The 144,179-nt window shown below is 30.5% G+C and overlaps 1 protein-coding gene across 1 annotated transcript; it reads left to right on the top strand.

Annotated features, from left to right (window-relative positions):
- The first annotated feature begins 25,825 nt into the window (after window positions 1–25,825).
- On the top strand, window positions 25,826–128,775 carry LOC145326124 (uncharacterized). The gene is made up of 16 exons (XM_080169239.1): window positions 25,826–26,058; window positions 36,192–36,351; window positions 53,265–53,758; window positions 67,413–67,591; window positions 67,883–68,402; window positions 70,539–70,942; window positions 87,908–87,993; window positions 89,042–89,120; window positions 98,735–98,800; window positions 100,303–100,392; window positions 100,674–100,785; window positions 116,413–116,512; window positions 119,786–119,875; window positions 125,952–126,066; window positions 127,262–127,390; window positions 127,726–128,775. The coding sequence occupies exons 3-16, from the start codon at window positions 53,266–53,268 to the stop codon at window positions 128,356–128,358; spliced, it is 3,096 nt and encodes a 1,031-aa protein (XP_080025365.1). The 5' UTR covers window positions 25,826–26,058; window positions 36,192–36,351; window position 53,265; the 3' UTR covers window positions 128,359–128,775.
- The last annotated feature ends 15,404 nt before the right edge of the window (window positions 128,776–144,179 follow it).

Genomic DNA, 144,179 nt, shown 5'->3' with positions numbered 1-144,179 from the left:
CTTTTATTTTTCATAACAAAAAAATTTCTTTTTCTGATCATCGCCAAAAAACGGCAAATAACGGAAACCGCCATTTTCGGCGGTTACGGCGGTAAAACGGCGGTTGGCGGCGCCGATTAATATTTTTATCTGTTTGATGTTGCTCAAGGATTTACCAAAAAAATTTATAGGACTCTAGCTGTAATAGAAGCCACGATATTCATGATATATGTCTGTAGTAAAAGCCGGACAAAAATCGGTCATAAAGTCGGTCAGGGAGCGGTCAAACGGTCATAACACATTTTTTCTCAGAAGGTCATTGATATCTAAGTATTCACCAAAAAAAGTTTAGGTTTCTCCTTATACACAAAAGTCATAATGTAGAAATTAAGATTTTTTTAGAATTTTTTTCTAATTTTGGTGCTACCCAACCGACTTTGACCGGACACCACGACCGACACAGACCAGATATCTTAATAAAATCAACTCTTGCCGACGTATAATTACTAAACTTAAAAAGTCATGAAGTCACAGCACTCCATCTTACCTACAAAAAAAATGAGATTGAAAAAACTAGAGGGGGGGGGGGGGCTCTTGGACATAATTATTTTTATTTTCAAGAACATAATACTCTATTTTAATTTTTATGTCTTTAAATAATGGCAGTTTACCAAGAATACACAAAATTTCCCAAAGATTGCAAAGATTGTTGTACACATAAAGGTGCAATTGTTGTTTATAATGGTTAAGCGAATCCTTGACCCTGAAGGCATGAGGCCTGTTAGTTATCTATATATCCATCTATCTTTCCAATCATCTTTAGATCATGGAAAGAAAACGAAGTAGCTTGTTTCGTAGTACTTCCATAGTAGCCCTTGAAAAAGTAAGTTAGGTCAGGTAAAAGATGATGATTGCCCCGATTGGTTAGGAAATTGTCCCCGCCAGGTTAGAGCCCCCCGCAGGGTCTAGAAATAGGAGAAAAGCTACTGTGAAAATACGACTACATCTGCTACTTCGTTTTGTTTCCATGATATTTATCTTTAATAAATTTAATGAAAAATATATAAAAACTATTGTACATTTGACAAACAAAACTGTAACCCTAAATTTAAAATAACAAGATTTTTTTATTGTCCGTAAATATCTAGTAAATCACTAAAACGATTAGATTCTTCGTTTTAAAAAAAAACTTCGAATAATAGACTTGGAAGTCCCTGTTTATAGTAAAAGTGATCTTTGCTTACATCTTATCGACATGCGATTTTGTAATTAAATAATGACTACATAAACAATTATTACTTTTCTCTTTTCATCTTTTGGATTTATTCATTGAATAAATAAAGTTGCTTCGCCTTTTGCATCAAGGGGATCTTTATTCGAAGGGAGAAGGAGGGATTGGATGGATAGCTTTAAACTATCCAGGATTAGACTTAAACTATTTGAAGCTTCCCTTGAAACACATCTCACTGGAGTATTAGTTTAAAAAATTTAAGGTATATTCTAACTAATCATAATTTATAATTTGATGGAAAATTGTGAAAATCACCCCTCACAGGTCATGACTTTTGTTTTAATTTTCCGCCAAGTTTTTTTTCTGGTTGTTTTCTCAAAACAGCAAAGATATGGAAATTATTTCAGAATAGAACAACGAAAAATTCATTGTCCTACATATTTTAGAATCATAGTAAAAAGGATTCGGATCATGGAAAGAAAACGAAGAATATATTCTACTATTACTGCGGGGCAATCATTAGCATTTACCTAACCTAACCTATCAAAAGCTACTATAAAGTTTCTTTAACAGAAAAGTCTATTCCCACAGAGCTTTACAGAGGGATCAGTAGACAAAAAAGGCTTTAAAAGTATTTTTATTTGTCTATTTTAATGATAAAAAAGCCAATCTCTAAAGTAAACATATATAAAGTATGGATTGAAAAAGTGAGTTATATAGTATATTTCATGCAGAAAGTAAAAAAATGAAAAAAAATAAGAGATTTTTCTTCAAAGTGTTAAAACACTTTTTAAAACACACTTCCAAGTTCTTGGTATGAAATATAAGTAGCTTAATTGTGCAAAGTATTTGTATAAAACTACCAATAAATTAAAATATACTTAACCAATTCTTCTTAAACCCTAGAATATCAAGGAATATCTCTTTTAAACAAAATTCTTTGTTTAATTATTTAACAAGATATAGAGTAATGTGCCCTAAAAGAGCACTCTAACCATTGACTGATTAGGTTATACTTTTCAGGGAATCTTAATATCTATTTTTGAAAGAAAATATCACCTTAAGAATTTGCATATTTAAACTAAAAATCGACATTTATATCAGATAATACTGTTTTATAGAGACGCATCCGCTAGAAAGTATTATTTAAAAGAGGTATAACATAAAAAGTTGGCATTCTGAATTTCTTTTAAAAATGTTGAATAGTAAAAACGTCACGATAGTGAGTGAATCTTGTCGCAAAATGTAATCAAGGAAATATAAACTAGAGCACAGCTACATTCGACACAATCACATTATATCAGAGAGGGCGGATACATTTGACTATAAATTATTTCGATTTACCATCAAATGGATAGAAAAAAAGATTAGCAAGTTTATTGCCATTAACACTTTGGTGTTATTTAGGCGGAATTTTGTTATTCTATACAAACTAACAGTGTATTCTATTCAAAGGTAGTTTTGTCATAATTATGTATTTGATACATAAGTAAATTAAGAAGCTACTTTCTTATAGCTACCATCTTTCATTCCATGAATAACAAGGCAAATAATAAACGATTTAATTTTAAGTATATGTTGAGGTATGTTTTTTTTTATGTTTTTATCTGTCACACAAGCATGTAGTAAACAGAATTCTTAAAGATGGACAAATAATAGACAGAGAGAAGTCTAAGTTTTACTAAATAAAATGTCAATGTATATAATGTTATTAACTATTTCCTGAAGACACGATTTTTACTTCTTTACGAGATCTTACTGAACTTTTGAATTTTAGGTGCATTTCAAAACCTCCGAAAAATCTTGAAAGTACACAATATAAAATAAGATATTTCTAAAGAAGATTTTTTCTGGGACGATCTGTAATGCAGTTTTGGCGAAAATAAGAAATAACAAATAATTTAAAGAGAATGATAGTTGTTATTTGATATATTTTTCATCGTTTTAAATGAACACGCAAATATTATTTGAGCCCCTTAGACCTTGACTTAGGCCCTTGAAAGACAGTGTAACATGGTGATTACAACCAATTTTAACAAATACACCTAGAAAAAACTGTGGGATAAGGAAACCAAAATAAAAAGAAATAAATTTCTTTTTTTTTGTAGTTGATTGAATGATAAAAATTTTAATACTCTTTTATTTTTACAGTGATCTGAAGGGATTTACTTTTCTCCTTCTTTATAATACAATTAGTGGTTGAAACGTTATAACACTCAACTTCATAAACCAACCAATCAAAATTCAAGAATGGTACCTAAATTTGTTAAGCCTGCGAATAAAAAAAAACGTTATTTTAAAACTTTGGGGACTAGTGTAATAAACAACCCAATGTCCCATCTCTCATTATCCCATATATTCCTGATTTTAAGTAGCACTGTTACTCTATAATTTTCTACCCTATTCCCCTAAAATTACCCACTTCCCAAATTTGTACTATTTTCAAAACAAGTATATAGGATAATGGTATTATTGAAAATTTTCTTTATCAAATGTAGGGCAGTTTTAAACCGTATATGTGAAGAATAAAAACTGCCTTTAAAATGGTACAAATTATCGGTGTTCAAACGTTTCAACTAATGGAAATTTAATCTACACATTGGGTAGTTTCGTTTATATTAATTAGGCGTATAAATATTCAGCATCTATTTTCTTACCTTTAGAGATAACTGCTTTTTATTCACTTTTATCATTAAAGTACCCCTCTAATTTATTCGCTACTGTTTCTTTTTGTAAGATACTTTACGGAACTAATAGGGCATCGTTCATGAGCATGTAAGGACAGTGCACTTTAAATGATTAAATTTATTGGTCGAAAAGTTTGGACACTGCTAGTTTGAACAAGCCAATTGAGATTTAATTGAAGTAACCAGACGATGAACTTAAATGATTCTTTCCCCCAAAACTCTTTAAACATCAGCAGGCATTGGTTAGCATAAAAGTCTTTTTGGGAAAAGTTAGCATAAATTACATGATTGGGGATTTATCACCCGTTGTCCTATCTGTGTAAACATGTAAGGTATCTTAGTTATTGTATAAATTAAGAATGTATGGGTATAAAAAGTCATTAAGTTTATATCATAATAGCGTGAATACAAAAATGTGAAAATAAAGGTTAAATTTGTGTACATAACATGTGTTTAATTTTATATACTTTTACTAGCGGCTTGACCCAGGTTCAGGAAAGGGCAGAAAAATAGCCTAAAACAATACCAAGAATTACTTTTAAAAAGAGACTGAACCATCCTAGGACCTATGTGAAGCTTCCCTAAAATGGAAAACTCAATCAGTTTAGTATTTATCGAAATATTAGGTTAAAAACATAAAATGTTTACAACTTTATATGATTTATTTATTTTTATTTTTAGCCCTAATTAAAAATTAGATATCTTTTATAACTCCAGAGATCTAAAGGAATAAGAAAATGTACATCAAATTTAACCAACGAATGGGAGATCATATGAACAAGTATATTTTCCAATATGTCTCCTTCGTCCCTGCTAATTTGAATTTTTACTTTTTTGTATGGCTACCTATATGATAATAAAAGTAATGACCAATCATTAATTTGTGGGTGTAGCTTGGTGCGGTTCCTTTACCATGTTTATTAGTATTTTAATACAAACTCATAATCATATTAATTTGAAGCAGCCTTTATACCTAATAAAAAATGACGTCATACAATACTAATGACCAATGATAGGCCAGTACACTTTTTACCATTTGTCAATTTCAATTTATACTGGCATGTCATTTGTATTGTATGACGTCAATACCTTTTACCTGCTCTTATTGATTTCATTTTACATAGTTAATAAGTAAAATACATATTTAAACCTATCAAAGGCAGAATTTATGAATGATTTAAATCAAAATTTAATTAATTTTACTGTAACCTTATGTTAAATTTGAATGCATTGTTTTTTGCCTAGAAAAAAAGTATTCAATAACTTATCTTATTTTCCTATTTTAAATTTTTGTGTGTAGCCAGCTGCTGCACCCACAGCATCTAGTAGCGACTCTTTGTTCGATAGGGCATTGCTAGACTAAAACCATACAAAGACTTATATTTAACAATATAAGCGCGAAACACTCTCCGGATCTATAGTGAGCTTCCCTAAAAGAAAAAAATGAAAGAAAATTTAAGGCAATGTTCACTCATCTATTGCATTTGATGAATTAGATATAAAAATATAACAAAAGCATATGACAAGATTGTTCTTGTTTCTGAAAAGAGTACTGCGTATCTAAATACAATACTTTTTATGAGTGTGTCTCATAATCACAGATACAGATAAGAATCCTATTAATTAAAGTAGTAAGGTTTTTTTGTTTGAACAACCCTGAACCCAAGGACAAAGGATGGTCCGTCTGGTCAAAAATTCTAGGAAAATCACGAAACCTACTCTGAAAACCTTCTAGGGTATAGAGCAAAAAGGAAGGTGCAACATACTTGTATTTTGTAGTATTGTTCAATTCAGTGAGTATAAATCATAAGCTATCACCAAACCTCATTAACCGTCTGTTTATAGAATCTAAACAAAGGCTTCTTACTAAACAATTTAGAATTAGGGAGATTTAAAAAATATTTTATGATACTTCCTAAAATTAAAATCTTTACATTTTTTTCTTATTCATGATATATTGTTTTTGTTTGTAACTGTTTACAAACTGTTTACAAACAAAAACAAAATATTTCAACAAATTTTTAATCAAAAGCACTTTGATTAACACCTTGATTAACCCCTTGAGGCAGGTTAAGGCAAAAGTTTCAAAATGATTCAATAACTAAAAAATATCTCACTATATGAATCTATAAAAAATGAAATTGGACAAATTAAACAAGGATGACACCATCTATGAGAACAAAGCTCTGAAACGGTAGGACAAATGGACATTAACACTTATAGAATGTCAGAACTGAATAATTAGAATATAAATGTATTAGAGTCGAAGCAAAATTGTAAGTAAAAACTGCTTGATACAGGATAATGTTTATGGACATACTCACATTTCTAGGACATGATTATAGAGTTGCTTCACTTATAATAATGTACTTTGTTGTCACAGGAATCACATAAAAATTTGTCCATGTTTAAAATGGACATACGGACATTCTGGTAACGATTATAGAGTTGCTATGCTTTCTATATCATACCTACTACAGGAATCACCTGCAAAGTTTTAAAATAATAGGACAATTCTAACATTCCTATGGACTGACTAATCCTTATTATAGAAAAGCTTCTCTTTGAAAAAAAAACAATAACCCTAAAAATCCTAAAATATAAAATACTAAATTCTATTTGAAGATCAACTTAATCTAAAATAAGCATAAAAAAAAAACATATATTGGGGCTTTACCACAAAGTTGCCTATCAAGCAATGTTCCCCTCCATTTTAATTTTTTTTTTGGTTACCTTTGCTATACCAAAAGGAGTAGTGCCCCTTTGATCGTTTCCAATTTGTTTTACATTAATGGTAGGGAAATGGTGGGGATCTGTGCTCTACAAGGCACTTTGGGAAAAATTACCCATATTTTAAATGATAAAAAAAGTTTGTAAGTTGTAATATTCAGAGAAGATTAGTAGTTTTTAGGTTGAATTATTGCAGTACTTAATAAATCATGATTTCAGGGAAGCTTTTTTATTTTACTTCCCTAATTCGCCACTTTCCTCCAACGTGTTTAGCCATTAGATACAAGAAGTTGCCAAGAAAGTCAAAATTAAACTACAACAAGTATCATAAAATGTATGATTGTGAAAATACATAGCTATGTAGTTCAGAATTTTATTGCTAGGTGTCGTAAAAACCTTTTTTGAATTTAAATTTGTATATGAGATAAATATCTAAACAATCTTAAATATTTTTCAAAGTATTACAGCTATTCACTCTTTAGGATTTTTAATAAATTTATTCACTATTTAACATAAAATTTACGAGTAGTTTATGATTTAGATAAAATACCTAAAAGCTGTAAAAAAGCTTTAAGTCTGCTCACACATCTTTAAACTGAATGTGCAGACAAACTCTGACAATCCTTTTAGCATGGCTTTTAGTAAACAGAGCAAAAAGTATTAAAATAATGCTTGAGTTTCTTATCAATTTCTGCCAAAAGTTGCTTTATCTCATCATCAAGTTAAAACTGGAAATTTAAGAAATCAGCTCTAAAGCATTATTTGCCAGAATAGCCTTCCCTTGTCCCTGCCCTGAACCAATTAAGTTCTTAAATTTGAGAAGTCCTAGGGCGGTTTAAGGCTATTTTAGGAAAGGGTTTAGACTGTTTTTTTGCCCCATTCCTCTTAAATTGAATAATGATCCATATAAGCAACCGCTACACAAATAGTTACTAACAAAGAATTACTTTTTCTAAACTTGAACCTCATTGTCATTATATAGGATTTAACATATGGCCTCCACTGGAGTAGGTTAGAGTGGAATGTAATTAATACTGGCACTAACTTGTTTTTCATGATTGGGGAAACACATCAATCTATAACCTAAGATTCCTGGTCATTTCATACAAAGAGACACTTAATTTTTAATATTCACAAAATGTATCTCTATTCTTACTCCCAACCTTTCTTAGACGACTAAATTACACATTAGGTATGCATTCTTTACATCATAGCATATATGTTTTTAATAAAACAAATTCCTTAAACAATTTTCAATTTTTACATACTTAGTGGCTTCGTCCCTATCTTGCTTTTTTAACCCACTGCACAGGGACCATTGATTAAAAGACCTTTGTTCAATTGTCCTGATTGTGCGTTGTAATGAGTTGTGGGTGTTTATTGGGCCAAGGAATTCCCTATAAATTTAGTCTTGAAATTATCATTTTTTAACGTCTTTGGAATGTCCCATTTATATTTATTTTAGAGAGGGTGTTTTCCAAAGCAGTGTAAAACTTCTGTAACACTTGCAGAACTTGACCATTTGACTATCTCTGAGATCTTAAATAACTCAAATATATTTACAATAAACTTTTATGAAATGATATATAGTGTTTCGGGGGACGACAGACATCCAGTAGATTCATAATATACGCAAGATTTAATTACAAGAAAAAAACACACTAAAATCTGGTTCTTAAAGTTAAATTACTATTTGAATTGACATTTTAAAAACAAGGATGACAACATCCATAACTAACGAAGCACAAATTTACAGAAATCATTTAGCAAATTATCAATTAAAGTCAAATAAAGGGACTTAAGAAGTCGAAAAACTTACATCACCCTACAGAAATAAAATCTGAAAGCAAGACCTTGTGTACAAAATATGTAATGTACAAAATTGGACCCTGAATTAGCCCCCAATCTTTCTGAGTAATATTTCCATAATCTAGCAAAACAAGTATTTTGTTTCACTTTTTCCCCTCACTTTATCATTTTCAGACAATCTTCATGCTTCTTTGTAGCAAAGCAACTCTGTAATTATCTGTGTCTCTTATAGTTATTAATCCCATCGTATTCTATACAGCTTTTTGCGGAAAATAAAAGGAAATTTTTAAGATTAATTTTAGTTTTGTTATGTCTATGATACGAAACATGATTTATCAGTATGGATATCAACCTATTTCTATCTCTCTCTCTCTCTCTCTCTCTCTCTCTCTCTCTCTCTCTCTCTCTCACTCTCTCTCTTTCTCTCTCTCTCTATCTGTCGCTCTCTGTCTGTCTCTCTATCTGTCTCTCTGTCTCTCTCTCTCTCCTTATTCCTATACAGATATTTAAGAACCGAAAAGAAATTTGAGTGTGTTAAAAATAGCTAAAAACCAACTCAAGACAAAAACATGATTTGATATAAAGAAACACCAGACATACACACAGATACAAATACATCCTTGCAGGTATTAAAGCTACGCTGTTTAATAAATTGTTGTTCTTGTTTATTTTTTTCGCTTTCTTATCTTTGATTTGATTAATACATCATACAGACACACTTACATATTTATTTATACAATATAAGGGTTGTTCAGAATACAACTTGCTTACCTCAAGAGAGGGGGGGAGTGCTAGTTCGGGTTCTAGCCCTCTCCACGCATCATGAACCATACTATGCATCTTATACTTGCAGTAAAAGTGTTTATTCGGGTATTAGGTTACCCAAGAGACAACCAACCCTCTGCACGACCTTTGGCTTGAAGTCCTAACTGTGAATGGTAATGAGTTGTGCCTGTTTATGGACCAAGGCATTATATACCATTTTTAACGTCTCTAGTATGACGACTTAGACCTTTTATGTTTTTATTTGATCAACATTAATAATAAAGTCATGTCATTATTATGACAGGTTTAAACAAAGAGATGATTCAAATTTGTTTTAATAACATTTTTAAGTATCATTTTTGAAACCCTCTCAAAATATATAAAGGGAGAGGGGATCTAGAAATAACTAGCCACAAAGGTTGAGTAACATGTTCTCCCATTCGCTGCTTCTCATTGGTTGGTACAATCTAGCATTGTCCAATCTTTTTTTACTAATGATTTTAATCTGCAGAAAGGGTAATAAAAATTTTAGATTTACATCAAGTTATCGTCAATTGTCTTATCCCTTGAGATCTGTATGTGTTTTACCCCTATAAGAAAAAGCGTACATGTGAATAATTTGATGGAGTGTATCCAAAAAGGTATTGTGTACAATTTAACAACTACTATTAAAAGTAATGAGCCAAAAAATAGGCTCGTCCGAAGTCACAGACATTTATTGTAAGAAATAGTATAGCAGGACAGACAGACATGTATATCAGAGCGAGAGAAGACAATGGGCTTTTTATTACAAGTTTTACAATAACGTTTTCTTATTCGTTGGCTTAACAACTTTGAGGACTATTACTGAATTTTGATTGGTTGGTTTATCAAGTTGAGTGTTCAAACGTTTCAACCACTAATTTTAATCTTCAAAGGGGTAATTTTGTTTGTCATCATTGAGGATGTGCATCAATTTATCGGCCATTGTCTTATTCCTTTAGATACCTGATTATAAGTTAATTCTAAAGGAGCCTGGGATCTTTAGGGATAAGAAATTGATTTATTTTTCTAATGAGGTTGGACAAAATTACATATTTTTAAAATCAAAATTATTGGTGAAAAAGTTTGGACATTTTTTTGAATATTTATCCATTCACTCATCAAAGACTATTAATGAAACTGAATACAATAAACTAGGATGAAAACATCCATAAACATAAAAGCAAATAGAATGAAGTACTTCTATTTTTTTTATTTATATGTTGGGTATTGTTTGGTTTTACACAAAGTAGCAGTGTCAAACCTTGTCAACAAAAAGCTACAAAAGAGGTAATTTTGTTGATCATAATTTTGGTATTTCATCAATTGGTCTTATCCCCTTAAATCACTTTAAAGAACGTATTTACAGAATAAATAATATATGTATAATTGTATATAGTATTTATAAAAATTACACAGGTAAATTAAAGAGAAGCTGCGCCTCTTGGAGTGGTAATTTTACAGGACATATGGACAAATAAAGTTTTATTGTATCCTTTTTAAAGTATCATTATACAAACCTGCTAAAATTGTAAAACTATGGGTTATGAAATTCAGTTTATAAAATAAGCATTTCTTACATATAATGCCTAAAAGAGGTATATTAGAAACCTAACAAGGATGGCAACATCCATAAGTAGTAAAGCACAAAAATATCATGGATAAGGACATTTAAAATTATATTTTAGCTTCGCTACTAAAACTATGTGCTTCAATATTTAACGTAAGATCCATACAATTCTTATGAGGGTTTTAGGCTTTTTTAATTTAGAAATTAGGGGGGGGGGGGGGGTTAAGATTGAGTATGTCATAAAAGTTATGAATTAAGTGAGGTGTAAACTGTTCTTTCACACAAAGTATCTGTTTCATACCAAGTACACAACTTAACCTTTCCAGACATAAGAAAAAATACAAAAAAGCATACCATCCCTCTTTTATTTTCAAATATTTCAGATTAAGATGGGGGGAAGGGGGGGGGTATCAGGTCTTAACAATGTGATTTGTGTGAAAGTGTCAATAAAACTTCATATTTTTGATGTAAATACAGACGCCAGTTTCATCTGTTTATTAAGTAGCTACGCTGCCTAAATTCTATTTTAAGATGTCCTTTCCTTGTATGAAATATTGTTTTACACTTATAATAATTAAATGCATAAAAATTAGTGTTCGACAGCTGCAGCCGCAGTCTTCTAAGCGGCTTTAGGAGAGAAGCTGCCGAGCCGTTATGGAGAAGCAGCCTAGTATTTAACGAGACTCAATTCCAATTCAGCTGCGCAGTGGCGTGCGAAGCACTTTGTCTAGGGGGGGGCATTTTGAAGATTTTGTAAAATTTTGCCCCCCCCTAAATCAAAGTGCCCCGGGGGGGCACTTTGCTTTAGGGGGGGGCATTTTGATTATATATACTAATTTTAAATAAGGGCGTTTTAAGGGGTGGGATTATTTGATTATGGGCCTTCTAGTCCTTATCCCTTCTTCCCCATCCCTTCCCCCATCCCTATTTCCCATTTATATCCCCCATCTCTTCCCCCCACCATCTCTTCTCCCCCATCCCTTCTCCCCACCCTGCAATGACCGAAGGGAAGGGAGCTAGAAAGCATCTTCGAAAAAAAATACAGAAGATAATCTAACCTTCCCCCCCCCCCCACCACAATACATTTTTTATTGGTGGAAGGGGATGTTATAAAATCTCAGCAGGAAGGATGAAAAACCCCATTAAAAAAATTTTTGGGGGGGTGGAGATAAAAACACTCATTTTGGAAATAATTTACCAAAAATTAACCTAATATGTAAAACTGATTTTAAATATTTCTTTATTGTATGACAACAAGGATGACAACATCTTTAAGTAGCAAAGCACAAAAAAACATCCGACCTCCATGAATTTTAAATAGTTAATTATACTCCATAATGATGAGAATGTTAACATTAAGTTTTAGCCTTCTATCTTTAATTGCAGTTGAAAAAATCACATTTCCCCTTTAGCATTACGTACTGACAGCCATAGTGGATTATAGAGAAGCTAAAAAGTTATATCAACATATCCTACCCTCTTTAAATGGCACTGTTAATTTTTGATTAAGTGGTGTTTCCAAGGATTTATAAGGGCGGTGTGTGAAGCGCACCTAAAAATATTTACTCCCCCTTTGAACTAAAATCAATTAAAGACAACAAGAGTGGCGTATTTTATCAAGTTAGGAATATAGAGTGTAGTTAGTTTTAAGGGTTTTTAATGAAAATTCAAAATTTACATAAAAAAACATGTTTTTTGTAAGGGTATGTACACAAAAAAAATGATAAACTTATCCTGAAAATATTATGACATCATATATATATAGTTATACAGACAGACATACAGTGTTGAGAAAAAGGCTTAGATAAATATCAATGCTATTTCTTTTTTATATAAAATAACTTTTTGATTAAATATTTGTTGTTTACACATGTTTTTATAGAAATAAAAGCAAAATATACAATATGATAAAAAGCAGAAACCATTTGGAAGGGCGCGAAGCGAAAATTTTTTTCTTTAAATATGCAGGGAGGGAGGGGTTTTTGGGCTATTTATTACACTAGTCCCAAATATTTCATATAAAATTTTCTTATTCGTTGGCTCAACAACTTTGGGGACTTGTGTACATACCCTTACAAAAAAACATGTTTTTTTTATGGAATTTTGATTGGTTGGTTAATTAAGTCGAGTTTCCATACATTTCATCCACTAATTGTAATCTATATAAGGGGTAATTTTGTGTATCATCATTAGGGATGTACAAAATTTCTTTGGTAAAAAGTTTATATTATACAAAATAAAATACTTCCTATTACCTGGCTTGTTATGTTCAGTGAAAAAAGATTATAACCTAATTTCTACACTAATTAGAAAATTTGGTAAGGTTAAATGAATAGTAACTGTCTGATTGGCGCGAAGCGCCAAAATTTTTTTTTTTGGGTATTTCTTGATCTTTTTTTTTGGAAACTGGGATAGTTTTGCTTTTTGTAGGGTAGGGGGCAAAAAGGGGCATTTTTGTTGACCAGGGGGGGGCAAAATGGGGCATTTTTCAACATTTAGGGGGGGGCAGGGGGGGCGATGGCTAGGGGGGGGCAGGGGGGGGCGTTTTGGTCGCTAGGGGGGGGCGATTGCCCCAAACGCCCCCTTCGGTTCGCACGCCACTGCAGCTGCGGTCGGCAGTTGCTGAGCCCTGACAAAAAAAATTCAGGTCAAAATGCAAAATTATACAAAAATTATAAAATGTGTTATAAATAATACAACACAACAAGGGCAATTATGTCCTGAAAAAAAAACACTTTTTTTATATTTTCTTTTCATATGATAAGCCACTCCATAAGTAGGTATACATTACAGAGAAAGCTGCATACTGAACACACTGTTATGTTTTACTAGTCTGCTTTACATTTTAACTTTAAATACGTGAATATGAAATAAAGTTATAAAGAAAATTACTGTATTACAGTATATTATTCTTTTTCTATCTAATTTCTTTATTGCTCCATTTTAAATGATCACATTTATCCTAGTTAAATCTGTTTGTTAAGTAATTGTAAAAGTAGCTTTTAACATTTAAATGTCCTTTTAAATTAGCAGATGCAAAAATAGTTTTGCAAACTTTAAAGTATTATTCTATACAGAGAATTACTCACTACACACACATACACAAACACACACACCCACAGACACACACACAAACACACTCACTTACACACAAGGACAAACTATGTAAACGTAGCGCAGACAAAAAAATAAAGATTTTATTTCAGAAAAATAATAGATATTTTGACATAATGATTTTTGGAGTGGTGATTCATAGGACGATTAGGCACCATAATTTAAGTTGGAGAAGCCATATGTTCCATATTAAATGATTTATTTAAAGACATATATACCACAAACTTATGCTTATATTTCTAATGATATTATGTTACTATCTTATTGCATAAAGTAGTAAGCTTTTTTAGAACCTATATGGTTCTTCTTTTCTTTAGTTAAGCTTTTTGTAGGTCCAGGAAAGGTTTTTAACTATATCTAAAGAGGGTATCTCCAACCTCCCAACCTTTAAGGCTCCTAGAGGCTTCTAAGGGGCGTAGACGCTAGTAATATATAAAGTAAAGTCACTTAATGTTTGACAATGATCGTTTGTACATCTGATTTGTTAAGCTTCTCTTTTATGGATGTTGCCATGCTTTTTTACCCGATAATTTGGATATTAATACAAGATAGGTATTTCAAATTTTATTATGAATCTTTTACACAAAATGACAGACGAACGTAGGAATAGACCCTAATCATATACTAGCGTTGCTGCGCTACTGAATAACGTGGCATTTCCCGAACTTTTTCCCCCTTCTTCTTTTTATCTAGGACTGATTCAAGTTAACTTTATGTGTGTGTGGCAAAAACGCAGGGATCAAAAGGGATAAGACATTGAAAGATAAATTGATATACATCTATACTGATGATAATCCCTTCTGTAGATCAAGATTATCAGTTGAAAATTTTCACACTACTACTTAAAATCTAAAAGGTTTTAGCCAAGAAAAATTGATTGTAGAATATTGGGTACCAGTTTCATGTACAGTGCAATGTCCCCTTCATCCTTGCTAAAAACGACATGCAATTGTTTTTGGACTTTGTTGTGCAAATTAAACAGCATTTTATGATTTTTTGTCTGATTGTATATTGAAATTTTTTTGAATGTTAATCTTTCGGTTTTAGGTTATTTTCAGTCTTCAAAATCCGTCAGCAATAATGAAAGTTTAGCCATTTATTTAATAATTCAGAGATGACCAAATACATGTAATTGTTGCTTCTGCTCCAATACTAAAATAAATTGCTGTGTTTAAGCCACAATTAAAGACTTTTTACTGCAAAAATCATTTGCTGGTTACAAGCCACACTTTTTTGGACTTTGTATCCGGCACTTGATATAATATAATATACCGCATGGAAAATAGAAAGCAAGTGTCTTTTGTGTGTGTGTGTGTGTGTGTGTGTGTGTGTGTGTGTGTGTGTGTGTGTATGTGTTTGTGTGTGTAAGAGTGCAAAATCGCGTATATATAGATTTTCAATGTGTAGTAGTAAGAAGTAAGTAGTAAGAAGTAAAGTATAGTGTAGAGTTCAGTTGATGTTGTACCGTACCGTAGTAATTTTGGAGTAATACACACTACTCATGAAAACAAAGCGGGACAAATATATCTATTGAGTAAGGAAACACTTTTAAAATTACTAGAAAAATAGCTTAAAACCAACTGGTTGGGCCCAAGACTTAACTCTAAAACTGGAATGGCAAAAAACATCACTGATCAATCTTACCTGAAAAAGAGAACTCTATCGGTTCAGTAGTTATTGAGATCTTAGAGTTCAGACAAAAAAACTTTTCTACTTTCTATATGATATCAAAACTTACATAAAAAGAAAGAACAGGTTTTAATATGGCAGGGGTGATGTTGTGTTTATATCTTTTTGGGATAAATTTGACATCACTTCTAGACTATTAATCTTCGTTTTTAATTAAGAAACAATCGGTGCAGCGAGATTTTAAAGATTTTATTACTGGGTAAATTCCTCTTGTTTGTTAAACAAAATCAAATATAGATATATTTTACAGACTACAGTTTTTTTTTCTTCTCTAAATTGCAGTAAAAATAAGCTTTTTTATAAGGAAAACTTTATATAAATTTTTTTACTTTGCTTTTGTATATATAGCTTTATTTGATGTGTTTAATATTGATTAAAACACAAAAACATGTGATAAAATTCTATATTGACTATACATTTTTCTAAAATATAGAGAAGTACTTAAATATTGTTTTTAAAAATAGTCTATATACCACACCAACAAAGTACATTGTTAAGTCTAAAATATGTTTAGGAGAGGTGTGATAGAGTCAATGAAACATGCCGACACATATATTTTGTACTGTTCCGTCACAACACACACCTGCGCCCACACACACAACTAGGCAGCAAATTGGCCTGAACAAACTACGAGAACGTACTCAACGAACGATCGAAGGAGTCGGGTTAGGGTTAGGGTAATTTAGTTACAGCCGGACGCCGGACGGCTGTGGAAATAAGGATTTGTCACACATAATCTAGTGATTTTCATAATTTTTCATAAAATATAAAACTTGTTTAACAAGTGTGCAGTAGCAGTGAAAAAATGCTAAACATGTGCTTATAAATTCAACAGGAAAAATTGTGATTATGAAAAAGATCTTCGAAATTAAAATTTAAAAAAAATGTGCAAATTTATTTGCAAGTGAAGGTGATTTTTTGCGAACGTGTGTTTGTGTGTGTTTGCAAAAATTTCTCTTGCCAAGAGTTGTTAATTTTGTGAGGAAAAAAGAATTTTTTACCGCTTGCCAAATTTCTCTAAGGTATTTTATACAAAAAGTTGGCTTAGATATTTGGACAATTAAAATGATTGTTAAAAAGTTAAGATATATCAACAAATTTGTTTTTTATTAGCGCAACTACTCTATGATTTTTGCATTTCAGTATGTAATATATCTGATTGTGAACTGTACAACTTTCTTGTTTATTCATAGATTTATAGATTTGCCTGCTTTTGATAATTTTTTTTATAGAAAAAATGTCCTTTTTTATTATGATAAAAAAGAGAGAAAAAGTTACCAAAATTACAAAATTTTCAAATCAAAATACATATTGAATTCTTTGATGTGTTAAGGAAGAATTTCCTAGCAAATTAAGCAAAATTCTTTTAATATTTTGAAATATGTACTAGAAATTTTTACTTTATAAATTCTTTTAAAAATCTAAAATTCAAATTTATTAGATAGACAATTATTTCTTTTGGTGGATTTTAGTAAACTTTAAAATATATATATAATACAATACATGTAGTAAGGACATAATCATTGGGCTGTTTATTACACTAGTCCCTAAAAATTTTAAATTTAAATTTAAGTATCCAACTCCAAACGCTTCAAACACTAATTGTAATCTAGAGAAGGGGTAATTTTGTGTGTCATCATAGGGGATTTACATAAATTTATCAGCTTAAGGATTCAAAAGTGCAATTAGAATAAAGTCAGTAAAAAATCAATTATAAGATATCTTTTTATCTTTTTTAGATTTTTGAACTAGTTTCTTCGTCCCGGGAAATTGGTCTCTATACTAGCCTAAAACCTTCCTAGGACTTAAATATAAATAGCTTTAAATCAACCCAGGCCCTATTTGAAGTTTTCCTTAAATTGAGAACTCGATCGGTTCTGTAGTTAGTTAGATCTTAACGGACAAACCAAAAACTACTTTATATATATTATACGATAAGAATAACATATCATAATGAAAAAACAGTATTAATGCGATTTCCTGTTTAAATGAAAATATAATTAATACTATCTATAATACAAAGTAGCTTGATGTCTGTCCGTCTGTCCGTCTGTCCGTCTGTCCGTCTGTCCGTCTGTCTGTCTGTCTGTCCCTTAAGATCTCGGTAACCACTGAACCGATTGGATTCAACTCTTCAGGGTATATACCTACTGGTCCTGTGGTGGTTTTAGGCTATTTTCTTGGGGGGTGGGACACCCCAAACCCCCCCAAAAAACAAAAAAATCCCCCCCCTTTTTTTTTTTTTTTTTTTTTTTTTTTTTTTTTTGCAGAAGATTTCCTAGGTCCTTTATTTTTTTTTGCAGAAGATTTCCTAGGTCCTTTATTTTTTTTTGCAAAAGATCTCCTAGGTCCTTTATTTTTTTGCAGAAGATTTCCTTGGTCCTTTTACGAATTTCACCTCAATTTTTTTTGATCACCTCTTGGGGCAAAGCCCCTAGAGGCTAGGGGCGAAGCCGCTAGTTCTTTATACAGCTTTAAAGAGAAACTCAACAATTTAATTTTCGTAAATAATTTAAGTTCATTTGATAATGAACTGATAATAAAAATCTAAATTAACCGTATCCAGCCTTCAAAACTAAGCTTTTGTCGTCAATTTAGGTTATTATTTCCCCTGTTATTTATTGGTCAGTTCGTTCTTCCAGTAGAAGGGTAGTGGAAAGTGGGTATGGGCTGGATCATTATTTAAGCCAGCTGCGAATTTTACTTTATAGAACATGAAAATCGGGTGTAATATCCATGTAATTATATATCCAATATTAATACACTCATAAAATGTTAACTTTTGATAAAACTTTTAACTCTAAATTGGTTTTTACTTTTTTTGGGGATGTCAGTAATAGTAAAATTTACTATTATATTATTTTTGAAAAAAACCAGGTCCTCCTTAATAAATTTCAAAATATGGGAAGTTCCCATTAAATTTGCACCCCGCCTTTCTTTCTTATTTGAAGCCGTCAAAAAATGACGAATTTCGTTCCTGTTTAATATCAAGATATAATGTATATACATATAAGGGTTGGTGGGCATGTGTTGATTTGTAGCTACTCTTAAATTTGACAGAGATCTTAAGGGATACTTTTTGGATACTTCTAGTTTGAACCAATCAAGTTTTAATAAAGGTACCCAAAGTTTTAGGGAATGAATGAGTGAGACAGAGAGCTTATTTTTAAAATTTTGGATACCAGTCAACTTTACAGTCCTATGAACCCTACCTTCATAAAAGTTTTTAGGAATTAAAGAAAAATTTGTTATATAATTGTTGCTGCTCTACCTTTGACTCTTATATCCTTTTTTGAACATATTTGTTATTGTGTAAAGGGCGTTTTTGCCATTTATTTTTCCTCTCAATCTTTCAGTTCAGCGAGAGTAAAAAATATTCACATAAACAATCTAAAATACACTAAAACCACCCCAGGACCTATCAGAAACCTACTTGAGAACTCGACCTAAAGGACAATTTCAAACAAAAAGAAATAAGTTAGGTATATAAAAGGACTACACTTTTCTTTTTTGTCTACTGTTTAATATTTAAAGCATTATTATAGATGTGCTACATATTGACAAAATTCTCAAGAAAGGGAGGGGACCGAGGGCTGTTTATTACACTAGTCCTAGTTTTGCAATAATGTTTTCTTATTCATTGGCTTAACAACTTTTTGGACTTTTATTGAACTTTGATTAGTTGCTTCATTAAGTTGAATGTTCATACGTTTAACCACTGATTCTAATCTACAGAAAGGTTAATTTTGTGTAACTTCATTGGGGATATACATCAATTTATCGGTCATTGTCTTATTTCTTTAGATCTCTGCATAATTGTCCTTGTTTACCAGAATATTTGTCCCTGTCTCCTGCTATCAGATTTTATAATTTCAAAACATATTTGATTATGATGTATTTATGCACAGATAAAACAAATGCTCAATGGGTTTCTTTTAAAACAGCAAGGATATATCAAAAGCTATCCGTACGTCTGGAATGGATAGCTTTTTTCGTTATTTTAGACATGTTAGAATGGTTCTATCGATTTCAAACTTAGCATGGTAATTCCTGTAATAGTTAGGTAGGTATGTCCTTTTAAAATATGATGATTTTTACTTTTTTAACAAAAAGTACATGGTATGACCAAAGCATCTCTGTAATCAAGTGCAAAAAATGTAAGTATATCTTTAAACATTATCCGGTGTTTGAGCAGCTTTGTAACAAATTTACTTATGATTTAGTTTTTACAGCTTCGCTTTCATGGATGTTGCCATCCTTTTTTTGCAGGTTACAAACTTCCAGGAATCTTAAAAGATAGTGCGGACGATATATTTGTAAACACCCAATGATGACAAACACAACTTAACCTTTCTGTAGATTAAAATCATTGATAAAACAGTTTTGATACTTACCCAAAGTTTAAATCAACAAATATGAGAACGTGTTTTGTTAATCAAACATTGGGTATAATTTTCCACCGACTGTAATGGTTCATATCTCTGATGTATTAACGTTATTATAAAAACATAAAGTGTTGATAAGCAACTTTCATTAATCGCCCTTTTACAAAGCTTTCAAATCGACCCCCACCCTTGATATTTGTAGCTTTGTTTTTACAGGACGGAGACTGTTATTCAGATAAATAGCCTAATAGTAGTTTATAACACATTACGGTACATATGTATATTCAACCAGTTAATTTATTTTTTTATTTAACTAATAAAACCTTACCAATTTAATAGTGAAGATACCCTTAAATTGTAACGTCAAACAGTGGAGTTAGTTGCGAGATCTTAAAGAACAGACATAAAAACATAGTCTAGCGGCTACACCCCTAAAGGCCTCAAAGAGGATATGGGTGAAATCCCCCTTCCTCAAGTGGAGTAAGTTGAACTTCAATTTTCCATTTCAGTTTTAAAAGAAAAAGTACAAAAAATTTTGCGGGGAAATATTTTTTCCAGAGGCAAATTCTCTTTGGTACCCTCCCCTAAAATAGTTATAACCTGCCATGGACCTATAAGAAGCTTTTCTATAAAAAAAGAGCAATATTTGTCCAGCGATTATCAAGATCTTTAGGTATGGACAGACAGACATCCTGTTACTTTTCATTGATGATTAATTATTTGAATAATTGTCCTTTTTCTTTTATGTAATTCTGTATTTCATTTTCGATATCATAAAACAAATAGAATCCATAAAATTAATGATTTATAAAAACAATTCATTTAGATTAAAATAATCATGTTTAGTATACATATGAATTTCATATTTGCTCCACAAATAAAAAAAAGAGAATTATACCTAAATTAGCAAGACAAATACATCCTTTTAAGCAAAAGGTTCACTGCTTTATTTAATAAACATTTTATTAGATTTAGTTGCTATGTCTCAAGAAAGAAAACCTAACCATGACACATACTAGGCTTCCCTAGAATGGGTAAACCAGTCGGCTCGCCGCTCTGTTATTAAGCACATTGAAAAGGAAAAATAGAAACTTGCTACTGTTTTTAAAAGCGAAGCTTTTCTATAATTAGGGTCGGTCCGTCCATCCGTCCGTCCGCCCGTCCGTCCGCCCGTCCGTCCGCCCGTCTGTCCGTACGTCCGTCCGTAACGGATAGCTTTTTTCGTTAATTTAGGCATGTTAGAATTGTCCTATCGATTTCAAACTTTGCATGGTGATTCCTTTAGTAGTTAGGTACGATTTGGAAAGCGTGGCAACTCTATAATCATTACCAGAATGTTCGTACGTCCATTTCAAACATGTCGATTTTTTTACTTTGTTAAGAGCAAATTTTCATGTGATCTAATCATCCGATTGATCTGATTTTTGGTATATTAATTCCTGGGACAACAAAGTATAATGTTATAAGCGAAGCAACTCTATAATCAAGTTCTAAAATGTAAGTATGTTTAGTAACATTATCCTTTATCAAGCGGGTTTTCAACAAATTTACTTACAATTTTGGTTCGACTCTTATACATTTATATTCTGATTATTCAGTTCTGACACTATATACAAGTGTTAATGTCCGCTTGTCCTACCGTTTCAGTGCTTCGCTTTTATGGATGTTGTCATCCTTGTTAATTCATATTTTTATGAGAATTTGATTCAAATGATAATTAAACTTTTATCTTACTACATAAATAGAAAATGTTCAAAAAGTTGTTTTATAATAAGGGGTTGTTTATTCAACTTTTGTACAAACCAATCAAGATTTTATAAAAATCTTAAACTCTGGCACCAATGAATGCGAGAACGTGCTTACTTTGGGCAACATTAACATTTACCATGCTGTGCCATGTATAATTTAAGTAAACACCCTTTATGAGAAGGATTGATGGGGAGAATTAATCAACAACCTTTTTTTCCCCCTAAACTTATCAGCTTTTATGGCAGAATTTTACACAACAGAATTTGAAACTATGGTACTGTTTTAATATCAATCTAAGTTATACTGTCATTGTGTAGGCAGGTATTGTGCTAATAATTTAACAGCCATTACTAAGGGATCTAAAGGAATAAGACAATGGCCGATAAAATGATGTAGACCCCCAATAATTATGCACAAAATTACCCCTTCTGTAGATTACAATTAGTAGTTGAAACTTTAGAACACTCAAATTTATATACTAACTATTCAAAATTCACTTAAGACCCAAAAGTTGTTGAGCCAACGAATAAGAAAACGTTATTATAAACTTTTGGAACTAATGAAATAAACAGCCCATTGCCCCCTCTCTCTCTCTGGCCATTACCATTAATATTTAATGTGACGCATAACATTGAAACTTAAATATGGGTTTGGGATTTATTTACATTCCATTGTCCTATCCCGAATCTATGTTTATTTTATGCCTATATGCAGGGCATTAACACTTACATATAAGAACTGTTACGCTCATGGCTATAAGGATAAGTAAAATAATAAATCATTAAAGAGAGTAAAATCATGTTAATCTCTGTCTGGACTTTAAGGATTTTTTTTTACTTTGGGATCTTAGGAAATAAGACAATGGACGATAGATTAATGTACACATCCAGATGCAATAAACAAAACTACCCCTTATTTTCATTAAAATTATTAGTGGAAAAGTTTGTATAATGCATTTATTATCATCGATTCAAGATAGACTAAAGCCTCCAAAGTTTTTAATCCAACAAATAAGATAAAGTGTTTTAGGTACCATAATGATTACTGTCAAATGTCCCATCCCTCCAGGATTTTACTATATGGATATTGTAATCCTTGTTTTAAAACAAATGTTCGAATTCCATTATCCCTGAAAATTAACACTTAAATTTGGGGCGATTTTGGTCTTATAGACAATATAAACCAACAATTATTGTTTATTATTACTACAAATAATATATCATTAGCTTAACATAGTGTATAGACGCAACCGATGCTATTGGTTTGCCACAAATAGCAAATAATTACTTTTTTCAAGGTTTGTATAGTGTAGTAGCTTAAAGCTGTAAATTTCTTCTTTATTAGTGATTTTCAAAATACTTGTCCTTTTACTTTACGGCCAATTAAAACATGCTTATTTTATACTCATTTAGCAACAATGTTCTGTATGATTTATTTATTTTGGAATAATGATTCCTAGGACAACAAAGCACAATATTTTTAGCGAAGCAACTGTATTAGGCAGTCCTAAAATGTAAGTAAGAATCCTGTATTTACTCAATCTGATTTACTTTTGATTTTAGGGCTACGCTTTCATGGATATTGTCATCCTTGTTTTACTTAAAACAACTTATTTAATGTCTTGAAAGGTTAAATTGATTTAGCTAAATTCTAATATAGTTTGTTTTATGTGCACACTAATGTTATTACATCTGCCTTACAATAAATATACACACATTTTGTAGTTTGAAGAATGTAGGCGATACAGGGAGAGATCAATGGATGTTAAATCAATATTGTTCGCCTAAATGCTTATTTATAAATTATGCCTGTTACAAATATCTGTATTGTACAGTATGAACCTCGAAAAAGTATCTTTTAGGGTATACAGCCATTATTTCTTAATGTATCATCAAAAATAGCATATATCCGTGTTCTCTTTACATTTCCACACAAGCATATATAAAAAAAATTAATTTTGCCTCCATTAACACTGGAGATTTTTAGAGCTAAAGTTTTGAAAAAGTGACTGAGCAAAAAGTAACTTTTAACATAAATTGACTTTTTTTTGGCAAAATTAAGATATAAATCCTATTATTTTTGTTACTAGCAGAAACTTTATACAAAAATGAAACAAAAAATTTAAGTTTTAAGTTAAAAGCATTTTTTTACACATATTTTTTGAGTCTTTTTTGTGTAATGATATTTTGAAAAACTTACTTACGAGGCAAAATTGGTTTAGATTAAAAAACCAAATAAATCTTTATGAATATAGCAGGAATATTGTTTTTGTTTCATAATCCTAACTTTAATAACAAAAAAGTTATAAGGAAAAAAAAATTACATTATAATGATTTTTTAGTCTAAAAAGCTTAATTAATCCCCTATTAAGTGATTGAGATATCAAAAAGGGGGCGGAGCAACTGTCATAATTAATCCTTTTCATAAATAAGGGTAAGTAAATAGGCTGAAATTTGCAAATAATCAATTCATTCAGTAGTATTTTTTGCCTTTAAAAATTTATATTTTTTGGTGGAATAAAAAAGAAATAATTAGTTACCTTGTTTTTCTTTGTTTATCATTCTTCAGTTACCAGAAAGACATAATGTAACCATCCAAAAATAGTGGGAAACCAAAAAAAATTCTTTTTCTCAGTCACTTTTTCAAAACTTTAGCTCTAAAAATCTCCGGTGTTAATGGAGGTAAAATTAAAATTTTTATAAATGTTTGTGCGGAAATGTACAGAGAACAAGGACATATGTTATTTTTTATGATACATTAAGAAATAAGGGCTGTATACCCTAAAAAATACTTTTTCGAGGGTCATACTGTAATGATAAACAAAATGACCCCTTGTCAGACGAAAATTATTTGTTGAACTAACTAACATGGATTAAAGTACCAAAGTTTTTAAACCAGCACAGCAGGGATATTCACTACTAAAAATTATAACTTTAGAAAATCTTGCAAAACTACTTCCAATTTTCCTTTCCAAGCAAGTTTTACTCAGGCTCTTTAGTGCAGAAAAAGTTATAAAGCAACGCAAATATTTGCTGGTATTGAAGAATTATTTCTTGTATATTTAGCGCAAATTTGAACCAATTTGTATTCCATCCTTTTATGGTCAATGTTTGTCATTTAGGTTCAGTTAGAAGTTAACATATTTCTATTCTCTTTAAAGCTAATATCAGACTATTTTATGTCATACTAGTGAGATTGAAGGGCGAAAGAGGTCAGGGAAATAGCCTAAAACCACTCAAAATAGAAAATTTTCCTGAAAAGTACAATTAACGTTGACCACCAGTTACCGAGATCTTTAGCTTCAGACAAAAAACCTTTATACTTTATATTATAAAATATATGAATAGAATAAAGTTCTATATCTAGATAATTTTTTAAGGCCCTCTAGATTTAAGAAACGAAGTATCTATTACTGTTGCATGTAAATAGAAAACTATTTTAAATGCTAAAAGATTTATATCTTTATAATTTTTTTAAGCCTTACCTTTTCTTTAGAGTTTACTTGGGGGCCAAAGTATTAATCATTATTTACAAGTTTATGAAAAAGAAAAAAATCTTAAATAGATGATAGATGTTGCAACCTCCCAACTGCTGAATGCTATAAATGGTAGAAAATCAAATAAATAAATGCCACTTTTGAGGTCATAGTTTTATTTTATGCCTTTAGCTAGGACAGTTTTAATTTAAATATTGGCTTTAATGCTTATAAATTTTATATTAAACTGTAGGATAACGAAAAAAATTAAGATTTATCCAAATAATAAATAATTTGGACAACCGAATCAAGATTTAATAAAAGTTCGGACAGTTTTGAAGCCAACGAAAGAGAGTTAAATATTTGGCTAACTATGGACATATAATTTATTTTTAACATCCTTATTTTTCAATTTTACAAATGTTTTACAGTTAAATGAAAAAAAAGTGAAAATCAATTAAAAATGTATTAACCTATTTAATCATTGAATTTAATTCATATTATTTTTTATTTAGATGTAAAATACATTATTACATTTTCAGTTTAATGTATCCTTAAAGTCCATTACAATTTAAAAAGCGAAGATATTTTCATAATCACAATTTTAACAAAAACTTTCAGAATAAGCCAACTGGACGGATACACCCCCTGGAAAAAGACCTCGGATAATGAAAACGGACTAGAGTATGAACTAACCAACAAATATTAGAGTAGCTGTGCTACTTAGTTAAAATTTCCACAGTTAAAGTTACTTACTTAGTGAGATATACATAAGAGATAAAGTCAGTGTTGTGAGGAGTGGAAGGAAAGAAAAAGTGAAGCTTTAGACACAAATTGACCGCAAAAAAAACTAGGTGAGTTAAATTTTGTAATTTATTAAGGATACTTTGGCTTAATGAAGTTAAGGATTATGTTATCAGTTGCGAAGTTTCTCTATATTAAAATCTGCAAGTTTAAATGCAAAAATTATATTCGAAGATTTTTAGTTATTGAAATTGAAGGTAGAAATATTGGAAAATAAGCTTTCAAATTTTTTTGGATCTTAAATATTGAATTCAAATAAGAGAAGCTTTAAAAGTGCTTTTACAACTTTTGATTATATTTCTCCTGGCGTTTAGTTTTTACTTAAAGTCTACTTTTCTTATGAAAAGAGTGTAAAGAAATGATAGAAAGATAATTAAGCCTTTCTAAATTCTTGGAATTTTGTCTTATTGTCAAAGATAGATTAGTTTTAAACAAGCATTAAAATCTTGTGACTCATTATTTTAAATTTTAGTACATTTAATTTTTTTATATTGGAGATATTTTATACCCCTTTTAGTACTAAAAGTTAAAAAACTTGAATTTTAAGGATTTTATACAACACACAAACACACTGTGCATTATTTCAAACAAAATTTTATAATTATCCTATTCATATCTGATTTTTGAAATGTTGATTCCTATTACATCAAGGTACAATTTTATAAGCGAAGTTTTTCTATAATCAAGTTGTAAGTTTGCCCTTAAAAATATACTGTACTTAAGCAGTTTTGTAAAATATTAAATTTTGATTTTGTTTAAACTAATACATTTCAATTATGCTAATTCAGTTCAGACAGTTCAGACACTCTACAAGTTTTAATGTTCGTCCTACCGTTCTAGAGCTTCGCTTTCATAAATGTTGTCATCCTTCTTTAAAATAAAAATTATACTTTTCATCAACCTTTAATTTCAAACGAATCGAAAAGATGCAATGTTTAGCATTTATTTGAGAGAGAATAAAATTGTTTTTTAAATTCTCACAAAATTCCAAAGAATCGCTTTCTTTCTCTCCCTATAGTTTTATCAGGGATGGAAGTGTTATTTAGACTGAAATTTATATTTGTACACAAAGTTTTCTTTTTCTTATTCCTTGGCTTATAAACTAATTCTTGATTAGTTGGTTCAAACTAACAGGCATTCCCTCTTCTCTAATCATTTATGTTGCGCACCTGAAATAGCAGCAGTAGGAACCATTTTTAACGTCTTTAGAGATTCAAACTTATCACCTTCCTGACAACGAGCGGATGTTACGTAGAAGGTATAGTTGTTTATCATAATTGGGATGCATATTAATTTAATTTATCGTTATCCCTCAAAATCTCTGAAATTTATACATAATTAAAGGGAAAAGAAAGAGTGAAAATTTACAATTCAAAGAAGAGTAATATCATGGCTGCCGAATAAAATAGTTAAAAGCTTATAAAATGGAAGTAAATTTTCTGGGCTTTAAGACTTTTTAAATGGCTTCCACAATTGCAGGGAAGCTTAGAGTTGTTTACGGGCAGGTTTTATGCGATTTTAGGTTAAAGGTTCTAAGCTAGGCGTGCTAATAGGACAGAAGAAACTGGACAAAGTGTCTCAAAAATCAGCCATGTGACGTCATAAAAATGAGGGAGATGAGAGGAGAAGTGGGAAAGAAAATCCCTAAAAAAGAGATGGATAATCCATCATTTTTATGACGTCATGTGACTGTTTTTTTAGACACTTTGTCCAGTTACTGACAGGACAAAAAAAATATAATTATCTTTCTTTAATTTTGTTGTTGAAATTTTCCAATTTTAAAATTTGGAAGCCATGTGGGTAAAAATCAGTAATTTCCCAGAGAATATTTCAATAAATTTACCAGAAAAACATTCATAAACATTTTACATTTCAACAGGGAGAATGGGGACATTGGACCAGATGTAATACAAGTCCCCAAAGTTTTGAAACATGATTGATTGGGTTGTGCAAATTTTTTGCGTCTAAACTTTTACACCAATTTTTCTAATATTTAGAGGGTAAATTTGTTAACCATCATTAGCGATGTACATCATTTCTTGTCCATTGTCTTATCTCTTATTTTTACCAGCTTAGTACACAAAGGTTAGGCAATCAAAGGTTAGGTTGTCTATAATTAAATTGGATAAAACAGCATCTAGTTGCTGGATAAGAAAAACATTCACAGATAAGCAACCATAAAAATAAGTGGTTAAAATTTTCATTTCGTCTTTCTGAGACAGTTGCTCTTTCCATTAGTCTCCTGGAGACCCTTATTTTGAAAAGATTTTTTTAATGTTTTTGGAAGATTTTTAAAATGTAAAAGTTAAAATTCTTTGTGTTTAAAGTTTTGGGGAAAAAAATGGTCACCGCGGAAAAGAAATGAAAAAGAAACATGACAATTTGAAACAAGTTTTATCATTTTTGCCTTACATTTCCTTTTATCCCAACAAGCAGTTGAAATTTAACTGGAAAAAGTTGTTTAGGGTGAGAAAGAGAGAGAAAGAGAAAAAGAGAGGGAGAGAGTTTTCCATCAGTTGACATTTTCATTTAAATTTAATTTCATATGAAAACTGTATTTTTTTTCAATCTGTTAATTGCTCTTTATTTTTTTCAAATTCTTTTTAAAAAATATAAAGGTCTTTATTTTTGGTAGAGACTCTTATTTTGCCCTTTGGTAGTTCAAAATGCCTGTCCTTCCTTTCGTCAGTCAATAATTTTTTGATATATCGGTTAATGTTCAAAGATCCATTTTAAGGGGGCATATGTGTTTTTCTCTTCTCTTAAATTGTTTTTATTTTCTAACCGATTACCATCTACTCTACCATTAATGCATAAGACTATTCAGCTCAGCCATAGCGTGCTTTTCTACTTTGGACTATTGAAACGAACACAGTAATAGTGTCTGACTGATTATGACGTAACAAAAAAAATTAGCCAATGAGAGGCCACTATAAATTTTACCATTGGTCAATAACGGCCTCTCATTGGCTAATTTTTTTTGTTACGTCATAATCAGTCAGACACTATTACTGTGTTCTATTGCAACCCTTGTTTTATCTCAATTTTTCTGCAACATTCTTTTTATATTTTACCACAAAAAGAAAGCAATTTTTTCCTCCTAGATTGCAAAAAAAAGGTTTTGAAAAAATAGGTGCATTATACTTTATGCATATTGCAAAAATTCGTGCTCCAAGACGTCTTAATTTCACATTGATTGAATATTTACCAATATGCTACGGATTATTTCTTCAACTAAATCATAATAGTTCAAGCCCAAGGAATAGAGGCAGGTTTTCAGATATTTCTAAAATTTTGGTGATGTAAAATTTAGAAAAAGAGGGCAAGGACTGTAAACTATATGCACTCTTTCGTTGGCTTACACACTTTGGGGACTTTTCACCAATAATTTTAACCTTAATATATTTCTTTTGCTTATCATAATTGGAGTTGTAAATCATTTATCCTCAAAAAAATTAATTAGCTTATGTATATTGCATTTAAGAAAAAAATATTAAGTTTTTTTATTTGTAACATTACACATCCCTTTTCCAAAAGCAACCAGCTGTTTTTTACCCAGTTAAAAATACATTAAAAAGCTATGAAGACAGGCACATAAATTTTACTAGACGATTTTAATGACCATAAAACATTAAAGTCAGCCCAGATAAAGCTATTAGATGCCTTTAATTGAAACTTTAGGTTTTAGCTTTAGCTATAATTTGAGTCTTGTAAACATTTGTTTATTTACTTTTTGCCCAAAAATATGACTTTATGCGATACTAATGACTAATGACTATTCGCGAAGGGGGGGGGGGGGTTTGATAAACAATACCAACAATAAAAGAAAATAGCCTATTGGCTTATCTGAAGAGAACTTCGTCGGTTTAGTGTTTGGTAATATCCTCACAAACCTATACTGCTTATATAATTGGATGTAGTTTGCAAGATTTTTACGACATGTTTAGCAAAAAAAAAAACTATTGCAAACAGGAGAAAGATAAAACAAATATTCTAGATGTTTTTTAGTGTACTTTTTTCGATGTTTTTTGACCCTGAATTTAGAGAATATGTGCAATTTTTTTTTAGCTAAATACATAAAGGAGATTTACATTATGTATTTTTGCACATGTTATTTTGCAAAAATAATTGTTTGCAATGTAAAAGAAAGATCAAGTAGGAAATAAGGGTCCAATTTTGTACAATTTTTATCTGGAGTTTTACAAATAACATTTGAAAGCAGTACTAGAATGTTTGTCATTGCACTTTTTTTAAACATTCACTGCAGATTTCTTTGAAGTGTGATTTAAGCTTGATAAGAACCAGTTCTCAGCCATGATGAAAAATCATGTATAGCATAGTATTGCAGACAATTTTATATGAATATTAAATATTTTTCGGGGTTAAATAATTTTTTTTGAATCTATTAATTTTTCATTTTAATATCTGTGGAAAGCTGCTTAAAATACCTTGTGATAAGTAACTGTTAAATATCCGACTTGATCTAAAAAGTTCATCTTAAACCGCCAGCAAAAAAAATACACTGGAGATTAGAAATTAAATGTTTCATTCAATGTAACCAAAAACTAACGGCAAAATTTTTAGAAACAAATTATTGTACATTTGATTTGCATTCTTTTATTTAAATGACCACTTTTATTTAATGCACTATAGTCAACATAAGTATTTGAATTTATATGAATATTTAAACAAAGATTATAATCAATATTCACTTACTGATTAAGACACCTTTTTTTTGCATGAATGCAATAATTTTTTTGCAAATTAAAAACATAAAAAACATAGAAATTGATTCTTATTGTGGTCATTTCCTCACTTTAACAGCGGATAGTGACAGGTTTTAAGCTATTTTGAAGAATATCTGTTTACCTAAAATTAGAGATGGAGCAAAAAATTGAAAAGAGGAGACAAAAAAAAGACTTTATGATGGGGGAGGGGTGGGGGGGAGTGCAATTACATTAAATCTAATAGAACACCTACTTATATTTATGCGTGCACCAACTCAAACTTAGTATGGTTTAATGCTATAAAAATTGAAGATTATGTGTCCATGTCCCTGCTAGCTTTACTAATAAGTTTCTTTCTTATTTTAATGGAATCACTTTCTTCATATTTTTTACTCATTTTAATGTATTGGTCAAGATAATAATTCTTGCATTAACTTTTCTATTAACTTTAGTCTTGTTAATGATTTCTTATCATTTTTTCCAATCTTTCTCTCTTTCGCTCTTTCGCTCTATCCCTCTCTTTCTTTTTATCTTTCTTTTTCTATCTATCTTTCTACCTCCTGTTCTCTATTTCTTCTCTCTCTCTCTCTCTCTCTCTTTCTTCTCTTTTTCTGCGTCCCTTATCTCTAGACTGTTCTTATATCTGATACTTCATTTATAACTAAGTCTTCACTCGAGAAATAAAAAAAACAGTTTTGCAGACCATATCAACCCTTGCAATCTGTGAATTTATGTGTGCAAAAACCGTTTAGACCTATCTACGCAGGAATTTATTCGTTTGTTCAGGGATATTAATAGATAAGACGATGAACACCACCAATTATGTTAAAAAATATCTTTTGTGTAGATTAAAATAAAAGGTGGCAAAATGTTTGTAAGATAAAATTTAATAATAAGTCCCCAAAGTTATTAAGTCAACGAATTAGAGAAAGTGTATGTAAACATTTGGGGACTTATAATTTACAGTCCAATGTTCCCTCCCTGGCTGAGTTTGTTGAAGAAATAGGGGCAGAGATTCTGAAAATAAATTTCTTTTTTTTAACGAACTTGTCATGTGTTGACTGTTGACATACAGATTGACGCCAAAATTTAATTAGTACTTTAATATAATTTTTAAACCTCAAAGTACCTTGCCCCCACGAAAAGACAAACAAATATAATCGTGTTAACTGCTTTAAATTTTTTTTTATGTTGTGCTTGTTATTGACATAAATAGTCCTCGTTTGTTATTGCACTAACTTGTCAATGTCCCTGTAATCAGTTTTACTAAGTGGTTGACATTTTATGTCTTTCAGCTATCTTTGTAGATCATATCAAATAAATAATGAAATGTTTGGACAGACGAACATTAACACTTGTAGAGTGTCTGAACGGAAAAAGCAGAATCTATAAGGTTAAGCAAAAGTGTAAATAAATTAGTTGCAAATCCTGCGCTAAAAGGAAAACTATATCGGTTTAGCGAGATTCTACGTTACTCGCATACAGACACACATCATGTTACTTTTATACAAGGATGGAGAATTAAGAACGACAAGTGAAAATATGTATTCCTATTAATTAAAAACTTAAGGTTAAAACAAAAAAGACATCTGGCATTAAAAAAAAAAATTTAAAAAATTACAATATGTCAAAAATTAATTATTTTGTGTTCATGGATTTTTTAGCATGAAGGACAATTTTAATCAATGAATCCGCGCTGCAAATTTTTTGCCAAAATTGTATTATGACATGAGATAAGGATTATGAAAAATAATTCGGATAAATGTTTAGGGTAGACAAGACAAAGATTTCAATATCATCTTCAATTCTTTTGTGAAAGGACCAGAAAACTATTCCTTACTAAGTTACCCTACACAGAGAGAGATGGGACAATGGGCTGTTTATTACACTAGTCCCCAAAGTTTTATAATAACTTATTCCTATTCGTTGGCGTTGAGCAATTAATGAATGGTTTATTAAGTTAAGTGTTCAAACGTTTCAACCACTAATTTTAATCTTTAGAAGGGCTAATTTTGTGTATTATTATTTGGGATATTTTTTAATTTATTGGTCATTGTCCTATCCTTTTTGATCGCTACTATACACCTAATGATCAAATAGACTAAAATACCCTCGTATATTTCTTACTATTTTTGTAAATAATTATCTATGTCTATCTATTTACATCTAGAGATATCTAGATATGTATATCTATCTATCTTGAGGGTCGTCCGTGCAAAATTTTCATTGGTTTCGCTTGGGAAATTTTTGCAATGTTTTTAACTTACTGCAAAAATAATTAAGAGGTTTGATTTCCGACGGTCCCCCAAAATAATTGGAATACTTTTCTGAAACTTTACTTTAGGGTTTGGGGTAAATCTCCCCCTACCCCATACACACACATAGAGAATCACCTAAGCTCCTTCACCATGACTTAAAAATAAACACAACCTTTTTTCTTATTTTTTGCACGAACATAAATTTTTGCAATTGTTGAGATTAATATCTCTTTGCTTTGTGTGTCGCAATTTTATAATTTGCAGTGTGCAAAATTATGGAAACAAGGATGACTATATCCATTCATAGGAAAGATCATTCAACATATTGTATTACTATTTCATTATGTTATCATTATAGTAACAAGATTATTTATTGCTTTGTTGAATTGGGAGGTAGATTTTGAAGGGAAACATTGGACTGTAGGCTATATTGGTACCGAAAGTTTTAAAAAGTTGTTGGCTTAAAACTTTGGGCACTTTTACACAACATTGATTGGTTGGTTTTAACTAGTAGTGCCAAGATTGATAAACCACTTATTTCAATCTACAGAAGGGATAGTTTTGTTTAACATCATTGGGGATTTAGGTTTGGGATCCAAGGTAAAACCAAAACTCGGATAGAGTTGATTTCTAACAGACAAACAAACAAAAACGCCATACTTATAGAGAAGCCTCGCAACCAAAAATTACACAGCCAAGAACATTTATTTCATTTAATTTTCTGTTCGATATTTATTGTTTTTAATTCAATTGTACCTTTTCAGAGCTGTAATTTTATTTTTGTTTGTTTTAAAATTTTTGTGTGTGAAAATCTTGCATTTTACTTTCTAATTAAGAAACTGAATTATTAATTTCTTTTTTCTTAAAATTATATAACGCTATAGAAAATTGCAGTATTTTGTCTTGAATATGAGAATTTGAGATCACAAGAATTTGATTGCCACCCAAAGTTTTAAAAACACCTTTTCGCGTAGTGAAGGGCAGAAAAAAAGCCTAAAACCATCCCAAGACTTAAATCTGAAAAAAATAGCCTAAAATCATACTGGGACCTATTTGAAGCTTCCCTTTAGAGGAAAACTCTATCGGTTCAGTAGTTAGTAAATCTTAGACTACAGACAAAAAACTTACTACTTTAGCTTAACATTAAATCTTGATTCGTTGGGTTAAACTATCAGTGTTTAATCTCTGTTTAACCAATAATTCTAATCTTTCGTCATTGGGGATATAAATATATATTAGGGCGGGTTCATATTGGAATTAGACAAACAGGGGATGTCACTTAAATAAAATTTCTGACCGAAAAAGAATTTTAAAAAATTGATATTTAGAATGCGACCACTTAAAAATGTATTTCATTAATAAAAAAATATGCAAAGACGACATTCAAGTCATCTCTACTTATTATCTCAGTTTCTATTAGTGCTAGAGGGCTAAATATTTTTGTGCATTTCCCTAGTTATATAATAAATTTCCGACTATAAGTCATTCAAAGTCATATTTCGCTTCCTTACCCTTAATTTACCAACCTTTTACCAACGACCAGACATAAAATTGTATAGCTATTTGTCAATGATAGTAAACAAAATTATTGAATGAGAATGATGGCTTCATGGTGCTCCCAGAAAAGGCCCTGAGGAGTAGAATCAGGAACTTTTGTCCGTTTCAAAATATCTCATTCCTAGCCTTAGAAATGACTTAAAAACCACAATTTTTAAAGGTTTATTGAGAATTGTCCAATTTGTAGAGTTTTTTTGAGATTTTTTCAGGCTTGTAACGAGATATTTTGAAACGGTCAAAAGTTCCTGATTCTACTCCTCAATGCCTTGCCTGGGAGCACCATGAAGCCATAGTTCTAATTCAATAAACTTTCGACACCCATTTACAAATAGCTATACAATTGAACGTCTGGTCGTCAGCGGTTAAAGACTTAGGATAAATTTTAAATCATCCAGAGGTGTATTATACTCATAAAAATCGTTTGCAGATCCCCGCTTTGGTCTCAGAAAAAAATGTTCAAATTCGACCCACCCTAATAAATATTATTTTGTGGGCTGTTTTAATAATTTTCTTATGTTTTAAGACCAGCACCTACAAACATGTGGAAAAAAATGTTTGCATATATGATAATATCATACAAGACTTTTTGGCACTACTTTAGACGTTTTACATATGTATTTAGTGTTCATATTTTGCAGCCATTTTTTTCTACTGAAAACAAACGATGTTATATTTTTAACATATCTACTAAGTAACTAAAAATCAGGGCTCGGCAACCGCCAGTAAGTCTCAGGAAACCCAACCTTTAACAATATTTTAAATCAGATAGAAGTCTAAACCTAAACTAACTAGGGCAATCCTCTTTTCAGAAAAGTTTTAAAGCATCGAAACAGATTGAAATATGAGACTTAGCCGCGGTTAAGCTGCTGAGCCCTGTCATAGACCTTTCCTTGTTTATTGACGTAATTTAATTAATTACAACATAGATTAATCCGCGAAAAGTTCCTTTACACTTTTTTATAAGACCATTTCTCTGATATTTTTTTTATTTAAAGGGTGTTAAAATAAAAACCAATCGCTTCACTTTTTTCAATATAAACCTTACAGTTTGGGTCTAAAACTAATAAAAAATAATACAATTCATGGCAAGGAGAAAGCAATTTTGAATTTTGAATCTACTCACCCTTCCAGAGCCCTAGAGCTTAAGACCTAGCCCTTGCAGAGAAATTTGCCCTACGCCGAAAGTGAATATTTTATTATAAATTTGTCTTTTATAAAACCAATCGCTCACAATTTGAACCACCATAAGTACTTCAAATCTTGTAGATAGACCCCACAATGTTTGGAGTTTTTGATGGGGCATGTAAAGACCTTTCTTTAGACACCTTAACAAGGTTTCTAACACAATCATAGCCAATTTGGCATCAAAAAGAAAGACCTGGCAATCATCAAGAACTAGGAATAGAAAGAGCCGTCATGCCTCAAAGTTGGATGGGAATGTCTTTTTTATGTCAAATTGGCATAGATTGAGTTAGAAACCTTGTTAAGGTGTCTAAAGAAAGGTCTTTATATGCCCCATCAAAAACTCTAAACATTATGGGGTCTATCTCCAAGATTTGAAGTACTTATGGTGGTTCAAATTGTGAGCGATCGATTATTTTTTTAACACCCTTTATTATTCATTAGTTATGTCTATTTCAGGCGAGTTACTGCTGTGCGAAATATTTGCAAACTTTTTTCAATCATTTTTGCGCATCTTCTATTCTACCCTTTTGCCTACCCGATGGAAAAGTTTGCCTGCCAAAGTTTTGGTTTGAGTTTGTAAACTGTCTGTTGGAGTAAGCTGCCTATCAGAATACAGGTCAGTATTGATGTTATTTTTTTTTTGGTTTTCGTTTTACTGCAATTTATAGATATATATAAGTTATAAGTAACACTAAAAGCTATTTTAACAAACACATTTTCATGGCCATAGCTAAAAAAATCGTGTAATAATGAATTTTTATTGCTTGAATTGGCGTATAGACTTATCATAAAACAGACAGAATAGATTATAGAATATCTTAACTATATGAAAATGATATTATTAAAATCTAAATTAGTATTTCAATCATAAATAATGTTTCTTTATTCTAGCTATTTAAAAATATCTACAATTCTTTTGTAGATAACACCAGGGATCTTAAGGGATAAGACAATGGACAGTAAATTTATGTACAACCTCAATTATAACAATAAAAAATACCCATTCTGTGAATTAAATTATTTGTTTATACGTTTGAACAAACAAATCAAAATTTAAACCAACAAATGAAAACTTTTGGTACCTACAAGTATAATTTTTATTCCAATATCCCCTCCCTCCCTGTCAATATATTGAATAGAATTGTAGATAAAATGGTTGTGTGGGAAATGGGTGTAATTTCCTCACAATTAACAACTCTGTCTCGTCTTCCGAATTAGATTAAAATTTCTTTTATCATATGAGAAATGCTCATTGAAATATTATTAAGGAGGTACTTTCAATTTTTTCTTTTTATTATTTTTATCTTTCTGTCTATATCTTATCTTTTTTTCTTATTCTATATATTCCATAGAGTGAGAAGACATTGGACTGTAAATTTATGTAATACTAGTACTCAAATTTCCAATAACAAGTTCTTTCATTTAATGGATTAAATTTTTGGGACTTTTTTTACGTATTGATTGGTTAGTACAAACAAGTAGTGTCCAAACTTTTTAACCATTATACATTATCAAGAAATTAGGAAACTTTGTATTTTTGGGAAACTTTAGCGGCTATTGTCCTATCCCTTTAGATCATTGCATTTTATTTATTTCTTGCATTTTTTGTGTATTCAAATGACCCGTGTCCATCTATCTATCTATCCATCTGTCTATCTGGTGTTTACAAAGCATATTGACCCTGAAAAGTTTTTTCCTAATAGCCTAAGTCGTCACTTTTGACAGTGGCAATTCTTATTCATCTAATTCTATTTTGGGTCCGATTCCTAAATTTCTTTTCATTTTGTGGAGAATAAATCGGAAAGTTAAGTTTAAACGAAGGTATTACGAGAATACCCCACAGGGTTTAGGTTCCCTGCAGGGGCTGGAAACATATTTTAAAAAAACTGAAAAAGTAAATTGTAATTTTAACAACTAAAATAAAATATTTTTAAGGATCGGCCTCTCTGGGTTTTCTTAGTGTTTGTTAGGTCGGGTCAACCTTCACTTTGACAATAATATGTCACATTAGACGTTCATGCAATATCCCAGAGTTTAATAGGGATATTCTTTTTATTAAAGCAATTTCAATAATAAAAAACACAAATTTTATCTAGCAGTCTAACCAAAAAATCGAAGTTTAATATCAGTGATTGAAAGGTATAAGACAATAGCCGATAGATTGATGTACATCCCCTATGATGTTACACAAAATTACCCCTTATGTAGATCACAATTAGTTGTTGAAACAATTGTACACTCAGCTTTATTAACCAACCAATGAAAATTCATTAAAAGTCACCAAAGTTGTTAAGTCAACGAATAAGGATATGTTTTTTCTAAAACTTTGGGGACTTGTGAAATAAACAGAACAATGTGCCCTCCCTCCCTGGTTTAATATTCTTATTTTTTTTTCATATGTACGATGTCTAAGTCTATCTATTATTATGTTTAAGTAATAATAGAGATGCTGCGCTTATAATTTTAACACAACACTTTTTGTATGAACATTTTTGTAAAAGAAACAAATAGGACAAATTGTCCATAATTCATAAAGGACAAATTTTCGCAAGATATTTTATTCTGAGAGAGCAGGACAAAGGGTTGTTTATTACATTTGTCCCCAACGTTTAATAGTAACGTTTTCTTATTCGTTGGCTTAACAAGTGTCCAAAAGTTTTGACCATTAATTGAAATCTACAGAAAGAGTAATTTTGTGTATCATCATTGGGCATGTACGTCAATTTATCGGCCATTGTCGTATCCATTGCCCATATTTCAAGGAAAAATTTTCGCAAGACATTTTATTTATCTTATAAGACAATAACAATTTATTTAAGTTATACAAATTTATAAATATTTTTATTATTATAAGTAGATTATGCAAAAGTTGTCATATTTGATTTATTATAATTCATAAAAAAAGTACACTGAAAAAGATTAATGAAAAAAAAAGGAAGCAGCTTATAGTGACTAATAAAAAAAATGACGCCATACATTACAAATGAGTATGACCAATTATGGGCCAGTATACATTTACCATTGGTCAATTACAAAGTATACTAGCCTATAACTGGTCATATGTATTGTATGACGTCATTTTTTACTAGGCAATATAAAATGCTTTAAAAAAATGTAAGAAAATTTTGGCATAGTACCCAATAAATAATGATTTAATAAAGCGATGTTTACTACTAGTACATCCTAAATTTATTTATTACTTCAATTACATATTTTTGACCACAGAATTTCTTCATGTATTTTTAGAAAAGTGTTATTGCTAAATTGTCTATTTAAATATATTATACCTTTTTTAAAACTATTGAGGTTGGGTTTTCTCAGATAGGAAAAACAACCCATCCGTTCATTTACAAATTATGGGTCTAAGCATTTAGACAATTTTCCCGGCCTCTAACCCTTTCAATAACTTATGACAGCTTTCTAAAGAAGAATCCGAACAGTCCAGTAGTTGACGAGAAAATTTGTTGAAACCAGATAGGCACTACATTTTTCACTATATTGAAAAATTCTTTTTTTTTACAGTTTTGTTTAAACTCTTTTATTGGGAAATTAGCTTGACCAAGTTTAAAATATATCCTTACTGTTTTGTTAATACAAAACATAGAATGGAAAAGAGAATGTGATAGTTATTTATCATGTAGTATCATAGACAGCTTTTCGCGGATAATAAAATGAAATATTATATTATTAACTATAGTTTTGTTGGGGGGCCGACAGCACGGGCCAACAAAACTAATACTAATTATATTATTTTTATTTATGATTTGGGGGACATCGTCAATAATACAATACATGATTTTTCAATATAGCTCAAAACTGCATTTGTTTCGAACTGAAAAAAGAATACTTTTCTTCTCTATGGAAAAATATTTATGAAACAGTTATGCTGTTTATGGAAGCTTTATTGATTTAATTTTTAAGTTATTTTTGATTTTCATTCCTTATTGGATATATCGTGGCTAATTAAAACATTTGAAACTTTGTAAAAACAAAAATTTCACTATGATTAACTCTTTATGGCTTTGTAATTTCAGTCGGTATCAAAAGTAGTTAAATTCTTCTAATTACATTGGAATTATGATTAAAATTTGTGATATTCTGTTGTGATACTAACAAACTTTAGGAACCACTTTGAATAACACACACCAAATTACAAGTCAAAAATTGAAACCAGGACTTGGCAGCCGCGCGTCAGTCGCCTGTAAGCCTTAGGGAAATCAACATGTTATTTAAAAATCAACTGAAAGTCTAAACCTGACCCAAAGATGGCAAGCTCACTTTTTAAAAATTTTCAAAACAATCCAGACAGGTGTAAATATGAGGCTTAACGCGGCTTCCGGGCACTGATTGAAAATAATTTAAATAAAATATCTAGACATTTTTCTATTCTTATTCTTTACCAAAAGTTTTCTGAGGCTGCATGTGGATGAACATACTCTAGTTATTCGTGACGTATAAAATAAAGGTTAAAAATTTATAAAGAAAGGGAGGGGACTTTTTCATTCAGTTTTATAAACACGTTCTTTCTACCGTCTTAAGTGGTTGAAACTAAGCTTCAGTGTACAAACACTTCAACAATAAACTTTTATTTTAAAAAGGAGTAATTTTGTTTATCCTTATGGAGAATGTACATCAATATATATTCCATTGTCTTATCCATACGACAGGTAGAAATAAAAAAGATAAAAAGAGATAATGCCTAGTTTTCAATTCAGTTAAGAGAAAGTTATACTGGCCAAGTTAGATAATATACAACCCTTTCTCCCTCCCAATTTAAGCCAGCTATGAAAGGTTGAATTTGGAAGAAAATAAATTTATTGTTTGATTTAAGATTAAAAATAGTATAAAAGAATTTATCTCGCAACATATATTTTCATTTATTTTCCTTTCCATGTATAATAGATAGAGTTACTGATATAGATGGAAGGACACACTTTAGCCTGGGGACAAAGCTGCTATTAAAGTTTTTGCCCATAAGGGCCAAAAATGCCCTTTGTTTTTTTGGGTTTTTTTTGTATATTTTGTTAAAGAAAAAGCATAATATGATATTTGATATTAAAATAGTTAGGAACTGTTACAATTGATTAAACAATGAAACCCATTTAAAATATTTAGATTAAGTTATCTTATTAGTTTATGCCCAGCCATCAGAAAAGTCAACCCATCTTTGTACGTTTAATTACATACTGTACAAAGTCAGGCACTTACTTTGTCTGTCATCGCTAGAGATTGTCAATTTATACAATAAACTAACTGGATCTAAAGGTATAAGACAATGACCGATACACTGATGTACATCCCAAATGTTTATAAACCAATTTATCCCTTCTGTTTACAATTAGTGACTGAACCATTAGGACACCTAAACTTAATGAACAAACCAATATAAATCAGTAAGTTCCTTAAGTTTTAAGCCAACGAATAATAAAACGATATTGTAAAACTTTAGGAACTAGCGTAATAAACAACCCAATGTCCCCTACCTCTCTGAAAATAAACTTTGTCCTTTGGAAAACATTGTTCTATTTTTCTTGAAAAATGTGGTTAAGTCTATCTTAATCATCTGGAGTAAGGGTGGTAATTGATTACCTATTTAGGGAAGGTGGTAGATAGGTGATCCACAGTTCTAAACTTAGTTGATGCTTCACAATAACAATGCATTTGCAGTTCTTTTCACGCATTTTTTTCTTTTAAAAGGACATCAGTAACCCAAAAAGTCGTTGTGGTTCCATTAATTAACATAATATTTACATAATTTAGACCTTAGAGTTTTTTTTACTATTTTTAGAGGAAATACGTTTTAAATTTTAATTAAACAAATCTATCCTTATGTAAAAGTAAAGGATATGTGTTTTTCTTTCTGTCTGTATCCTGGGATCGTGCTAACCGCTGAACCTTTATGGTTCTCCTTTACAGTTAAACTTTTTATCCTGGAAGGTTTAACACTATTTTAGGGGACGGTACTACCACCATCCCAAGATAAATCGCCCCTAGAAAAAATTGCCAACTCCGATTTTTTTACTTTTTCTTTTAAACCTTAAATTAAAAGAAGTGGACGGGTCGACTATTCTATCCACCTCAAGTGCCCTTACTTGTCTCTAGGGGCTTAGCCGCTAGTAATAAATAACTAGTGCCCTTACTTGTCTCTAGGGGCTTAGCCGCTAGTAATAAATAACATTTATTAAATTTAAATGTAACTTTGGACTATTATTTGCTTTACAATCAAATTATTAATAACTTTTTATGCTAACTAATTAATAGTTATACAATGTTCTATTTATGTTCAACATGTCGATAACTTGTGGGTGTGAATATATAACAGCAAAAAATCTTAGTTAAAGAATAATCATAAATTAACTTTTATATTTAAAAGGACAATCATGTCCAAAACAGTACCTCCCCCTAATAGTTATAACCTTCTCAGGACCTATGAGAAGCTTTACTGTAAAGGAGAAATATGTCGGTACAGACAAAAAAGTTGCTACTTTATATAATAGGATTAGCAATATTGTTAGAAAATTCCTATAATTGTATATGTAATGTTTAACACTAAACAACTAATAATGCATAAATATAGGGTATTATTAAGTAGAATTTCATAAAGTGTTAGACACCATTATATATCATCATTCGTAAACATTTTCAGGCAGGAAGGGGACATTAGACTATTACACTAGTACCCAAAGTTTTATTTAACTTTGGCTTAAAAACTTTGGGTAATTAAACAAGGACAATTACACCAGAAGAAGCGCAGTAATAACAAGTTAGCAACATTTTAAATGAAAAACAAATATTAACAATAAAGTAGAGATAGATGAACATTTTGAACCCTTTCATTATTTCTAGGTATTCTAATTATTAAGAATCCATATTAAGGTAGGGGAATATCTTATGACAATCATTAATTGAATTCTTCATCATACAAATAAACATAGAGGTAGCTTAGAGTAACCAAATACCTTTATTAATTGAATTCTTCATCATACAAATAAACATAGAGGTAGCTTAGAGTAACCAAATACTTAGAGTATACCAAAAACTTTATGTTGATTGTAGAATTGTCAATTGTCTGTCAGATGTGTGTACCTAATGATCTTGCTAACCGCTGAATCGAAATGGTTCTCTTTCTATGGGTCCTGAGAAGGATTATAACTATTTTGGGGGAGGGAACCACCACCCTAAAAGAGAAATGCAATAGAAAGAATTACTCCAACCCCCCCCCCCCCCACCCCGATAAAAAATTTGTTTTTCTTTTTAAAACTAAAATAACTAGTCCTGAACTCTTTGGTCTAATATTTAAAATACTGACAGGGGAAAAATTGTCCCTAATATCAGTACCGCAGTTTATTAAGGGACAGTAATATATATTCAGTGATTCAAATCATGTAATGTTTTTAATTTTCAGGAGTAGAACAATGAACGGTAAATTATTGTGGAATAGTTAGTACACTGCTAATTTCAACCAACTAATCAATAATGAATAAAAAAGTATAATCTAACGAATGAGAGAACTTTTGGTACCAGCTTGAAGTATTTAAAAGGATGAAAATAGTTCCCTCTCCCTGGGATGGTATTATAATGAAAAGTTTAATGATTCCTAGGCTCTAGGTAGTTATTAAGCAAATGGTTTATTATGTTAACACCTATATAGGCTTATACTTTGAGTAAACTCTATATCAGTTTGGCTATTACGTAAGTATGTATTTTGATTTTATTTACTAAGTACATTTGCGATAACTTTTATTTAATGAAATCTTCCAATTTTTAACATGTACAAAACGGCCTGCTTAATTGCTTCAAGATCCATGTCAGATCTATATAGGAAATAAATGTCTATAAACGAGCTCAAGTTTTCCAAGGAATATTTGTTTAAAACTCATAGTGCTCCAATAATCCATAATAAAATCTCATTGCCCAGAACGATAAGACCCATTATTTTACTTTATTAAAAATAAATTCCTTTTTTTAATTTCATGTTGCTATTTACCTTATATCAATGTATTTAATTTTTAATCATAAAAAAGAAAATTTAAATTTATAATATAATAAATTTAAAAAACCCTGTTTTAAAAGAATTCGATTGTGGCGACACTTTGTGTGTTCAAATATTAAACTAAAATTGTAATCATCATCATTAACCCTTTGGTGATGGTAATGTAAAGAAAAAAATATAATTTAAAAAATCTTTTTAAAATCATTTAGATTATTAAATATTTACTTTCTTTTAGATAGTAATGCCGGGTGAGGAAAATAGATTTATTGAGAAATAGATATGCATATAGAAAACTAGCCAATAGGGAGATAATTATATCGAGCCAACTCTAGTTTATTTATATGAATGAGAATTGTCTGCCTATGTTAAAACTTGGAATAATTGTTTATTATTGGAAAATGCACCAAAAATTAATTTCTTTTAATGTATATTGTGATCAAATTAAAAGTCAAATTTAAATGACATTCTGATGGGCTTATTGCTTATTTCTTTAAATACAATTAGTTTCTGTCTATCCCGGGACCTATGTGAAGCTTCTCTAAAACGAAAAACTCAATTAGTCGAGTAGTTATTGAAATCTCTAGCTTTAGACAAAAAAGCTTACTTCTTTATATTATAGGATTCTAGTCTAAAAAATATTTCTTATTTTACCATTGCGCTCCTCATTTTCGTTCTTGTAATTTTTTAAAGTCTAGATATAAAAAAAGAGTTTTTGATCTCTAAAATACCAATAAATTTAATATTACCAGTTTTCAATATTCAAGTTTTAGAAAGTTTTAATATCAGATAAAGATAACAACCAAAATTTATGTCTTTTAAAGCCGATAATAGACAATCAGCTTCTCTTTGACAAGGATATATCCCAGGAAAGGGAGGAGAAATTGGACTAACAATTATTCTGGTATTTAAAGTTTTATAAAAATGCAATCCCATTCGTTGGCTTAAATACTTTTAAGACTTTTATCAAATTTGAGTTGATACAAACTAGAAGTATCAAACTTCAGCATTCGTCATTTTCCTATCTCTTAAGATCCCTTGAAAAATATCATATTTAATTCTATTGTCCTCTTTTAAACTTTTCAGACCTTTTAACAAGTTTGAATCTAGTATTATTTGTTCAAGCTAATGTCAAATGAATGAATAATTTTTAGGTTATGTTTGACTTGAATTCGAGTGGCAAATTTCGTGGATTTTTTTTGCATACTTTTTGCAACATAATTATGATATGTATAATTAAAATTAATGCATAAAATTAAAGAATTATTCTAATTATCAAATTACATGCATATTTCCTTATTTAGATCTTGCCTTACAAAGCCACAGTGGTCTTAGCAAAGGAGGATCAAACCCGCAGAAATATAAAATTGCGAAATTTAAGCATTTAGATCGAAGGGATAAGACAGTGGCGGATAGATTGATGTATACGCCCAATTATGAAGAACAAAATTACTCTTTATTTATATTTTTAAAAATGTAATCTCAAAACTGATTAATATATATTAAATAGGTACATTAAACAAAGTTTGAATATGATAGCTTTTACAATTTGTTATAATTTTGCTTCAATGCTTGAAGACCTAGTCTTTGCATAAAAATAATTGCAAGTGCACTGTGTCTACTTCAAACTTCAGAAGCCCTTTAATCCTTTAATTTTAAAAGTGAAGCTTTTTTTTATATTTAGGGTAGGTCCGTATTTAGCAGATTGCTTTGATTATTAGTTTTAACATGTTGGAAACGTTCTATCGATTTCGGGGTGTTTCTAGAAGCAATAAGGCATAATTTAAAAAGCGTAGCAACATTATGATATTTAATAACCAGAAAGCTCGTATGTCCATCAAAAAAGCTTGTTATATATTTCTTTTATATTTTAAATTTTTAATCTGTTTCTTCCCTTTTTTAACAATTCTTATCAGAATAACCAAACTTTATATATCGTATCCTCTTAATATAATATAAAATTTGTTTTCTCGAAAATCAATTTAAAGTTCCAAATTCAATATAAATACAAGTTTAATCCCTTCTGGAATGTTCTACATCTAAATTAAATTTGTACAATATTGATATCAACCAAGTAGGGGGGACATTGGACTGTAAATGGTAATATAACCTCAGTTTTAAGTACATATTCTCTTTAAAGCTTTGTGACTTAATTAAATCTGTTTTTCTACAGTAGGGTTAAAGGGATAGTTCTACGAAGTCTATTTAAAGAGTTAAGGTACTTAGAGTAGTGAACTTTTATATGTCTTAGTAGAATATATTAGGCATTGGATAGATATGATTATATGTTAAAGAATTTTTAACATTGACCAGACCAAACTTTTTTTATTTGATAATATCTTAAAAAGTTAAAGTGATTTGCCACATAAATTACATGAGAATGGTCTATTTTTTTCCAAATATGTATAGCCAAAACACCAATATCAGAGAATCTTTACACATATTTCACAAGAGTTATAAAAAAATTGAACAGGGGTTCCCCTTAGGACAAGTTACTTAAAAAACATAAAAAAATAACGTCCGGTTCACTATAGGACAGGTTTTCTATAGATTCTTTTTAAAAAAAATAAAGAAAACCGTCCGGTTTACTTACAAGTTACAATATACACATTATCTCACGAGGATACCAACTAACCATACAACATATATATATAAAAATACCATTCTCATGTAATTTATGTTGCAAATCACTATTTTTAGATATTGTCAAATAAAAAAAGTTCGGTCAGGTCAATGTTAAAATTCTTTATCACAATCATATCTATCCAATGCCTAATATATTCTACGAAGACATATAAAAAGATCACTACTCTAAGTACTATACTAAATATTTTATTTGTCATTCTTTGTTGTTATGTGTGTTTTGTTGTATAAAAAGTTTGAAGTTCTATTAACTAGTAAATGCTATCTAAAGTTGTATTTATGACAAAAAAGTTTTTGCCATATATAACATGCAACGAAGTTGAAAATAAAAATGAAAACTCATTTTTTGAGGAAAATCCCTGGTCAAATCTTTTAATTCTAATCAATAACTTTATATTATGCACTACTACGTTATTTAAAATAGAAAAAACTTACAGTTCACTATTTTTTTTTAAATGCACTTTGTGAAACTATCCCTTTGCTTTACATAATTGAGGATGCTCATAAACTAATCGTCCATTGTCCTATCACTTTAGATCCCTGATTTCAGCAAATCTATGCCTATAATACTAAACCTACACTTATTATTTATTCGTATAGAATTCATATAATCTATACTTATAATATATTTGTAGGTCTAGAATACATACAAGAACGATACAAGTCCAGTAATAAGAAAGTTGTTAAGATGACAACATCATTAAAGCAAAGATTAAAAATCAGACATTCGGACGAAAGCATATTACCATTAAACAATTGTACTTTATCATTATAAAAATCACCATAAAAGTTTGAAATCAATTCTGACATGCCTAATTAACGATTAGAGCTATTTGTTAGGGAAACACGGGCGTAAGAACCAACAATAAATGAAGAAAGCTAGGGTGTCTTCACTTATAAAAAGAAATTCTTAGCTTTATTTCAACATTAATTTATATGTTAAAGATTTATTGTGTCTAAATTGATCAACCAATAATTATATTTCTTTCAACACAAAATTTGTGTGATATAAAGGTCGACTATATAGTAGCAATTGCAATTGATATAGATTCCTGTGTGTATAATCCTATAGCATTGAATCCTGTAAATCTTGGGATTAGACTGTAAGAAATCTTACCACTACTACTTATACATAATATATGTATATACTTTAATAAATGAAATGTATTTTTGTCTTATTTCTATCGATAAACGGCTGCACCACTAGCGTCTTGTGACTTAGTATATGAAGGACGAAGGAGGAAGGAGGTAACTGAAAAATAGACAAAAAAAATCCTAAAATTGAACCTTAGATGGCCTAAAACCATCCTTGACCTATGTGAAGCTTCCCATGAATGGAGAACCCAACAATTAGCTATATCTTATTAAATTAACATAAATACTTTTAAAATAGAGATAATTATTTTCCATAACCATTATTATTTATAACATTGGCTATTTACTAATTTTAATTCTAGTTATTTATTTTTAAATATGATATTACCGAACATAATAGCCATTAGTTTGGTTAGGTTAAGTAAGATTAGTTAAGGTATACTCTTATTAGGTTTGCTCAGCGGTTTGAAGTTTTAAAGATTTTAAGGGTTTGAGTGCCGTATTTGAGTGCATATACTTGAAGGAATATTATCTACTAGCAGCTAAGCCCCTAGAAGCCTCTAGGGGCACTTATTTAAGGTGGAAAAGTCGAACCCCATCCTCTGTTCAATTTGAGTTTTAAAAAGCAAAGTAAAAAATTTCTCTTGAGAGGTGTCATTCTTATTTTAAGGGTGAGATACTCTCCCCCAAAATAGTCAAAAACTTTCCATGGACCTATAAAAAGCTTCACTATAAAAGAGAACCATGTCGGTTCATCGGTCAAACCGTTTTGATGATCTTAACGAACATACAAGACACAATACAATGGTCAAAAGAGTTGATATTCCACTCGCAAACAAATTATATAATTTGTAGAATAAATGGCTGGCATCCAAATTAATTTGGGTTTATCCTCCCACTCTACCAGGGACCATAAGGGATAATACAATAGACGATAAATTGTTGTACATCTATCAAGATGATTACTACTAACATTGATTAAATTTTTGCGTGGAAAAGTTTATAAGTGCTACTTTGTACCAATTAATAAGGATTAATTAGAAGTCCCCAACGAATTTGTATCTATAAAACTTTGATTACCAGTGTAACTTACAGTCTAATGTTCCCTTCCTCCCTGAACTTGACCCTCCCACCACTCTCTACTTCCCAGATATTTGACCAATTAAGTTCGTAGATCATCCACCTTAGGTTTAATTTAATGTAAGAGAGAACGCATTAGGTCAATGATCATTCTAATGCAATTGGCCTTTTTCTTTACAGTTTCTTAAATAATAAGATAAAAGCACAGTTTTTAATATCTTACTAAGTTTTACTAAGGATATATTTAGAAACCATTCTATTTTTCGACACTGGCTATTTACGCAGTCAATCTATAACTAAAAGATATATTTACCTCTAACACGTAAGTTTCATTATTATTCTTTTACCAAAAAATGTCACTGAAACTCTAAGTAAAATTCAATTGTCTCAAGAAAAACCCTTTGTTGACCCTCCCCTCCTCACTTGATCTCCCTTGGGTTATGGAATTTACTAGATCTTAATATTTATTGGAGTTTATACATTCAAATATTATGTCTTTACTAAAGTAGCTAGATTTCTGAATTTGTGTCCTTTAGGATCTCATAAACGGTTTTTTAAGAAAAAAAAGTTAATAGAAATTAGATCGTGTTATTAACTAGGTAAAAAAATAACTTAAATCTCCCCAAAATCATAAGTCCATAACATTATAGTTAATTACAATAAATGTATAATTATAGATGAATAATCCAGATATCTACTAGGATCCAATGTTGGAGACCTTTTTTTGTTAGCAAATTGCATTCTGCTCTTTTGTAACGACTTGGCTGTATTGATATTTGAGGCGCTATTAGCTGATATTCAAAGACCAAAAAACTAGCCCTTTTTTTGGTTTCTATGGTTGAACATATAATTTATTTATTTGTATGTAATATTAAGAAGAATTTGTATTTATATTTCTCGATACAGAATACATTATATACATATTACATATAAACCCCTTACAGTCAAGCCCCTTGCCGAACCTTAATCAGTCGGGGGGGGGGGGGGCGTTCAACGCCCCCCCATATTATCTCAGTTCCTATTAGAGCTAGAGGGCTAATTTTTTTTGTGTAAGTCCCCTGTGTTATGATGAATTTCCGACCTTAAGTAAGACAAGGTCAATTTTCGCTTCCTTCACCCTTTTATTTAACAACCTTTGTTTTCAGGTCCTTTTTTACTTAAAAATTTCAAACGGCTGTAATTTTTTTATTTTTGAAGCTAGAATAAAATTTTTTTTGCAGAAAATGTTTATCTTTATGTAAATTTTATATTTGAAATATCAAAATATAAATTTCAGCGGCCGCAGCTGTACTTGGCAGCTGCCAGCCGCCGCAGTCGGCGGTCGGTGGGAAAACGGCGGCGGATCTTTATGAAATTTTAATACGTTATGTAGACATGTAAGAAAAGCTTAAGTTTAAAATTTGAAGTCTCTAAGTCAAAAATTGCGGCCACAGGAGCCATTTAAAGATTTCTGGATACCTGGAGGATCAGGACCTGCAGGATCATACCTGAAACCTGAAATTGACTTGAACACCTGTATTTAATATGAGGATTTACTACTAGAGGATATTTTAGTATTTTGGTAAGATAAAATGCTTTGTTTAAGTCCAAAAAATAGTTTTGCTCTTTACCTGGATGACCCTGCCAGGTTTGCTGGCATCCTGTGCCCGCCAGGATGGAGATATTCAAAAAATTTCAACTCTCAGTTATGTCTCATACCCATACTTAAAAAGTCAAGCAGTTTGGGCTCTTTATCTTTCACACACAGAAAATGAGATCGAAAAAACCGGATGGGGGGGCGTTCAACGCCCCCCCCCCCTCCGACCGTTAAGGGTAAAGAAACATTATAATTGTCAAATTTACAACTTGTTTTGATTTACTTTATTGTTCTGGATTTCATATAGAAATATTGTAAATAAAATAGAAACAATGCAGGGTTCTTAAGGAATAAGATAACTGACGTATGATAAATAAAATTAACCCATCGTTAGATTAGAATTATCGGACGGACTCACAAAGTGATCTATAGAGTTGCTTCGCTGGACAAAGACATACAAAGTAAATTATAGATCAACTTCGCTATTAAAAATATTTAGGTGCACAAAAAGCATTTTGTTAATTGCAAGAAAAAATTGAAATATTTCTGCTATTTGGCCGCATATGTATGTAAAAAATAAACTTTTCAGGGACCCATAGGGATAAGACAATGAAAGATTAAATGCTGTACATCCCTCTTAATAATTGACCCTTCTGTAGATTAAATTTATTGATGGAAAAGTTTGGAGACTTTTAGTTTGTAACAATCAATCAAGATTCATTACAATCTTTAATTTAACGAATGAGAAAATGAAACTATGATATTTTGCTTATTAGTATAATTTAAGGTGAAATGTCCCCACCCTCCATGAAATTTTTAGACCTCATCTCTTATTTAAAGAAATGCATATTGTTATAAATCTTTTCTGTCATTTACTTTTTATTTTTCTTTGAAGGTTAACTTTAATTTTGTCCTCGGTGTAAAATAATATCTTTTTTTTTGTAATATTCAAATTTGTAAAAAAAGTAAAAAATCAGGGATCTGAAGGGATAAGACAATAGACAATACTTGATGTACATCTCCAATAATGATAAACAAGACTAACATTTCTGTAGATTAACATTATTGGTTGAATAGTTTGAACATTGCTAGTTTCTACAGGCCAGCGAATGAGAGTGTGTGATTATAAAAGTTTGGGTACCAAATTAATTAACAGTTTAATGTCCCCTCTCTTCATGACGTTGGCCCTTTGAGTTTGAATAAAAAGAAATAAAAAGTACTAATGAAAGAAATTAAAGATTACAAAAACAAGCAAGAATGAATTAATCTCACAAAAAGTGCTGATTCCTCTTTAATTACATCAAAAGGACTGTCTATAAGAAGTTTTTGTTTAACAAACTTTCTGGTAATGATTACGGAGTTCCTCATCTAAAGATCATAACTTTTTGCTACAAGAATCTCCATACAAGATTTGAAATTGTTGGGACAATTCTATCAGTACTTTCATTGATAGATTACTATTATTGGTGGAAAAGATTAAACTCTGCTATTTTTTGCCAGCCAATCAATATGTAATAAAAGTACCCAAAGTTTTTAATTATCACCGAATAAAGGATAATGTTAATAAAATTGGTGCTAGTATAAATTACTTTCCATAGTCCCCTCCCTCCTTGTTCAATGCAGAATGCTATAACATCCAAAAAACAACAACATTGGAGATACCCTTAAAGTTGAAAGTAATTACATATGAAACAAATCCTCTAAAAGCTGTTTCTAGAGCAAAAACAATCAGTGAAATTACAGCTTATTAAGAACCTTTGCTAGCCTGTTATCATTTTGTAATGTAAAGGAACAGAGATACTCTAGATCTCGTGTCTAATTCTCTAATTCCCAATCTAACTTTTGCAATTAGAGTAAGATCTAGAAAATTACAAATATGTTATTACTAAAACGTAAAGATTTTTACATAATATAATTAGAATCGCTCTATCAATTTCAAACCTTACAGTATTCCTGTATCAATAACGAATAGTTGTAAAAGCAAAATTATCCTTTTACTAAATTAGTTGTTTTTTCAAGACGATTTGGTAGATTAAACTTATGATACCCAAAGTTTTATTTCCATTTTATATTATATTCGGTGGCTATACAACTTTGGGTACTTGTATTGAATTTTGATCAGTGTCAAAACTATTCAACCAATAATTTTAATCTAAAAAGAATTAAATTGGTTTATTATCATTGGGAATGGGTGTTTTGTCAGTAATGTATTAACCCCAGAATAGAATTATATCTTTATTGCAATATTGATCAGAGAAAATTATAGTATCCGTAACCCTTTAAATGAGAAATTCAATAATTAATCTTTTTAGTTTACAGATGGAAATTGAACCTTAAGTTATATCGGTGTCTAAATTTTTTTCTCATTCGTTGGCCTAGTAACTTTGGGTACTTTTCTAGATAGGTTGGTAAAAACCTACAAACTTCTTAATTTATTTTCATGATTAGGAGTTGTACTTAAATTTTCTCTTCATAGTTTTTTAATTTAAAATAGCTGATTTTACTATACTACAATTAATTAGTTATGTTTTCAATTTAAAAAAAAAGAATTATTGAGTAGCTCCTTACATTAAATTAAAGAATTTTATATTTCTGTTTGTTTTAATAATTGGAATACAAGTTTATCTAATCAGAAGTTTTGAGTGAAGAAAACCAATCAAATTAATGTAGTTCTTGGCAAGGGTTGATGTATCAGGGATAAAGGGGTGGATAATAACTATATTATTGAAAAAAACTATGAATTTCTTTCTTAACCAATAGCAAAAAGCAAGCTTAGATGTTGATTCGTTGAAATCACAGTGATCGTTAGGGATAAGAGAATAGCTGTAAAATTAAAGTAAATACATCTCATATTATATGAAGACAAACAATTACCCTTTCTATAGATTATAATTTTTGGTTAAAAGTTTGGTCACTGCTAGTTTGAACCAACCAATCAATATTGGTACCCAAAGGTTTTGCAGCAAACAGATGAAATAATTTGTTTTTATTTACAGTCCAATGTCCCATCCCTTCCTGCTTGTATCCTAAGTAAACAGTAATTGGATTGTTAACTGTATTTACTTTATTTGGTTACACAAGAAAGGGTACTCTATTACAAGCCATTTTTTCAAAACTGTAAAATTTTGATTATATTTTTTTTCAGGATGGATATTAGTGTATCTTCCATGTCCATCTCTACAGAGAGTGTGGAAAGCCGCGGAGATTCCAGGAAATCTAGCAACCTTAGCGACCTAGAAGAGGTCATTGATGGTGCCGCCAGTCATCAGTGCGCCGACTCTTCTGAAGGCCGGAACAGCTATGCTAGCAGTCATCAACATGACGCCACTGAAGGACGGAACAGCTATGAAACTGGTTTTCTACGTGGCACTACTGATGACAAGAACAGCTTTGCCATAGGTCATCACCACGGAGCTGTTGATGACCCGAACAGCAACAGATGCCCGTATCTCAATGCTGACTCTGTGAATCATAATCTAACAACAACTAGTGATGACTTAGGTCTTAGTGATGATAGTCTTGGCTCTTATGATAACCTTGGTAGTGATGAGAAGGGAAGATATGAGGATTTATTGGACAATTCGGCATACAGCAAGTATTTCAAGTTTACCTATACTAACAGCGAAATATTTCATTTAGGTAGGATTTTTATTTTTAAAGGTTATCTGCACGTCTGTCTTGTCTGTACTGTCTACTTGTACTTGGTGTCTGTACTGTCTGACTGTCTGACTGTCTGTACTGTCTGACTGTCTGTACTGTCTGTACTGTCTGTACTGTCTGTACTGTCTGTACTGTCTGTACTGTCTGTCTGTACTGTCTGTACTGTCTGTACTGTCAGTACTGTCTGTCTGTACTGTCTGACTGTCTGACTGTCTGTCTGTACTGTCTGTCTGTCTGTCTGTCTGTACTGTCTGTCTGTCTGTACTGTCTGTCTGTCTGTGCTGTCTGTCTGTCTGTCTGTCTGTCTGTCTGTCTGTCTGTCTGTCTGTCTGTACTGTCTGTCTGTACTGTCTGTCTGTACTGTCTGTCTGTACTGTCTGTCTGTACTGTCTGTCTGTACTTCTCTCTCTAATTCTACTGTTTTTTTTCTCTCTCTCTGTCTGTGTGTATGTGTGTTTGTGTGTGTGTGTGTAATCGACCTTGTTTATTTTCATGTTTGTTTAAATTGTTTTGGTTTTATCCATAATTTATTCAAACAAAAATAATTATCATATATAGATCTATAATATTGTACAACTTTGTTTATTATTATTTTAATTTTTAGTAGCGAAGCTACTATACAGTTATCAATATCATGATAGTCAGGGAGGGAAGGGACATTTGACTGTAATTCTTCTATCAATTATTTTAATCTACAGAAGTCGTATTTTTCATCAATATTTGCAGTGTACATCAATTTAACATGCATTGTCTTATCCCTTAAGATTCTTGCATAACCGTATATCTGTCTTTTATACAAATAAGGAGTTATTCATGATTGAGACCCTTCTTTTTTTACTTCTTTTTATACATAAAAGGATCTTAAAATTAGCTTTTACATTTTTTAGTAAAACTGTTGCTCATATTCCTACCATTGTCTTGTATTTGGCACATGATTGCCCTTGTTTAAATGTTGAATATAAAAATGATTAAGACCGAAGAAAATTACCTTTAATGGCATCAAACAAAAGTTTATCGTGTATTCATCTATGTATGGTGTTTATATAGAACAACAATAATATTAAAAATTATGCCTTTTGTAAATCAAAATTATTTGTGGAAAAGTTTGGGCACTGCTAATGCTTATTTATTAAAAGAACTTTTCCATAAAATTTTTTGCTCAGAGCTATATCTCTAGCGGGGAAGGGTGGGAGTGGACCTATTCTCCCAAAAATAATAGACTATAACCATTGTGAAGCTTCCAACAATGAAGAACTTAATCAATTCTGGTTAGAATTATGTTAATAAATAAACTAATTAATTATTGCTATTATATCCAATAAGATATTTTACTTAACCGTATAAACCTATTAAAAGTTTAAAACCAATATATGGCAAAGAAAATTATGCAAATCGATGTTCTGTATGAATTTTAAATAAATCTATATCAGTAATTGTTTTAAGCAACAATGGTGAAATATTTGGAAAAACATTAAGGATAAATATAGATTATGTCAACAAATTGCGTAGTGGCTTTGCTCCTAGCATCTAGGGGGAAGCTCTTTATAGTGCCTATAAAAATAAGCTTCCCTATAATGGAGAACTCAATCGATTTAGTGGTAGACGAGATCTTGAAAGAAAAAAAAATTAATTAAAAACTTCTATACTGAAAATTCAATAATTAATGTTTTCTTATATAAAGTTGTCCCAAAATATGAAATTGACGTACTGACATGCCCTAAGTATAGAATAGTATTCTATAAAATTGTTCTATACCTTAATCATATAGCATTGATCATAATAAAAAAGCCAATTATATTTGAAATAAAACTTGTAAAAAGAGATTAAAATAGATTTAAACTTTTTTTTCCAAATCATATTTTTTAATTAAATCCTTATTTTTCAAATATCATTTGCTACTACACATATGTATCAAATGTCAGGGATCTTAAGGGATAAGACAATGGACGATAAGCAAGTTTGTACCACCCAATCAAGAATTATTTTTAAGCCTACGAATTAGAAAAGTTTTTGGGACCCAGGGGCGTCCAAGCTATTTTATTTGGGGGGGGGGGGGGTAAAATTTTGATCTACGGCACCCCCAAGCTCATTTTTTGGGGGGGGGGGTAATCTTTATTTCATAAAGGCATTTTTTTTTCAGGGGGGGGGTAAAAATTGAAAATCAAAAATTTTTGGGGGGGGGGCAATCACCCCTTTACCCCCCCCCCCCGCTTTGACGTCTATGTTGGGACCAGTTTGATTTAGAGACCAAACTCCGTTCTCTCCCTTATAAAATATGCTTTAGAATTATTATTAAAGACTGATTAAAAAAAGATTATTTTGTACTTTCTAATATTTTAGCCCCTCTAAAAAAATGAAAATTAAATGTTATATGTGAACAACCATCAAATTCAGTGGCGTGCACAGCGATTTGAATTCTATGGGGGGTTTTGACACCCCCATACCGCTTGCAACCGATCCAATTTTAATGAGGTCAATTAATGAGTAGGTCACTCTATATCAAAGCCATACATATCAAATTCTGAGATCTACAAAAGTTTTCAAGTCATGAATTTTCATTTAAAAATTTAGAAAATCATGTTTTTGAAATTAATCTAAAATATATTGGAATTAAAATTAAATCTTTGAAATTTACATGTGTTTTACTACTTATGTTTAGCGTAGCTCTTCTATAATTTTGTCTTCTTATTATCCAAAAATAGAGGCTGCTTTCCAACCATTTTGGGTTTTTGTATTTGAAGGAAGAGTAACAGCAACATTATCTAAAAACACTCAAGTACCTTCAAAGATTCTCTAAAATGGAGAAGCTTTTCCATTTAGTGGTTAGCAAGATCACAACAGATTAATAAAAAACCTTTACTACTTTTTAATATAAGGATAGGAGTTTTATATATTGTCTATTATGACTTTAAAACAGAGCTGGACCAATTTTAAAAAAAAAAAATTTACCACTTGTCCATAGAATGTTGTAGGCTATTTTAAATAGATCTAATTGGAATATTTATGTTATGTTATTTGCTTGCTATAACTTCATTACTTATGGACATAAATTTCCTTGTTTTAAAACAAACAAATCCAGGGCTCGGCAGCCACGACTCAACTGTGCATAAGCCTCAAATTTAAACCCCCAAGTTTTCAAAAAAAAAATTCCGAAAAAGTGTATGTATTGTCTATTGAGGGTATAGACATTTAGCTGAATTTAAAGTCAGAATATGACGATCTCTCTGAGGCTTATACGCGGCTCCCGAGCCCTAAAAAATCAATGAAAAAGTTCAAATCAACACATGTTTATCTTATTGACTAAAATAATATAAAATCAAAAGTTCTAATTGAAATCATATTTCAAAAGTCTTAGTACAAAACAGGATTCGCTGATATCAATGATAAAAATCTTTTAGTAATATTTAATAGTGTGAATAAAAAACATCATTTATTTATTAGTCATATATTTCTTTACTAGTTTATTATATTTATTTTATTTTATTATTATATTTCTTGAATGAAAACATTCAAAAGTAGCGCAGCATAAAAAAAAAACAAGGGTTGACGAACGGATAAAGTGAGATATAGAGCAGATGTTTGTTCAGTGATCATAAAAAGAGAGCGAGGAATTATGAAAGAGAAAGAAAATCACGAAACCATTGCATTTGATTCTACAATTGTAGTATGACCTAAAGACAGACAGACCAAGTGACTTAGGTATTGGATGCTTCTCCTTAGTAAAAGAGACTATCAGTTAAGAAATTCACGTTTCCCCTATTATTACAGAAGGACGGACAGACAGATAATTGAACATTTCACATTACAACGCAGCTTCGCTATTAAAAAGTCTTTCTTATTCTTCCTAATGACCTAAAGTAGTTAATGACACTGTTTGTGCTTTTTGTCTTAATTAGACTGTTTTTTACTTATGGAAAGAATATTACAAATATTGTGCTTGCTAAACAGCCATTTAAAGTTTTTTTGCTTTATACTTTTGTCGAATCTTGAAAATTAACAAGTTTTGTCAAAATTTAAATGACCCAGATAAAAAAGTGATTTTTAAAAACTTTTCAATTACAGTTTTAATTCATAATTGTACCCTTTGCTTTAAATAATCAGCTATTTATACGGAAAATATTTGTTAAATTGTATAAACGTTTGATGACACTAATGATATTAAGCCATTTATTTGTATGATAAAAAGCTGTACCACAACCATGAACAAATTAATTAGGAAATATTATAATAGTTGTTTTTATATACGGAAAAAAGGTTTAATTATGATTCTCAGAGCGAGGGTTTTTTTAAAGTTAATTTTCTTGTCGTCAACATTTTTACATACAGTAAGATTTTTAATAACTATTAAAATCGAGATTCAATCTTTAGAAAACAAAGTTTCAAAATTCTTTAAATAAAAAAGTAATTATGTTTAAAAACTCCTTAATTATTTAAACCAATGCATAAAACATTTTACTTTCTCTTTTTAATGGATAAATCAGATAGTAAGAATTAAGGATAGAGATAGGTGTTCAAAGATTTGAAATGATTTGTTTTATGTATTGTGTTTTATAGATTTTGTTTCTACATGAACAATTACATTGGCTCACAGTATTGTTCTTAAAAATATTCCTAGATTGTTTTGACTTAAACCTTGACTGTTTAGATTTAATGAAATTGACGAATTTCTTTATCTATTCTTTTAATAATAATCTTTGATTATCAAAAGAGAAATGTTTAAAAGATTGGGGGTATTTAGTAAAACAGCAGATTTTAAAATTTTATATTATGCCTTTATGAATTTGTAATTTGTGATAAAGAGTGCTTACTTTTTATATACTCTCGACGTTCATTGAATTTAGGACGCAAGTTCTTACATACATATTACAATTTCATATTGGCTATGATACTAACACTTGTATGTAAAAGATATAGTAAATTAAATTAGAAAGATTTTTTCGCTATACAAAATAAAGTTAAGCGTTTTGAAAAACACATAATGATATAGAAAGATGCATATATGATAACTCCTATGCACTATTACGGGGAAAGGGATATAGTATCTCAAGAAAATTTTTCTTGCCTCTAAAGTTTTAGCCTGCAAAAAAAATTTATTGTATTCTTAGGAGCAAGCTTCAATTGTAATACAAAAGCAAACTATTAAATATCATTCCGGTTAGAGTAAAACTTGTAAAAAAGGTTTTTCAAATACACAATCCTTATTCTAGATATATACAATACAAGTGTTATTTTTATCAACAAGATCAATTTACAGTCTAAATAAGTTTTTAAATAAGTGAGGTAGCTTTTTCTGTACTGGCTAACCTAGGCAAATAATATATCATGTACATTAATTAAAAAGTATAGAAATTTAAATTAACACATTTTCCAAATATGGTGCGATATTTTTAAAATAAACCCTAATTGCAAAGTAGCTGGTTGTATCATGTGTGTATATGTCAGGGAGTAAGGGAGGGGACAATGGATCGAATATTCAATTTTTAGGAGTCTCAGACTTTGGGGACTGGCTTAAAGGGAATGTGCAAGAATTTAGCAGTTTCTGACTGAGTTTGGGGACTTGCGCATGAAATGCCGCTACTCGTTATGTATGTTTTGAATATTGCAGACGGGGAGAAGGGATAAGGGAAGTGGGGGCAAGGGAAATAAACACTTGTTGTGTTAGTTTGGAATGTAGCAGACGGGGAGAAGGGAGAAGGGTGGTGGGGGCAAGGGGCAAGGGAAATAAACAGAATAAAAAGGGGCAGTCATATTCTTGCTAGCAGCTGGCCGGGTCCAATAATCTTTTAATATAAAAATCACATTAAAAACCTCAATATATTTCATCAAAAACAAGTTGTGATTTCACTTTACATGACGCTATGGAAATCTATTATTCAATTAACAATCCCTTTATAATTTCCTACAAATTTATTGGATTAAACTGGATTTCATGCCCTTTCTTTGATAACTCTTATATTGAATTAATTGCCCATTGTCCCCTCCCTTACTCCCTGGTATATGTCCAGTAATAAAATAAACAAATAAAATGAACTCTTCACATTTTTCAGGAAAGATTAGTAGTGGTTCATAGATGATTTTTTTGCTTTTAATCGGGAACTATATTCAACTCATTAAAGGTTTTATTCTATGGTAACAATAACTCCTCAGCTACGGATTTGTTTCAATCTAGCATCGGAAAAGAAACTTTTTAAGGCCAAATTATAAAACAAAATTTATTTTTATTTTCTGTATATCAATCATCAATTTCCTTATTAATTTCCCCCAGTAATTATCAACCTTGAGATGATTCAATGTTAGGTAGGCTTTTCATTTAAAAAATTTTCTTTAATATGAGAAGTGTTTTTGTAATAGTACTAAAAATTACAGATATTATACAAAACTTTAAAAATAGTACAATTGTCGCATAATTAATGTTTGTCAGTACGTTCAACTGTCCGTCTTGAGCAATAATAAAATTAAAATAGTTATCATAAATCTTAAGGTATAATACAATGGACAACAAATTGGTTTACATCCCCAAACAAGATTAACAAAATTACCCCCATAAGACTATTGTTTGAAAAGTTTGTAAAACCTAATTAAGTTTAATAAAAGTCTCCAACATTAAACCAACTAAAATTAGCTTTGGGGGCTAATGTAATTTACAAACCAAAGTAAAAATCAGTTAGTTGTTTTGAATTAACATATATGTATATGTGAACATTAACAAGATTAAAATGATAGATAGCTTCCTGGCCAAAAAAATCTAGATTTAATCACTGATCTAATTATCGTTCTCCCGAATTTATTAAGATAAAAAGATAGGTAAAGATTCTCATATATGGCTTCTAAACTGATTAATATCCACTGGATTAGAACTGGCAATATTGCAAAAATCATACCTAGCATCATAGTATAGACATTTTTCCACGAATAAGAAAATCTAAATCATTATATCCATCATAGTTTTGTAAATCCGGGCCTTCGTCCCCTCGGCGATAACAAATCTAGTTTTAATCTTATAATTTTTCATTTTAATATCCGCGAAAAGGTGTCTATAATACGATGAGATAAAAACTATTACCCTTCTTGAGATTGAAAAATTTTGGACGAAAACTTTTGACATTACTAGTGTAAACCATTCAATCAAGATTTAATAAAAGTACCCAAAGTAAAAGTATCGGTGAAAGTTTACAGTCCAACGTCGCCTCCCCCCCCCCCCCCCCTACCAAACAATTCACTAGTTATAGAGAAGGATCTTAAAAATTATTCTTACTACTTTTTCAGACAATTTATTTTTCACAAATCCATAGATTGAAAAAAGCATTTAGCCCCAAGAAAAAATGTTTCTTTCCTAATGAAATTAAACTACTAATAAGCGTTGTGTGATATCATCAACGCAATGTGTATCATTTTTTGTAATCAATGACAGCAACGCCTCTAGAAGCCTCTAGGGGCACTTAATAATACAGAACAAACTATCCCGTTTCATTTTCTTTTCTCCTATCCATTAACCCATACTGATAATCAAGAGAAGGGTTAATTTTGATTATTATATTTTGGTTGTAAATTCATTATCTTGTCTTTCCCCTTAAGATCTCTAGAGGATATAAAACAAAATGCGGAAGTGATGGTACACTAATAAGCGCAGGGAGCTATTTAATTTTCTGTCCATTTAATTGTAATTTTGTTTTAATGAGGCACTTTAATTGGCTGAATTAGGAACATACAGGGACTTTAGGAACAAGGTAATGGGGGATAAGTTGAGGCACACCCCCAATTATGAAAAACAAATTTGCCCTTTAGTAAAATTATTGGTTGACTAGTTTGGACGCTGCTTTACTATTCTAACCTTTCAAGATCTTTTATAAGTACCCAAATTTTTAAGACAAGGAATTAGAAAAAAGAATAATTTACAGACCAATGTCCCCTCCCTCCCTAGTTCATGTCCATGCCAATTTTTGTTCATTCGTCCTTAAGGAAGTTTTTTAATGAGGAATAGTTATTATCTAAATTTATAGGATAGTATAATTGAAGATATATAAATTTTTCCTTAATTATTTAGATGAAAGAAAAAGAAATTTTAATATTTTGATTTGTAAATAAATCACTGAGTATGACATTACTTTAGGATAATAAATAAATCCCTTGACAGAAAAGGAAGTAGCATTCAAATTTATTTAACTTGTGTTGGTACCCAAATTGTATAAACCTGTTCTCTCATTTGTTGGCTTTAAAACTTTGGGTACTTTTTAAAATTCTTAATTGGTTGGTTCAAACTCGAAGTATCCAACTATTTTTTTTGTCAACTTTCAGAAGTTTTAGATTAGTATATTCTTTTTGGAACTGAACATAAATTTGTCATCCATTGTCCTAAACCTATCCCTTAAATATGTATCCTCCAAATAATAGACTTTCAGATTAAGAATATCTGTTTATTGTCAATTTTGACATTAAACTTTTTTTTTTTGCAAAATCGTATAATAAAAGTTGCACTTCTAGGTCTAAATTGCTTTAACCCAAATCTGCTAAAGTGATGATTTCTTTAATGTGTTTTGCGAGGCAGTTTAGATAATTTTTATTATCAACATATTTTATTGAATTAAATTTCGTTTCAACAAGGATTTTTATGTTCGTAAGTAGCGCAGCAATGATAGTGAAACAGAGGCAGGAAGGGAGGGAACATATTAAATCATACTTTGTCCAAAATTTACCCCCGGGGTAAAATTTTTTGGGGGGGGGGGTAATTAAAATTTTATTAAAAATTTAGTATTAAAAATGCGCTTGAAGCGTGCAAAAATTTTTTGTGGTAGAGATTTTTTATTTTTGGGGGGGGGGGTATTTACCCCCCCAAAATTATTTGGGGGGGTAAATACCCCCTTCTAAATGGTTGGGGGTGCCTACGGCACCCCCAGGGTAGGGGTAAATTTTAAATGGGGGGGGGGGTAATCCCCCATTACCCCCCCCCCCTTGGACGTCTATGATTGGTAATGAACATTTATCTATCGTCCATGGTTGAACATATAACATAGAGAGAAAGCGGAAGAAAATTATGAAAATTGTATCAAAAACTATTAACTTTTTAATTAGCTTCGCTACTATAAGAAGAAATCATCCGTGTTTTTATTGTATGCATGCAGTCAACACTAACTATGATCAGGGAGGGAGGGATTAATGTAAATTATTCTGGTCCCCAGTTAGCTAAATCGTGATTGGGTTATACAAACTAGCAGTGTCAAAACTTTGCCTTGTTAGTTTTGTGTATCAGTAGGGAATGTACATCAATGTCTTGTCAATTGTCTTATCCCTTAAGATATCTGACTTTGATGAATTGTCAGTCAGACTTACATTTTTCAACACAGTAATTCCTTCAATACATTCAGAGAGAGACAGACAGACATATAGATAGATAGATATGTAAACAGACAGAAACATAGATAGATAGATAATCAGAATTAGGAATTTGTTTATTAAAAAAGAGTTAAGTACAGTTTAAATTAGATAGTTGGTAGTCAAAATATTTTCTAATTTTTTCCTCATGTTAATATTTATTACATATCAAATTACTTTTAGTATTTTTATAACCTTGATTTCAAGTATATTCTTTCCTATTCGATTATCCTTTATTATTAACTAGTGGCTGTGCCCCTAGCAATCAGTTATTTCATGTCGAAGTTTTATAGAAAAAAAAGCCTACAACAACTTATTATTAAAATAGATTAGCATAAAATCATCCTTGGACATTTGTGAACATTCCATAAAATGAAGAACTCAACCGGTTAAGTCGTTATTGAAATGGTAAGCTTCAGACACAATACCTTAATATTTTTATATTATAGATACATTTCCCTTTCCTTGTATATAATATGTCCCAGTCAGTCACATATTGAATTATTTCAACAACAGTCTCAAACTAACAATTTAAGAAAGCACATTAAGTGTATGTGAAGTTTTATTTTATTTTTGTGAAAATTGTGATTATGAGTATGACATATTATGTTAAAAGTTTGTAAATAAATAAACAATAAATAAATTTGTAATGAGGGGACATTAAATTGTAAATGATATTAGTAAGAAAAGTTTAAAAGACACGTTCTCTCATTCGTTGGCTTAAGATTTGAAGTCTTTTTGAACACTGATTGGGTTTATGCAAACTAATGAATTAGAATGTACAGAAGGGATAATTTTGTTTGTCATCAGTTCCAGGGATCAAAAGGGATAAGACACTGGACGAAAATTAGATGTACCCCACAACTTTGATATACAAAATTTATAGGTAGAGAAATTATCAAACTGCTAATTTGTACCAAGTATCTAAAGTTTTGGAGAAAGTATTTACAAAACTTTGGTTCCAGTATAATTCGCATTTAATTATCCCCCCCTCCTCCCTGAACATTTCACACTTTATTAAAGGACTAAAGACATGTAAAAATATTTGAGCAGCTTTGCAGACATGCACTGGCCCGGAAAGTCAAAGATTTTCAGGACTTTAGGATAAGTTGATAGAAATAATAGTTCCTAAAAATACAGAATATAACAGGTGTAATCTTATAATAGTTTATAATAATTTTCATGTTCTCTAATAAAATGAAACTCCCTTCCACCTCCTTTACCCCATCAACTCCCTTCTTATTGGATGATCGAACTGACCAATTAATTATGTGCATGTTAGCAACCTAAATTGATGACAATTTTCCCCATGTCATAATATCCACGTATATTATCCTTTTTTTTTTTTTTTTTTTTTTTTTTTTTTTTTTTTTTTGAAATGAAATATTTATTTTATGACACATACAAAAAAATATATATACATTACAGGGTATAATCACAAACAAACAATAAAATTGATCATGATTACTTATAGTTTAATAATAAAGATAATAAAGATAATAGTATTCACATTCAAAATTCGTGTCAAAGGACTAATTAATCTCTCTCGAGGTAATATTAAGTAGCCTTTGCAGATAAGAAAAAAATGATAAAAAAATATAATAGATAACATGAAGCTTAATTATTTAAAATAAGAACTTACGCATTATATATGATGGGGATTATAATGTGGAATTGTAAGGAAGGGAATTGGAGGGGAAAGTAACATGATGTGTGTTTGTAATATTGACTATAAACATTTATAATTAATATGAGGGGTAAATCAGTGAAGACTTGTAGAACAGACAGAATAAATGTTTTACATTCTTAGGTGGCAAGAACGGCAAAGAAGTCTATAACATGTTATGTCTATTTTTGCTAGAAGGCATTTTTTTAGCTTACTCTTAAATTGATTTAGGTTTAAGGCATTTTTTATATTATCACGGTCGTCAAAACTGTTCCATATCTTTGGAAATGAACAAATAGGAAGCCTCTCTACTAAGTTAATTCGAGAAAAGGGGACAGTTAAATTATTATTGTTTCTCAAAACGAAGTTACCATTTAATTCACCTCGTCTAGGCCACATATTATTAAAAGACCTTGGCAACAAATTATTTTTGTACTCATACATAAATTTTAGTTTGAAGTAATGAGCTAGAGATTCAAAGGGTAAAATATTGAGATTTTTAAATAAAGGACTAGAATGGCTATAGTAGGTTGCTTGCTTAATACATCTTACAGCCATTTTTTGTTTAGTGATTATGCCAGTAAGATTTGTGGGTGATGCACATGAGTAGATAAGGATTCCATAAACTAAATGACAATGAAAAATAGAGTAATATAGAGCTTTGAGAGCTTTTTCAGTGAGTAGACCTTGACATTTTCGGAGACAAAATAATGATTTAGAGAGCTTTTTGTTTAATTCATTTATATGAACCTTAAAATTCAAGGCTGGATCCAAATAAATACCCAAGAATTTTATAGCTGGAATATCACTTTCATGGTTGACAAAGTCAATTCTATGTCTAAGTAAAGGGTTAGGGTTAAGGGTATTTGGATCATTATCATCAAAATATAGATTGATTTCATTCCATGGAATAAGGGAGGGAGTAGGATAAAATATAGTGAATTTTGTTTTGTTGGGATGTAAAGACATTTGATTAGCCCTAAACCACTGGGAAATATTTTTGAGTTCTGCATTAACAAATTCAACAAGCTCATTTAGGTTTTTACCAGAGGCTAATATAGTAGTGTCATCACAGAAAAGTAGGACTTTTAAAAGTGTTGACTTAGGCAAGTCATTAAAAAATATAAGAAACAAAATAGGACCTAATATGCTACCTTGAGGCACTCCACTATCTATCTCTAATGGATCAGAGTCAAAAAGGCCAAATTTAACAAATTGATTTCTATCTGTTAAATATGATTCAAACCAATTAAGCAAGTTCCCATTAATACCAAATTTCTGTAGCTTCATAAGAAGAGTATTTTTAGGCACACAATCAAATGCTTTGCGAATATCACAAAAAATTCCAATAGTATACTCCTTATTATTCATAGCTTTACTTACATGATTGAGTAAATGAATCATAGGATGATATGTTGAATTATTTGCCTGGAATCCAAATTGAAGTTCATCAATAAGATTATTATCAGAAAGATAAGCTTGCAAATTAATGGCAATGAACTTTTCTAGAATTTTTGAAAAAATAAGAAGAAGAGAAATTGGCCTGTAATCATTAAGATTGAAAGGATCTCCGCCTTTTTTGAAGACAGCTGTTACTTTAGCCATTTTGAATTGTTCAGGTACAGAGCCAAGTTCAATTGATTTATTGAAAATATGACATAAAGGATCTAGAATTTGTGAAACGACTTTTTTCAATAAAAAAGATGATATTCCAAGGTAGTCACAGGATTTTTTTAGGTCAAAATTATTAACAATTTCAGTTATAATTGCAGGTGTGATTGGGGGAATGTTAAATAGGTTGCCAGATTCTTCAAGATAAGAATTAGGGGATCTCTCTGAAAATTTTTTTCTTAAAGTTATGTACATACTTGAAAATAAAAGAAGCAACTTAGTTGTTTTTTCATGCAATTGTCCAATCTGTTTATCCATTGTTAAAGTTCTAGAAAAATTAACTCAAATGGAGCCTAAGAAATGTGCATTTAGCCCAGATTTACTATTTGCAAAAGTGTCGATTTTGGTGTTGATACATTGCAGTTGCAAATATTTGGCTGTTATTCTGCTTTAAGTAGTGTGGCTAGTCTGTAAGGGAACATGTCTCTTTCTTTGTCTATCTTTATGTCTGTTCTTCAGTAACTAAATTTACCTTCCATCTCATAATCTTATTATCAGGGTTTATTTTGTTTATAATCAAAGGGATCCCTTTAAATTTTTAAACAATAGACATATAAAATTTGCTACTTTTTGCTAAAAAAATACGCTATTGTGTATCAAGACTGAAAGTGATTTACTTTCCTTTTTTTGGGTTACTCAATCTATATCTGAGTGTGTCATTAGGTTCCAAGTGTCATTGTCAGATATAAGTGAAAATTTAGCTGTGAAATTGAAAAAAAGTTACTTAACACATTTTCAGAGAAAATATAAATAGAAAAGTAACGTTCAAAATAAAAAGTTTCTCAGTTTATAAATTATCACTATCTTCAATTATTATCTTTAATTCTTTCTTCCTCTCATTCTTATTATCTCTTTTTCTCTCTATCTTTCTCTTTCTTTCTTTCACTCTCTGTATATATATATGTATAGTATCTTTCTTATTTTCAGCCGAAGAAGCAGAGCAGCTCGTGCGCAACAACATGGAGCAGCTGGGAGCCGCTGAGCACGGCAGCTGCGGCCGTGAGAGCAGCTGCCAGGCCTCGGATGAGGAGTCAGAGGGCGGCCAGTCCGACGGTTATAATGAGGATGAAATCACAAGGATTGAGAATATTGGATTTAACCCAGAGGTGAATTCATAGATGGATTGATAGATAGATAGATACTAGATAGATAGATAGACATACATAAATTTTCAATAATACCAATCGCAGAAATACTATATTGTATACTATCGGATGCGTCCCTAGCATCTACATTCAAAAGGGATAAGAAATGGTCAAATAGCCTAAATCCACCACAAGGCTTAAATTCAAAATTAAAATGGCCAAAAACAAGCCCTGCACATAATTGAAGCTTCCTTAAAAACATTTGATTAGTTAGAAATACTAACCAAAAATATAATATTATTATTATTTTAGCGATCCAGAAGAAAAGAATCCTTGAAGCGTCGCATGACCCTAGACCTGAAACCCTCCAAAGACTGTGGTGCCAACACGTCCTCCATGACCTCCGACCTCGGGGGCGAGATAATCTCGAGCCCCGAGGCCATGGCGAGCCTAACCTCGCCCGACAGCCCCGCCCTGCTGAGCCCCTTGCACTCAGAGGCGAATCTAGACTTTGAAAGTGATAGTTCACCGCCTAGCAACGCTATGCACCGGCTTAGCTTCTCAGATGTCAATAACTCAGCTGCACAAAGCAGTCTTGAAGCGGCTGCTATAGCATTCCCGTCTGCAACTGCAGCAGCTAGCCCTCTAACAGCTAGGGCGGCTAAAACAAGCTTTAATGATACAGTGCTAGATAGCCCTAAGCTGGTATTGAAATATATGAATTTAACAAGTACACCAAAGAAAGTTGCGCGGGACTTATTTAGTGAAGAATCACCAGCGGCCTCTGTGAAAGCAGGTCCGTCCTTCCTTAATAGCCAACCAAACATAACAGGTAAAGATATGACATTGGTTACTACTCTATAATAATTTATTTACCATTTATTACCTAAACCTTTCCTGGAATAAACAGAGTATATCTAGATGGTCCATCTGACCCCATTTTTCGTCAAACATAAAAACGGATTTGAGACGAAATTTTTCGACAATAGAAAGTTAACTTTATCTTAAGATGTCTTGAATGTACCTACAGTATTCTTCTAATGACTGATTTAGACGGTTATCTCTATTTAATTAAGAAATATTTTTAAAAAACTTTTAGTGATAGATACAAAAATAAAATTTCATGCTAAATTTTACATAAATCTTTTATTAGTAAACTTTATTTGAAAAGAAAGTTTAATATATTTTCTTGTAAGAAGCTTAATTGAATTACGCACTAGCAAATTTCAGTGATATTTTTTTTATTAATTTTAAAGAGCAGAGCAATATTTATCTAAACTAGCGGCTCCTATCTCCGTATTTAAAATGGTAACAAAAGGGTAAATAGCATAAAACCATTCTAAAACTTAAATATAAAATTAAATAGCCTAAACCCAAGATCTGTGTAATTCTTATTTAATTAATCCGTTATCAGTTCAGTAGTTATTGAAATCTTAAGCTTTAGACAAAAAATCTTACTACTTTATAGTATGGTATGTATAAAGATAGGTCAATACAATACAATTTAATACAAGTACAAACAATAATTCCACAATCATATCAGAAAAAAAGACATTTTGTTTTTTCCTAAAATATTTTTTCTCATTTTTTTTCAAAAATATGTAAATATGTCCTTTCATGTGAAAATTACACATTTTTCGTCGCCTTGCTAAAATTTAGTTCAAGCATTTTGCTGAGTCAGAATATTTTTTAATATTTGTGCAAATTATTAGGTAAGGAAGCAGTAAATAGGGCCTAATAAAAAAGACGTCATACAATACAAATGATTAATGATAGGCCAGTATATATTTTACCATTGGTCAATTACAATGTATACTTGGCTATCATTGGCCATTTGTATTGTAGGGCGTCATTTTTTCAAGCACTATAAGATGCTTCATACATTCGGTATTGTTCGGCTACGAATTTTTTCTCTTTAAATTGTCAAAAAACAAGGATGACAACATCCATAAAAGCGAAGCACTGAAATAGTAAGACAAACGGACATTATCACTTGTATTTTGTCAGAACTGAATAATCAGAATATAAATGTATAAGAGTCGAAGCAAAATTATAAGTAAATTTGTTGAAAAACTGCTTGATACAGGTAATGTTTATAGACGTACTTACATTTTTAGGACTTAATTATAGAGTTGCTTCGCTTATCATATTGTACTTTGTTGTCCCAGGAATCAGTATACGAAAAATCAGATCAATTGGATAATCAGATCACATAAAAATTTGTTGTTAAAAAAGTAAAAAGATTATGTAAATTGTAAAGATTATAGAGTTGCTACGCTTTCTAAACCTATCTAACTACTACAGGAATCACCATGCAAAGTTTGTAATCGATAGGAAAATTCTAACATGTCTAAATTAATGAAAAAAGCTATCCGTTACAGACGTACGAACGGACGTACCGACCCTAATTATAGAAAAAGCTTCGCTTTTAAAAATATATCGAGGAAAAGTGAGAATTTTAATAAATCATTTTTGCCCTGACTTGTATGTCAAAATGATACTTTATCATTATTACTTTACATCGTTTATCATATTATTTCATTTTTTTGCATAAAAAATAACTTTTTTAAACTGATATTTTTTAAAGTAGAAAAGCTACTCTATAATTTCAAATTACGTCCATATTTTTGTTGATTGGTCCGATCAATGATGCTTCATATTGGTGCTAGGAGAGTTCTAGGCTATATTCTACTTATACTAGTCCTTAATATTGTATACAATAATTTTGAGACAGTGAAATGTCCCTTGAGGCTTGGGACAAAGCAACTAGTTTACTAACAAGATGTTAAAAATACATGAAATTCTTTTCATCTATTCATACAGTTTATGTAAGGAATTTTAAATCAGCACAATTTTAATTTAGCAAGAGCTATACAGTTAAAATCATTGAAATTTAGATTTTCATTTTAAAATTTAACTATCTTTCTTTCTATCTATCTATATATATGTATCTATCTATCTATCCTAGGTCTAAACCTGGAAGAAATGGCAATCCGACGGCGTCAGCTGGAGCTCGAGATTCTGGAGAGAGAAAGGCTACAGAAATTAAATGATTGTAAATCAAGTGATAACCTAGAGGATCTAAATGTTACCCTAACTAACCATAACACGTCGGCAGACTTATTATCCTGTAACGTACAACAAGTAGTAGGACTCGAACCCGTGTCCTCGACAAGACCCAATTCTTGCACTCAACTGAACACATCAATGGAAGTTATGCTAGATGAGGAGGGTGATAAAGTGAGAAGTTATGGTGTTGGTGAGAGTGACAATAGTATGCAGTATCGGCGGGGAATCATTATTGATTCCCTGGATGATTGTAGTTCGTCGGAGGAGTTTAACAGGATTGTCGACAGCGACATCTGGGATCAGGTAATTTATGTCATTTAAAGCAATATAGCTGCTCTGGAAAGGAGGTTGTGGTCACTGGTGTATAAATTATGTTAAATCCTTATGGGTTGGTTATAAACTTGAAGTTTGCAAACTTATCAACTAAAGATTTAAATGTACAGAATTAAGGGGTTGTGTATCGTAATTGATGTGTATATCAATCTTCTATTGTTTTATCACTTAAGATTCCTAAGAACAGCTACTTTATTGAGCCTGTTTTTATGTTCATCAGTCTTTCCATGTATTAAAGTTAAGCTGTTCTCATGTTGAAGTATATTCTTATATTGGCAGGTTTTAAGCCGTTTTGCCCTGCAGATATTTAACTTAAAGAAAAAATTGATTTTTTTCTCGATTTTAATAAAACGTGATTATAATTTAAATCTTTTTATAAAACCTATGTTTATGGATTATAATGAAATCTACTATCTAATAATATTCTCAAATTTCAATATAGGACAGACACTTAAATTCTAAATTTATTTATTATTATGAAACTTATTTTAAAGTGTAAAACATTGATTTTCAGTATGGCTTCATAACCGATTAATATCAACTAAATAAGAACATATTCTCAGCCATACTGAAAAATCTTTTATAGCATCGTATTAAAGGCATTTTTCCACGAGCAATAAAATAAAAATCATATAATTAAAACCAGTTTTTTAAGCCTGGGTGTCTGGTCCCTCGGGGCTAACAAAAATGGTTTTAGTCTTATAATTTTTCATTTTGATATCCGAGGAAAGCTGTCTATAATACGATGCGATAAATAACTATTACATTACATTTTTAGAATACTTGTCTTTTAAAGCTGTGTTAAGTATATCGTATTTCTGTTAAATAAGAGTATGATGATAGTCATGTAATCAAAATTTACTGGTTGCCAATATTTTATCAAAAAGTGACCCTAAAGGATAAGACAATGGACAATTAATTGATGTATTCCCCCAACACAATAAAAGAATGCTGGTTTGTACAATCAAATCAAGATTTAATGGAAGTTCCCTAAGTTTGTAAGTCAATGAAAGAACGTGTTTATAAAACTGTGAGTATAAATAAAATTTTAAATCTAGTGAACCTTCCCTCTCTGATTTCCTCAAATACAAAAAATGGCGCAAAGTGAAAAATGTAGTAGTTGTGATTTGCATACATATATGTACTGTACACGAAAAATGTATTGTATATAATTATCAGGTCTAAAAGGTTAAATAGAGCAAGGACTATTATGACCTTTTTAATTGGAATATGTTTCTACTGTTTAATATTCAATAGATATACACTATTTTTTTGACCACTTTGAATATTTACAAGCAAAATTAAAGATTTTAATATATATTGTAATCTTATCAAGGAGGGAGAGGACAGTAGACTGTAAATTATACAGATACCCAAACTTTTAAACCAACTTAGCTTATTCGTTGACTAAAAATCTTAATTTATTTTTATCAAATTTTTTATTGGATGGTTCAAAACCAATAATTTTTATCTACCTTCATTAAGGGCAGTTTTGTTTAATATTATTGGAGAATGGAGATGTATTTTCAATTATCGTCCATTATCTTATCCCTTTAGATTTCTGTTATAAGTTGTAAAATATCCATACTCAGAAGGAGAAAAAATATGAAGAAACTTGTTGCTATGCTACTCATGGTTAATTCATAAATTTATCCTTGTTATTATTTACATTAGTTTTATATTTTGGGTGTTTCATTTAATTTTAAAATCATATATTTCCTATTGTAAAGGTTTGGTTTGAAATGTAACCAGGAATTTTAGGGATTGATTAGGGATCTAAAGAGATAAGACAATTGCTAATAAATTGTAATAGTACACAAAATTATCCCTTCTGTAGATTACAATTAGTTGTTATCTTTGTATAAAATCAACTCAATTAAATAAACAATCAATCAAAATTTAATAAGAGTCCCCAAAGTTGTTATGGAAAACTTTGGGGACTAATATCTCCTCCCTCTTTAGATATATTGATGAACATCCTTAATAACGATAAACATAATTACTCCCTATAAACACTGTTGGTGTTGAATAAAAGTACCCAAAGTTTTTAAGCCTACTAATGAGATGACATAAATTTGGGTACCAGCATGATTTACAACTAATATCCCTTCCAGTACCCAATGTAAGTACCCAAAGTTTTGAACGAGAGAAAAAGGAAATTTAAAACTTTTGGTACTAGTGTAATTTACAGTAAAACGTCCCTTCTTCCCTGCATATAACAACGCATTATTACAATGATAATTTATGTATTAAAGTAATTCAAATATAAGAACAATATATTGAACGGGGCAGTGTAGCCAATAAAAGTCAGTTCAATATTGATGAGAGAAAAATATAATCTTTTTATTAGGACAGGGTAAATTAGTCCCGCGAATAATAGGCCATTCGTCTGTCTTGCTGAATATCTTGTAAGCGATTTTTTATTTGTTAGCAGACATTTAAGATTTAAAATTAGTTCACTTTTACTTTTAAAATTTTTTGATAATCTATATACAAAAGAAACAGAATGTTTTGAATCTGTCTGTCTGTGTGTACCAAAGGATCTCGCAAACTTCTGAACCGATATGGTTCTTCTATACAATATAGCTTCTCAGAGGTCCAGGGTATGTTTTTGCTTTCGTCAAAGTTTAGGACTTCTTTTACATAGTAAAGACAGTGGAGGAAATTTCATCTTTCTAACATAATTCTGTTCTTTTTTTATAGCTTAAACTTTCTAGTTTATTCGTATAATGTTAATAGGCCAAACTATTACATGTGGGTATTGTGTTTATCCTTCATGTAATTGATGGGATTAAACCTTCTATATATGGGTATTTATATTATTTACTTATCCGATTTAATTTCTATTCAAAATAAGATTTATATGTGAATTGTTTATTTTATTTCAATTACAATACCAGGAAGGGAGGGGACATTGGACGGTAATTATGCTGGTGCCCAAAGTTTTTAAATTTTTAATTGGATTTCAAACTTTGGGTACTTTAATGAAACCATGATTTGTTGGCTCAAACTTGCAGTGAATTTTATCACATCATAACAGAGGTACATAAGTTTATTGTTAATTGTCTTATTCCTTAAAGTCCCTGCAATAAAACGACTCAATCAATATTATTTATTATTGACATGATCCATAAAAGCAAAGACCCAACAAAACATACATTCGGACAAACGAACATTTACAGCTTAAGAGTGACTATACTCTTTTTTGTATAGGTTACTACGATTTCCAGATGATACTTTATCATTTAGAAAGTTATCATATAAGGTTTGAAATTGATTTGACAATTTTAATATAAGCTGAAAATGATAAAACTTGGGTACCAGTATAATTTTACAGTCCAATGTCCACTCCCTTCCTGACTATAATACAATAAACATAACTTGTATAGCAAGGCACCTATTGTTCTAAAGAATTATTGATCACCAAGGAAGACTTTTATATTAGCAAAATGTCTTTCCAAAGGTGTGGCTCGCAAATTGCAAATCAAGCAAAATTTAAAAATTACCAAAAAGAGCTTTTATTAAATCTTGATTTGTTATACGTAGAACAAACTCGGGAAGGGAGGAAACATAGGGTTGTTTTATAAACTAGTCCCCAATGTTTTATGCTAACGTTTTCTTATTCGCTGGCTTAACATTTTTTAGTAATTTTATTGATTTTTGATTGGTTGGATCATTAACGGTTTAAACACTAATTGTAATCAACAAAAGTGGTAATTTTGTGTATCACTATTGGAGATGTACATCAATGGCCGTCCAATAACATATCTATTAAGGTCCCACATTTGACACCTAATTTTATACTTTTGATTGATCTATGTTGAATGTTTTTGATTGTAAAAGTGTAGCATCACTTTAAGACACAATTGGTTGAATCTAAATGTGAATGATTATTTTCAAATATCAAATCTCTAGAATTCCTAAGCATCCTTTTTTCATAGGTTTTAGGGGATAGAAAATAGATAATTTAAGAGAGAGAAAGAAAGAAAGAAAAAGAGAGAAAATAAGACAGTAAAAGAGAGAGTGAAAGAGATTGAGACAAAGGAAATTATATCAGTAAATGAACAAAATAATTCAAGACTCTCCCCCCCCCCCCCTTAAGATATATTCAAATAGTTTGTACTTATTATTATAATTGTAATATTATATTGCTTAAACCTATATTCCTGATTTCAACATTTTACTATTAGTCAGTGATATGGAAAGAAATAGGAGAGACATATTTTTGTAAAGGTTATGCTAAAAACAGTTTTATTTGTCTCTGCTATCTTTTGTGCTCTTACTAGTATGGAGAATGTAATATATATAGTCGACATAAAAGAAGAAGTATATAGGGGCTTTGTATTCAAAAGAGGGAGAAGGAGGAAAAATAGCCTAAAACTACAACTAAGTGGTCAGCTAGATTTTAAAGTATAAACAGGTGACCTTAGTACTTTTAAAATAGGATAGTCATTAAAATAAAACAATGCTTATATATTTTTACAAGATACCTTTATTTTTTCAGAGTAATATTCCTTGTGTATGCTAGTTTTGTCCTTCAAAAGGATTTCCTTTTCAGCCCTCAATGTTCACAATTCAAAGTGACATCTTAAAGATTGAGTTTGTTGTAGCTGGAATCACTGCAAAAAATCAATTTTTTTTTTCAATTGCGATAGAATGGACAATAAATTGATGTACATTATTTTTTTTAGATTAAAATTATGGGTTGAAAGGTTTGTACACTCCTAGTTTGTACTAACCAATCAAGATTTAATAAAAGCTCAAAGTTTTTAAGCCAACACACGAGAGAATATTTAAAAAAAACTTTGAGATGCAGTAAAAGAATTAACCGTCCTATGTACCCTCTCCAGGCTTGATGTTACATCAGGGAGGTTGAGGACATTGGGCTGTTTAATACACTAGTTACCAAAGTTTTCTTATTCGTTGGCTCAACAACTTTGGCGACTTTTCTTAAATTGTGATTGGTTGGTTTATTCAGTTGAGTGTCATAAAGCTTCAACCACTAATTTTAGTCTAAAGAAGGGGTAATTTGAGTATTATCATTGGGGATGTACCTCGAATTATCGGCCATTGTCTTATCCCTTTAGATCCCTGATGTTACATACCTTAATTTTTAAGAGTGTATGAATTAAAGATTTAGACATTGATCTCCTTCCTTATAAAATAGTTCAATCTTCTTTACAAATATTTAAGTTTGTCTAAATAAAAAGAATCATTTATTCAATCAATAAAAACTAAATCACTTCCACTAATCTTTTAAGAGTTCAGGTTTTTATTGATGAACACAGATGGTAACATCCATAAAAACTAAGCTCAATAAAAACACTTTAACAAATGTATTGTGACAGTCCTTTGACCTTAAAATTGCGAAAAATGCACGATACTTAGATTAAAAACTACTTATGTACATTTTAAGACTTAAATAGTTAGATGTTCGTTTTTAATATGGTGGTATATATTGTCATTGTAATCATCATTATAAATCATCGTAAAAATTACATCTATTTGTTAAAGAAATCGCTTTTCAAGATTTAAATTCGATATGTCTATTTTCATATGTCGAATTAATTTCTCTTACCGAAGACGTTCGGACGAATACGTCGTATTAGATTACATAGTCTAATTGTAGAATAGCGTCGCTTTTTAGGAAAGTTTTTTACTGAACAATTTAGACAAAGTTTACATTAGCAATAATCTTCTTAAAAGACAAGGATTAAACTTTATAATGTAGGGTAAAAAAGTAAGCTTTCCAATTCCAGAAAATGTGGGTCAAACACTAAAATAATACATAAAAATTCAAAAATATACAAAAAGAAGAAATAGTGTATAGTGTCCAATAAAAAATGACGTCATACAATACAAATCACTATGATAGGCCAGTATACATTGTAATTGACCAATAGTAAATTGTATACTGGCCTATCATTGGTCATTTGTATTTTATGACGTCATTTTTATTGGACAATATACGCTGTTTCCAAAAAGAAAGTTTAAAAAATTGCTTTTGTTTTATCTTTGCATAAGATAAAGATAATAAAAGTAAAAAAGGCCATATAACTACTCAATTTTTAAAACTTCAAGTTATAAAGAACAATTTGTCCCATTTTAGAAAAACTAGGATGACACTATCCATAAAATCAAAAGGTAGGACATAACATACGAACATTTACACAAAAAGGCAGGATGAGTTATTTACTATAAAAAATTGATGATTTAGTTTTAGAAATAATTCTCCCTTTCTTCCTTATTCTTTTTAAGTTCCTAAAACAGTATTGACAAAAATGTGTCTTCTTAAAAGGAAAAATTTCTTGTGAATTTCTTTTTGAAAGCGAATCTTTTCTACAGCAAGGATCTGTACGTCAGCCACTCGTTTCATTATTATCCAATTAATTGAAAACTTTTGTCTAGTACGTTTATTAAGACAAGTTGTTTTCTGTCTATATTGTAAAATGATAAATTCATCAAATTAATCTAAAATTACATTTCTTAGGACAATAGGGAAAATTGGTATAAGCAATATATATCTGTAATGTTGTTGCAATTACTCGTTTTAAACATGTTAATCTTTGATTTTATGTAAGTTTTTTTTGCCCAAGAAACTTTAGGTCAGCTTTTATAGATATTTACATTCTAGTTTGTCCATGTAAGTATCTCGGGTGGATGTCTAGGTAATTTGTAATTCAACACTGATATTTACTACCCCGTTAAATAAGGAATTACGTCAAAACTAACTTGGTCAATACAACTCGGGGGATAGGACAATGGAAATAAATCCTCGAAAATATTATTAATTTTTTTATTTAACAAGAATTTTCAGGGATAAGACAATGGACAATTAATTTATATAGATACCTCATGATGATAAATAGTGCTAGTTAGAACTAACCAATCAAACATTGGGTATAATTTACAGACCCTCTCTTATAGTACGATCATACCCAAATTGTTAAAAGCTTCGCTTTTGACAATTATACAATAAAATGTAAGAATGTATTAATGTGTGTATGTAAGTGCTTGTAATTAAATTAATAAGGGTTGTATGACAGTGGGGGGGGGGGGGTTGTCTATTCTCATTAATTGATTCAGATGTGTTCTAATCAGGGATCTTAAGGGATAAGACAATGGCTACAAATTTAGACTATCTGTAGATTACAATTATTGGTTGAAAAGTTTAGCTACAGCTGGTTTGGCATGTCGTCTGAGAGACAATATTTAAAAAAAAAACGTTGGGTTCTAGTATATTTTACAGTTTAATGTACTTTCTACCCTGGTTCTATAATTAACTACAAAGAGTAAAAAATTGGTATATGTTCAACAAAATACAATTAATATGTTATATAATTTATATATTTTTACTGTATCTCAGTGTACTATTCTTTTTCCAGAATATTAAGGGCTTGTTTGTGCTTTGGTTATAATAAGAAAAGAAATGTAAAAATAGTCTAAAACTATACTTAAATAAGCATGAAGCTTTCTCCTTGAAAAAGCAAATCTCATGCACTTTTTCTTTATGATATTACTCTCTGGATGGAATTTGCTCTTTATAATATTACTCTATGGTTGTGAGTATGCTCTATAGATATTACTCTGTGGGTGTGAGACCCAAAGGGTTCTTATTCTTATTTCTATCTTATCTCCTAATCTTATTTTCATACAATCCTAGTCATGCAACATTTGCAGGCAGGGAGAAGACAATTGATTAAATATTCATAAATATTACATACAGCCAATATGGGAGAATTTAACACCTAAGAATAAGGGGAAAATTAATCATCAACCATTGTATAGTACTGCTACTTGTGGCTGCGCCCCTTGGCATCTAGGGGCTCTGTATCCGAAGAGGGAGAAGTAAATTACCTTAATAAAAAAACACCATATTTAAATTTGAAATAGAATAGCCTAAAACTATTACTGGACCTGTATTAAGCTTCCCCAGAGTAGAGAACTAAATCAGTTCGATGATTAGAAAGATCTTGATGATTATACAATTCCTTACTACACTACCTAATAAAATAAATTGTTAATGCTTACTTCACCTAAGGGATAGGTGTGTTTTGATAATCATAAAAGTTAAGCAAATTTTGAATGGGTGGTTAATTTAGGGTCCAAATTGTACAGTTCATATGGGATCTTCCATTTTAAAAAGTTTATTAATAAAAGTATTAAAAGTAATGTTTTAGTGATTGTTTTCACTTGCACTTTTTAAACTTGCGTACATTGTTGGTCTAATTGGTGACTGCCCTTCAATTTTTGGGTTATGTTAGTCATGAAATTTGACTTGTCCTTAAACTGTTTTTAACCTATTTTTTTTATCATATATCAAAAATATACTATGACACCAGTAGAATCAGACTGCAGAGCCCAAATTTGAATTAAGTCCCCAATAAACTTTTTTGGGGGGATTTAAAAATCAATTTTATATGTTGCTGTGATCATTTTGATGGAAGCAAAAGCATTTTTTAGTTTGGGGTTAAATTGTTTCTTACAGAACAATTTGATGTGATTCAGATTATATCAATACAATATTAAAAACTCTACTCTGTTCGATGCAAATAATTTTTTTCTAAAACAATAATTTATATAGAAGAAATTTAACATTAAAATAATACATATTATTCTGAAGTCTGAACCAATTAGAAGCCTTGTTTCATTTCAGTTTTTTACAATTCAAAAAAAAGTGTTTTCACAAAGTGACTTATTTCCAATGTAGTTAAATAATTTTTATTTAATTAAAATGAAAAGTATGAAAACTATACACATAAAATATACATGCTTTTTAAAAATATTTTAAAAAATAAGTTTGAATAATCTTATATTTTATCATATTTGTATATGTGACAAAAAAAATTTGTTGTATTGCGTAAACGTTTGTTGTCATCTTTCGGTGAACTGAAATTAGTTTCCGAATGTGAACACATTTTCCTAGGTGTTTCCCAATCCTATCTCAATATTTGCTACTAGCTAAAAAAACCTTAAAACTTCAAAAAAAAAATCAAAGTTTGAAAAATTAAAACTTTGAATGTATAATGTATAAATCGTTAATACATTCAAATTTTGATTTTTTTGTTGAAGTTTGAAGGTTTTTTAGCTAGTAGCAAATATTGAGATAGGATTGGGAAACACCTAGGAAAATGTGTTCACATTCGGAAACTAATTTCAGTTCATCCATCTTTCACTATTTAACCCTTTACAGCCAATTTTTTTGTGTTTTAAATAAGTGATGGAAAACAAGCACGATAAAGTTAATTCATTGATATATTGTAAAGAATTAAGTTTTTAATGAATTAATTTAGATGAAATCAAAAGGCCTAATTTTACTCTATACCAGAATACTATATATATGAAGCAAAACACTCTAAAAGCTACGAATTTTACCCAAATAAAAAAAGACCTTTTGCTCTGATCAAAAAAGACCACAGCAACAGTAAAATTAATCTTTAAATCCCCTCAAAAAAGTTTATTGGGGACTTAATTCAAATTTAGGCTCTGTAGTTTAATTCTACTGGTGTCATAGTATATTTTTGATATGTGTTTTAAAAATAGGTTAAAAACAGTTTAAGATAGTCATTCTAAGAGTTCAGCGCAGGGTGAAAAGGAATATTCCACTGTAAATTGGGGTCTACAATAATTTATCGTCCATTGTCTTATCCCCCACGATACCTGTTTGATTTAAGCAAGGATATTTAATAATTTATAATATAATCATATCAAATGAACAGCAAAAATAAGCAGACAAAATTTGAACAGTAAACTTTAAAACAGAAATTATAAAGACAATCTTATATCATGAAATAACAAAAATTTTGATACCGTTACTAATTCAAAAATTTTCATAAATGATTTATAAATTTGCGACAAAAGAATTTTTAGAAAAGTATTGTTTTTACAAATAATTCTATATTAATTATTTATCTTTAAGATCAGAAATGAAATGAATCATAAAATTTTGTTAACCTTAACCTTCTCAAATATTGGGTGTGCATTCCCTTCCGCATATACGTCACATCATACAACTTTTAAAACCCAGAGAAAGAGGGGACAATGGGCTGGTTATTACACTAGTCCCCAAAGTTTTCTTATTTGTTGGCTTAACATATTTGAGGACTTTTATTGTATTTTGATTGGTTGGTTTATAAAGTTGAGTGTTCAAATAGCTGAAAAACTTCACAGGAGCAAGTTAAGAACTCATTTAGATCTAAACGGACAGACAAAAAACATTACTACTTTATATGATAGGAGGTAGTTTTTTTTCTTCTGAATATGATTATGTTTGCGGAGATGAAATCACATTTTTCTGAATATTAGCGCGGTGGCGTGTCAAATTCCCCATTTCAAGTAGTGTCCCTGAAGCAAAAGCAATACTTCCAATGGGCAGTGCCACAAATTTATTAATTTAGTAGAAAATTAACCAAAGTAACTTTTGATTATCTTTTATCTTATCTGTTTTATTATTTTATATTATCTTTTATAAAATGATTTTATATACTCATTACATAATTGCGGTTTTTTTCCTTTTTCGTAAATAAAAGAGGTTGCGTTCTAAGCATTTAGCAGAAAATAGCTTAAAACCATCTCAAAACTAAAGTGGGGTAATCAATTGGTACATTGCATGGCGATATCGTAATGGACAAACAATCTTACTATTTACTTTATATAATAACTCTTAAAACTCTTCTATTTTTTGCGTAGGTTGTAGCACCCCGATAGCTATATATCTGATTCATTATCCCTTATAATTAGTGTAACTAATCAAAATATTTTCACCCCCTAAAAGAATCTATTTCAACTAATGAATTTCCCCCGATACAACAATTTAGCCAATAGAGGTAACTCAAATAATTATTTCTTTCTCAATAATGATAAAAATGGGAATAGATCACTTGGAAGTAAATTTCAAATAATTTTATTCAGCCCTTCCGTAGATTAAAACTATAGGTAGAAACTTGGATACTGCTAGTTTGAAGCACCCAATCAGTATTTAAAAACGTTTTTACAATTTTCCAGCAAACGAATGATGAATTATGGTACCTGTATAATTTAAAGTACAATATCCACTCCTCTCTTGATGATTTCCTCTAGTTTCTATTTTCAAACAAATATTAACCATACATATTATGAGGATTCTATTGGTCATAATTCTAATATTTAGCCCTAAGATTTAAATTCTCACCCTATTTCTCTCATTCAATATTTAAAAGTCAGAGAAACACAGAAAGGGAGGGAAGGGACATTTTATTAAATCTTAATTGGGTGGTACACTCAAGTACTGTCCAAACTTTTCAACCATTAATTTAACGTCCAAAATCAGTGAGACTTACTAAAGAAAAACTTATAGTAGTTATAGAGATTTTTTGCCCTAACTTTTCCTCCACTCAGATTTGAATATGATAAGGTTCAGTTTATATAGTTTGATTATTTTTTTAGAAACATTTCCCTGAGATATTGAGCAGCTAGCTCATGTCACTCATTCAAATCTAAGGATTTTAGTCTATAGATTACTATAACACTAGAATATACTAAAGCTAAAGTTAGAGGATAGATCAATTGAAAATAATCTATATTTTTCTTGTTTATTTTACCTGTTTATACAATTATACAATTATTAAACTTAAGGACTAGCAAACAAATACCAAATAATAAAAGAACAAATTTCTAATAACAAAAGTCTTTGAATTCAAACTTAGAATAGAATAAGCTAACTTTTACTATAACTTTTCAAATTAAAATAGAAACTTTGTATTCTACTTTATGTTCATTTTGACCCTAACATTTCAAATAAAGGATTTTATATTTAAATACAGGGATATAAGGATAGGGCAATGGGCTATAAATTGTTGGACACTCAAAATTTAGATAAACATCATTATCCTTTATGTATAACTAGCGGCTACGCCCCTAGAGGCCTCTAGGGGCACTTGAGGAGGAGAGAGTCGAAATTAATAATTCAATTTCTTTTTTTAGATTTTAAAAAAAATAAAAAAAATTGTAGGGGGGGGGCGAAAAAAAAATTTTTTTTGGAGGGGGGGGTGCCCCCCCCCCCTCATTTTTAATTTTAGTTAAAAAAAATTTTAAATTTTTTTTTTTTTTTGGGGGGGGGGATTTTTCATTTTTTGGGGGGTTTGGGGTGTCCCACCCCCCAAGAAAATAGTTATAAACCTTCCCAGGACCTATGAGAAGCTACCCTGTTAAGGAGAACCCGATCGGTTCAGCGGTTAGCGAGATCATTCGCTACAAACAAACAGACAAACAAACAGACAGACAGACAGACATCGTTCTACTTTGTATTATAGATAAAATTGACAAGCTTGGACATAATTATTTTTACCAATTAATCAAGATTTGATAAAAGTCCCAATGTTTTTAACCCAACTAATGAGAAAATGGGGCTAGGTTAATGTCCCTTTCCTCCCTGACTTAAATCCCATTCTCAAATAATATTTTAAAAGGTTGAAATTTGATGATATTATTTTTGATGTGTGTTATGGCATCCGCAACAAATAAAACTGAAAATTACGCTGGTACCCAAAGTTTTATAACGACAATTATCTGATTCATTGGCTCAAAAACTTTGGGTATTTGTTTTTGAAATATGATTTGTTAGTTACAAACTAACAATGTCTGAAACAATTATATTCCATGGGAGGATCTATAACTATTTATCCCTTAATTTACCTTTATCCATTTCAATTATTTACTTGCAAATGCTAAAAGCATATTAGTGACTGTTATGACACACCCATTTTGATTCTGTGTCAAAAAAAAGGCAGAAAAATAAAATTATTACACATATGTATTATGTTGTATGTATGTTTGAATGAGTCATAGCAAAAGTGTTAATAGATTTATACACTTTCCTTTATTTAAAGAAGCGCAGCTTCTACTCATTTTGGGTTATTCAATACTTCTAGAATACATGTTATGCTAAAACAGGGTTTAATTTTGTACATATTTTAAAAACTAAATGTTATTTAAAATTTAAGAATTATAATGTTTGTTGGTACACAAATAAATACATTTATTTAAAAATAATTAATTGTCATAAAACTATAGAAATGATATATCAGCTGAAATAACTATAAATCAAATGTTCACTTTATCTACCAGTATAAACCAAGATTTAGCACTAAAAAATTAAATAATTGATAAATATATTCATAACATTGCAATTAAACTTTAATTGAGAGTTGTTTTAATTTCAAAAGTTGAAATAAAATTGTAGCACCAAAATAGTTTTTATTATAAAATTTAGAGCTGCACATCCCTTCACTCAGAACCATAAAACATAACTTGAAGATAATAAAGTATTGTACAATTGTCACTTAGATCATTTTTGTATGTCTAAAGAACAATGGTTAAAAATTATGTCTGTAATCTGTATGTCTATCTGGGTGTATGTAAATCTGAATATATGTTTGTTTGTTTGTCTGGTCTGTCTGCCTGTTTGTCTGTTTGTTTATTTTTTTGTTTGTCTGTTTGTCTGTCTGTCTAATTGTACGTGTGTAAAAAATGCTATCATACAATCTAAACGCATTATATAGAAGCTACGCTTATTATAATTACAAGTTAAATAAAGACATAAAGATAAAAGAACAATGACAGCCAACAAACAAAAAGAGATAGATATCATTTTACATTCTTTCAAACCTATTTATCATTTATCTGCAACTAACTTCCTTTTACTTCTTGCTATTTATAATTATCATAAAAGCAAAGCTTTTCTAAAAGTAAGAAACACATATTATTCTTTTAACTGCTATATTTTAAAGTATCAAAGAACTTTCGAAGGGTCTAGGAAGGTTTATGGCTATTTTGCACAGGAATAGCTATATCCATTAAGAAAAAATGCTTCCCCGAAAAAAAAAATATTTTTTTCTTGTGGTGGTCGTGCCCCTAACATTAGTCGCTCTCTAATCTATGGGGTAGGAAGAAGATAGAAAATAGCCTTAAACATATCAAGACTCAAACATATAAATAACAAAAAAGACACAAAAAAACACCCAATCAGTTAGCTATTTAGCAAGAGAAATAACACTTAAATATTATTCCAAAAACTTAGATTACAAATATATATAAAAAAAGATTTTAGAGTAGCCTCGCTTTAAACAACTGACCCAAGCCCTGAAAAAAGAATTTGTTGTATAATTGTAATTTGAAATATGCAAATGTGAGATGTCGCTTATTATTATAGATTATGATAGATATAGTATTTAGGAGATATTTAGTGAACTCACAAAATTGTTTACATCCAAATTAGCAATTCTTTTAAACCTAATTGAGAACTTTCATTCAGGGAGGGAGTGGACATTACATTGGTCCCCAAAGTTTTATAATTACTTTTTCTTATTTGTTGGCTCATTAACTTTGGGGACTTTTATTGAATTTGATTGGTTGCGTTATTATGCTGAGTTTTCAAACCTTTTTAACCACTAATTGTAATCTACAGAAGGTGTTATTTTGTGTATCATCAATGGGAATATACAGGAATTTATTGGCCATTGTCTTATCCATTTAGATCCGTGTATTAAACCAGTTATGGCTCGTGAAGAAAGAGAATAAGCCATGTTTATGCTGTAGTAAAATGTTTGAAAGCTTCCATTTTAATTACAATTAATCTCTCTTGTATAAATTTAGATATTGGCTTAAATACGGGCACACTTTAAATTCTTTGCTATGCATTGTAAATGCCTTCTGTTATTTGCCCATAGCAAAAATAAGTTAGGATACGAAATTGGCTCTCTTTCATTGGAAAGGTACATTAATAAGTTACTCCGTCATATTTTCTAAAATTATTTGTACTTTTTTTATATAAAAAATAGAAAAAAATTAGTTACTAAACTTTTTGGAAGCTAATTTTGTAAATAATATATTTAATGGTAAACTATCATGTTTTTTTGTATCAGACCTTTTATTTTTAAGGAGAGGTTTTGTACAGGGATTTTAAGGGATAAGACAATAGATTAGATAATATATTGATTTAATCTTATTATTGTAAACAAAATGCTACTTCTGTAGATTATATTTATTGGGGGGGGGGGGGGATATTACTACTGCGAGTTTGTACGACCGAATTAAGATTAATATCAACGTGTTTATAAAACTTTTGGCAAAATTATAATTTACAGTCCAATATCCTCTCATTCCCGTGTTTGGTCAGTAATAAGAAGCTGAGCTAACTTATTAAGCTAAATTAAGCATTTTAACATGTACCATACAATATAACAAACTAAAAATATGAATTTAGCAAAAATAAACCAGCATAGCAATAATTGATTTATTATTACTTGGATCTTACAGATTTACTTGTTATCCTATAAAGTGAAACTTGCAGCGGGCTAAAATAACAATTGCCCCTTCCAATCCTTTTACCCCATCCCCTCTCCTTATACTGGATGAACAAACTGACCAATATATGAGTTTCATGTTAGCAAGCTAAAATTTATGACAATTTTTGCCCAGTCATAATATCCACGTATATTATGTATCCATTATAGCAACAATATTCAGCGAATTTATTATAAACATCCACTGTGTGTGTGTGACTATACAGTCTGTACAGATGTTTGCGGTATGGTGTCTTGGATTTCATAGAGAGCAATGTACTTTGTAATCAATTTATATAACTTACTCTCGTAACACTCAAGGTTGCTACTCTAAAGAAAGCTTACTTATAATTCTTATTATTAGGTATTGAATGAACATTTAGAAATTATTTTGATTATCTGTTCATTGCATATAAATTGCTTTCTAATGCCTTTTTGAATTAAATCTCGGAATTCGGGGATAGGACAACGGCCGAGGAATTAAATTTTTATTTGTTACTGCTGTCTTTTACTTTGGATCAATATATAGATTAATATATATCCTTAAGGATGAACATATGGTGATTATATATGGGTGTATCATAGGGGGGGGGGGGTATCAAAGGGGGATGTATCCATTCCCCTGATACACCCCCCTTGATTTTGGTTTAAGGAAGATGTCAAAAATCGTATGAGGATGGGGGAGGTCAAAACACTGTGAACGCCACTGTTTTTAAGCCAGCGAATAAGAGAACGTGTTGCTGTTAATAAAAGTGCCCGAATACAGTCGAATGCCCCCTCTCTCCGCAAAATAAACCATGATAGTTTAAATTAATAAAGTAAAGCATATCTATGTGTATTGCATTTAATGAACCATTTAAAAGTAATGAAAATAATTGCTCATCCTATTTTGTATAATTATCAAATATCTATGAATTAAAAGTAAATGATTATTAATTACTCTTGTGGTCATTGGTTTTCTTTAATCAGTATGTATATGTTTATACAAAAAATAAGGAATTATCATTAATGTAATTAGGTTTGCATGTTTTTGTGTTGTTCCAATTAGATCTCTTAAACAGCCAAACCTTTTGAACTATGTTTTATAAAAAAAAAATTTCCACGAACATGTTTTAAGCTATTTTGAAAACAACATAATAACCTAAGGTCTTTTTAAAATATTTTAACTCTTTTAAAAAAATTATCGGAATGACAAAACACTTTGCAATAAAATTAATCTGGTTTGCTTTAATGTGAAAGCAAAACTAAGGAAACTGTTGGGAGAAAATTATTGTTCTTACAATTAGTACTCATAGGAGAGCATAATAGTCTTATCATCCTATTTTATAAAGTTTTTGTCAGAAGTGAAAGAATTATGATATAAGCTTTACAACTGCTTTGGTGTGATTTCATTCCATTTTTTTTCATGTCCTAGTCCTAGAGGCTAGGGGCGAAGTAACCAGTATGAAATATTTTGATATACTTGTAATACATTAAGTTAAACCAGAAAGCAATGTGTCGACAAAATGGACAATAGCGCTATTTTGATAAAATAATGATATACCCTTATTTATTTATGTTAATATTTTATCATTATCAAAAATTAATAATTTTTAACGTTTTTTTTGTATTTTAGGAGTCAATGAAAAGCGAATACCACTATGAAGAATCTATCGATGAAGAGAGAGCCAGAAATTTAATCAATTTTGGGGATGATTATAGGTAAATATTACATATTATTATTTTCAGGGATCTCGAGGGATAAGACAATAGAATATAAATAGGTGCACGTCCCCAAATTATACCTTCTGAATATTAAAATCATTGGTTTAACAATTTGTGAAACCTAATTAGTATAGTTTATAGTCCAATTTCCTCCCAGATATTATCCCATTTTTATATAAAATTTACATAATATTTTAATATGGCATAATCTAATGATGTTTTTTTAAGTAGCGAAGCTACTCTACGACTATTAATTATCGTCGGTTAGTCTCTGTTAAACAATGGCAAGATGCTAAAATAAAAAAATGGCTGAATTTTTCTACACCCTCAACTACTACAGGCAATATATTAAGTATTCATTAAATTTTACTTTGCTGTGCTTCTTATGGTTATACTAATACTTGTTGATAAAATTTTAATAAAAATATCATAAAAAAATAATCCATTATAAAAATGGCTGTCTAAAAGCAGCTTATTAAAAATCAATTTTTCAATTTAGTGAAAGATCCTAAAAAGGCCTCAACAATTTTAACCGTTTTGTTGTTGATAAAAATGATTCAACAAAAAAATCTTATTTTTTGAGTTCTTAAGTTTCTTTAATAGTTCGTTAAATTTCTACTCTTTGACCAAAACTAGAAGCTTATATATAGTTAGTAGCTGAACGTCTGTATGTCAGATAAAGTAAGATCTTGTAGAGTTTTAGGCTTTAAAGAATTTACTTCATATGAAAAACCAATTCGAGACACATATGAAGAACAAATGGAATGGCTTATGAGACTTTACTATATTATTTTTGTTTTCTTTATTATTTCTTCAGCTGCGTCACTAACATCTTGAGCTTTGTACTCAAAGAAAGAGAGATTGAGCATCTAAATAGCCTAAATCTATCCCAGGACTTTATTTTAGAAACTAAATAGCCTAACCCATCAAATATATGTTTTAAAGCTTCTCTCAAATGGAGAACTTATTTAGTTCAGTAGTTGGAGAGATCTTAACTGATAAAGAAAAAAACCTTACTACTTTATGTAATAGAACTTGTTTTTAGGAATTTTCTTTCGAGTCTTTCAAGCAGCCAAAGTAGTATTGTCAGTAAATCAACACGAAGGAGGCGAAGAAGGCACAGGGTAAGCAATTTTTTTAATTTTATCATTTTCAGGGATCTTAAGGGATAACACAATGGACGATTAATTAATGTACACGTTCAGTAATAATAAACTAGATTATTTCTCATCTATATTAAAACAATGGTTGAAAAGTTTGAACAGAAATAGGTTGAACTTACCAATCATGAATTAATAATAAGTACCCAAAGTTTAATGATAAAAGTGTTTTTAAAACTTTGGGTACCATTATTATTTTCAGTTCTATCTTTCCCTCAATTCAACCAGGTTTTATTATTTCACAAAAAGTAGTAAGTAGTTCATAAAGTTCGCAAATATATATTTTTTTCATATTTTTATTTACTTGCACAATATTGCAAATAAGATAAGAATTATATTGACTAAAGATAAAAAGTATTATTTAGGAAAGGTGATTCATGTAAAGATATGGAAATCAAGCATTCGAGAATGCTAAAATTCTAAATATAGCTTCCTAGAAAGGGACAAGACAATGGACGATACTTTTATGTATATAACCAATGCTGATAAACAAAATCACAGTCCATTTTCCCAATGCCTCCCTGAGTATTAAAAGCACCAAGTGAAATAATATTTCAAAACTTGATATGAATAGAGAAAATTTGATTGTCTTTATTATTTTTTTTTCGCCAAAAATCTACATTTTTATTGCATTCAAATCAAAGTATATCAATTTTGGACGTTTTCTTTCTTGTTTACAAAAGCAAACTTTATTTCAAAGCCTATAATTTTGCAATGCAGATAAATTTACATAATGATTAACTAATAAAAAAGTATATATTTTTAACCAATCCGCATTAGTGCAAAAAGTTTTCGCCATGGCTATGCAGCCGCTAGTTTGTAAAACTGCGAGTATAACAAAAAATGGTTTATTTGCGGTTGCTGGCAAGGCGGCTTTGAAACAACTGCGGATTACTTGCTGATTAAATGTAGGGTCTAATCAGCTGCGGATTATAATGCCTGCTTTGAAATAGTTGGAAACCAAAACTGTTGCACTATGGTTAACACAAAACCATCAACAAACCTAAATTTAAAGATATGTAAATAAGTAAAAAGCATAATAATTGATAAGTAAAAGTAAAAAAAAACATGCATAGGTTGATAAATTGAAACACACTTCCAATTATGATAAACAAAATTGCCCCTTCTGTAGATGAATTGTGACAAATTTGGAATCCTTTGGGTTGTATTACCCTGTCAAGATTTTTGAAAGTTCCAAAGCTTTTATGCCAACAAAAAAAAGTACATGCTCATAGACTTTTGGTGACCAGTTTAATTTATAGTTTCACTCCCTCCGTCCATAAAAGTATGCCAGGTCAGGGTAGGTCATATTGGGTACAGGCTTATATATAAAACAACCCCCTCTTCCTGTATTGGTTCAGTGCTCGATAGGTAAAAGATTCTTTGTACTTCTTGTGGACATTATTGTCTTTGTTTATTTACGATACTTAATTTACTTATTATTAAATGCCTGATTAATGCCAACAATATATAATTATATATCTTGAAACTTCTTTAAAAGAAAGATGAACAGAATCTAACAGAACCAATAACGGTGATGGTGGATAGTAATTATATTTGATGCCTTGATAACAAAAACAAGACTAATTTTGTCCTTCAAATGAAGTAGGGTTACTTTCAAATGTAACAAATTTCTAAATATAGCTCTATTTTGCCCAAAAAAACACTTTTGTATATCCTACTATGATATAAAGTAGAAAGTTTTTTTTTCATTATAGAGTCGTTCTTTTGAATGGGTTTTTCTTCTCGTTGAAGCTTTATAAATGTCTTGGGTTTGTTTTAGTCTACTTTTCTCCCCCCCCCCCCCTTCACCCTCGAGGCTAGGGGCGAAACGCAAAGAATAAAGTATTACGTTTTTTAAGTAAATGACAAAGCAAGTAAGCTATGTTTTATAGGCCATTTTATTATAAATCCTCGAAAATATATTTGTGGTCAAGTATAATTATGTTTTTGCTATATTCAGCTACTTTGTAAAAAGAAAAGACTTCAAATTTTAAATCAGTTTTAATGAGAATGCCCGGGTAATGATTGTCAGATAATTAAGATTAGTTTCAAAGATATTGCTGCAATTAAAGCAAAAAAGTTTAGTTCCTTATTTATTTTGTGCGCTGCAATTCTACATTTAAGGTCGACTGTAGAACATACATAGACCGTAAATTATACTGGTTCCCAAAGTTTTTAATACATATTATCTCATTAGTCGGCTAAAATTTTGGATCTATCGGGCTGAACAAACTAGAAGGGTTCAAACTTTTCCACCAATAATATCCTTTATAACAATGCTTTTATATTGTGCATCACCATTGTCTTATCCCTTAAATTCTGTATGTGTATTTGCTCATAAAGGTCTTGTTTATGTTCTTATTTGTTATTGTATGTGAAATATTTGAACCATAAAAGGAAGAAAATGTGGTGGGTCATGGATTCCTCCAAAGTGTCACAACTTATAGAGTCAACAAACTAGGAATTCTATATAATACAATGGAAGATAAATTGATGTACTCTCCCAATTATTACCTCGTCTGTATAAATTAGAATTGGTTACTGAATGTGTTACAAACCAATCAAGTTTATAAATCTTTAGATAAAATTCTTTTTACAGTCAATTTACGCTTTTACCATACAGCGATAATAAAACAAAAGCAAAAGTAATTTTTGCTGTTTATTTATTGAATACACAAAATTACACCACGTGTAGACTACAATTAGTGGTTGAAACGTTTGAACACTTCAACTTAATGAACCAACCAATCAAAGTTAAATAAAAGTCCCTAAATTTGTAAGGCTAACGATTAAGAAAATGTTATCAAAAAACTTTGGGGACTAGTGTTATAAACAGCACAATGCCCCCTCCCTCCCTGTGAAGTTACAGTTTTTGCTGTAATAATAATCTAAAGAACTGTTTATATTGAACAAAAAAGAAATAATTTCCTGCGGAATTAATTGCACATCTGGAAATGTAGATATTTGATAGCTTTCATGAGATCTTCTATAGAAAGATCTAAATATATTGAATGAACTGATCAATCAATATGATGTTCATGTGTTGTAACTTATGAGAAATTTAGTTATTTTAATTTAAAAAAGAGGATACTACTTAAAAGAAAGAAAAACATTTTAAACCTAAAAAAATATGGAATGTTTTATGGGCTAAATTTTTAAGAAAAATTTTTGATATTATTTGTAAAAACTTCCACATATTTTCTTTCCCCAGAATAAACCATGAATTCGGTCAAGAATAATTGAATATAGAATAAAAAAATAAATTTGCTTCATAAATTGATAACATTGTACAATTTGGAGAAGGAAAAAAATTTTTTTTGGAACTTCGGAAAAATATTGCTTTTAAATGTGGATTATTCATACCTTTAATCCCTGATAATAGGCATATCATATGTATGATGAAACCAATTTTTTCATGCCACAAATATTTGGCAGGGAGGAAGAGGACATTGGACGAAAAAATATTAAAAATGAGTTAATTGTAGCTTAATCTTGTTTGGGTTAGACAGTTCAATAAATTTAAAATATACTTACGTCCGATTTTTTGGTATATTTTTTATAATTATTAATATTTTTTCATACATTGTGAGTTCCATAGAACCCTGCGAATTCTTGTATATTTGTGTGAAATTTTGTGAGTTTATGTAGATTATGAGTTTCCTAAATAGGTTTTTAATGATTGCAAGATAGGAAATATCTTTGATTTTCTCCATATACTTCAATCATGTATAAGAATATTTTTAAAAAGGTGCTTTCCCCCATAGAATAGGTGGTAGCTTAGTTTTTTTCTATACCTAATACCTGCAGGGGTCCCTACACTTGCGATGCTTAACCCTATAAGGCTTCCCTGTACTTAATATTACCAAACCTGATCTGACCTTCAGTATAAAACAAACATACAAAAAGTATTTTCCCTTACTTAAATTAATAATTTTAAGGGTAGGTTTTCTGTGCTTGGCTAGTCACTTTGAGTAAAACCACCGAAAAAAACAACGAAAAATGTCATTAAAAACATTTTTAAATTATGGACATAAAATATGACAAGAGACAAAAAAAAATTACCATTCATGATTGTCAAGAAGTATAAACAAGGAGGACAACTTCCATAAAAGCATAGCTACTGACGTCGTAACTTACTATAGAAAAGCTTTGCTTTAATAGTGATAAAATTAAGTCTATATAGTTTTATAGAATAATGAATTTTAAAAATCACGCCATATATTATGAATTTATTTTTGGTATTTAAATTTATATCATGAAATGGTAGCCAAGATATTTAGTTTATACATAAATACACGTCAAAGTCCCAGATTGTGGTTTGGTAACCGTGTGAATAAATTTGGTATATCATGTTCATTTAAAAAAAAAACGCTCTATCCTGTATATTAAAGAATTATTTCTGTGTAAGTATGTATGTCAAGTAAGATCTCGTTTACAGATGCGAAGATTCTAGTCAATTTTGCGAGGATTATGGAAAAAGCATCCTGAAAGGGCTACTATTGAGTACCAGTAATTTTTTCATACGTTAAAAATATATTTAAATTATAAAATTTTGAAGATGTCAACTAAAATGATACATGATCATTTACTTTTTTTTCTTCCTGTATTAAATACATTCCACTTTTGCCACATTATTATCAAGAACTTTGCCCTAGGGCCAGAAGAGCTTACAAAAAATGTGGATCCATTTTTTTGTTTTGAAAGAAAAGGCAATTGATTACCATGATGTATATTCATCAAATTCAATATTATATGATATTCTATAAACATATTCTGTTCGTTTGTCTTTTGGTCTGTTATTTTAAGCTTCCTTTTTTTGATGTTTTTATGTATTATATAACCCCCCTAAAAACTTCCCTTCGCACATCCTCACTTCAACTAAATTCAATTTAAATATTGGGGAAAAAACATGGATCTTAAGGAATAAGACAATGGACGATAAATTGATGTACATACTTAATGATGATAATAGCTATTTCTCGCATCGTATTATAAACAGCTTTTTGCGGATATAGAATGTACAATTATAAGATTAAATGAATATAAGATTTAATGATTGTAATTTTTATATTCGTAGAAAGCTGGATATAATACGATGCTAGACATAGTTTTTTCGTATGGATGAGAACCGGTTCCTATCCACCGGATTCGAATGAATACCAAAAACAAAATTACCCTTTCTGTAAATTAAATAGAATGGTTGGATGGACTAGTTTGAAAATAAAATTTAATTAATGTAACAAAAGTTTTGAGTTAACGCAATACAGTAAACTTTGGGTAACAGTGTTATTCACAGTCCAATGTCACCTCCATCAAATCATTTAAAACCATCATCAGAATATCTAACGTTAGCTACAACTGTTTACTTTAATCTGGGTTCATATAGTGAGAGAGGCCTATCAAAAATAAAACTATAAGAGGGATGCGCCCATATTTTATGATAAGGGCGGTTTCTTTTCTTGCCCATGGTTACAATACATTTCTATAAAAACTTTAAAAAAAAGTGAAATGTTATATCATTGTTTAATTTAGTCCTTTAAAATCTCTGAAATGTCTGGATGTGACCTTCTCTTATAACTATCTATCAGTTCAGATATTGAAATCATTTTGGAAAAGGATGTTTAAAAAGTGTTTTAAATCTCTGACGGAAAAGAACTTGGGTAAAGGTTCAAATATAAACAACAAAAAAGGTTATTATGACTTGAGCTAATAATCAAAGAGAGAGGGGACAATGGGCTGTTTAAAACACTAGTCCCCAAAGTATTATAATAACGTTTTTTTATTCGTTGGCTTAACAATTTTTGGGACCTTAGTAAATTTTGATTGGTTGGTTAATTAAGCACTAATTTTAATGTATAGAAGGGTAATTGATTTGTATCATCATGGTGGATGTACATCAATTTATCGGCCATTGTATAATTTACACTCTTTTGTTGATATAATAACAGCACAAAAGATTCAATTGTTTGAAACTTTGCTCCAAAAGTTCAGTTCACGGGAATTACATTTTTAAACGAACTTTGAATCAATTTTGCGAGGGTAACAATTTAAAGTTAAATGTTTGAAATAAAAGTGTTGATAAATGGAAATGCAAAAGGGAAACTCTCATATTTGGTTTTGTATGTTTAAAGAGTGACTTCGCCTCTAACATCTGTGGGCATGTAGCGAGCCTAAAGATAGCCTAAATCCATTTTAAGACATTAATTTAGAAATGATTAGCGCAAATAAGTAATATATGGACATACCAATTGGTTCAGTGGTTAAAAAGATCTTAACAGATAGACAAAGAATACGTTTTACTATATATATTAAAATCGTCTGGCTTTTTTTTTATTTACTTTAGGGATTTTACGCTTTTTTTGGTAATTGGCGAAAAAATACAATTATAGCTTAAAACCTACGAAAACATAAGCTAAGCTTACCTGAAAATTGTAGAGTGATGAGAACATTATTTAAAAACTTATATATATTAAACAAATAGAATAGTGTCCTTTAAATTTGTTTTAGAATAGACAGAATAATGCATAATACTTAGAAATTCGCCAAGCTAAATTATAAACCAAAAAGGTCAATACAAAACTACAGTCTTTAGTCTCGTCTTTAAACAAAATGGTATCATTTCTAATGTTTAACAAGGAAGAAATCATTAGAAAAAAAAAGTTAATATAGTTAAACAATTTTGTTAAATAACAGTAACAACACCACAAATCTTTCTAAACAGACAGCCATTAATGCATTCAGTTATTTTGGTGAGACGAAATTAAATTGCAGTGATGGACGATAAATTGTTAAAATTGCACTTAAATTATTAAAATTCAGTTGCAAAATTTAAAAACAATGCAAATTTTTGCTAAAAAAATATCATTTTAAAACAATTAAAATTTTTGTGGTAAATCATTTTTTAACAGAAACGTATTTTTTTTTACAAAAAATGACCTATTTTCTAAATAAAAGTTTCAAAAATGCCAAAAGCGAGAAATTTTGTGTAACAAAGAAATGTTTGAACCTTTGTCAACACGAGAAAAAAATATGGTTATTCGAGCATGAGTTTTTTTTGTGTTAGATTTCATTTTGTATGTAGTGTTGACATATTTTTTTGTATCGTAGCTACTCTATGAGACTATGAGTGTTAAATTATCAGGAGGGGGGAGCCATTAGACTGTAAATTTTAATGGTCCCCAAAGTTTTAAAAACTAAAAATTTTGATTGGCTAGTACAAACTTTTCAACTAATAACTTTTATCAACAGAAGGGTTTATTTTGTTTTTCCTTACAAACATTTTTAATTAAATCTTTCAGCCAATATTTTTATTTGTACTTAGTGGGGAAAATAGATTATCATCCATTGTCTTATCGCTTAAGATCCCAGGGCTTAACAATGAACATGTAACAGAGACAAGTTGTACGCTTTCAAATAGCCTAATTTCAAGGCTTATAATCTTGTAGGTGCGGTACTGTGCTTTATTACTCACTGGGTATTTTTATTACTTTAAGTTGGATAAGACGATTGAGTAATAAACGAGAATGTGCAAATCCATACCAGCATAGGCTTAAATATTAACCAGTTAAGTCAATAAATCATTATATATGTATGACATTAATATTTTCAAATCATGGTTATATTTAATTAAAATCAACCTACAAAACCCAGAAAGACAGATAAACTAATAAAGAGTAGCTGCGCTACTAAAATGCATTGGTTTGTCCATTTAGAAAGCTATATAACAAAACGTATGATAATAACATTTGAAAAGAAACTATGATAAGTATACGTCTTGAGATTGCAAAAATATTTATAATATTTATACTTTTTGGTCAAAATATTTAATCATCAGTGAGAACATTGGACTGTAAATTATACTTTAAACCAGTTTTCTCATAATTTTCAAAAAACTTCCATCAATTCTTGATTGGATGGTACAAACTTTTCCATCAATAGTTTCAATCTACAGAAAGGGAAAAATTTGCTGTCTTTGGGGATGTATATCAAATTATCTTCCATTATCTCATCCTTTAAGATCCTGTACAAGTAATACAACTAAATGTTTGTTACCATATATAATTATGATGGAAAAAGTGTATAATTTTACCACACAAATACATTTTTTCAAGGATCTGAAGGGATAAGCTGATAACAAATTTATGTACATCCCCAATGATGATAAACTAAATTACAGTAATACTATTAATTTGAAAGTTTGGACTCTGCTAGATTTAGCCAATCAGTACCCAAAGTTTTTAATACAGCATTTAGAGTATTTGTTTACAAAACTTTAAGTATACTACCAATTCCAGAAAATTCTCAAAAAAATATGATTTGTCTAAAAAAATGTCATTTTATGACCACCAAAGACGATTTAAAAATTCTAAATTGAAAAGGAATTATAAAATATATTTAAAAAGTCTGTCTGTCAAAATGATTTTTTAGGCTTTTGAAAAGAAGACTTATTGTTTACACTCTTTCCACCAATTTGACATTTTTATGATTTGTATGGTCCAGGGCCTATAAAACAGTGGTTTGTCTGTGTCTCTAAAGGTTCATCAAATTTTAAACTTTGCTTATTGGGTTTTTCATCTTATTTTTCAAATTATTTTTGTGTTGATTACGCGACTAAGGGATAAAGGCAAAGAAAATTGGAGGATAAATTAATATAAAATAATGCTAAAATAGTACTATTCCAATCATAATTCAATCTAACAAATGACATAAAAAAGAGTGTATAAACCTTGTGGGGTAGTATCAAATAAAATCCATTGTCCTTTCTTTCTGATGCATTTATGAGTCTATAGATGAAGGGACAGTTGGCTTTCTTATAATCAATAAAAAGGCATAGGATATCATTAGACTAATCTTGTTTGAATCAAATTCAAAATAAAGAGATAAAAAAGGATTAAATAGAAATAAATGTAAAAATGTAAAATAATTCTTATCTTTTACTACATAAAGCTTTGATTTAAAATGTTTAAAACTTTAAATGTAAAGGCAAATAAACAAGGATGACAACATCAATAAGTAGCAAAGCTTACAAAATATAGATGAACCAACGGACAATGTTAGTTATAGAGCAGCTTTTTAGTTGTTATAGAAATAAAAATAAAGAGAGAGAACATGTGATAATTTATAGAAAATCACGAAGCCTTTATATAAAAATAGTATTTTTGTTTTCGAAGCATGAACAACAGACCAAGTAACTAAGAAAATTATAAACTAGACGAACAGACAATTGTAATAATAAAGTAACTTCGCTAATAATTTTGCTATAGAGCTACTGCTAATAAAAAATAAAAATATGACTTATAAATTTTGGAAATGTAGTAAATTACTCAATGTTTATGACGTTTTTGACAAAGCTATATAAAAAAATCGGTCTTAGCATACGTTTGACTTAATCATCAAATTTGAGAGACTTTTATTAGATTTTCAACCAATGATAATCTTCTGTAGTTGTAATTTTGTTTATTATAATTGGGAGTATACAACAATTTATCGTTCATCGTCTTATCCCTTGATGAATAAAACTTATTTTTTTTATATTTACCATTCTCATTGTTTTAAAATATTATTTTATTTTTCAGGATAAAGTGTACAGTAAAGATTCCTGTTCTGAGGCTGAATATAGTTCTGTTTACTCGGTTCTACAGGTTAGCAAGTTTTACGATCCACAGGCGATTCTTTCAATATTTTTTTTTATAATTCTTAATAAATCTCTAAGCCTAGTATTATTTTATGCTTTTTTGTTAATTCTACAAAGCAACGACGTTGGAATGGAGTCAGAGAATAAGGGGGGGTTAGGTTGTGGCAACGCCCTTTAAGAGTTGATTCGTCGTATTTTTAAAATGGCGCTTGATAGGTTATTTCAGGTTAGGTTTGGTTATATTGGGTTAGGAGATTGCCCATCGGGGTTAGGCAATTGGCTTCGCAGGGGCTAGAAATAGGAGAAAAGCTGCTGTGAAAAAACGCAGAATCGCCCCTTAAGGAGCGTTGCCACGAAAGGGACTACCAAAATTCGTTGAGGCTTAAAAGCTTACGGAACTTTAATTAAAACTTTTTCTCAAAAATCATTTTTAAACAGAAGGTGTAATTTTTATAATAATTGGGGGTGCACATTAATTTATCGTCCATTGAAGACCCCTGCGTAGAAACACAACACTGTTAGAGTTTACTATCCGTCTTTTTTAACTTAAGAACAAATTAAATAAAAGCTTAGCTTCAAAATCTAAGTTATTAAGAAACGTGAAAGAAGTAAAATGAGCTTCAATTGTTGGCCAAAATAGGGTCAGTTTAGGCTGTAAAAATAGAGGCATAATAAGAATTTGTAGAAAAATACTGCAGTAAAATAAGCTTTAAAATGTCATTCTTTAACAAAAATAAGACTGTAAAATAGGTTTTATAGTAATTTTTCAATAGCCATGAAAAATGTTTCGTAAAATTTACAGAACACTTTTGTTTGATATTAAAATAATCTGTTGGCAGAATAGTTTCTCTTTAAGTCTCTTTGTCGGTATTTTAGTTTAAGTTCCTAATCAAACACTTGTATGCTATTGTTTATTTTGTTTGTTTGTCCGTTATGGTCTCCACCCACTGAACCGATTGAGTCCTCCATTTAAGGGAAGATTCACATAGTTTTGTGCTTTTTTATTTTAATATTCAAAGTTACTTCTCCCTCTCCCCCTTTTAGTGGCACATCCAATAACAATTAAGAGAAAACTTAAAAGTGGCGATTGCTGATTATTTTCATCATACTGTGTATTTAAATGACATTATGACTATAGTAATTAGATGATCAATTTCTAATTGGGTCATTAGAAACACAGTGCTGGAACAGTCCAATCACATTTACGGCTAAAAATTGTACATATGTAAGTACGGACGGGCAATTATTTTTCCAGTATGACTTCAAAACCGATTAATATCCGCTGGATTAGATAGGCTCTCAGCCATCTATAGCATCGTTTTACATACATTTTCCCACGAACATTAAAATAAAAATCATAAATAACCATTCTTTATTTCATTCACTTAAGGAGTCAGCTGTATAAGCTTGAGTTTGATAAAACAAATTCTTCCACGGTTAAAAATTCCTTTTTGTTTGGATAAATTATCATTCCTAATTGACCATCTAATGTAACAAATCTATTTTTAGGATAGTGAACGCGAATACAGTACTGTGTACGGGCGTACTCAGGATATACAAGGACGTGGATTTGCAAGTCCACAACAGCTTGAACAATATGTAAGTACCCATTCAAAAATATTTTATAAGTGCGGCACTTTCTTCCAGAAAGTGAAGGAATATTGAACAATAAAATAAACTGGTACCCAAAGTTTTGTGAACATGTTCTCTTTTTCTTTACATTGAAAAACTTTTGGAACTTTTTCCTAGGCTGTATAAACCTTCAGTGTTTAAAATTTTACTCTGGGTAATTTTGATTATTATAATTGGGGATATATATTATCATACAATTAATCCCTCAAGATCCAAGCATTTAAAAAATGATAATGTTGTTGTTTTAGGCTGAGTTGTTGAGTATATGTGGTGAAAATATTGAAACTCTGGTGGAAATTCTGCAGAATCTTGACCTGCGGGATCCTTTAGTCTCTAGAAGAAAAGGCAGAGAACTAAGAAGTAAGTTTTATGTTGGCTACGCTGCTTCGTAGTTATGCATTGCTGCTTTGTACTTGTTCGCAATTTTTTTTTTTTGATCAAAAACTAATATTTAATTTGTATTGGGAAAAAAATATTTGTGAGGAAAAAGGTATGGATTCAAAAAATTAGAAATTGAAGATAAATTGATGTACATTGTATCCACAATAATGATAAACAAAATTAATTCGAAAAAATATTCAGAAAGATTTCGTGATTTTGAGGGGCAACGCTTCATAGTAATGAAGACCTTTGTATCTGCCCAAATATTATTTTAGATTTATTTTGCTTGTTGGCTATACCTTATTCCTGATAACATACAAAAAACGTGTCTGTCCATAATAAAATAAAGGAAATATTAATTGGTTAAACTCAAGACTGATGAGGGTGCAATGTCCACCGAAATATATTTCAATAAATAGCTGGGAAGTATCAAAGACTTTTTCACTTAGTGAATCTATCAATATGTTTTTGTTGCGTAAAATAGCATTAAACCTGTCTATGTTCTCCCTAAAAACTTGAATTAAAATTGTAGTAAAAAAGGCCATAGCTGAAATTTACCGACACAACGTTATACTTATGCCAAAGCCTCTAAAATTTTACTTTCATTCGCCTCATTGTTTGGACTTAACTTTTTGTTGTCTGCGTTTTTGTTTATCCAACTGAATTATTTATTTATTGCATTCGGAAACCTACCTTTATTTGTGTGGGTTTAGGTCAGCAAAATCAACATAAGATATTTTTTATTTTTATTGCTGTGGATTTTTAACGTTTAGGCTGCTTAATGTTAAGATAATATGTCAAAACTTAGTATTACTTATAGCTGTTGATTATCAAATGATTGGCTGGCTTAAGATACCCTGAAAAAATAACGGCTAAAGCTGCTTAAAAAAAGTTATAAAAAAAAAATACTTTGTTAAGTTATAACACACCATTTAACCCTGTCTAATCATGAATGCGGTCGTCTGATAAATAATAACGTTAGTAGTATAGCTCATATTAAAGCAAGAAATGTCCGTCCGTCCTTCCTACTGTCTATTCGTAGGAAGTAAACAATATCAAAAGTTCTGTTCTAATAGGGAGAGACTAGACACTAGACTTATATGCTTGTACCCAAAATTTAATTAACACATTCTATTAATTGTGGTCTCAAAAAAACTATTGCGCACATTAATATTGATTGGTTCGTACAGTTACAGAAGGATCAACATTTGTTTCTCATTATTATTATTATGAATGTATCGTCCATTGTCTTATCCCTCAATTTCTTTTTTTGCTGCGTCAATATTGTACATTTTTGTCCTGTTTACGTTTGTCTTTTTGTCTCTTTTTCCTCCAGCCTTTTTGATTTTAGAGACAATGCACAACTCTTTGAAAATAATTTTAATATTTAATCATGCAATTCAAACAATAATAACCTTTTTATTAATAGAGCAGATTTTCTTTAAATGTCTGTAAAATTATTTGAACTAAGCTAAATGATTATATCTCGTTTTTTATCGATGGATTTATGAATTTTGTAAGCATTGACTAAAATTGTATGAATTTTGAAAGAAAAGTCAATTGATTAAAAAGCACATTTACCTCTTTGTTAATTAAAGTTGTAACGTTTGGACACTGCTAGGTTGGGTTAACCAATAAAGATTCAATAAAGTACCCAAAGTTTTAAAGCTAACGAATGATAGAACGTACGTGTTTAACCCTTACAGCTCGGGCCCCAATTCCGACCTTAATAGATCGGGGGGGGGGGGGGGGGGGGCTCCAAGAGCCCCCCCCCTCTATCTCGGCTCCTGTTACAGATAAAGACGTAAAATTTTTTTCTGGTGGTTCATGTGTATTTTTAGAGAAAATTACTTTTTCTAGTCATAGCAGCCAGGCCGCTCTTTAGCCGCTTTTTAGCGGCCAGCCGCTAAATTTTAAAACAGCTGTAGAGCGGCCAATTTTTTAGCTAGGATGACCAAATTTTAGGACGAACTTTTATTTTTCATAACAAAAAAATTACTTTTTCTGATCATCGCCAAAAAACGGCAAATAACGGAAACCGCCATTTTCGGCGGTTACGGCGGTAAAACGGCGGTTGGCGGCACCGATTAATATTTTTATCTGTTTGATGTTGCTCAAGGATTTACCAAAAAAATTTATAGGACTCTAGCTATAATAGAAGCCACGATATTCATGATATATGTCTGTAGTAAAAGCCGGACAAAAATCGGTCATAAAGTCGGTCAGGGAGCGGTCAAACGGTCATAACACATTTTTTCTCAGAAGGTCATTGATATCTAAGTATTCACCAAAAAAATTTTAGGTTTCTCCTTATACACAAAAGTCATAATGTAGAAATTAAGATTTTTTTAGAATTTTTTTCTAATTTTGGTGCTACCCAACCGACTTTGACCGGACACCACGACCGACACAGACCAGATCTCCTAATAAAATCAACTCTTGCCGACGTATAATTACTAAACTTATAAAGTCATGAAGTCACAGCACTCCATCTTACTTACAAAAAAAATAAGATTGAAAAAACTAGAGGGGGGGGGGGGCTCTTGGAGCCCCCACCCCCCGATCTGTAAGGGTTAAAAATCTTTGGGTACCAGTATAATATACAGTCCCTTCACTCATATTCCTAAGATTTTATAATTGAATGTTTTATGCGAAGCATTCCTATTATCAAGTCCTAAAAATATAATGTCCTTAAACAGTATCCTGTATTTAAGAAATTTTGAAACAAATTTACCTAAAATTTTGTTTAGACTTAAACATTTATATTCTGCTTGTTCAGTTCTGACACTCTACAATTTATATTCGCTTCTTCCACCGTTTTAGAGCCCTGCTTTTATGGATGTTGTCATCCTATTTAGTATACATATAAAAATTATGTGTTTTAATATCTGTTATGGATTTTGTAAAGCTGCTAATCTTTATTTTGATAATAATAATTTTGACATGATACAATTAGTTTTCCCCAAACCTTGTAAATTAAAATTATACGTGTCAAATTAAATATTTTAGATGCCCCTAAGTACTAGATGTCCCCTAAATTACACAATTCTATACAATATTTCAGGGATCTCTAAGTGATAAGACAATGGACGATAAATTGTGATACTATATATGTATAGTATAAATAAAAGCTTGGAACAAATAATCAAGATTGGATTAAAGTACCCAAAGTTTTCAAGCAAACAATAGGAGAACGGTGCCAGTATAATTTTCGACCCTTCTTCCATGACAAGAGTAGAGTGTGCCGTGATTTCCTTATATTTATCACATTATCAAAACAACAGATCCGCAATTATTAAAACAGCCTAAACTGCCTATTCGCCTTCGCTTTTCTTTAAGCATTAAACAAATTCATCTTAAATTGCTTTTGATTCTTTTTCTAATATGTAAGTTTATGCGGATGTGATAATTTGAGTGGAAGTGAAAACACACCCCCTATACAATAATATATAAATACTTTGGGTCTATCATTATCTAACTCAATTGTGCTACAGTCATGAATAGGATTTGTATATGAGTTACAAATTGAAATCTTATTTCACTCAAAGTTTTTTAAACAACTTCTCCCATTCGTTGTCTTAAAAACTTAGGATATGAACTAGAAATGCTATTTTTTTTCTCAAAAATTGCATTTTATAGAAGGGATATATTTGTTTATCATCATTCTGGATCTATTTAATACTTCTCCCATTGTCTTATCTCTAAATATCCATGTAGCTTGCAAATATTTAGGGTAAGAAAGGGATGTAGAATTACTTATCTCTTTGTCCTGATATTCTAAAGGCTTATTTAATGACCATAGAGACACTACAATATTGTTATTATTAGTAGCGAAGCTACTCTACTTGTCTTCATATATCTACGTTCGAAATATTTGCTAGAAAAATGCTTCTATCCGTGATTATTTCAATATATTAATTTCCTTAAACAATTGGTATCTTCTCTAGAAATAACTTATTCAGTGAATCTGTCCTTAAAATTATTATAAGTTATAATTTTAGTTTCTGTACAGCTGTTGCTTATTAAGGTTGTCATCCTTGTTATTATTTTATTTATCCATTTATAACTTTCTAAACTGGACTCCTACTAAGAAAAGGATAGCCGTGAGATAAATATTCTAGAACAGGTCGGATAAAGATTTTAAATAAGGATTTGAAGGAATAAGACAATCCTTATACTAAAGTAACAGGATGTCTGTGTGTTTGTCTGTGTTTTTGTGTTTGTACCGAAGGATCTCGCTAACCGCTGAACCGATCGGGTTCTCCTTAACAGGGTAGCTTCTCATAGGTCCCCGGATGGTTTATAACTATTTTTGGGGAGAGTACCACCACCCTCCCAAGAGAAATCGCCCCTAGAAAAAAATTATCCCACCCAATTTTTTTAAAACTTTTCTTTTCAAATCTAAAATAATAAATTAGGTTATCAAATTCGACTCTCCCCTCCTCAAGTGCCTCTAGAGGCCTCTAGGGGCGTAGCCACTAGTGGAAGATAAAATGATACAGACACATAATTATAAGGAAAACAGTAAAAGTGTCGAACTATGACGTCAAAAAAAATTAATAATTAACCAATAAGAAGCCAGTATTCACTGTGGAAAAATATATAGCGGCCTCTCAATATTGGTTAATTGTTATTTTTTTCTGACGTCATAGTTCGACACTTTTACTGTTTTCATTATAAGAAATCCTTGTGTAGGATAGAAAAATCGGTCGACAAGTTTTTACTTTGCTAGCTTGTTCCAATCAATCAAGATTTACAAATTTCAAGCCAATGCATGAGATAACATGTTTATAAAACTTTAGGGACCAGTAACTAGGATTAATTCTATGGACTGTGCTGTTATCATATTTACATAATAATGTCTTTATCAATATACTAGCAGCTTTGCCCCAAGAGGAATTTTTTTTAAAAGTGGTGGTGCAGCACCAATGTTTTAATTACATGCATCTGAATAAAAAAATGGAAGGAGGGATTTTTCCTATCCCCCAAGAAAATAGCCTAAAACCACCACAGGACTAGCAGGTCTATTCCCTGAAGAGTAGAATCCGATCGGTTCTGTGGGACATACATCATTCTACTTTGTATTATAGATAAAAACTTTTAAGTCATAGGTATTGAAATTTATTGATATAGTCATTATTAATAATGTATAGCATGTCTACAATATGTCAATTATAACCACTTTTATTTATTATCAAATATTCGACATATTTATTTCTGGTGTTTCTGGGAGTGTTTATTTGTCCTTTGAGATCAAAGGAACCAGCTTTTTCGCCCCTTCATAGCATTTTTAAACTTTCAGCCTTCGAATAATTAATAATGTTGTTTACTGTATTGCTAAATAATATAATTAAATATGTTTCCTTAACAAAGTAATAAAGTCAATTTTAAATGATTTTTTTCAAGTATAAAAATAATTTATAACAAGGATATCAACATCAGAAAAAGTGATGTTTATCATATCATGTAAAATAGTAATAGAGCAATGAATTTTTTTTAGAGATGCAATGCTCATTACATTGTGTTTTATCGTAACAGGAATCCCTTTTAAGATTAAAATTATGTGTAAATTCTTTGACACTTTCAATATTATACCCAATTTTCACTTGAATCTTCAAGATACGAATTCAGCAGGACGATTCTAACATACTAAGCCATCCGTTAAAGACATTTTAAATACATACAAGAATATGAAAATATAGAGAAGCTTCACTATAAAAGATAAATTATATGTTAACACGAAACTTTCTATTTATAAAGTTGTATTATATGATTATTTCACCATCAAGTAGAAACCAAAATCTTTATATACAACTATTATTTGTTACACTCTGATGAATACTATTCTTTACACTGTAAAAAAATGTTAAAAATTGATTGTATGATAATTGATATCTTTAAAAATCTTATTTATAATCAGAATAAAATAAACATTGATATATTATTACTTGGATCTTATACCGGATTTTTATGTTCTATAATAGAGTTAAATATGCAGATATGAATTAAACTTTTAATAGCATTACTTTAGGGTTATATTCCCATAGACTTTTTAAACTTTCGTATACTTTGGTCTTCTATGTTTCGGTCTTAATAAGTGGAAACCTAATATTGCAAAAAAAAATGCAGAATTGCGAAATGCACGAAAATGCACGTACCTTTCTTTCATAGCCAAGCACCTTGTAATCTTAAATACAACTTCATCTTTAGAAAGATTTTTTTACAGTGTTTAATATCTATAAAGTATTAGAAATTTTAATACATAATGAATCATGTAAAAAACTTGTAACAAGGTACATTTTTGACATGCTTTAGGTTTTTTTATCATTAATAAACGGGACAAGGGTTAGTTCAACGCAGAGATCATAAGAGATTAGATTATGAATAAAAGTACCCAAAGTTTAAAAAGAAACCTTCAAATTATTTGGCTGAAAAATTTGTTCAAATAGATTTTGCTAGTTCCAATATCAAAAAATAGTATACTAGAAGAATAGTAGAATAGCTGCTTTATCGAAATATTGTTTACCCCCTGAATTGAACATTGATATTCCACAAGCATATATAAAAGGCTTAAATTTGATGATATCAGACCAAATATCTTAATCTTAACCATTCAGCCTCTTCAATAATAACAAGTTTTTGACATATTTTTGGCTCCATGGTTGCGGTATAACCAAATTATAATAGAGGTTAGTTAGAGCGATCGCGATTGTTTTATATAGTTTTTAGATGGTCTATTAGTAATTTGGTCAATTGGTTATGAATTTCTAATAAGTTACATTGCCCTATTAGATAAAAACGCACATGATAAAAAAAAAACTTTAGCTAATAAATTTTTAATAAAAATGCGCATTTTTTATTCATGTTTGGTGATATTTTAGAAAGAAAAACTAAAACAATCCAAATACATAATAAAAGCATTTTTGTAGTATGACTTAAGTGAGCAAGCAGTTTCCGAGATATTTTTGTGATCTAACCCTTAAACACAAAATTGCTTTTAGTAGAAATACATTTAAAAATAAAATATCGACTATGCAATTTAAAACTAATTCGTCTATTGGAATCAGCCAGCATGATACAATTATAGAGTTGAGAGAAAGTTTTTGGTGGATTTTGACACCTTAATCATTTGCTGAGTCTTCAAGTAAATGTTGCTTTTCAATATACTATAAATTTTAGGGTTAAAGGGGGATGAACCCTTATATATTTTTTTATTTTACTAACCGCGGAAAGCTGTCAATTATAAGATGCGATATTTAGCACTTATTGTCAGATAAGTAAAGATTTTGAAAATTATTCTATGCAAAAATGTTAAAAATGGATGATTATAGATTTTACATGGTAATAAATATTACAAAGAGAACAAAAATGAAAACTACAGGGATCTAAAAGCATTTGACAATAAATTTATGTATTTCTCCAATCAAAATGTACACTGCTGGTTTGTACTACACAATCAAGTTCCAAATATATAGTCACAAAAGTTATTGGGCATTGACGGCTAAATCTTATTTTACCACAATATGGTAGAATTTCACTATTGTGACATTGGGGAGAAGATAATTTATCAACAATTGTCCTATCCTTGAAACCCTGAAAAACACTGTATTGAATAATAATTGAATTAATCTTTGAGTTGAACAATGAAGACCTTTCGCCATCAGTTTCATTCATGACGTCCATACCGACCAACATTTAATTTTTTAAATTAGAATTAAAATAAATTTTAAAAAATCAGTACAAATGATATAGTTTAATACTGTTCGCATTTTTAGCGTTGGTTATTGTGTTTCTAAGCATTTAAAGTTATTCCTTATTGTTACAGGCATCATCATGCGATTTTAATGAAAATACTCTATTTCAATTAAATTATTTGCTGTGTTGTCAGCAAACTGCAATTGGCAATTACATGTCCGTTATGAATAGAGAGAGAGTGCTTGCTGATATTGCATTCAGTTTAGCGAATTTTAAATTGCAAACACAGTAAATATATATATATATATAAAGTCTAGATGATCAATATCTTAATTGGACTAGTAGTAGCACAGTGTAGTGACAGTCCAACCACATTATTGGTTATAAAGTGTTCAAATTTGGTAGAGAATGTAGTTTATTTTCTTTTCATCAATATTAAATGTCAGCTTTTTCAGATATGATAATTTCTTTAAACCAATGTTTGTTAAAAATGCTTTTAGAAATCAACGAATTATTGTGTCTGATTAACCATCCAGATTTCAAAATCTATTGCCAAACATATTCTGTTAACACGTTTGCACGACTTCAGTGACAAAGGATCATTCATTTTTTTTTCAATTTGTGAAATTTGTTGTGATTTTCAAATCATAGCTTTTTTTATACTTGTGATGCAGTCAATTAGACAAAAAGCTCTACTTTTAAATTATTAAAATCATTTTTCAAACCTTGCTTGAGAATTCCTGTTAAAGTAAGACATAATCCTTTACAGGAAGCCTGTATTTCAACTTTTGGTCTATTTAAGGAAAAGTAAAAGTATCCTCACAATTTAAAACTTCGATTGAAATTAATTCTATTTGTATGAAAAATGAATGAATAATTGTTTGCATGTTTGTCAGCTAATAATGAACTGTGTCGGGAGAAAGATGTTTGGCTATTTTAATTGATTTGAAACATGTAATATTTGTGTATGACACTAGATTTAGTCTCCTTAGTTTTAATCATTTTCTATGTGTCAAGCTTTTTTTTAAATTTGTAAATTTTACATCTTTGTATTTAAGGTACTAAAGGCAGTATTTATAAAAAAAAAAAACTATTGAAGGGGTTAGATTTAACGTTGATTATGTCTTCCTTTTTTTACTTATCAGTATTTCAACAAAATTATTATTTTAAACAAACAAATAATACATGATTCTTATAAATTAAAGTTTCAGTATATATGTCTCTATTTCTGACAATTTGATTTGATGCATTTCTACAGACTGTCATGACACATATTTAATAAGCTTATTAATTCATTTCATGTAGTTGTGTCAACATTCCCCCCCCCCCCCTTGAACCCCCTCACCATACACATTACACATGTTGTAGACGTGTAGTTCTAGCCGTTTTAGAGATCTTAGTGAACATAGCCATACAACTTAATCAGTGCAAATGAATTATGCATGATTTGATATTGGTTTATTTCATGATGATATTTAATCAATTTGTACTATACGTAATAATAATTAGAGTTGCAAAAATTTTCATTTTTTAGAATGAAGTTTTTCTAGAACTAAATATTTTGTTTATCATAATCACACTAGTCGCCGGAAGGAAAAAGCAGTTTTTTGAAACAGGCTCTCTGAGATTATTACAGATTCTGATATATACATATATAGACTGATGAAAAATGAAAAAAACGAAATCAAAAGCGTTCCTTCTTGGGAGAAAATCCGGGAAAAAGATTTTAGCTATTATTAACCTAAAATTCACATTGGCAAGCCTGCAAGGAAATATACAGACATTTTAAACATGTCATTGCTCAGCACCTAGAAGTGGTATACAAATGCTACACATATTATTGGAAAGCTCATAACCTCTAGTTTTCATATTGGTATATAACGTTTTTGTACTATTTTTAGTTTTTGATCTATCCTCTGAAGTATACTCAAGTTTTAAAAATGCAGTTTTTCTTGAATTTTAAGTTTGATACTTGTTACACAAACCTTTTTAAAATTATATTGCTTAGCACCTAGGAGTTATATAATTATTTTATATAGGTATATTTGTATATTTTGGGTGCATTTAATTTTAGATTAATTAAAAATAGTCTTTGAAATGTGTATAGTTTGACATTGTAGTAAGAACCAAGGAGGGAGGGGGGGGGGGTAGTTTATACACTTATAGGCAATGAAATTCAGTATAAAATTTTGCTCTGAATGTTTTTGGGCTTGTTGTTATAGTTATTAACCCAATTCTCTATGTAAGATCTCTTATGTGATTAAATCTACCAGTAAAAATATTGAAAATTAAATTTTAGCACTATCCTTCTAGGGGCTAGTAGGGTAAAACAGCTCCAAAACACTGAAATCTAAGGTCTGAGCTTATTTTTAGAGATATCAAACAAATTTTTTTAATGTAAACTTTTATTTGCATAATTGAGCTAAGTAGCCAGTAAAGATTTCATTTTGCCACTTTCCTTCTTGGGGCTAGCGGGATATATGCTCCCCCAAAACACTAAAATTATATTTTTAAAGATATCAAGTTAGTTTTTTTAATTTAAAATTTATTCACATAGCCACTAAAGATTTAATTTTAACACTTTCTTTCTAAGGTCTAGTGGGGTGAAACACCTTCAATTGTAAAATTATAAGATCCAAGGGGGGGAGGGGGGGTAGTTTATATACTTATAGGCAATGAAATTTAGTATTAAATATTGCTCTGGATGTTTGTGCTTGTTGTTATAGTTACCAACCTGATTATTTTTGTAAAATCTCTTACATGATTAAATCTACCAGTAAATCCCAAGTTTGGCACTTGCCTTCTAGTGGGGTAAAACTGCCCCCAAAACTACTAAAACTTTAGTTCTTGGCTTTAATACAAAAAATTGGGCTGATTTTATTAATGAAAACTTTTTTTCAAATAACTAAACTAAATAATCATTTATTAAAGTTCAACATGATATCTTTGAAAATAAGCTCAGAACTCATAATATTTGCATTTGGGGGATGTTTTACCCCACTAGACTCTAGAAGGAAAGTGCCAAAATGAAATCTGTAATAGCTACTTAGTTCAATTATGTGAAAAATGTTTACATTAGAAAAATTAGCTTGCTATCTTTAAAAATAATCTCATAGCTTATAATTTCAGTGTTTTAGGGGCTTTTTACCCCCACTGCCCATAGAAGGAAAGTGACAAAAACAGGTAAATCCAATCAAATAAAAAAAATGTTAAAAAAGAACCATTTGATGACTGTAACAACAAGTCCAAACAGCCAGGGCAAAATATTTAGTGGCTATGTATCTCAATTATGTGAATAAATTTTAAATTTAAAAATCATCTTGATATCTTTAAAAATAGGCTCATAACTTATAATATTTGTGTTTTGGTTGGTGTTAAAACCCAATAGTAGAAAAGAAGCAAAATGAAATCTTTAGTGACTATTTAGCTTAGTTATGCAAAACAAAGAATTCAAAAAATTAGCTTGATATCTCTAAAAATAAGCTCAGACCTTAGATTTTAGTGTTTTGGAGCTGTTTTACCCCACTAGCCCCTAGAAGGATAGTGCCAAAATATAAAATTCAATATTTTCACTGGTAGATTTAATCATATAAGATATCTTACAAAGATAATCAGGTTAATAACTATAACAACAAGCCCTAAAACATCCAGAGCAAAATTTTATACTGAATTTCATTGCCTATACGTGTATAAACTCCCCCCCCCCCCCCTCCCTCCTTGGTTCTTACTACAATGTCAAACTATACACATTACAATTTACAAAGACTATTTTTAATTAAGCTAAAATTGAATGTACCCAAAATATACAAATATACCTATACTAGAGTTGGCTCGATATAATTATCTCCCTATTGGCTAGTTTTCTATATGCATATCTATTTCTCAATAAATCTATTTTCCTCACCCGGCATTACTATCTAAAAGAAAGTAAATATTCAATAATTTAAATGATTTTTAAATGATTTTTTAAAATTATATTTTTTTCTTTACATTACCATCACCAAAGGGTTAATGATGATGATTACAATTTTAGTTTAATATTTGAACACACAAAATGTCGCCACAATCGAATTCTTTTAAAACATAGTTTTCTTAAATTTATCATATTATAAATTTAAATTTTCTTTTTTATGATTAGAAATTAAATACATCAATATAAGGTAAATAGCAACATGAAATGAAAAAAATGAAATTATTTTTAATAAAGTAAAATAATGGGTCTTATCGTTCTGGGCAATGAGAGTTTATTATGGATTACTGGAGCACTATGAGTTTTAATAATACATTCCTTGGAAAACTTGAGCTCGTTTATAGACATTTATTTCCTATATAGATCTGACATGGATCTTGAAGCAATTAAGCAGGCCGTTTTGTACATGTTAAAAATTGGAAGATTTCATTAAATAAAAGTAATCGCAAATATACTTAGTAAATAAAATAATTATATAACTCCTAAGTGCTAAGCAATACAATTTTAAAAAGGTATCAAACTTAAATTTAAGAAAAACTGCATTTTTAAACTTGAGTATACTTCAGAGGATAGCTCAAAAACTAATAATAGTACAAAAACTTTATATACTATTATAAAAACTAGAGGTTATGAGCTTTCCAATGGGATAAGTAGCATTTTTATACCACTTCTAGGTGCTGAGCAATGACAAGTTTATAATGTCTGTATTTTTCTTTGCAGGCTTGCCAATGTGCATTTTAGGTTAAAAATAGCTAAAATCTTTTTCCCGGATTTTCTCCCAAGAAGGAACGCTTTTGATTTCGTTTTTTTCATTTTTCATCAGTCTATATATGTATATATCAGAATCTGTAATAATCTCAGAGAGCCTGTTTCAAAAAACTGCTTTTTCCTTCCGGCGACTAGTGTCAGGGGTGTGTATCTTATTCTAATACCTGATTAAAAGTAAAAGTTATTTTCTATTTTACGTTAACGTGGATCAATTGTATAAATAATTGTGGATCATGGAACGCAGTAGCTTCTCTCATATTTCTAGCCCCTGCAGGGGGCTCTAACCCGGAGTGGAAATCATTAACATTTACTTAACCTAACATAAAATAACCTATCAAAATTTAATTTGAAAATACGACGAAACACGCTACTTCTTTTTCTTTCCATGATCTATAAGTAGCTGCGTTACTCTAAACAAAGTAAAATGTTAAATGATTCCCTGTGGTTTAACAAAATACCAAATCTCATGTTGACACCCATCAAACAACCAGTTTCCCTCGGTTTCCCCTTTTCAAAATATATCATACCTCTAGGCAGGGAAGATGTGGTATCGGGAAGAAAAAAGGAATTAATTTGAAAGTGGATGCAAAGAATATACTTGACAGTATGGCTTCGAAACCGATTAATATCCGCAGGATTAGAACCAGTTACTGAAAAACCATGTATCGTATTGTATTATAGACACTTTCCACGAATAATAAAATAAAAATTATAAAATTAAAACCTGTTTTGTTAGCCCAGTCATTCTTCCCCTCGGGTCTAACAAAACTGGAAAAAAACATATGATTTTAATTTTATTGTCCGCGGAAAGCTGTCTATAATACGAAGCGATAAATAAACTAAAAAATTTAATTCATCCCATTTATTCTTTTTGATATGTTTGTTGTCTTCTTATATTTTTAAATACTGTAGTCTCATAAGTCAAATAAACTTTGGGAATTGTCCCTTTCGTGGCAACGACCCTTAAGGGGTGATTAGTCGTATTTTTAAAATGGCTTTTGATAGGTTATTTTAGGTAAGGTTAGGTTATATTGGGTTAGGTGATTGCCCCTCAGGGTTAGGCAGTTGGCCCCGCAGGGTTAGAACCCCTGCAGGGGCTAGAAATAGGAGAAAGGCAACTGTGAAAAAAACGAAGAAATGACCCTTAAGGAGCGTTGCCACGAAAGGGACTATACCCTAAACTTTGTGTGTCTTTTTATACAAGAAGGTCTAAATCTATCCACCCCTAACCGCAAAATCTTCAAACTAAACAATGAATATAAAAAGTTGATTTTTGGATTTTGTACACGAAAAAAAAGGTTGCGGTTTTTATGTCGTTAACACCAGTTTCTTGGTTTGACATTTTAGATTTTGCCCCCATTTCTTCGTGTCTTGTAATAATCATCATTTCTCTCTCTCTCTCTTTGTTTCTCTTTCTTTCCGTCATTTAACTTGTCTTGTCTGTTTCCAAATGATTGCCTATATTGTTTAGTCTATAATTGTAACGATCTGCTACTTTTATATTCGAAATGTCCGTATGTCTGAAACATTTTGGGGGAAACTTTAATTTTCTTGGTTTCTTCTTAGTTCAGAAAGCAGATTTTTTTATGAATATCCCTATACAGATGAGCATCCATTATATAATTTATTTTTCCGTTGATCTATAGTAATGCGACAAAATATATGTATTATCATCACGTTCTTATCAATTTTTTTGTATTTCGCTACTGTTGATATTGTCATCCTTATTTATTCCCTAACATTTTTTGACATCATCCATAAAAGCGAAGCTCTAAAACAGTAGGACAAACGAACATAAACACTGCACCTGTAGAGTGTCAGAACTGAATAAGCAGAATATAAATGTATAAGTCGAACAAAATTGTAAGTAAATTTCTTGTAAAACTGTTTAAATACAGGATACTCTTTAAGGACATACTTTCATTTTTAGGACTTAATTATACAAATGCTTTGCCTATAACATAGGATAATTATTTGACATAATATAAAGTAGTAAGGTGTTTTTGTCTGTAGTGAAGGATCTCGCTAACCACTGTACCGATATGGTTCTCCTTTACAGTAAAGCTTCTTATAGGTCCCGGGATGGTTTTAGGCTATTTTATTTTTATAAAAAATGTCTTGGTATTGATTTAGATTTTTTTTCTGCCCTTCCATATTCCTTCGAATATAGAACCCCTAGCCGCTAGTATGACATAAAACATTGTTGTCAAAAATAAATGAACAACGCAATTTCTGGTAACTATTATAGAGTTGCTACACTTTCTATATTGTATCTAACAGTTATAGGAACATACAAAGTTTGAAATTGATAGGACAATTCTAACATGTGTAAATTAATAAAAAAAAAGCTATCCGCTTCAATCGTACGGACCGAACCTAATTGTAGAAAAGCTTCGTTTTTAAAATAACATGCAATATTAGTCAGAATATTGTTAGTATGATTTTCACTGATTTGATACCTTTCACTCAAAAATTTAAAAGACACAACATGCAACTTGCGGATATTAGATTTATATTAGATTCACCACTCTTTATGGTTGTGAATAAGTAAATTCAAGTACATCCCGATGAAGATAAACATAATTACTCATTCTGTAGATTGAAGTTAACAGTTGAATAGTTTAGACATCAACCAATCATTTTTTTTAAAAAGTACTTTAACATTATAAGTCAACAATTGAAAAATGTATTGTTATTAAACTTTGGGTACCAGTATGATTTACAGTGTCCCTTTCTCCTTCTTTGATTTTAAATAATATATTCATTTCTCTTAAATACTATCTGATGACTCTAGTATTATTTTGTCCAATAAATTGTCCACCCTCTCATTGAGGTGGCATTTTTGATGTAATATCGAACTAACAATTTCATTTTATTCATTATAATTTTTTTTAATAAAAAAAAATTAAAAGAATTGGTTTAAATTTTAATCTTTTTAGAGCTTCTTTGTTTCAAGATTTTAAAAAGTACCCAAAATGTTTAAGTAACGAATGAGAGTACGTGTTTATAAAACATTGGGTCCCAGTATAATTTAATCATATTATTTGATTACTAAAATAAGCTACAAAATATAGCATTACAAGGTTTTTTTTATAAAGAACAAGTTTACCCAATAATTTTTTTTTAAAAACCTAAATATTATCAACCTAACTAATAATTTTACTTTATTTCAGTACTGCTCAACCGTTGGACTAAGCTAAAGGACCGTATACAAGAGAATATTCACCATGCCAATCTTTACTCAGCTATCAGAGAAGATATTCTAAAATTCAGGTAAAAATTTCATATTATAGTAATGCATAATTATAGTAATGCAACATAGATTGCTAATATAGGCCTCAGATATTGGATTTCATGCAGGGTAGGGCATGGCCCATGGGGTAAAGTCATGTTGCTATAGTAACCAGCTGATAGGAACACTTCATATTGTACATATTGTACATCATACAAAATATGGTCCAAAATCCCCTTTCTCTCTTACTGGTATTGATTAGCTAAAAGACGTTTTTAATCCAATAAAATAAATTTAATTTAAACTATAGCGGTACAAAATTTTGTTTATGTTTTTGTTACTTTTAAACTGTTTTTAACCTATTTTTTTATCATATATCAAAAATATACTATGACACCAGTAGAATCAGACTGCAGAGCCCAAATTTGAATTAAGTCCCCAATAAACTTTTTTTGGGGGATTTAAAAATCAATTTTATATGTTGCTGTGATCATTTTGATGGAAGCAAAAGCATTTTTTTGTTTGGGGTTAAATTGTTTCTTACAGAACAATTTGATGTGATTCAGATTATATCAATACAATAATAAAAACTCTACTCTGTTCAATGCAAATAATTTTTTTCTAAAACTATAATTTATATAGAAGAAATTTAACATTAAAATAAAACATATTATTCTGAAGTCTGAAACAATTAGAAGTCTCGTTTCATTTCAGTTTTTTACAATTCAAAAAAGAGTGTTTTCACAAAGTGACTTATTTCCAATGTAGTTAAATAATTTTTATTTAATTAAAATGAAAAGAATGAAAACTATACACATAAAAGATACATGCTTTTTAAAAATATTTAAAAAAATAAGTTTGAATAATCTTATATTTTATCATATTTGTATATGGGACAAAAAAAAATTTGTTGTATTGCGTAAACGTTTGTTGTCATCTTTCGATAGCCTGATATCTAGTTGCCGAATGTGTACGCAGTTTCCTGAGTGTTTCCTCATCCTAGCTCAATATTTACTACTAGCTAAAAATCTTCAAACTTCCCTCAAAAAATCTAAATTTGAATGTATAAACGATTTATACATTATAAATTTGAATTTTTCAAATTTTGATATTTTTTTTTAAGTTTGAAGCTTTTTTAGCTAGTAGTAAATATTGAGCTAGGATGAGGAAACACTCAGGAAACTGCGTACACATTCGGCAACTAGATATCAGGCTATCCATCTTTCACTATTTAACCCTTTACAGCCAATTTTTTTGTGTTTTAAATAGGTGATGGAAAACAAGCACGATAAAGTTAATTCATTGATATATTGTAAAGAATTAAGTTTTTATTGAATTAATTTAGATGAAATCAAAAGGCCTAATTTTACTCTATACCAGAATACTATATATATGAAGCAAAACACTCTAAAAGCTACGAATTTTACCCAAATAAAAAAAGACCTTTTGCTCTGATCAAAAAAGACCACAGCAACAGTAAAATTAATTTTTAAATCCCCTCAAAAAAGTTTATTGGGGACTTAATTCAAGTTTAGGCTCTGCAGTTTTATTCTACTGGTGTCATAGTATATTTTTGATATATGTTTTAAAAATAGGTTAAAAACAGTTTAAATATGAAAATCCTAGTCTGTTATTATCACATTTCTTCTTGCTAAAGACTATTTTTGGCAAATTTTTATGCTAAATTGTAACAGTAAATTTCAAGTTTTTGTAGTAAATATTGTATGGTGGCATTATTCAAGCAAATGGCTTTAGGATTAACTTTGTATTAAGTTAACTGCCCACCCCAAATTATGAAAATTAGAGGATACCCAATTCAACTAAAATATCAACTGAAATATCAAACATTTTTTGCATTGTTTTGCTCTTATATCCTTTCTGATCTTTAAAAAAAATAGTAAGAAATAATTTTTTGTTGTGTTTATAATTTTTTTCATTGCAGGTATCATATTTCAAAAAACATTATATAGATATTTTGATTTATTGTATCACAAGCCCCTCTAAGCCATTTCCAGCATATTCCACCCTTAGACGCAGCCGTAGCTGACGAGACCTAAGAAAGGGTGAAGATTTATTTCTTGTATTTCGTCCAATAATTATAAAACACTAAACCCTCTAGTAAATTTGTCAAAAAAAATTACATGACATGAATTGATTTTTTAAACTTAAAAATGTGGCACCAAAAGTTATAAATTATCCATGTAAATTAAATCCATTATTTTGTGGATAAAAAGCGTTTGATAAAAAGTAGTTGCAAATATTGGAGAATTTAACAAGATTTTACACACAAAATTTTGCTAACAAGTGGCGCACTTACAAAATAACACATTTTTATCTCTAAAAAATGAGATTGACATATAAGATTTTTCGAAAAAACATATTCTTTCCTAGGCAAATAGTCAGAAAGGGAGTGGACATTAGAATGTTTTTCATACTGGTAATTAAAGTTTTATAAACACTTCTTTCATTTCTGCTATAAGACAAATTCGAAAATTTTAGCTGTTTTCAATAAACAGCTTTTTAACTGGGTAGTTTTTGGTCAAGTAGACATCAAATATCATTAAATTTGAAGGCAGGGGCGTGCAAGAGGTGGATTATTTGGGCTGTAATCGAACCTTTTATTCATATCACACTAAAGGAGATATTCATTTGATTAAATTATTTATGATATTTAACCCTTTTGTGAATTTAGGAGTGTAAAAAATCTTTTGTAACAATAAAATTGTTTGCCCTCTCCTCCCTCTTAAAATTCTGCGTACGCACTCTTTTGAAATAAATTTTTAGAGAACAGCATTAGCTTCTTGATAAGAAAAACGTCTTCAAAATATTTTAAATCTACTATCACGATAAAATCATAATGGGGTTTACATTTTTTAAAAGAAATATTATAGCTATTGCTTAACTTAATCATAATTTTTATATTTTTTTCAAATTACACAACATTTCCTTTTTTTATTTTTTTTATGATAAGATGGTTCTTGAGAATTTTTGATGAAATTTATTTTTTTCTTTTGAAAATTATAGTGTAGATTCCCACAACAAACCATGTTTTTAAAGATAAAACAAGATTTTTTTAGCTTTAATCTGTAGCTCTAATAAAATTATATTGTTGGATCTAAATAGATAAGGAAATTATTGATAATTTGAAGTATATATCCATTAATAAAACAAGTAACTTTTTTGTAGAATAAAATAATTTGTGGAAAAGCCGAGAATTAAGTACCAAAGAAAAAAAGAACATGCAAAATTTAGAGTACAATGTGCGCTCCCGACCATTTTTAGTAGCGCAACTACTTTACAATTACTCTATTTAGACAAGACCTGACCAATCTGTTGACTCGGGTGGAGGATAGTTCAAGCTTGGCTTCTGAGGACCAGGGTGCTTTGGAGGTCACTTTAGACAGGTAAGCTTAGTTTATCTATTGTGTTTAGAGCTTTCGAGGATTTTTTTCTCTAAATTGAAGACTCTAAAAATTAGAATTTTTTACATGAATATATTTAAATACTGAAGTTGCTTAATAAGTGACTAGTGGCTTCGACCTTAGCCTTTAGGGACGTTGCGCAAAGAAGTGATGGAAAATACACACTTGTCTTATTTGTTTTTGTTTTTAAAAACTGGGGATTGGTAATTTTTTTTTGGGGGGGTGGGGTTAGGGGTGTACAACTCCCCAAAACAAAAAGCTTTAAACCATCTCAGGACCAATATATATATACCCTGAGAAGCACAACATTGTTAGTCCAGTGGTTATCGAGATTTTAAGCTTCAGACAGACGGACAAAAAACCTTACTACTTAATAAAATAGGATTGAACTGTTTTTTATCTGTCCCCTCTTTATAACTTTTTTATCTCACTACAATCTCTCTCTCTCTCTCTCTCTCTCTCTCTCTCTCTCTCTCTTTCTCTTTCTATCTCTCTTTCATTTTATGATTTTTCTCTTTGTGTATATCTTAATATTTCTTACAAATGTATTAGTGTTGGACGTAATCAACCTTGTTTAAAATTATGAAAACAATTTAAGTAAAATTAAAATATCAAATTATAATTTGAAGATGTTTCATTATCTTATGTGCAAATATTAGCTTGGAAGCTTTAGAAGTGTTTCTGTTTAATTCATGGAAGAATAAAAATAATTATATAAACAAGGACGATTTAATGTACAAGAGTGTCGTAGGAATTCCTATACAAAAATTAAATTTTCTTTTCAAAGTGCCTATTAAGCAACGAAACCTCCACTTAAATTTTAAATAGATTAAAATAAGTAAGGGTATTTTTTTCTATGCCTTAGTATTTCTAGGTGCCCTGACACTGCAGGGCCTATATATGCAGGCCTACCTAGAACCTAATCTCCAGTATAACCCTCCCTCCTTATTATAGATTTATTACTTTGAGGAAAAATACCAAAATCCTAGTCAAAAAGACAACTCTAGCATTTAAAAGTTGTTTAAAAAATTGCTAAAAAGTCAAAGTGTTAAAAATAAATGATCACAGAATTTTAAAGATATTCTTTATTTTTACGAAAGTCATATTGCAAAGTTTGAAATAGAATGGACAATTCTTACATAACTAAATTCTTGATACTTTACTTTGATAACAATGTACTCTATTTTTTTGTTTTGTTATTTCAATTTAAATGGAGAAAATAAAATGTAGATCCAAAAGTAATTCAAATTTATTGCATGAGAACTATCACGAAAACTTTAAATGAAATTTCGTTTTTTCATATTTTATTTCTGGATAAGAATTAGGTAAAATAACTTAAAATTAAACCAAATATTAATTATTGAATTGATCTATTGGTTTTTTAAACAACACTGTATTTACAGTCAAAGCAATTGCATTTTTTGAGTTGTGTGTTTTGAATAAAAAACAAGGAATCTAAAAAGAATGAACAATAGACGAAAAAGTACAAAATATTATTATAAAGAAAATTACCCATTCTGAAAAAGCTTTGATATTATTACAGTGTATAGATCAATCATAAACCAAACGCCAACAAATAAAATAACTTGTTTATATGATTTGGGGTCAGTATAATTTGTAGTACAACTGGAATAACTGGATAAATTGCTCATATATTTAGACTTAGTACTAGGGTATAACCGGATATTTGGCGTCAAAATCAGCCGGATATCATGTAACCGGATAGTTTTAATATCCGGTATCCGGCTGGATAACTGGCCAGATCGGATATCCGGCCCAACCCTACTTAGTACCAACTACTATAACCCTGAAGAGCTGCTAATCTATTCCTTGGTCCATTTACAAATCTGTTTCTCCGTGTAATTTGTAGTTAGTAATTAGGTAGCTGAGTATTCTAGGTTTGTGTAATTAAGTTTCATTCATTTCACGGAAAAGGATTAGTTATCTTTGAATTAACATAAAGCATTGCATACTGATTGTCTGCTTCGAAATCAGTCACAATGGATGTATATTTATACGCGGATATTATGACGGGGGGAAATTTTGCTTGCTAATAGGAACTTATATATTGGTCAGTTCTTTCAAACAGTAGGAGTGGAGGGGAATTAATATTCCAAAAATCAGATCAATCGTACGGACATTCTGGTAACGATTATTAAGTTGCTACGCTTTCTAAATCGTAATTAACTACTATAGGATTCACCATGCAAAGTTTGGAATTAATAGGACAATTCTAACCTGTTTAAATTAACGAAAAGAGATAACAGTCTGTGACGAACAGACGTACAGACGGACCGACCCTAATTATATAAAAGCTTCGCTTTTAATAAATAAACTTTTTAGAATTAATTTCTAAACCTTAAAAAATCTTTCTTAGTTGATAAGTATGTCCTTTTCAGATTGCCATTTCAAAGGCTAACACCTAAAAATGATAGAGTAGCTCTTTTTAAGACCTTTACAAATATTAATAACATTTTTTATATTCAAATTAATATGATATAAACAAAAAGCACACATATGATGTTGTAAAATTATTACCCGTTGTTTTTTTGGCTTTCACAATGCATGTAATTTTATTTTCCATAAAATATTACAAGAGAAATGGAAAAATAAATGTTCTTTGTATATTTTTTCTAAAAGCGAAGCTTTTCTTTATATATAGGGATAGGAATGCTATAAAATTATCTCAACCTCCAAAGACCTCTATGCAGCTTCTCTAAAATAGAGATCTCAATCAATTCAGTAGTTCTGAATCAGATATTAAAAGACAAACAATCCAAGTTTTATATATCGAACACTTTTATTTTGACTTGCTTACTTATTTCTTTACTTGTGAAATAATCTGATTTAAGTTGCTAATATGCAGGGCTCGGCAGCATATCCCTTAAATTTAAACACGCTTGTGTGCAAAAGAAATCTGAAATGGTAAATTGTCTGTTTAGGAACATGCAGGGTTAGACATCTGCAGCTGAAAACTAAAATCTTCATATGACCATTTCACTAAGGCTTTCACGCGGCTGACGTGTGGCTGCCGAGCCCTACTAATATGAGTCTTTGTTTCACTTCAAAATAACCAGACAGGAAAATTTTGTTCACAAGGGGTAAAAAAAGTAGCAACTTTTACCAGGGATCTTTAGAGATAAGATAATGGAGATAAATTTATGTAATCCCTCCCCCTCAATCATTATGAAAAGCTTGTATGTATGTTGATAGGTTTTGCTGAACAAACACTATTTAATTCAAGTCACCAAAGTTTTTAAGCAAACTATAGAGAGAAAATCTTTTTAGAACCCTAGGGACCAGAATAATTTACAGTCCAATGTCCCCTCCCTCCTTGATTTGTATACGTATCTATAAAAGAACAAAATTATTTGATTTGATTAATAAAAAGAAATTATACTAAAACTTTTTCTTATTAGTATTCAACCAAGAACAAAAACTTTTGTGGCTCAATTAACCGAACAAAAAATACTGTAAAATGTTAACTAAAAGCTGGATGTTTCATTAACAAACCAAATTATGATGCTACCATGGAAGGGATGGGACAATGGTCTTAAAAATATCATCATTCATTGTTTTAAAAACTTTGGGTACTTTCAAAGTGGTAAGTTCAAACAATCATTGGCCTAGCTTTTCAGCCAAAATAAGGAGAAATTTATCGTAATTTGGGTGTATATTAATCTAACATTTATTGTCTTAGCCCTTATGATCCCAGTAGAAAGGGTTGTTTAGCATTTAGTTGATTAGTATTCCACGAGTGAACAATTACAATATCTTTCTTATTTGTATAATTAAATACTCCGTTCGAGTTGGAGGTTAATTTAGAGTCCAATTTTGTGCAGTGAATATTTTGTACATATGGGTATTTCTTGTAAATATTTTAAACAGTTTCATTTTTTAAACTGTACAAAACAAGTATAGTTTTAATCCCTAATTATAAGTATTCTGCCACTTTCTGCGTCCAATCTTGGGCTACAAGGTATCTGTCGCTATACTATAGCTTTCTTTTGAGTAGCAAAGCTTCTCTATAGTCAATGTATGTCTGAATGTCAATCCAACTGTCCATTTTAAGTCTATCGGACTGTCTTTAATACTCTAGATGACATAAAATTTGATATTTAGATATTTTTTACTCTATAGATCACTTGATCCGTCTGTCTATTGGTATTGAAATCTTATTTTTATAGTAAATGTGTGTTTTTCTCAGCTGCTCTTAAAGATAGACTGATTCTTTATGTTATACTAGCGGCTTCGCCCCTAGCCTCTAGGGGCTTTGCCCCAAGAGGTTTAATCAAACCAATTTTTCATATTTTAGATTTAAAAGAAAAAATAAAATAAATTTTTTTGGGAGGGGAGATATTTTTTTTTTTTTGGGGGGTAGTCGACCCCACTATCTTAATTTTAGTTTTAAAAAGAAAAGAAAAATTTGTTTTGAGGGGGAGTATTTTTAATTTTTTGGGGGGGTTCGGGGTGTCCCACCCCCAAAGAAAATAGTTATAAACCTTCCCGGGACCTATGAGAAGCTACCCTGTAAAGGAGAACCCGATCGGTTCAGCGGTTAGCGAGATCCTTCGCTACAAACAAACAGACACACATACAAACAAACAGACATCGTTCTACTTTGTATTATAGAAAGATTTGTATGAACTTTGAACACCGAGTAAATGTAGTTTATATATTTATATGCTAATGATGAATATTTCCTTCCTTGTACATGTAAATATCCCATCCTTACCAGGGATCTACAGGAATAAGACAATTGCCGACAAATTGATGTAAATCCCCAATGCTAATACATAAAATTACCCCTTCAGTAGATTATAATTAGTGGTTGAAACGCTAGGATATCAAACTTAATGAACAAACCAATAAAAATTTAATGAAAGTCACAAAAAATTTTAAGCAAACGAATAAGAAAACGTTATTATTATATATCTTTGGGGACTAGTGTAATAAATGGCCCATTGTCCCCTCCCTCCCTGCCTCCTTACCCTAGAATTAGTAATTTATTTAGTATATTCTACTCTTAGTTTTTGTAAGGATTTGTAATCCTTTCTTAGATAATTGGAGAATAGGGTGAAAAATAATTCCTTTACTTTTTTATTTCACTTTCTCTCCTTTAGTAGTGTATTTTTTTCTTCGTACACTTGTAAAATCATTTACAGAAGTGTTTCATATATAAAGAACCTAAAAATTTGTTTAAAAACATTATTTACAAAAAAATAAGACTTTGATTTAAGCGAAATTCAATCTTTTTTCAATGCACCATTAAATTCATAAAAATTATTAAATAGTATGAAATGATTTCTAATTAATTTTATTAATTAGAGCAATTAAACTGTCCTTGATTTTTCAATAATCTTTAATTACCCATTTTTTGTTTTGGTCTATTAGCAAAGCATTTAATCAAAAATGCACTTTAATTGGTTAAATTAATATTAAAAAGAAAATTGGTTTGTTTTGATAATTTAACAAAAATTTACCTTTCTACATGATTTATCTGTCTACATTTATATCTACTCTAAATATCTTGTGTCTATATTTCACCTATCCATCTATCTATTCATCTATCTATCTATCTATCCATCTATCTATCCATTTTGATAACTATCTATCTATATATCCATCTTTCTATCTAAATATCCATCCAGGTATAAAGATGGTATGTCTGAGCTGTCCAACTTCAAGAGTGTCCTGTTCCAACTTAACCTATCTTTATCTGTCCAACGACACCATGGAAACTGTCCCAATTTTGTATAACTTTTGCGGAACATGTTCCAGTTACGTCATATTTTTCTTTCCCGAAAAAGAAAATGGGGGAAAGAAAAAAAGGGAAGGGGGGAAGAAAAAAGAGATGGGAGAAAAGGGGGTTTTCCCCATCTCTTTTGAAGAAATTTTCTTCCCCCCTTCCCTTTTTCGGGAAAGAAAAATATGACGTAACTGGAACATGTTCCGCAAAAGTTATACAAAATTGGGACAGTTTCCATGGTGTCCTGTCCAACGTCATATCTAAATATCTATTCATCTTTCTATCTAAGCTTAATATCTATCTATCCAGGTATAAAGATGGTATGTCTGAGCTGTCCAACTTCAAGAGTGTCCTGTTCCAGCTGAACCTGTCTGTTCACAACCTGCTGGCAGAGGTATCCAGCTCCATTCAACAAAATACTCAGGTACAACTTATAGATTTTTCAGGAATCTTAACCCTTGACGGTCGGGGGGGGGGGGGCGTTGAACGCCCCCCCCCCCCTCCGGTTTTTTCTATCTCATTTTCTGTGTGTAAAGATGAAGAGCCCAAACTGCTTGACTTTTTAAGTATGGGTATGACACATAACTGAGAGTTGGAATTTTTTGAATATCTCCATCCTGGCGGGCACAGGATGCCAGCAAACCTGGCAGGGTCATCCAGGTAAAGAGCAAAAATATTTTTTGACTTAAACAAAGCATTTTATAATACCAAAATACTAAAAAATCCTCTAGTAGTACATCCTTATATGAAATACAGGTGTTCAAGTCACTTTCAGGTTCCAGGTATGATCCTGCAGGTCCTAATCCTCCAGGTCTCCAGAAATCTTTAAAAGGCTCCTGTGGCCGCAATTTTTGACTTAGAGACTTCAAATTTTAAACTTAAGCTTTTCTTACATGTCTACATAACGTATTAAAATTTCATGAAGATCCGCCGCCGTTTTCCCGCCGACCGCCGACTGCGGCGGCTGGCAGCTGCCAAGTACAGCTGCGGCCGCTGAAATTTATATTTTGATATTTCTAATGTAAAATTTACATAAAGATAAACATTTTCTGGAAAAAAAATTTTCTTCTAGCTTCAAAAATAAGAAAATTACAGCCGTTTGAAATTTTTAAGTAAAAAAGGACCTAAAAACAAAGGTTGTTAGATAAAAGGGTGAAGGAAGCGAAAATTGACTTAGACTTATAAAAGGTCGGAAAATCATTATCAAACAGGGGACTTGCACAAAAAAATTTAGCCCTCTAGCTCTAATAGGAACTGAGATAATAAGGGGGGGCGTTGAACGCCCCCCCCCCCCCCCCCCCCGACTGATTAAGGTGCGGCAAGGGGCCCGACTGTAAAGGGTTAATGGATAAAACGATGTACGATAATTTGATAAACATCTATAATTATAATAAACAAAATAGCACTTTCGTAGAATAGGATTATTTCTGTATGGTTTGTTCAACCCAATTAATAATCTGAAAAATCCTGCAGAATTTTTAAGCCTTACTATAACACTTTTGTGGGCCAGTGAAATAAAAGACCAATGGCCAATCTCCCCCTGATAAATTTAGAATTGATATTGATTAATAAAAATTTGTTTAAAAACTTAAATAATATGTAAACTTATTCATTAATAGGCCTCTATAGTGGACCCTCAACCGTCGCTAGTCCAGCAAGCACAGGACTTGCAGGGACAAGTTGTACAGCTTTATACCCTCTGGGACTCTACACATCACAGGCTTGTCTCTGGGCTATCTACTACACAGGTATATACAGATAGATAGATAGATAGTACAGATATACACACTATGGGACTCTACACATCATAGGCTTGTATCTGGACTATCTACTACACAGGTATATACAGATAGATAGAAATATAGTTAGATATATAGACACGTATAACAGCTATACGCACTATGAAATATTTAAATAAATTGATAGATAGACAATCAATTAGACAGTTAAGAAAATGAAGCAAATAGATGGACAGTCAGAAATACTTGACACAAATCCAAAGGAAGACAAACCAAAATTCAATTTGTATGTTAGATTAACAGGAATTAATTAAAAATGTAGTTTGAAATGGTAATTTGTTTAGGATTCCTTGTGCAAGCTGTCAACCTTCGAGACAGAGTTATCCCAGCTGCAGAACTCGCTAAAGAAAGATGTTAAAACCCTGCGGGACGCCAGAAAACGGCGCGGACTGAACCACTTGAAATCCTCATCCACAACGGCTACAGATTCAGGAATCAGTGATTCCTATGATGTGTACGACGCCGACCTGCCTGACCAGAGGGAACAGCAGCTGCAGCGCCTTAAAATGATGGCAAAGTCGTTGGAAAGCAATCTTCACCTTACAACGTCGATGAAGTCGATTTCATCGACCCTAGACTCCACGTCTCGGCAGCTAAACCATCTTAAAAAGATTGCGCGTATTTCGCGTAAGGCGTCTTTTAGAGCTGCGCCATGTAGTGCAGCTTCGGGCGCCAGTGCCTCGCCGATAGTGGCTGCTAACACAGCAAGAATAAACGTTACAAATGTATCCACCGGGATTCGAATCCCTGTAACCACGCGTCGCGGACGAGTACTGAAATATTCCATGTTATTTAACTTGATGTTTTTTGGCCTGTTTGTGCTGTCCTGGGCATTCCAGCCCCGCTGTTGCGACTCTTTCTCTTCCATTTCCTTCCTACCACAATACTCGTATGTCAATGGCCCCCCTCCCACGTAAATATGTTGTTCTTGTTTCTTTTAGTCAAGGCACTTTGGATCATAAATTTAATATTAAAAACCTATTTATTTAATTTTCTTTATTAGATTAAAAATCTATTCCAAAATACTAATACCAGTGGTAAATTTCATGATTTTTGTAAAAAAAGAAAATTATTGAACTTGGTTTAAGATAGTTAAAGCAAAAAACATAGTTATATTAATCTTAAAACTTGCTCATATTTCATAATTGGATGGTCAAAAATCCTCTAACTTTACATTTTTGAACCATTCTAACTCATAGTCTACAATTGCTTAACAGATATAAAGACTGTTGTCATAAATATTTTATACCGTCCAATGTTCATCAAGGATTTTTAAAGACTCAAACTGAAAAAAAAACTTTAAAAACCTCAATTGATAAATTAATAAAATATTTTTTTTTAAACTAACTGCCATAAGATTTTTTTATAATAAATATATTACAAAGCAAAATACATAAAAATAAGATGCCATGGACCAAAATACAACCTTCATTTTTTATGATAAAATCATATATTGTGTAATTAAATAAGCATGAAAAAGCACCTTATTCTAGATTTTCAATATATTACTTTTTAACCAAAGGTTGTTAGGTAAAAATTCCTTTTAATATCTAAAAATTAGAAAAAAATATACTTAACAAAAAAATACCTCAAAAAAATTGCAAAATAAATTGATTTAAAATACTTTATTTGTAAATATAGTTTAACAAACAGCTGATTTATATAATTATTTATGTATAATTCAAAATTTACTTTAAGTTATAGTTAAGGTATAATTATCTATTTCATTATTATTGAATTATTTGTAAATATGTCTTATGTCATTTTAGTTATTTTCTATGTATTGCCTTGCTTTTTTGTTATGTGTTTCACTGTAATGTTTTGGTGTACATTTATGTTTAGAATTTTTTTTGTATTATTTGTTTTTTTCTACCTCTTAAGAGGAGCATGAATGTACTTTGTCTATAACATTTCATCAAAACTTTGGTTTTCGAAAATAACTTTAATAATATGTTTACAAAAGGAATATTGTTTTCTTATTACAACCAAAATCTTGATCATCTTTCAATAAAATTTTACCCATAGTTTAATGCTAAATAGCTACAAAATTTCTGGTTGTCTAAAAAAGTGAAGAAAAAAATATTTTTTATTTTAACACCCTGTACATATTCTTAGAGTCTGATGAGGCAACCATAAAGTTTGAGTTTCATGTAGAGCATATGAAAATTCTACATGTACAGACCTTGAAAACTAATACAGAGTGTTTCTGCAAAAATTCAATCTTAAAAAAAATTCGCCAAATCTTAAAATATGCATGCTATTGTCAGGGAATCTTTCCTTGCAGAAAAGTATGCCATTTACAACTTTTCTTCCTGTCAAAAATGCCTTCATAAATATTATTAGGTAGATTATTTTTGTATATATTGTATTACTTTTGTTGCAATGATGAAACACTTTTAAAAAGTCTGTCAGACAGTTTTCCAAAGTTTGATAAACTGTTTGCAAACTAGTAAAGGCAAAAACTTGGAAAAAACCCTCCTAGTCTTTTCATTTATAAAATATATTATTAAACTTTCTGTTTTCTTTTAATCAAGAAATTTGCAATTTTCAATAAGTACCTGAATAAGAAAATTAAAATATATATGAATATTTATCTCATTTTTCTATTATTTTTAAAGCTTTAGTAATAATTTTTCCCTTTAAACATTATTAACGAGGAAAAATTCTTCCTAAAGTTTTGAAAAATGGCCAAATTTTTAAACATATTTTTTCACAAACCAAAAAACGGGTAAAAATAAAATAAAATTTAAGGGCAATTGTAAAAGTTAACTTACATAAATATATTTGGAAATTTGGTCTACCCCTAAACAAAAAAGATTTTATTTTTGGTAGGTAAATTTAAGAAAAAATTTAAATTATTTGAAATGCCAATAATAAAATCATTAATGTATGCATAAGTATAGGTCCGGTGAAAAAGTAAGGTTTTGAAAATTTATTGACAACTTCAAAATTAAGTAATCTTTTTGTTTCAATAAGTCTTTCAAATTCCTTACTACATAAAAAGATGTAAATATTTATGATTTAACTATAACATATTTTGTTTTTAACTTTGTATGTATATAGTAGAGATAAAAAAGCATCTATGATTTAATTGTAATAAATAGTTAATAGTTTAAATGTTTTTTTTTATTGTAGTAGTAGCGTGGCTACTCTATCACCCGTATGTTCATAAGTTTGAAAGTTTTCAACTTTAAGAGAGGAACAAGCATTTTATTACTTCTTAATTCTAAATATTTAGAAGGGAAAAATGATATATTGTTTGTTACGTTTAGGATTGTAAATTATACTGGTTCTAAGCGCGGACTTCAAAAATTTGGAACATTGATTCAATCCTGATTGTGCTTTTCTGGGACAAACTTACAGAGTCTAAAGTTTTTCACCATTAATCTAAAGAGGAAAACTGTTTACAAATATCTAATATCATTATCAGGTGTATATATTTCTGAAAGTTTCTTGGTTGGTAGCGCTAGCTATTGGCATACATCTCCTTGTTTTGTATCGAAGCAACTCCCTAACTCGTTTGTCTATATTACTTGCGTTTTGAGGAATGGATTATCCACATTTTTTTTCAATTATCATATCTTATTTTAAAGGCTTTTACCACTAATTCCGGATAATTACATAAATTTAAGAAATACATCTTTAATAGTATAATACAGACTTAATTTTAAAAATTAGATGATCAAATTATCCTAAAACTGATCATTAGGGTCTTCAATGAGATTTTAATGTTAAAATTTTATTGGGAGAGTTCTAAGAACTTTATAAAAGGATATTAACATCACAATAAATTTTAAAAATTTACTGTGATTCTCTTGTATTATTACTTACTTATAATCTTTTCAAATTGGTCGTTAGTTTGTCATTTAAAAGGGCGCTACAAAGTTTAAATATATTTGAAATGATTTTTAAAAGCAATGAGTTGTGATGTTCTCTAATGTCAGTGTCATATTCTGACCTACAGCTGAAGGAACTATGTCAACTTGATCAAATATGTCGTGGTTTGGGGCGAGATTCGAACCAATCACCTTATGAAAAGGGAGACATGTCTTTAGGACCTTCCCTTTAGTTGATAAATCCTCAATTATGTAATTTGTTTATGATATATAATTTAGTTTTTGGTGGATATTTAACCTTCAAACCAAACTGTTGTTTATTAATGTCGAAGCAACTCTATGATTAGGGTTTATCCATGGGTTGTATATCGGCAATTCACATTGCAAAAGTACTTCATGATTAATTGAGTAATAGTATTTTATTTCTGGTTTATTTTCCTTAATTTAATCTACTCTTTAATTCGAAATGTACGCTATGCAAAAACGTGAATTTCCCTTTTACTATTCAAGATAGACGGCTGAAATTTGGGTGAAGATTAAATGTATTAGGTAGTTAGAATCTGGTATGGTATTTACTAAGTCATTTGGTTTGTCGGTAATGCTACAAAAAAAAAACATTTATTCGTGATAGATATAAAGGTTTATGATAAAACTACATGACATAATGTCCATGATTTTTTTACTTTTCTACTAATGGACATTTTCTTCCTAGATTTAAAAAAAACAATTTACTATTCTTTTTCACCTTAATTTCGAATGCTGCACTTCTTACACTACATACTTGTCCTTGTATGTTAGTTGCAAAGCAATTGTATAAGTTGGTTGGTTAAAAATTACGTCAAATAGTCTTTAAAAATGGACAATAAACATGTTACACAAAGGAATATCTCTTTTCATACAAAGTTTCTAAGATTTATTATTTGTCCTTAAGATCTCACCAACCAAGGAACCGCTTGAGTTCTCTTTTTCAGAACACATAAGCAAAGGTCCCGGGTGGTTTTAGGTAATTTAGTAACTATTTTAAGAATAAAAGTTTTATCATTATCATTTGAAACGAACAAAGTGAGATATAAAGTAGCTCTGCCATAAAAATAATAACTATATATATATGCTAAAGATGTTTTGTTGAGTTTTGATTAAAAAGATCATTAAACGGACAATAAAAATGCCTATTCAAAATCTCTGGCACTTGCTGTTATACATAGGCGTTAAAAGGAAAGGTTTGAAATATAGTTTGATTTTAAATTAAGGATGAAGGGGTCATTGGATTTTAAATTATACTTGTCCTTAAAGTTTTATACCAATGATCTCTCATTTGTTGGATAAAAAACTTATGGGAATTTTTTCAATTTTTGATTGGGTTGTACTAACACTATACTTGGATATATTGACAGCGGAAACTTTGTTGTCAATTTAGCTGCACCTATGGACCTAATTTATTGGTTAGTTCGTTCATCCAGTAGGAGGGGAGGGGATAGAGTGAAGGGGGTTGATGTAGGGTATCGTTATTGTAGCCTGCTGCGAGCATTACTTTATAAGAGTACGTGAAAATCTGGTGCAACATCCATGTAATAATATATTAATTGCTAATGATAATAACCTATTAAAGGGATAACTTTGTTTATTGTAGATGGTGTACACCAATTTACCCTGCAATGTATTATCCCTTGTATCCCTTGATATCCCTGAGCTATAAGCAATCGTATTTTCATTTCACTAGAGATCTTAAATCACTGATTAAAAGTTTAATAATATCATCTTCTCTAAATTAAGATAAATAGTATGGGTTCTGCTACATTTATACCAACCAATCTAGTCGTAATAAAAGTGCCCAAAATTTTGATTTAACATGAGATAATAAATCTTTAGGGAACAGTATGGTCAGCGGTAATATCATCTATTACCCCCCCCCCCCTACTTAAAAAAAATACGCAATACTCCCTTGCTGTGGTACTATAAAGCAATATGAATGCAAATTATAATGATGAGCTTTCAACATTTTTACAAATGTTTGTACAATATAAAGAAAAATATCTTGCTTTAAACAGCAAATATTCTCCACTTTGAAAATGTTAGAGCATTCGCAAAGCATTAAAATCTAAAATTCATTCAAACTTTACCCTTACAGATCGGGCCCCTATTCCCACCTTAATAGATCGGGGGGGGGGGGGGGGGTCATATTGACCCTCCCCTCTATCTCGGCTTCTGTTACAGATAAAGACGTAAATTTTTTTTCTGGTGGTTCATGTGTATTCTTAGAGAAAATTACTTTTTCTAGTCATAGCGGTCAGGCCGCTCCTTAGCCGCTTTTTAGCGGCCAGCCGCTAAATTTTAAAACAGCTGTAGAGCGGCCAATTTTGCAGCTAGGATGACCAAATTTTAGGACGAACTTTAATTTTTCATAACAAAAATATTACTTTTTCTGATCATCGCCAAAAAACGGCAAATAACGGAAACCGCCATTTTCGGCGGTTACGGCGGTAAAACGGCGGTTGGCGGCGCCTATTAATAATTTTATCTGTTTATTATTGCTCAAGGATTTACCAAAAAAAATTATAGGTCTCTAGCTGTAATAGAAGCCACGATATTCATGATATATGTCTGTAGTAAAAGCCGGACAAAAATCGGTCATAAAGTCGGTCAGGGTGCGGTCAAACGGTCATAACACCACTTTTCTCATAAGGTCATTGATATCTCAGTATTCACCAAAAAAATTTTAGGTTTCTACCTTATATACAAAGTCATAATGTAGAAATTAAGATTTATTTAGAATTTTTTTTTAATTTTTGTGCTACCCAACCGACTTTGACCGGACACCACGACCGACACAGACCAGATATCCTAATAAAATCAACTCTTGCCGACGTATAATTACTAAACTTAAAAAGTCATGAAGTCACAACTCTCTATCTTACCTACAAAAAAAATGACATTGAAAAAATAGAGGGGGGGTCAATATGACCCCCCCCCCCCGATCTGTAAGGGTTAAAGTTTAAAAAATCGCACCAGAATTTTATTTTTGAAAGATCTTACTTTTTAAGTTTTTTTGCTGAAATGTGCGTTCACTTACACAAATAAAGATGCATACTCGAGAAAATTGTATATTCAGACGTTAAATTTTATAAAAGTCAAAATATACGCGACTAGTAATGAAGGAAGTATAAGGTTTTTTGTCTAAAGCTTATGATTTCTTGGACTACTTAACCGATTTAGTTTTCTTATTTAGGAAAATTTCACATAGGTTCCAACTCCCAGAGTGTTTTTTTAGGCCATGTTATTTGAAGACTTAAGTCTTAGGATGGTTTTAGGATATTTTTTAATTCTTTGAATGCAGAGCCCGTATACGTTTAGGTGGCAGCTACTTATCCTTATACTAAAGTAACAGGATGTCTGTGTGTCTGTGTATCTGTGTATCTGTGTGTCTGTGTGTCTGTACCGAAGGATCTCGCTAACCGCTGAACCGATCAGGTTCTCCTTAACAGGGTAGCTTCTCATAGGTCCCGGGAAGGTTTATAACCCCCAACCCCTCCAAAAAAATGAAAAATTCCCCCCCCCCAAAAAAAAAAAAATTTTAATTTTTTGAACTAAAATTAAAAATGAGTGGGGGGGGCACCCCCCCCCAAAAAAAAAATTCCCCCCCCCCCCCCCAAATTTTTTTAAAAATTTTTTTTTAAAAATCTAAATTAAGAAATTGGGTATTAAATTCGACTCTCTCCTTCTTAAGTGCCCCTAGAGGCCTCTAGGGGCGTAGCCGCTAGTTCTATAGCATAAAGTAGTACGGTTATTGTCTGTAGCTGAAGATCTCTGAAATAGCTGGTATAAATGGGTTGTACTTTTTAGGGAAGCTTTAGACGTCTTGCAGGAGGTTTAAGGCTATTTTCCTATCTTTCCCCACCATCACCTAAAAGCAGCAAACAGTTTTTAAAAGTATTTTTGTATAATCACTCATTACTATCTTTTTAGTACTACTATTATTATCTATTTTTTTGTGAATTTCTAAAAAACTTCACCTGGATTCCCTCTTTTCTTTATTTGGTTAGATATCATAGCTTCTACCACAAAATTAAAGCAAGAGAAAGGGAACAAAAATCTTAGCTAAAATATGATAGAGGAAGGGAGGGGACAGTTTACTGTAAATTATAATGATACCCAAAGTTTTATAATCATGTTCTCTCATTCGTCAATTCAAAAAATTGGGAAATTGTCTAATAACTTCAGACCCCTAAGATACAACACATAGTAATTTCAAAATCTTCCAAGTTTCCCTTGCAAATAACCAACCCAGCGAAGGAATGGCGAACAATTTTCAGGATGTAAACTCCCAATTTCGATTTACAAAATTAACCCCTTCTGTAAATTAAACATTTAACCACCACAAAAGATTTGTACAACCTACTCCAGATTTGATAAAGTACCAAGAGTACCAAGATAGTGTTTATAAAAAAACTTTTGGTACAAGTATAATTTAGTCTAATTTCCCTTCCCTTTAAATTTATTATTTTAAACATATACGTTTATCACTGAATAATAATGATAAATATTTAAATATGTAAAAGCAACTTTGAATTTCATATACTTTTATGGGGCTCTATTTAAATTCTTTTGGCTGCGTGGCTTTTCTCTTTCTTTTTTAGCTTGTCGGACAAAATTTTGAGCTTATATCACGGCATAAGATCTGGCTAACCACTAAACCGATCGACATATTATTTAAGGTATGCTTTGCATAGGTCACCAGGTGGTTTTAAACAATGCATTCAAAACGTCTTATGGGATTGAGCTCCAAGATCGGCTAGGGGCGCATCCACAAATGATTTGTTTTATATATTATATTGTACTATATGGGCTTCGACCAGAGCATATAGGGGCATTTAAATCGATTGGTTTAGTGGTTGGCGAGATCTTAATAGATTGACAAAAAATATTTGTATATCATTCAAGATCTAATTTGGGAAGGGATGTTTAAAATTTTGACAAAAAATGATTTTACTTTTTATGGACATTTTTTATGTTATTTTTGGGTGTTTTAATGTTAGTGTCAATTAAGAAACCTAAAATTTTGAAATTTTAAGGTGTGTAAAAATATTTACTTTACACAAATAATTATTTTCTACTGCGTCGTTTATGCAAAAAGAATATGGTTTAGATTCAGGGATCTTAAGGGATAAGACAATGGATGAATATAAAACATCAATTACAATAAACAAAATATCCCTTTCTGCTGATTAGAATTATTGATTGAAAAGTTTATACAATCACCATCATTATTATAACAACAAATCAAAATTTTTGTAACATTTACGAGTATGATTTACGGTCCAATATACAGCCTTTTCCTGATAATTAGAAAATTTGTCATATAGTACCTTCTTTACTAAAAATCAAGCATATCCCCATGCAAAATAATGCAAAAGGGTATATGAACACTCTAGTATTTCTACTGGGGTGTGTTAACCTTTCATAAAGCATATGAACACTCTAGTATCTCTACTGGTGGGTGTGACCCTTTGTAAAGGGTATATGAAAACTCTAATATAAGATATCTACTGGTGTGTGTGACCCTTTGTAGAAAGCATATGAACACTCTATTATCTTTACTGGTGAGTGTGACCCTCTGTAAAAAGCATATGAACACTCTAGTATCTCTACTGATGGATGTGACCCTTTGTAAAATGCATATGAACGCTCTAATATCTCTACTGGGGTGTGTTAACCTTGTATAAAGCATATGAACACTCTATTATCTCTACTGGGGTGTGTTAACCTTTCATAAAGCATATGAACACTCTAGTATCTCTACTGGGGTGTCTTAACCTTTCATAAAGCATATGAACACTCTAATATCTCTACTGGTGTGTGTGACCCTTGCATAAAGCATATGAACACTCTAGTATCTCGATCTACTGGTGGGTGTGACCCTTGCATAAAGCATATGAACACTCTAGTATCTCTACTGGTGTGTGTGACCCTTGTATAAGGCATATGAACACTAAGTATCTCTACTAGTGAGTGTGACCCTAGGGGGGGGGGGTGTCCCACCCCTTAAGAAAATAGCCTAAAACCACCAGAGGACCAGTAGGTATATTCCCTGAAGAGTAGAATCCGATCGGTTCAGTGGTTACCGAGATCTTAAAGGAAAGACGGACGGACAGACATCATTCTACTTTGTATTCTATATATGAACACTCTAATATCTCTATTGGTGGGTGTGACCCTTTGCAAAGAAAGTCGACACGACCCTAAAATACAGATATACGATTATTAGATTGTTAAATATCAGGGAAGGAGGGGAGATTGGTCTTACTTCCCTGATACTGTGTGACCCATGCATAAAGCATATGAACACTCTATATCTCTACTGGTGTGTGTATCTCTATTGGTGGGTGTGACCCTTTGCAAAGAAAGTCGACACGACCCTAAGATACAGAAATACGATTATTAGATTGTTAAATATCAGGGAAGGAGGGGAGATTGGTCAGTAAATTATTCTAGTACCCACAGATAAAACAGATTTTTCCATTGGTTCCCACATTTATAAATATCAAACATTTAACTTAAATCTATTACCACTTCATACGTACATTTACTCATTATCGTGTACCACTCTACGTAACAGAATTTCTATTGGAAACCTTTTGTTTATTGTTTTCAACTTAGCAGTGCTTAATTTATTGCTAAATGCAAAATACAAACATTTAAAACTAAACTTTTACATTTCTAAGTCATTAGACTTATAAAGGAAAACTTATACGGTAAAGCAAATAATAAGAACAGTCAAACAGACGGACGGCCATTCATCCGTCAGTGGAATTCAAACAGACACTTTTAATAGCAGCTAAAATAATCACATTTTTATATTTTTTTAAAGCTGCGCTTCCTATGATCTTATTATTAATCTTGTTTTGAAGATTATTTATTTATTTCCAGATGTATTTTTATATCACTATTCATAATTGTTGCGTAATCGTAGGGATAAAGGAATCTTTTTATTGATTTTCTTCAAGAAAGCAGGGGATATTAGACTGTAAATTAAACTGTTACCCAAAACATTATAAATAAGTTATTTCATTCGTTGCCTGGCTTAAAAACTTTGGGTATTTTCATTCAATTTTGATTGATTGGTTTAAACTACCAGTGCATGAACTTTTCGACTAATTACTAAATCCAAAGAATTTGAAATTTTGTTTATCAGCATTTCGGGTATACGTAAATTTTTCGTCAATAGTCTTGTTCCTTACGATATCAGCAGAACCATTTGTATTCTTACTTTTGTTCATTTTTCTTTCAACTTTATCCCTTGAATAAGCTTGAGATTTGCATCATTTTTTTGCCTCAAGAAATTAAAACATCATTATTCAGTTTACGCCTTAATTTAATTGAATAATTTTTATTTTTGTAACGTTTATAATTTACTTAAGCAAAATGAAGAAAAATGTATTGTTTGTGTTTTAGAAACTAGCAGCGTTAAATCTACAAAAGGGGTAGTTTTGTTTATTATCATTACACATGTACATCAATTTACCTCCCGTCGTCTTATCCCTTAAGTTACCTTACAGAATGTCCTTATTTTTTAAAAAGTACCATGTGAAAATTTCCTTTGCAAATAAACTTAACAAGGGTGATAGTTTACATGAGAAGTTATAAATAATTTTGTCGGTAAGATTAACATTTTCTTTTCTGTTAACCAGATCAATGGCAGGTCCGTTTTTTGCCTAGAAGGCAACGCTCTGTAATCTTACAACTACATTCACGCTTCTGATTCTGTTTCAAGAGGGAATTTTCAGGGCTACGATAATGGGCAAAAAATATATGTACAAAACAAAATTACAAAAAATGTAGATTGAAATTATCAACTGAAACCATTAAAGTTATCAGTACAAGTGTAATTAAGGTATCCAAAGTTTTTATCCAACGAATGATAAGATTATGAAGAAGCAGCGGGTGAGAAGCTACTAAAAAACAAACAAATGAAAGCCATAAACGCACTTTTAACTTTCAACTACTTAACGCTTCTAATTGATTTTGCAAACAAATTTGTATATATTCTTTAAAGATCTTCAAATTTTGAAATTGTAAATGTATTGTCCATTGAGTTATCCCATATGATACTAATTGAAAAACTTAACACGATAGTTTATTTTGCCTCAAATGCAATAAATGAAAGTGGTCATGGCTCATAATTTTTTTTATATAATTATGCCTAGTCTTATGATGAAAAAGTAACAGCTCAAAAATTTAACAGGGTATGTCCTAATCACTTGGAACTAAGTGTGAGAAAAGTTTATTATAACAAAGTAAATATACTTGAACAAGCAGGGCTGGGAAATTGCAGCAATAATCAACTAATAGGCCTTACTGGCAGCAGAACGGCTTAGTATACCACCTAATAAGCCATAGATTCCAATTCCCTCAATAAGCCGCAGCCACGCTGAGACCTACTTGAGTTAACATTGTAAAAATGATTAAAATAAATTCCTTACAATATAATATTTATATTATGCCTGTAGTTAAATGAAAGGATACATATAAGCATTTTAAAAGGTTTTAATTATAATTAAGCAAAACAAAAATCCTATTATATCAGGGATAAGGGATAGGAAACCTGGCCATTAATTAGGTCCCGGCCTAGATTCTAAAGGGATATTGCAACTATTACAAATTACTATCAAACTGGCGGACGCTCCCAAGTAGCTATAGCTCTAAACCAATAAGAATCGGCCTGTTTTTAACAACCAATCACCAATTGGCGAAAATTTTAGAAGCAGACAATTCTTGAGAAAATAATGATTTTGTCTGCTACTAAAAAATAAATATAAATGGTGTTAGATCACATTAGCTTAATTATTAAATCTGCTTAGAGTTAAACATTAAAAAAGGGCCATATAGAAAAAACAAAAATAATGGGATTATTTTTTGGAAAGGAGGTAGCTACGAATTTTCATTTGGTAGTTTATAAATTAGATGTTGTATTTTGAATTTTAAAAATTTATTACGGAATTGATACAACACTTTAACCCTAATATATGTACAATACACAATACAACACAGTACAAATATATCACTACATATAGTATCCAAAGAATACTTGATAGAATGTTACCCAAGTGCATATTAATTTATTTATTTTGAATTTTAATTAGCAATGAAATTTTCAAATAAAATTTTTACTCATTAATAAAAATGCAAATAATACAAACTAAAATCTGTCTGAGGGAAACCCAACGATAGCTTTCTGACAGTTCAAATTACCAAAGTAAAAGATAAAAAAATTTTGGGAGAGAAAAAACTTCATTTTAACAAAAGCCATTAATATATAGGTTTATAAAAAGTTATGTTTTTTACTTTAAACTAGCTACCTGAATTTTATTCTATACTTTATCTACACACACACACACACAGCTTTTTTATTAGCGTTTTATACGAAGCACTGCGCCATCCCAAAACTGGTTTATTAGGCTAGAAATAGGCCTAGGCTTGAAATAGGCCTGAAATAATATTTTCCTACGTTTCCCATCCCTTATCCCTGTATTATATAAAGTAGTAAGCGTTTATTGTCTGTCCCGAAGGATCTCGCTAACTGCTAAACCGATATTCCTTTTCAGTGAACTTTCTTATGGGTCCTGGAAAGGTTTTAAACTATTTTTTGGGAGGGTGTCTTCACCCCCCTACACCAAAAAAATATTTTTTACTCTTTTAAAACTCGAGGATTTTTAGATTTTTGAAGCTTCATGGAAGCTTTTCATTGGATTCAGGAAACTGTGCTTCAATAATAGAACTGGATGTTAATATAAAAAAAAACTGAATTTGTTTTCTGAATACATTTCCCTTATCTATGTAACAACCACAAGGGTGAGGAAACATTGGACTGTAAATTACACAGGTACCCAAAGTTTTATAGATTTCGCATTGGTTGGCTTAATTTTTTTGATACTTTTATCAAGTTTTAATTGGTTGGTTGAAACTATTGTCAAAAATTTTAAAACAATAATTTTAATCTACATGGGTAGGGTAATTTTGTTTCTCGTATTCATGCGAATCCGGTGTATAGGAACCGGTTCTCATCCATACGAAAAAACTATGTCTAGCATCGTATTATATCCAGCTTTCTACGAATATAAAAATGTACAATCATAAGATTAAAACCAGTTTTAATCTTATAATTGTACATTCTATATCCGCGGAGAGCCGTTTGTAATACGATGCGAGAAATAACTATTATTACCACAAGGGCTGTTCATAAATGTTTTGTCTTATCCCTTAATTCCCTGGTAGCAACCCCTGTATGCATGTTTAAACTTTTTATTACGTAAAATATTTTATGTCTAGTTTAAAATTTTACCCTACTTAATCTAATTTTAAATTTAAGGGAAACTCTCAAATTCAAATTTAATTTAATAATTATTTAATTCATTTTATCTATTTTTTGCTTTATAATTTTCTAATTAATTCCCTCTAAATAAGTAAGTGTATAATTTTTTTTTACAATAACACCCCTCCCCCCCGGCTACCCCCCCCCCCCCACCTCCATATGAACAATTAGTTTTATTATTAAAAGGTTTTAGAGTTGGAAGGGATAGGCCTCTACACTTAGAATAGCTGAAACCTGTCCTGGAAATATTTTTCAAACTAGCGATGTTATTGAAACAAGCATTTGCAAAAAGGACAGAATAGAATGTTCTTTTAAATTTAAAATATTTAAATTTAAGCGCGGCCTATTTTTGAGTCTTAATTATAAGGTCAACAAGAGTTTTAAATATTTTACAAAGCAAAAAGTTTCCGCAAAGTACGCTCATACTAAACATCCAAAAAAATAAGTATAAAATATTTTTTTACAAATATGATATCAAATTCTTATCCATAAAGTAATTAGTTTCTTGCGTTTTGTGTGTGTCAAGTATGAAATTGATAACCACTGGACCAATTGGCCTATATTTATCAATAATGGTTAATATCGGTCCATAAAGAGGACATTGGACTAAAAAGTATACTAGTCAAGGACGTCCAAGGAGGGGGGTAAAGGGGTGAACCCCCCCCCCAAAAAAAACGAATTTGGGGGTGCCGTAGGTAAATTTTAGGGGGGGGAAACAAAATTTACCCCTGCCAACAGATTTCAGGGGGGGTAATTACCCCTCCCCCCAAGTAAATTTTACCCCCGGGGTAAAAATTTGGGGGGGGGGAAATTTTAACCCCCGCCCCAAAAAAAAAAAGCTTGGACGCCCCTGTTCCTAGTCAAAAGTTTTCCAAACTTGACATCTAATTCATTGGCTTAGAGACTTTAAAATACTTTTATGAAATATTTTTTAATTTTACAAACGAGCAGTGTCCAATCATTTCCACCAAAGATCCGAACGGTATTTTCTAATGCATTTAAAACCTTGATTATAAGATAATTTGCAGGAACGTATGACGTGGCTTGGGGTAAGAACAATCTTTTGAGGATTATTAATAAAGCGAAACGAAGAATTCAAATAAGAAATCACCAAGAGAACAACTTAGTTGAATATGAAAACAAGGATGACAACAACCACAAAAGCGAAGCTCTGAAAAGGTATATCAAACAAACATCAACACTTTTAGAGTGTCAGACTGAATAAGCAGAATATCAGTGCATAAATCTAACATTGTGCCTTGTGGTATTTGGAATTAGTATTCCAAAAACGAAAGTTATAATATACAAAAATTATCTGTCTAAAAAGTAAAAAATCAGCATGTTTTTAATAGATGTACGAGCTTGCTAGGAATCATCATGAAATCGATAGGACAAGAAAAAACTGTCCCGGACGGACGGATGGACCGACCCTATTTATAGAAACGCTTCGGTTTTAATAATATAACAAAAAAAATCGTATTTAAAGAGCATACTATACTTGATCTAATTACGTAAAACAAGAGCAGGTTTCTGATGATTTTAAGAGCAAGCTATTTATGAGGAACACCATCTAATTAAGGCACAATAAGAAGGGGTCTATTACTATCCATTGCAAGTTTCCTTGTTGTTGACCCTAATATAAATAATTATATATACTCTAAAAATAAAATACTCTTTAAATATGTATACTAAGTCATCTTGGGAGGGAGAGATCATTGTACTGTGATTTATACTGGTACCCAAAGTTGTATGAAAACATAACAACTTTAGCTACTTTGGATGGTTTAAATAAGCAGTGTCCAAAATTTAAAACAAACTTTTTTAATCTATAGAAGGGAGAGGGGTAATTTTGATTTGCATCATATTGTGGTTGTACAACAATTTATTTATAAATGTTGATATTTATTAGAGTGAATTAAATATAAGAAAGTAGACGCTAATTAAGCACGCCAACATTTAAATCTACATAAATTATACTTTTAAAAGAATAGATTAAAGACTATATTGTTGCTTTGACTAAGCGGCAATGGCTTTGCCCTTAAAGGGGGATTGAGGAGTAATACCCCATTTTATGTCAAAAATTTTCTTATTTTTTTTCTCCCTTCTTTCAAAACAATAAAAAAATTTAGAATAAAAACCTTTAAACTTCCTTAGTCTTCTTATTGACCTTTAATTTTGTTTAAATTTTATCTAAATTTTAATTAAGACTTTGTTGCTAATCATTTTATTTTTAATTCACACGATAAGCGATTTGCTTGGATAATTATTTGTGTACAAGTATGTGACTATATAAAAAAGGCGGAGTTTATTGCTATGCATTAAAATGTCGGCACATACAAATTAAAATATTTTTTTTCAGGAAACTAAAGGGATAAGACAATTAAACGTATGTAAACAAAACTAGCGCTTAAGTAGATTCAAAGTATTAATGAAAAAAGCTTGGACATTACTAATTTTATATAAATCATTGAAAAGCTTTGCTTTTAGAAATGTAAACAAAAAATATCATAGTTAAAGTTTTTTATAATGTAATTTA

This window comes from Acartia tonsa, chromosome 8 (assembly GCF_053477335.1).
Source record: "Acartia tonsa isolate MP-2025a chromosome 8, ASM5347733v1, whole genome shotgun sequence".
NCBI lineage: Eukaryota > Metazoa > Arthropoda > Copepoda > Calanoida > Acartiidae > Acartia > Acartia tonsa.
This window is presented reverse-complemented; position numbering and strand designations above follow the sequence as displayed.

Coding starts and splice junctions, on each gene's coding strand:
- LOC145326124 (XM_080169239.1), top strand. CDS start 53,266: ATGGATATTAGTGTATCTTCCATGTCCATCTCTACAGAGAGTGTGGAA. Junction 98,801..100,302: donor CTGTTTACTCGGTTCTACAG/GTTAGCAAGTTT, acceptor ATCTATTTTTAG/GATAGTGAACGCGAATACAG. Junction 100,786..116,412: donor AAAAGGCAGAGAACTAAGAA/GTAAGTTTTATG, acceptor ACTTTATTTCAG/TACTGCTCAACCGTTGGACT.